The sequence below is a fragment of the Cynocephalus volans genome, chromosome 6 (assembly GCF_027409185.1).
Source record: "Cynocephalus volans isolate mCynVol1 chromosome 6, mCynVol1.pri, whole genome shotgun sequence".
Lineage (NCBI taxonomy): Eukaryota > Metazoa > Chordata > Mammalia > Dermoptera > Cynocephalidae > Cynocephalus > Cynocephalus volans.
Window position 1 is genome coordinate 144,592,167 of NC_084465.1, and position 144,179 is coordinate 144,736,345.

The window sequence follows — 144,179 nt, forward strand, 5'->3', positions numbered from 1 at the left end:
ATGTAAGTCAGATCTTGTACTCCTTTTGCCTGAATAGATGTAATTAAAATGATAGTTTTGATGTACTTGAACTAGTAGTACAGTAGTCCCCCCTTATTTGTGGGCAATACATTACAAGATCCCTGTGGATGCCTGAAACCATGGGTAGCACTAAACCCTATATATACTATGTTTTTTCCTATACATACAAACAAGGGATATTCAAAAAGTTCACAGAAAAATTAATATCTTTTAATTCTATTTTTCCACAAACTCCTTGAAGTACACTTGTACTTATGACAAAGTTTAATTTCTAAATTAGGCATAAGAAGAGATTAACAATAACTACTAATGAAATAGAACCATTACAATATACTGTAATAAAAACTATGTGAATGTGGTCTCTCTCTCTCTCTCTCTCATAATATCTCATTGTACTGTACTAATCTATTTTCAGACCACAGTTGGCTATGGGTAACTGTAACAAAGGAAAGTGAAACCATAGATAAGGGAGGACTACTGTATGTGTATGTAAATGTTCACAGGTCCTTATAGCTGGGAAATTGACAATGAAGTCTGCACAAGCCAAAAGTGCCCAAAGCAATAGTCAAGATAATATCTGAGCCAACTCACAAGTTAAAAAATCTTCACAAGTTAGATGATTTAGATAAGCTTAGTGGTGAAAGAATGTGCTGGTCTCAACTATCTGAGTATCATTTATAAAGGTAATCTTCCATCTTGAAGTATCAGCTCATAATAGAAGGCCATTCTGCAAATATTTTATAGTTATATATGGCAAAGATAAGTTTCAAATTCAATGCCTAGAATAGTTCTAGCATCTAGAACCACTCAGTAAATATTTATTGAGTGATGAATGAAAAAATGGAAGGATGGCATTCTTTAAAGTGTTTATTATATCCATCACGCTGATTCGGGCAAATGTTCTTCCCTAAGAAAGGAAAAATCAAGTGTACCACAGCTGAGGTTATAACAGTTCAGTAAGTAGAAGAAAGAAGTGGGTACTCGGCATGGGTAGAGGAGAAAGAGAAAGGTTCTAAGCTCATTCTTGGCCTATTATTGGGAAGCTGGAACACCACAATTTCATCTTTGATAACATCTGTGAGGACTAAACTCTAATCTGAGCATTGACAGAGGTGGCACCTTTTGGAATTTATTATCTTAAAGAGGCAATTACTTTAATAAAATTGTGGTCTTTGAATAGCCATCACTGAGTCTGTGTTTCAGTTTCCTTATTAATAAATGGAGACATCTACCTTACAGGTATTTCCATTAGAGAGAAACGTTGTGTGTATAAAATGGGACAATGTAGCTGCCAAAAAACATTTTTTTTAAATAAAATGAAACAATACACATGAAGGCAGTCACACATTGAAAAGAGAGAGAGCTGTTAGAACTTACTCTGTTTTCTTACCTGAGAGGGTCACCATTTATAGGTATACTACAAGTGCAAGGAGTCCTTCAGTAATACGAGTACATTCAATGATTTGACTTATAAAGTTAAGAGGGCAAGGCGGGAGGGAAAATCAGGAACAAATTGAAATACTCTAGGATGGTGAAGACCTAAACTAAGGCAATATCAGTGAAACAGAGAGAGAAAGATAAATTTGAGAACGAATATATAGGGACTGCAGTTCACGTATGAATACTGCAGGGTGGAGTTTCTGAGTCTCGGAAAGCAGGAGTGAACACTGTTCCTTCCCTTACTTGATCTCCCAGATGAATGGATCAGTGGTGCTGAGATCACTTATGAGATGCCGTTAGCCTACAAAGTGGGGTCTGCTTCTGGAAAGTCCATTTAGTTCTGCTTTCTCTGAGACTTTTTTGCCCAGAACTGGATGGGTGGGTTAAAACTGGAATGAGAGGTAAGAGTCCTGGACTAATTATTCTTCGGTTCCATTTTATCAGTGGTAAGAAGACACTTCCGATTTGTTAGAAATGAGTTTAGGATGCATGTATGTTTTACTCCTCTAAACCTCTGACAGAGAGGATAGAAAAAAACACAGGAGTAAATAACAGCAGAAAAAAATATTGTGACAACACAGATAACTCACCAGGACAGAGATCCTGTGAGCAGAACAAAATGACATAGAAGACAAAAGAAAGATAAACTCTGCCCTTTCTTGAATTATAAACCACACAAACTTATTTTAAGAGAATTTAAACATTTTTAAAAAGCTGCATCTGAATATGCATAAGTTGGAGTGCTTTGTTTCCAACCCGAACTCACATTTTATTCTGTTTTTCTGTTTGGTGTCTGGGACCACATTCTCTTAGTTCACGTAACCAGAACAGGATTGGGTCTATATGAATCACACAGAGGTCAGACTACAGGTTTTGTCCTTGATGATGGTCTTGGATTGGACACACTGTTCTATTCTGTGTTAATGCCATACTTCTAATTATTATAGTTTAATCATATGTTTCTTTTTTCATTGTATGAAAGGGTTCTCAAACTTTTTGGTCTTAGTACCCTCTTTTGCACTCTTAAAATTCATCAGGGACTCCAAAGAACTTTTGCTTATGTGTTATATCTATTAATATTTACCATAATAGAAATTAAAACTGAAAAATTTAAAGAATATATTTATTTAAAAATTATTTTTAAAACACTACTAGACTCATTAAATGCTAACATAAATAATATATCTCTCAATGAAAAAAACCTATATTTTTCAAAATCAAAGAAATTTAATGGGAGGAGTGGCATTGTTTTACATTTTTGAAAATTTCTTTTTTAAAAAATTTTATTTTATGCATATTCATGGATACGAAGCGGACTATCACCACTTGTGTCCAAGATGTGATAGCCAGATCGATACTATCAGCATGCCCATTACCACAAAACTGCAATTATTCCCCATGTCCCCCACCCAATTAATTCCTGACCTCCTTCCCCTAACCCCTCCCCCATCCCACTCCACAGCCCTAGGTCTGCTCTCTCCCTCTGTAAGTCCAACAAGCCACTGTGGTCTTTCTTTCCTTCCTTCTTTCTCTCTTAGCTCCCATTTATGAGTGAGGACATGTGGTACTTTTCCTTCTGTGCCTGGATTATTTCACTCAACATATTTTTCTCCAGGCTCATCCATGTTGCTGTGAATGGCAGAATTTCATTCTATGTTATGGCAGAGTAGTATTCCATGGTGCATATATACCACATTTGACTTATCCACTCATCTGTCGATGGACATTTAGGTTGGTTCCACATCTTGGCTATTATAAACAAAATGACAATGAACATGGGAGTGCAGGTATCCCTTCAACATGATGATTTCCATTCCTTTGGTTATATACCAAGAAGTGGGATTGCTGGATCGTATGGTAGATCTACCTGTAGTTGTTTGAGAAACCTCCATACTGTTTTCCATAGTGGTTGTACTAATTTACAATCCACCCAACAGTGTAGAAGCATTCCCTTCTCTCCAGATCCTTGCCAGCATTTGTTATTCTCTGTCTTTTTTATTATAGCCAGTCTAACTAGGGGGAGGCAATATCTCAATGTGGTTTTAATTTGCATTTCCCTGATGATTAGTGATGTTGAGCATTTTATTAAATGCCTGTTGGCCATTTGTATGTCTTCCTTAGGAAAATGTCTATTCTGCTCCTTTGCCCACTTTTTAATAGGGTTATTTGGTTTTTTACTGGACAATTGCTTGAGTGCCTTGTATATTCTGGATATTAAAAATTATACACCATGGTCAAGTGAGGTTCATCCCAGAAATGCAAGGGTGGTTCAACATCTGCAAGTCAATAAATGCGATACATCACATCAACAGAATCAAGGACAAAACCATATGATTATCTCAATAGATGCAGAAAAAGCATTTGACAAAATTCAACATCCCTTCATGTTGAAGACTCAGCAAATTAGATATAAAAGGAAAGTATATTAATACAATAAAAGCCATCTATGACAAGCCCACCACCAATATCATCCTGAATAGGGAAAAACTGAAGGCTTTTCCCTTAAGAGGAGGAACAAGATAAGGATGCCCACTCTCACTACTCCAATTTAAAATACTACTGGGGATACTAGCCAGAGCAATCAGGAAAGAGAAAGAAATAAAAGGCATCCAGATTGGAAAAGAGAAGTCAAACTGTCTCTACTTGCAGACAACCTGATCCTATATATAGAAAAACCTAAATACTCCATTAAATAACTCTTAGAGCTTGTTGATAATTTCAGTAATGTTGCAGGATACAAAATCAATGCCCCAAAATCAATTGTTTATATTCTTCAATAATGAACTAGCACAAAGAAAAATCAAGAGAAGTAAGCCCATTTACAATAGTCACCAAAAAAATAAAATACCTAGAAATCAATTTAACCAAGGAGGTGAAAGATCTCTGCAATGAGCACTACAAACCACAACTAAAATAAATTAAAGAAGACACAAAAAGATGGAAAGACATTCCATGTTCTTCAGTTGGAGGAATTAACATGTGAAAATGTCCATGCTACCCAAAGCAATCTACAGATTCAATGTAATCCCCATCAAAACACCAATAACATTCTTCACAGAAATAGAAAAAACAACCCTAACATTCATATGGAACAACAAAAGACCCAAAATAGTCAAAACAATCCTAAGCAAAGAGGAAAAAAAAAAAAAAAGCCAGAGGCATAAAACTACCTGACCTTAAATTATACTACAAAGCTATAGTAACCAAAACAACATGGTACTGGCATAAAATTAGACACTCAGACCATTGTAGCAGAATAGAGAGCCCAGAAATCACCCCTCAGGCTTACAGCCACCTGATATTTGACAAAGGCAACAAAAACATACATTGGGGAAAAGACTGCCTCTTCAATAAGTGGTGCTGGGAAGATTGGATATCCATATGCAGAAGAATGAAACTTGACCTGCACCTCTCACCACATACCAAAATCAACTCAAAATGGATTAAAGACTTAAGTATAAGACCTGAAACTGTAAAACTACTAAGGGAAAATATAGGGAAAACACTTCAGGAACTAGGACTGGGCACAGACTTCAAGAACAAGAGCACAAAAGCACAAGCAACAAAAGAAAAAATAAACAAATGGGACTATATCTAACAAATTTCTTTAATGATTAGCATAGCAAAAAACATATCTGCTTCTGCATGCAATCTATTGTGATAATACATTATGCAAGCACTGGAAAACTTCACCGTATACTTGTGAAATAACGGAGGTGAAAAAGAGAGTGAATAAAAAAGCATTACTATTATTTTGAAAATAGATTTGACCCTGCAAACCTCCTGAAAGGGTTTCTGGGACTGCCAGCTGCCTGCAGACAACACTCTGAGAACCTTTGGCCTTAATTCTGCTATACAGTGTAGTTTTTCAGATGAATTCTAGAATATATTTGTCCCTTAATTTAGGAGCTACTAATTATGTATTTTAAATCCTGTCTTCTCACTTAGGGATCCTATATCTCTCCAATTAATAAAATATTATGTAAATAGTTTTTCAATAGTTCTGCATTTTCTCATTTTTCTCACATTTCTCCTACATTTCTCCTTTTTTGTCATTTCTAGTTATTTCATGCTTTGGTACTATTGTGAACGGAATCCATTTTTCTACTGCATTTTAATTGGGTATTGTTTGCCTATATTAAAAATGCTGCTTCATTTTGTATGTTGGCAGTTGGTTGCTCTCTGATTAATTCTTAAAATTTCCCAGGTATATCCAAAACAGCAATAATTATGTTAAATCATATATTTGTTGTGATCTATTTTTTAAAGTAGTAACTTGAAATTTTGAAGCTGTTTATATAATGTGAGACTAGTGGTTCAATATTCTCCATATTGAAAATCACTGTTCGATTTCTAGATTTTAAAAATATTTTATGAGGAATGGTCTTGAACGTACTGAATGACTTTTTGGCATCTATTCAAAATATCATATGCTTTTTTTCTCAAGACAAATGCATTGACTAGGATTAGATGACCTCTGTTTGGTCTCTTCTATAATTCCCTCTTAGATAACGTTATAAATGACAGGCCCATTTAGATTATTAACAGAATCAAAAGACTTTTTGATTGTGGTTCTCAGCTTTGGAAGGGGAGGAAGGCATAACTATACCCGAAATGTCCCTTGAGGCTGTTCGGGGAACCTGGCCACCGTGGTCCCACCCAGGGAGCTGTGTTTGTCCGCAGGTGTCCAAGTAGAGGGTTGGCGATTAACGGCCTCCCTGCTGAAGGCAGAAGTTCCTGCCTTCAACTTCAGCATGAGCCCCAACTTCCTCAGCCAGCTGCCAAAGGGAATTGTCCTGGGGCCATCACACTAGCCACTTTCTCTCTCGGGCCTGAAACCGATGCTGATTTTCAGCGTCAGAGATGACATTGGAACTTCATGACATGATGAAGTTCCCGTGGGGCGGGGAGGACACCGCGCAGTGCAGGACCTGTCCGAGAGGGTTCCCGCCAACGGGGCGCTCCAGGGCGGGCGCCGGGCCAGGGAGGCGCCTCGGCCGCCAGCGAAGAGGGCCCTGCGAGCAGCCACGACGCCGAGGGCGCGCGCGGCCTCCACTCGCGGCTGTCACCCGGGAGCGGGGGGGCGCGTGCGGCGGGAGGAAGAATATTCTTCCGGGACCGAGACGGGAGCCGTCGGTGGGTGGTCTGAGGACCCTAGGGGCGCCCTGAGACCAGGTGGCCCCGGTCTGCTCCTCCCACCCACCTTCGGCCCACCCCGGCCCGGCGGCCTCGTTCCACCCTCAGCCCGGCCGCCGCCCCCTCGGGCCGTCCCGCCCCGCCCCGCCCCTCCGGGGAGCGCCTGCCGCCAGCGCCCCCGGAGGCTGGAAGAAGGCTGCCGAGGTAGGGGTCGGGCAGACGGCGGGGAGCGGGGCCCGCGCGGCGCAGGGGGCTTGTGGGACGCACCCGGCGCTCGGAGACTCAAGGCTGCCCGCCCGCCCGGGGAAGACCCCGAGAACGTGGCGGGGCGGCGGGGGACGGAGAGCGAGAGGGGAGCTTGAGGGGGGAACTCGAGGGGTGACCTATAGAGGAGAACGTGAGGGGGGACCTTGAGGGGGGCCCTTGGGGGAGAACTCGAGGGGTGAACTTGAGGGTGAACTTCAGTGGAGAACTGGAAGGGACAACTTGAGGGGGAACTGAGGGGAACCTGAGGGGCGACCGGAGGGGAATTGAAGGAGAAGGCCCTCGGCCCGTGGTGTGGGGAGGACCGTCGCGGCCCCAGGGAAGTCTCACCCAGGGCTGATTTATCTGGGAGCAGGTCGGTGGCTCTGGGGACCCCGCACCCCCAGACGCATCCGTGAAGGGGTTCTTCTCTTAAGGAGAGAGAAAGAGTGGACAAAAACAGTGTAATCATTGTTGAGAAATAGAGAAATCCTATCACAAGAGGAGGTCCTTTCAACTTGCTCGCCAGCCTCCCTGTCCTGTTCTCCAAGTAGTTTCTATTGGCACCTTGCTAAAGTTCCCCTTCGAGAACGTTTTTTTAAAAGTATTATTATTAGAATGGAAATTGGCTGTAAGTCTTGAAAGAGCCGTTGTAATGACACACACACAAAAATAAATAAATAAATAAATAAAATTTTTTAAAAGGTTATTGAAAACCCAAAAGATCTTCATGGGTTTTCTTGTTTCTAGTTTTCTTGGTGAATTAAGTGATTGTATAGGTTCTCTTAAAGCCAGTTGAAGAATTTTCATAATTCACATGGATCCAGTAGCTTTAGAGTTGTTTAATGCCGGCACAGGAAATGAGGTGCTTTGTGCTCCCCTTTAATTGTGCCAAACTGTTAAAATTGAGAAATAAATTATGGTCTTGCCGTTCTACCTAAAAGTTTCAAAGTTCAACTTTTGATTTCTTTCCCCGGATCCTGAATGTTTATCCCTATAACGCCATCATTTTGTTTTTGTGTGTTACAAGCCCAGGACCACAGCTGCAACCTGGACACATATCCTGTGTCTTGGTATCTGAGCATTATTATGCATGATTTTCAAGCTTTGCTAAAGGTAGGTGATAAAGTTGACAAGTTTTCATTTGCCAGAGCTGTAGTGCTAAGTTTTGACAGATAAATGAAGGTGCATGTTATTCATGCCATATTGACTTTTATTACATTATAAAAGATAATTGCTTCAAAATGGGAAAATTTGGAGATGTATAAGCTTTCAAAGATAACTTGTTCTTTATGACTATATTGACATGATATGTATCATGTGAAAAATTACTCTCATTTGTCTTAGTCCTTTTTTATTATTTTTGTTGGGAACAAAAAAAATGCAAAGTAAAAGATTCATTTTGATGATCTTTAATACCGGCTTACTGTATATATCTACTAGCAGAGATTTTGTTCACATCACATAATGGGATACCATCATCCTGCACTTCCCTTTCCAACTGTATCTTTACATCCTAATTTTTTTGTGTGCATATATTCTTTGAAAAATAACTTTTATCTGTCAGATCTAAATATTTGAAAGTCCATTAGTTGCTACTGATAGTTTTGACAAATATTTGAAGACTCAAATATGCTTTAGAATATTTAGTTCTTTTATGTAAATTATATAAACTTCTGCTGTAAAATGTTTATCATTTAATGATTTCTGCAATATCATTCCCAGCTTTTTTTTTTTTTTTTACAAACAAGGATCCCTACATTAGTTTTGTCTATGAATTGGTTATTTGAAAGATTGTATCTAACAAATAAACTCCCTTTCCCTGGTAATAGGAAACATACTCAGTTATACATTAGAGGGTAATTAGAAAATTTCCATTAGGCTTTCAAACTAATTCACAGAATTAATTACCACTTTGGGGAAATATGGGGAGTCAGGAACCTCAAGCCGGGAAGCATTACTCTTTTGAACTGAAATCATCTATCACTGAACACTTTATTTCTATCATAGACTTTGACCTGCTTTGTTTTTTGACTCTACCATTTATAAGTATTATGACCTTAAAAATTTGTCAACCTTTAGTCTTTGCTGAAAATAGTGGTTATGGTAATGCCTTTCTAAAAGTTTTCTTATGAGTATTAAATGACATAATGCATGTAAAAGTATAAAGACAATAGCTACGTGGAATATAACAAGAAGTCAGAAAAATTCTATCCATTGTTATTATCCATTTTTCCTGCTATTGGAGAGTGATTAGACCAGGTGGATAGATGTCTGCTTGCTGGTCCTTTCTTGAGAAAGAACACAAAACCTCATGTAGAAGTCATAGGTTAATAGTTTAAAGGCTGAATTTAGCCTTCAGATATGTTTATTTGGGCCAACTTAGTACTTTAAAATAATTGACTTATTTACCAACATTTTCAAATTAGTAATTTTTGCATAAATTCCTAGATTCCTATCTTCTTCTGAAAAACTAGAGGACCAGGCAAGATAGGGCTTGCCACTGCCAGTGGCTGAAACCAGTACGGCATTACCCACTTTAAACGGGATATGTATTCTCCACTTTGCCATAATGCTGCCACTCTGCTTTTATTTCATCAAGACTGGCTTCACTCATGTATTTTACGTCCCTCACTCCTACAGACATTTGAATTTGTGATTTCTGACTCTGGAAATACCCCTTACTAACTTGAACAGTTAATAGTATGGCCCAAACTATTACCCAATTTTCACCCTTAAAAAAAGGAGGAGGGTAGTCCTGTACCAGTATTTCAATTTACAAGCATTTCCTCATAAAACTCAGGTAATACTTATATCAACGCTGAGAATTCATTCAGACATGCATTACTATCCCATTTTATAGTATAGACATTGACTCGTAGATCTATACTAAAGCTTAAAATAGTGATCTGGTAACTTAAAGTTTTTTGGGTTCTCACTAATGCCACTTTTTAATGATAGAGAAATTTTCTAGGAAATGATAGTCTTTCTTTTGGTTCCAGCAGTTATTTTAAGTGTGTACTTTTATCCCCATAATTATAAAGGGAGAAAAAGTGTGGTGGAGAGCAGAATACATATGTAAAAGTACATGAGTAGCCTTTTTCCCCCCTCTACAAAACATTTTTAAGAAAATTGAAGAGAACAAAACAATGGTTATGGCTCATTCAAAACAGGTCAGACATATAACTGGACAAGGTCTGTGTAAAACTATACTTTATTGTCTATGGTATTGCAAAGCTGAAAAGGAGGTGTGTCCAATTCATCCAGTCTGTAATTAAGCTGAACCACTTCTGTGAGTCTGTGTTTTAAAGTTCTGTGAGAAAGGACTTACCCAAAACTTGTCTGGTGATTCAGTCCAATGTCTCTGGAAGGCTATTTTACATGGAAAACTCAATTTTTTGTAGACTTCTTTTAACCTAGAGAGATTTATTTTATTCCTTTATAATCATACCAGGAGAATAATCTATACAATAAATTAAAACCAGGGATACTTCATTTACAGGTGTAGTAACTGTCTGTGGTCTTGATGATATGTGACTGTGTATGAGACAAGTTCAAACCAGTCCTGCAGAGGCTAGGGGGGAAGTATCTAGGCTGAAACAACAGCAAGTCCCGAGACAGAAAAGGACTTCCAGTGTTCTAAGCCCTATCAGAAGGCAATTGAGGCTGAAGTCACTGTGGGTGGTGAGGAAGAACACAGGATGAATTTAGGGAGGTTGGAAATGGCCAGATTGTTCAGGGTCTGGAGATGTGGTAAGAATGTGGATTTTTGAAGAATTTTTAGCAGAAAGATAAGATGATCTGATTTCTGTGCTGAGACCATTCTGGCTGCTGTGTGGAGAGAGACAAGTTCTGTAGCTGACTTGCAGGCATTCCATGATAGGCAAGAACTTCTTTTGAATCTAACATTATGTGATGTAGTTTAAGAAGGATGAAAGAAATGGGTGCGCTAAGGGAAGGATATTTGGATAATATTCTACAAAAGATATACAACGAATGTTTATAAAAGTTAGAATCATGGTATTAAAATGTTGCTTGGTTTGGAGAAAAGCCATCTGCTGCTTTCTTAGCATGTTGCGTATCATGGAGCAATTTGCATTTTCATGGAGAGATGGTGTTCTCTGCATGTATTTTGGAAAAGTTAACAATTAAATTGATTTTTATTTGCATTATATTAGAAAGGAAAATGTGCTCATGTTCATTAATGAAGCAGTTATCCTTAAATTGTCTTTCTAGTCCTTTCCACTGAAAAATTTTGTCATTACATATAAAGTATTATAAGATACTTAGAGAGAGTGTTATTTTGGTATTAACTTGTGTATTCACCTTAGAGGTTATTTGACTTAAGAATTAGGTGTTTGGGGTTGGAGTATAAAGGCCCATTAGTGCAAACATTTCAAGAAAAGTAGCTTTTATTTTTCTGTTTTTTACTTCTATAATATTATTTCTAGAAAACTGTCCATTTTTACTTCTATAGTATTATTTCTAGAAAACTGTTAAATTTTATTGTTATAAAATTATCTTTTTTATTCTGTGCTCTAATTCGTTTGTCTTTTTGTCCTTAAAATTGTTTATCTGTACCTTCTTTTTTTTTTCTCTTGATCAGTCTTGATAGGTATTATTCTCTGTTTAAAAAATTATCTTTGAAGAACTATTGTATTTATCAGTGCTCTAATCTGTCATATTCTTTTCCTATAACGTCTTTCTTTAATTTCTGCTTTTTTCTACTTTCTTTGGTGTGACTCTGTGATTATATAATTTTTACTCTTTCTTCCTTTTCAATATAAAATTTGAGGTTATATATTTTCCCTTGTGTTCTTTAGCTGCATGCCATAAATTTTGATGAGCAATATCTTTTTTATTATTCAGTTCTCATTCTATTTTTAAATGTTCATTATGTTTTCTCTTTTACTCTTGAATTTTTTAGAAGAGCTTTTTAAAATTATCCAATTGTGTAAGGTTTTAAAAATTTATCTTTTAGTTGTTGATTTCTTAATTGCATTGCAGTCATATGTGCTCAGAAAGAATACCGATTCCTTTTTGGATATAGGATTCCATATGTATTCCTGTATATCCATTAAATTCTCCTTGTTAATTATGTTGTTTAAATTTTTAAAACTTTTTTGTATACTTAATCTAAAAATCGCTGAGAAGGTGTGTTAAAATCTCCCAATAAAATTGTGAATTTCTCCATTTTACCTTTTATTTCTTTCAGTCTTTATTTTATATATTTTGGGGTTCCGTTTTGAACTTTTATATTTTTTTGGTGAATTAAGTCTCTGATTATTATGTAGTGACCTTCTTTACCTATAGTAAATATTTTTGCTTTAAAATATATTTTGTCTAATGTTAAGCTAGCCATGTAATTTTCTTTTGTTGAATATTTACGTGGAACCATTATTTTACTTCCAGTCTTTCTCTGTCTATAGGTTTTATGTGGATCTCTTGCAAATAGCTTATAATTATCAATTTCTGTCTTTTCACTGGTGCGTTTGGTCCATTTACGATTATTGTGATTAGTGATATATTCATAATTATTTCTACAGGGTTATTTTATGCTTTTTATTTCTGCTGCTTTTTCTGATTCTCTTACTCTCTTTTCTTGAGTTTTTTTATTGGGTGAGTTTTAAAGTCAGTCTTTTTCTCCTAATATTTTGGGAGCTAGACATGGTATTTTGATGTTCTAGTGTTTGGTATAAGTATTGGGCATATATTTTTGTCTTAGTCTAAAGTTGTTTCTAACTGCCTCCTGAACTATACAAAGAACTTAGAACATTTTAAATCCTATCACTCCTCCACTTTTGATTATTACTATTCCTGTTCAGTATTGCCCAACATAACCTATTCTTGTTTCCTACAGTCTGTGTTTGTTTAGATTTAACACACACATGCTTAAGAATTTCTTTGCTGCTTCTGGCAGTTTAGGCCCTCCTTGTTGGGTCATTGCCATTCTTGAGGTATGTCCTTTAGAAATGCTCTTTCTCGGGGGTCATTGTTAAACTCAATTTTTTTTGGTGAAAAATACCTTTATTTCCCCTTTGATCTTGAAAGATAACTTTTGTGGGTACTTTCATTAATTCCAGATTAGCAGTTATTTACTTTCAGCATTTTGAATATATTACACTACTGTTTCCTGTTGAAAAATGAGCAATCATTCTAATTGTTTCCCTTAGTATGTAATAATTCTTTTCAATCTGGTTGGTTTTAAGAGATTCTCATTGTCTTTGCTGTTCTATAGCTTCATCATGGTGTGTATAAGTGTGGATTTCTTTTTATTTATCTTACTTGAGCTTCCTAAATGTGAGCATTCACACCTTTCACCTACTTGGGAAAACTCTCAGCCATTATTGATTGCTTTTTCTCCATTCTCTCTATTTTCTCCTTCTTAAGCTCTGATTAGATGTGTCTTAAGAATCCATCAGGAAAACAGTTATGCCAGGTAGCTCAACAAAAGGAATTCAATATGGGGAATTAGTTACAATTTTTTTTTTTTTTTGGTATGTCTGAAAGGCAAATAGGGGATAGTATGGCAATTTAAAAGTTAGCAATAGCAAAAAATTGTTGCCAGTCTGAGGGCAGGAGAGAGTAAGGATGTAGTCTTACCAGAACCCAGAGTCTGAGGCTGTCTAGTAACATGGCAATTTCTGTCCTATAGAAACAGGGACAGGAGACACAGCCATTGATGGAGACACCACCACAAAAAGCAGAGAAAGCAGAGGAGAAATAACCTGGTCTCTCCTTTCTTCCTACTGTGCATTCTTCTATTTGGGACTCTTATTGGCAGAATCTCTCAGTGGGACAGGAGTGTGAGAAATATAGTTTTGAGATGTCAGCCTCCAAGATTCAGGGCATGGATGATTATACACAGATCTGAGAGCAAACTAACCATCCCATTCTCCTCTTCATATATTGTAACTTGACTTTCGTATTTTCCATTATTTTGTCCTACATTATTGTATTCTGGGTAATTTTTTGTGTGTGGTACAGTATACATAAAATTTACCGTTTTAATCATTTTTAAATGTGTAGTTCCTGGTATTAAGTCCAGTCTCATTGTTGTGCAACCAGCACCATCATCCATCTCCAGAACTTTCTATCTTCCCAAACTGAAACTCTGTAACCACTAAACAATAGTTCCCATTCCTCTTTCCCTCAGCTCCTGGCAACAATTCTACATTTTGTCTTTCAGTTTGACTATTCTAGACACCTCATATGAATGGAATCATACAATATTTCCCTTTTGTCACTGAATTATTTTACTTAGCATAATGTCTTCTAGGCGCGTCCGTATTATAGCATGTGTCAGAATTCCCTTCCTTTTTAAAGCTGAATAATATTCCATGGTAGGTATATACTATATTTTATTTATATATTCCTCCATTGATGGACATGTGGATTTCTTCTACCTTTGGCTATTGTTAATAATGCTGCTATGAACATGGGTGAATAAATATCTCTTTGAGCTGCTGTTGCTTTTAATTATTTTGGGTATATATTCAAGAAGTGGAATTGCTGGATTATATGGTAATTCTATATTAATTTTTTTGAGGAACTGCCAAACCATTTTCCACAGCAGCTGCACTATTTTACATTGCCCCCAGCAATACACAAGAGTTCCAGTTCTTCCACAACCATGAAAAATTTCTGTATGACTGTTTTGTTTTGGATAATAGCCATTTTAATGGCTATGAAGTAGTATCTCATTATGGTTTTTTGATTTTCATTTCCCTAATGAGTAATGATATTGAGCATCATTTCATGTGCATATTGGTCATTTGCATATCTTCTTTGCAGAAATGTCTGTTCAAGTCCTTCACCCATTAAAAATTTTTTTGTTTGAATTGTAAGCTTATTTATATATTCTGGATGTTAACCCCTTATAATTTGCAAACATTTCCCCCCATTTCTAGTATTGGCTTTCACTCAAATGATAATGCCCTTCAAAGTGCAATTTTTTTATTTTTACCAAGTTCAATTTATCTATTTTTTCCTTTGTTGCCTGTGCTTTTGGTGTCATATCCAAAGAATCATTGCCAAATTCGTACCATGAAGCTTTTACCCTGTGTTTTCTTCTAAGGGTTTTATCGTTTTAGCTTTTATATTTTTGATACATTTTGAGTTAATTTTTGTATATGATGTAACATAAATGTTCAAGTTCATTTTATTTTGCATGTGGATACCCAATTTCTCCAACACAATTTGTTGAAAAAAAAAAGACTGTTCTTACCCCATGGAAAGGTCTTGGCAACCTTGTTAGAAATCATTGACCATTTATGTGAGGGTTAATGTTTGTGTTCTCTATTTCATTGTATTGGTCCATATGTCTGTCCTTATGCCAGTACCACACTGATTTACTATAGCTTTATAGTAAGTTTTAAAATTAGGAAGTATGAGACTTCCAACTTTCTTCTTTTCAAAATTATTGGAGGTCCTTTGACATTCCATATGAATTTTATTATGTATTTATCTCTATTTCTGTAAGTAATGTCATTGGGATTTTGATAACAATTGCATTAAGTTTGTAGATCACTTTAATATTATAATATTGATATTGTAATATTGATATCTTACCAATATTAAGTCTTTCAATCCGTGAACATGGGATGTCTTTCTGTTTATTTGTGTCTCCTTTATTTCAGCAACGTTTTATAGTTTTTAAGTGTACAAGTCTCTCACCTCCTTGGTTAACTTTATTCCTAAATATTGTATTATTTTTGATGCTATTGTAAATGAAATTGTTTTCTTAATTTCCTTTTCAAATTGTTCATTGTTAGCATATAGACACTCAACTGATTTTTGTATGTTGATTTTGCATCCAGTAACTTTGCTGAATTCATTAATTCTGAGACTCTGTGTGTGTGTGTGTGTGTGTGTGTGTGTGTGTGTGTGTGTGAATTCTTTAGGATTTTCTACATATAAGACCAAGTCCTCTATAAACAGAGATATTTATCTGGGAATGTCTTAATTTCTTTCTCATTTTTGAAGGGCAGTTTGGGCAGATATAGAATTCTTAGTTGACTTTTTTTCAGCACTTTCAATATATTATCCCACTGCCTTCTGGCTTGCAAGGTTTCTTTTACACAGAGATCATTTTACTTCTCTTTCAATTTGGATGCCTTTTCTTTCTGTTTCTTGCCTAATTGCTCTGACCAGGATCTCCAGTACAATGATGAACAGAAATGGTAAAGAGAGAATCCTTGTTTTGTCCCTGATCTTAGGGAAAAGGCTTTTAGTCTTTCACCATTAGGTATGAGGTTAGCTGTGGGCTTTTCATATATAGCCTTTATTATTTTGAGGTAGTTTTATTCTATTCCTAGTTTGTTGAGTGTTTTTATCTTGAAAGGGTGTTGAATTTTGTCAGATCCTTTTTCTGCATCAATTGACATGATTATGTGGTTTTTCCTTCATTCTGTTAATATCAGTAATTGATTCTCATATGTTGGACCATTCTTGTAGGTCATGATGTATAATCCTTTAAAAATCCTGTTGAAATCAGTTTGCTAGTATTTTGTTGAAGATTTTTCCATCAACATTCATAGGGATATTGGTCTGCAGTTTTCTTTTCTTGTAATGCCTTTATCTGGCGCTGGTGTCAGGGTAGTGCTGGCCTTATAGAATGAGTTAGGAAGTATTCCCACTTCTTAAAGTTTTTGGAAGAGTTTGAGAAGGATTGGTGTTAATTCTTCTTTTATGTTTAATGTTAATTCTTCTTTAACTTCACCAGTGAAGTGATCTGGTCCTGAGACTTTTGTTCTTGCTATTGAGAGGTTTTTGTTTACTGACTTAATCTCCTTATTAGTTAGGTCTATTCAGATCTTGTACTTCTTGATTCAGTCTTGGTAGGCTGTGTATTTTTATGTTTTTTTCCATTTATCTAGATCATCCAATTTTTGGCAAACAGTTGTTCACAGTGCTCTTTTATAATCCTTTTTATTTCTCTAAAATTGGTGATACTTTCCCTTCTTTCATCTTGGGTTTTAGTTATTTGAGTCTTCTCTCTTTTTTCTTAGTAAATCTACCTAATGGTTTGTCAATTTTGTTGATCCCTTAAAAGAATCAACTCTTGGTTTTGTTGATTTTCTCTATCGTTTTTCTTTTGTTCTCTATTTTATTTATTCTGCTCTCATCTTTATTATTTACTTTATTTTGCTACCTTTGAGTTTTTTTGTTCTTCTTGTTCTTGTTCTTTAAGCTATAAAGTTAGGTCCTTGATTTGCTGTTTTTCTTCATTTTTTAATGTAAGTTTTTACAGCTACAAATTTCTCTCTTAGCTTTGCTTTACATCCTGTAAATTTTGCTCTGTGGAATTTTCATTTTCATTTGTCTCGAGATATTTTTTTAATTTCCTTTGTGATTTCTTCGATGAATTATTGACCATTTAATAGTGTGTTGTTTACTTCCTATGTATTTGTGGATTTTCCAGTTTTCTTTCTGTTGTTGATTTCTAGTTTCATTCCATTTTGATTGGAAAAGATACTTTGCATGTTTTCAGCCTTTTAAAATTTATTAAGATGTGTTTTGCAGCCCAACCTATGATATATCCTAGAGAATGTTTCTTGTGTACTTGAGAAAAATGTGCATTCTGCCATTTTTGTATATGTCTATTAGATCCAATTGGTCGATAGTGCTGTTCAAGTGCTCTATTTCTGATCTCCTGTCTTGTTCTATTATTGAAAATAGGTTATCAGAGTCTTCTACTATTATTGTAGAGCTGTCTATTTCTCCCTTCAAATCTATCAATTTTGGTCATGCAAGGGTAATTCAAAAAGCTAGTGGAAAAGTTGAATTAAAACATAATATGGATCTTTCCACAAACTTTTTGAACATCCCTTGTATATCTTGGAACTGTGAATTTTGGTGCTTATATGTTTATAATTATTATATCTTCTTGATGAATTGACCATTTATCATTATATAATGTCCTTCTTTGTCTCTTGTAACAGTTTTTGGCTTAAAGTGTATTTTATCTAATTTTAATGTAATTTGTTGCTGTTTCCATGGAATATCTTTTCATCCTTTCACTTTCAACTTATCCCCATCCTTGGATATAAAGTGTGTCTCTTGTAGATAGTTGAAGCAGGGTTTTTGATCCATTCTTCCAAACTCTGTCTTTTAACTGGCGAGTTTCATTATTTATATTTAAAACATTGATAGGGAAGGACTTACTATCACCATTTTTGGTTTGTTTTCTGTATATATTATAGCTTTTTTTGTCACTTATTTCCTCCAGTACTGTCTTCCTTTGTGTTTAGTAGATTTTTTATAATGACATGTTTTGATTCCATTCTCATGTTATTTTGTGTAAATTTTATAGATATTTTCTTTGTTGTTACCATGGGGATTATGTATGACAACCTAAAATTATGGCAATTTATTCTAAACTGGTACCGACTTAATTCAAATGTATATAAAAACTCTACTCCCTTACAGCTCTGTCCCTACACTTTATGTTATTGTGTTATAAATTACATCTTTATGTAACTACTTTTAGCTGTTTGTGTTTTAAATCTTGTAAAAGATAAAAAAGGATAAAATTCCACCAAGAAGACTAAAATTACAAAATAATACTGGTTTTTATGTTTATCCATGTAATTACTTTTACTGGAGAACTTTACATTTCATGTTACTGGTCAGCATTCTTTCATTTTAACCTGAAGGGCTCCCTTTAACATTTCTTGTAGAGCAGATGTCATGGTAATGAATGCTCTATACTTTGGTTTACCTGGGAATGTCTTAACTTCTTTAGTTTTTAAAGACAGTTTCCAGATATAGAATTCTCAGTTGACATTTTTGTTTTTCCTTTCAGCACTTTAAATATATTATCCAACTGTCTTCTGGCTAGGAACATTTCTGCTGAGAAATCTGCTTATCATCTTACTGAGAGTCCCTTATATGTGTTTAATTATTTTTCTTTACCTGCTTTCAAGATTTTCACTTTGTCTTTGTCTTTTAACAGATTGATTATAATGTCTTAGTCTGGGTTTCTTTTAGTTTACCTTGAAGTTCTTTGAGCCTGTTGGATTTACAGATCCATGTCTTTCTTAAATTTTTGAAGTTTCAGCCATTATTTGTTCAAATAAGTTCTCTTCCCCTTTTTCTCTCTTTTAGTCTTCTTGAACATTCATAATGCATATATTGGTCTGGTTGACAGTGTTCCATAAGTCCCTTAAGCTCTCTTCACTTTTCTCTATTCTGTCTCTTTTTGCTCCTCAGATGATAATTCCAAATTATATTCAAGTTCACTGATTCTTTCTTCTTCCTGTTCAAGTACGCTATTAAACACCCTTTAGTGAGATTTTCAATTCAGTTCTCTTATTTTTCATATCTGGAATTTCTATGTGGTTCTTTTAAATAAATCTATACAATTTTATATACTCTGTCTGATTATAGATATTTCAAGTGTTCCCTCTATCTCTATTCTCTGAAAAAAATGCATAAGATGGATGGCATTATTTCTTAAGTATTTGATAGAATTTATTGTTAAACAATTTGAAATTTTTCTGTTTACTCTTTTCTCTTCATTTCTATTTAATATTTAACAAATATTTAGGGAGCCACCTATTCTGTGGCATGCATGGTTTTAAAGTCTTTGGGATACATCAGTGAACAAACTGCACAAAAATTTCAGCCCTCATGGGGCTTACATTTTAGTAATGGAAAAAAACAATAAATAAAACATAATAAACAGGAAATTATGTAGTGTGTTCGGAGGTAATAGAGCTATCAAAATAGAGCAGGGTAAGGGGGACCAAGATTTGGGGGCAGGATGGGGTGGAGGAGAGCAGGTTGAGATTTTAAAAAGAATAACCATGGTAGGACCTATTGGGAAGGTGATGGATGATGTAACACTTGAAGGAAGTGAAGGAGTGAGCCATGTGGATAGCTGGAGAAAGAGCATTCAAGCAGAGGGAACAGACAATCCAGTGTGGGATCAGCCCTGCCATGTTTAAGCATGAGCATGAAGGCAGTTTACTTATTTTATTAAAGAAGAATTAAACGCAGGTTTACAAAAGTGAGAAGAATAATTATTGAGATGAATGGTAATATCCTGAAGTAAGGTACTTTTTTTATTGTATTGTAGTCTTTTTTCTATCTTGAAAAAAACCCAGAGGTTCAATATATAATAAATCAATTTTAAAAAATGAGTCTTCATTTTTAAAATGTAACTGTATTGTTTCAGAATTATGGTAAATACGTATATCAAAGTACACTAAACATACATTTAATGAAAATAATTCTTTAGCTTACATGATAATATAATTAAGAAGTGCATTATATGTTTTTAATTTTATAGGCTGGAGAATTAATTTTTATTTTATGAGTACTAAAGGACTAGAAAAAATACATGAACACTTATCGCTATGTAAAATGCAATTTATTGTAGTCATTAAGTAATTAGTTGTTTACTAACTGTGAAATTTTACTTTATTCTTAAAGAATAAAAAACTTTGTAGTTGAAAAAGTATAATTTAGGAGTCAGAAGACTTCTAATTCTTGAAATTCTTTAATGTATTATTTTGAAGAAGTCATTTAAAATGGCTTCATTTTACCTACTTGTTGGGAGTTCTGTTTATTTTTTTCAAATGGGATTTGACTAGATATATTCTGTTTCCAAAATATCCATGTTTTTGTCATTCTGTGATTTGTTTAAGTAATGTTTTACAATACAGTGATGCACTACTTTAAATGTTTGTCTGATTGAGAACTGTGAAAGAGATGAGCACATTTTAGACAAGCTCCTACTCATTTTTAGTGTCCAACTCAAATATTGTTCTTTGGCTGTATCATTTCCTCATCACTTTGGAATTAATTACTTCACTTGGGCTATTATAGCACTTGATACATATTTTTAATATCTATCACCTTTCAAAATATGTATAATTAGATATTTATTAATCTATCAATGAGTTGCCTATCTTTGTATCCTCAAAACCCATCAAACTACTTTGCGCACATTTGGTGCTCAGTAATTTTTTATTGGGTTTTTATGCCTGTATATTGAAAAACTAACAGTTAATTCCTAATAGTTAATATATCAGAAATGAAAATTGTGTTCAATAACTTACTGCTTGAAAGGCAATATTCCATGTAATGAATGTTTCTCCTGGTTGAAAACTCCTATTTCAGACACATAAAAAGATTTAATTTGGTCTATTGGTCTCACATTTATATTATATAGATAGCAGAGATGCTTATTTGCATGACTTGAGTAGATAGATGTAAGAAGTAGTTATCTTATCACTGATTACAAAATTGTGAAAGAGGGTGATTATTACTGATTACCTCTTTGCATTTTGGATCAAAGGCACAAATTTCGTAAAGATTAGATGTTCTAAAAACTATTCAGAGGTGTGTTTTTATGTAGTGATATAATTTTCAGCAGGCATTCATAGCCATGATGATGTGCCCTTAAGTATAATGAATCAGAATGTGATCCTTATTTTGTTTTGGATTTTCATATTCTTTTCAGTTCTCCCTAATCCTTATTTCTCTCTCCTACTTTTTCTTCAAAAAAAGAGCCATACATATTTACTTATTCAAAAGCTATATATTTAAAACCTACTATTTGCCATACACAGAGTTAGACGTTATTAGATTTGGAAGTGAACAAGATAGAGAAGGTCTCTGCTGTCAGAATTAACATAAACAAATGAACGTTTGCCCATTTAGCCAATATTTACTGATTGCCTGCTATGCACTAGTCATTCTTCTGGGAATTGTGGATTCAGTAGTAAAAATAACAAAGTCCCACCCTCATGTAGCTTACATTCTAATTGAAGAATAACAGCATAAGCAGGGAAAGCTAACTCTGTGAATGTTGGTCAGGAAAGGCCTTTTAAAGAAAGTTATATTGTTTGATGCACATTGGTTTGTAGTTTTTGAGGTGAGTAGATTAAGGAATTTATTATTGATCCTATTTTTCCAATTAATTATGAAATGAAGGAATCAATTATGAAGTTTTGTGAGAAGGGATGGTCAGAAAAGGGGGAACAATTTGAGGAGACGGAAATTTGAGTAGAGATATTACTGTGAAATAGTAACTCCAGAGACGGGGAAATATACAAACCAAGGAAGCACTGTAGGATTGCTAGGCAGTGTTGGGGAGTCTACAGGTAGGTTCATTACCCTGAATTTAAAGAGAAACTAGTCAACATGGTTGTGTGCTTTTCTCCAGCTATAGGCACAGGTGTGAAAAAGATGTAGGTTTTCTCCCCAGAAGAATGTGCTGGAGAAAGAGAGGAACAAGAGTGTTGAGGATGCTGGCAAAGATGTCACAATAATACAAGCTGTAGAATCTATGCTGGGGAAGGAGAGAATGAGGAGAGAATGAAGACTGCAGAGGGTTGATGGACATAAAAAAAAAAGTGGGGAATCAATGGATTGGTGGTGTGGATGAAGTTTGAAGTTGTAAGTGTGGTTAGACAAGTGAATTTCGTGGACTAATATTATGAAATATTAGTAGATATGTTTCTATGTATGTGCACACACATACAAACACAACTGCAATCAAAATTTTAATACTGAAAAATGTATATTTTTGTACAGATAGTTGAAAAGATGTGAGGGCTACCAGGAGTGCTGAGAGCACTTTCCTTTTTTTTTTTGGTTCCTCCTTTTAAAAATAATTTTATAGAAATTGTTGACTGTAATATAGGGAAAACATGGAAGATTAAGAGCATTACTTGGAAGTTAAGAAACCTGGAATCTTATCTCAAATTATATCTAAAATCTCTTTTATAAAGTCATCTGACCTCATCGACTATATTCTATCAATAAATTGATTAATTAATTATTTCAGCACCATGCCTGGTGCTGGTCATACAGTAATGATGTCAAATAACAGCGGTACAGAGTGCTGTTGAAGTACAGAGGAGAAGTATGCAACCCAATAGGATGGACAGTGGTTGTATTTGGAGGAAGTGACACCTAAGCTGAGACCTAAAAGACAAGTAGGTGTTAGAATTTAGCAAAGAAGCCAGAGGCAGAAATACATGGGATAGTGAATATGAAGACAGTCAAGCAAGAAAGAAATGAACTGACAGATCCAGAGTAGTTAGATCATAGTATATTAAAGAAGAGGTGTTGAGCAATGAGGCTAGGAAATTAAGGGCAATATTTTAAAGGACCTGGTAGGTTATGTTAAGGAAGTTTTATCCTAAGAGCAGTTAAGAGGATTCATTATTGAGTTAGAGAAGTTACATAAAACACAAACACTTATAAAGTGTGGGATTTGCTTAAATGAGGAAGTTGAATTTTATCATCGCTATGGTTCATTCTAAAATTCTTTGATTCATTGTAATACCTGAGTATAAAGAAATAAATCAAAATGATATAAATATATGTCTTATTTTAATCTGAAAAGAATTAGTAGCAATTAATATGGGACTATAGTAAACATAGAAATAAAGCCCTGCTTTCAAAGCATTATTAAACTCATATTATTCTGTTTGCAATGAAGAATTGAAATTAAACTTTTCTACGACTCTAAGTATGTTTGATTACTGTTGTATATTTTCTGTTGTATCAGTGAAAATGTTAATAATTTCTTCTGACTTTATGTGTGCCATTTAATATCTACAATCAAATGGAGATGAAACTGTGCTTTCTCTTTCCAGTGATTTAATCTTTTGAGATGTTTCCATTAATTGGAAAAACAGTCATCTTTGATAACTTTCCCGATCCTTCTGATACTTGGGAAATCACTGAAACGATTGGCAAAGGAACTTATGGGAAAGTTTTTAAAGTATTGAATAAGAAAAATGGCCAAAAAGCAGCAGTCAAAATTCTGGATCCAATTCACGTAAGTCACACTGGTTTTTTTTTCTCCCTAATTCACTTTGTTTTCATCTGTATTAAACAGTTAAAAATTCTGTAAGTATCTTATCTTGATTTATCCATCACAATGTCATTCTAAAACAAGTTACAATTTGAAAAAAATATGTAAAATAAAAGTCTACTTGTTTGATTTTCCTAGTTTATGTGCTTAACATATATAATAAGGCACAATAAGCACTTGATAAATTAATGAATGCATGCATAAACACATAAACAAATGCAGTTCTCAACAGCTGAGTCAATATTATTTTAGATTTCAAAAAACTGTAAAAATACAAATTCATGAGTTATCTTAACCCTAAAATGTCATCTTAACCAGATCTCCTTTTCTTCCTGCATTTATTTAGGCTTCAGGCAGCATTTCTTTTGGCCAAACTGAAGAGGATTTTTTAAAAATTAAATTTATTATAGAGAAGGGAAATTAGTTTTCAGGTTTGCTTAAATGTTTCCAAAGCATAAATGGTGTTGATTTATAATTGGGGTGAGGTTCCTCATTGTGAAGGAATTGAATTTCATATTCAGTCCTGTTGGTCTCTGCTTAAGTGAGGCCCCAGTGGGGGTCACCACCTTGCTTTTTAAGAGCTGTTGTGATAAGGGAAACTACCAAGCCTTTTCTCTGTCATTACGTACATGAGGAGACTGCCAAGATTCTGTTTTCTGGGAATGAGAGCTGTCCATTTGGAATATCTTCAGGCTACTGGGAGATACCTCAGTCTCCCGGAGCACAGAGGTGAGCCAGAATGAGCTCCATAATCACATACTCCTCAACTTCTATTGAGAGTGAGCTCCAATTACGAGACTCTTGCACACGTGATGGAAACATAGCATGATGGAAATGATGAGAGGTTTGTGGGGAGGCCATCAGAGTCCTAGGTCCTTGTCATAGTTCATCCACTAACAAACTGCAGGAAACCACAAAAGGTCTCTAGAGCTCTGTTTTTTCATCTTAGCGTTGCTCTTTCTTTTTTGATTGTTTATTTCTGCTAAAGTGATTATAACTACACTGCTCCATATTATTTTGAGCAGAGGAGAAAAGGAGGGAAGGTTATTTTAAAGCAGTAAATTAGATATACTGGAGGAATAAAAAGAGAAGCACTAGGCTTAATGATGCTGAATGTATTCACATTGCTTATTGGAATTTTCCTATTTAAATGGAGGGAAGATGGGACAAGTTAAACCCAAGTGGCTATACCTCTTTTTTTTCTAGCCTTTGCTGTTAGGGGTTGGGGATCATGTCAGCAAGAGAAAGGACTTTAGCTTGATCCTATTGTCTGGCCCCATAACAAATGTATCTCTCCTATTCCCTTCCTTCTTGTTAGAGAAAAGCAAATGGCTTATAATACATGTAATTTTCATTACTTCTTCATGTGTGGTATACTTAGAAACTTTATAAATCATGTTTGTACTATTGCTTTTACAAGACATATTGATTTCATAACTATAGTATTTAATTTGTTCTTTTGCTTTTATTCTTATTATAGTACGTATATGAGGGTACTTCAAAAAGTTTGTGGAAAAATAGAATTAAAAGATAATATGAAGCTTTCTGTGAACTTGTTGAAGTACCCTCTCTTGTATGTTTTCCTAAGAATTATTTATTTACTCTTCATTCATCATGTCACAAGTCAAATAAAAAAGATTTATAAACAAGAGATTATAATCTCAAATAAGTTTAAATGCATCCAAGCACTTTACAAAGATTGGCTCTTTTTTAATTTAAGGAGTCTTACTATTATGTATTTTGAATTAGTAATTTTCTCTCCAAGAAAAGGATTACATGAGCAAGATTAGAATGTAGTAGACTTGGAGTCTAGACCTGGATTTTGCTCTAATCGACTTTGACTCTAACTTCTTTGATCTTGACTTTCTTCATTTAAAATTAAGAGTTCAGGTCTAAATTTCTTTCTATCTCCGTGATTCCATGATTCTGTAGTAAAACAATGTAGACAGTAAGTGTCTTATAAGAGCAATATTAGTAAAGATTTCTCCCACTTATTACTCTGTGAATTGTTTCATGCATATGTGATTTTCTGGAAATATGACTAAGTGACCATCTTGCAATTTTATTGATAAAATAGCAATCTGTTCTATTTCTGGTGAATGGGCCTTTAGTTAACTACAGGTCATATACCGTCTTTTATCATTTACCTCTGTTTTACTTTTTTTGAAAAGTAGGAATTTATTGCTTGTATAACTGGTTTTTGATAGCTTCCAAATATCCTGTCTTCCAAAGAAACAAAATGAACCAGCTTTCTAGTCTGAGAAGTTTTTATTTCAAATCAATGGCTTGGACATTGTAACAAAGCTAAAAATGCAAACAAAGCAAAATCATGTGAAGTAGTTCTCCATGTATGTTTCTTTCTAATTGCATACAGAAATAGCTTTTTATTTTTCCCATTTTTAATTCAATAAAATTAATATAACTTGAGATGCATTTGATTAGTATAAAAATCACATTCTCTCCCCTTAAACAATGTAATGAGAAATTTCAATATATAGTACTAAGCACAATAAAAACTACTATGATCTTGCTTTTGCAAAATTAAATTTTTTATTTGGTAGTCCGTAATATGTTCCTTTGACATTATTCATGTTTTTCTCACAGTTCTCTTATGACTTTTTGAAACTAGGATATTGATGAAGAGATTGAAGCAGAGTATAACATCTTAAAAGCACTTTCTGACCACCCTAATGTTGTCAAATTCTATGGGATTTACTTTAAGAAGGATAAAATAAATGGAGATAAGCTGTGGTTGGTTCTCGAGGTAAGTGTTTTTCTTTTCTTTTCTTTTTCTTTTTTTCTTTTTTCTTTTTTTTTTTTTGGTGGCAGCTGACTGGTAGGAAGATCCAAACCCTTTACCTAAGTGTTACAAGGCTGTGCTCTAACCAACCAAGCTAACAGGCCCACCAGAGATAAGTGTTTCAGCATTACTTGTATTGGTAGAAATTTGAGGTGTGGCACTGGAATGACTTAATATTTATGTAACATTGACACTATGAAACAGTACTTCTAGTATGTTCCTGACTTGTCATGTCCTCAGTATAATGTTGTGCCCAGTTCTGGCCTTCCCTTATCAGATATACATCAGGAAATTAAAGAAAAGCCACAAAAACTGTTAAAGATGAAAAGGAGATGACTCAGCAATTAAAGACTAGAGAAACAGATTATTTTTCCTGCAGAAAAACAAATGAAAAAGGTATTTCATTATAATATTTATATATTCATCTATATTTTGTTCAGTTAGCATGTGACCGAGGCTCTGTGCCAGGTGCTAGAATATAAGAGAAAATGAATGTTAAGTGAGGTTTCATTAGACAAAAATAGTGAGTTATGATTTTCTTTTTCTGTCTTTATTGAATACTAATGACATAAACTACAGAACTAGAGATTGACATTTATGAGGAAGAAAACTTACTAAAAACGGTATTGATAATAAGTTGCTAAAGGGAAACTGCCTTTTCAAGCTCTGAGAGTAAGTTTTCTTACATTTGGACAGTCCTCTCTAAGACAGGGGTACTAGAATATGCCCCACCGAGATTACTGCTGGTCCTAGAAGAATTCAATTTTCCTGATTTTCATTGAATATTGTTATTCAAGTGAGGTATTCATTAATTCCAATAAAATCTATTAGATTTTTTAAAAATTGCTTATATTTGTCTATTGTAACAGCATATATTTATTTTACTCGTTATTATTTTATTTATTGTTATTATTATTTGGGTTTTTTAAAAAATATTCACTGGTTTTCCTTGACGTGGCACTGTCTTAGTTCATTTGTACTGCTATGACAAAAAACCGCACACTGGGTAATTTATAAAGAAGAGAAATTTATTTCTCACAGTTCTGGAGGATGGGCAGTACAAGATCGAGGTGCCAGCAGGTTCAGTTGTCTGGTGAGGGCTGCTCTCTGCTTCCAAGATGATGCCTTGTTGCTGCATCCTCCAGAGGGGAGGAACGTTGTTGTCACGTGGAGGAAAGTGGAAAGACAAAAGGGCCTGACGCTGCATAAAGCCTCTTTTGTAAGGCCTTAATCAGTTAATGAGGGAAGAGCTCTCATGGCCTAATCATCTCTTAAAGGCTCTACTTCTAACACTATCACATGGGCAACACCTGAATTTTGGAGGGAACACATTCAAACCATAGCAGTCACAATAATCATGTATAAATTATGTTTATTTTCATACTTTATATTCATATTTTTCTATTATGGTTTCTAAATGATCCTACGAATAATGGATGATCATTGTAGAAAATACTTAAAACTATTAAAAAAAACACTTAATATTTCACATATTTATTTCATTATTTTGTATGTTTGGTGGTTGACAGTATTACTCATGAAATTATTCTATTTATTCACCTACTATAATTTCAAGTAGACTTAATTATTTTTATCTTTTCTAAAGTAAATATATTCACTGAGTTAGTAAAAAGCAGGTAGTACCAAAGGGCTGATAATATAAAGCAATAAAAATGTAGATCCAGTTTAGTGGTGCCACCTTCTCCTGAACAGGTCTGAACTTTTGATTTGTTATAATTGCTGTACCTAGAAAGTATGGCTGAGCTTCTCTAGTATCTCATTTAGTAATCCATGTTCTTAATTTTGGCAAGATTGTCAACTGTGTTTCTGTAACCTTATGTCTTCCTGCTCTAGTCTGGAGGTCTGCCATGCAACTGACCTCTTTGGTATCTCTCTGCTACTCACCTGGGTGGAATCCAGTTTCCTGGATCCTTGATCTCCTCTTTCTGTGCTTACTTCTCTATTCTGCACTTACTTCTCTATTCTGCACATCATCTTTAGCATGTGCCTCACTTTCATTACCCATCCTGCTTATGTCACCAAATCTCGAGTCCCTTCAATTCAGTTTCTGTAGGGGATAAAACCTCCAGTCTCTTACCTGGGTGTGTATTTGAGAAATGCTCAAGTAGGCTCCTGGACATTGATATTTTGTGTGTGGAATAAAAGTGTCAAGTCTTTTGATTAGAGACTTCCAAATGATCCCTTGTTTCATGCCCCTTCCCTCCCAACTACACATCCACCTCTACTCTTCCCTAGCGCTGTCTGGATTAATCTGCTCAGGTAACTGCAAAATAGTCTCACCAAGCACTTTAATTTGTGGCTTCCTCTGCATTGCTAAATTAGTTACCACTTGCTCATCTGCTTTCCATATTGCAAAATTTTGTTGAAATTTCCTGCCTACTGTTCTCCCTTTTTCTGTCCTCTTTTTCTTTGTGGCTTATACTTGTTTATTCCTTTACTAGCATTTTAATGGACAGTCATGAATAAAAGGAAATAAATTTTTTATATGTTACATCTGCCACCTTTAATTGTACTATAGACACTTTCAAAATGTAAAATAGTATTTTCAAGAACCATGTCATCATTTGAAGCTGTATATTATATTATTTTACAAAGTTTAAAAAATTTTTAAGCAACCATTTAAAAATAGACAACTTATTTATGATTTCAGGATTATTTTATGTTTCTTTAGTTTAAGATAGCTTTATATTTTTAGTTGAATCCCATAGTAAAACAAAGCAAAAATTTTATCATCTAAACTTAATTACACAAGTAATAGAACATAAATTATGAACTTAAACCATTTTGCCTTACATTAATGGAGAATTTTAAAGAGTTTACTTCATGTTTCAGTTTGTATATTTGAGATATAATGCAGTGAAAATCCTTGATAAAGCCTTGAATAAAATTTCACATGTTTATATCCTTTGAAACATTTTCAATAATACATTTAAAAATTTTTCTTCCATGTAGAATCATTGACAGATTAGCATGTAAATGGAGATCCAGGTATTCTACCTAATGTAGGCCTAAATGTGCAGGGAAACCGGTATAAATTTTTGCCTAGAGCTTAAAATTATTGAATGAGATCAATTATTGCCTTTTAGGCTTATCGAATCTCTATTCTAATTCTTTTGGCACTTCTCAGTATTATCAGTTGGAATTAGGTGAGAGCTGGAGACTCTTGATCAGATAGAGGCCCGGAGAGAGGCCTGAGAGCTGCTAGGCCCACGCATCCTGAGGCACCCACGCTGGAGAAGATAGGCACTGCCACGGGACTCCCAGGCCAGGCCAGTGCATGCCACCCAGAAAGGCCCTAAAGCTGCCAGGCCCACAGGGCCCCAACCCACCCACATCGGAAATGGTAGGCACTGCTATGGGACTCCCAGCCCAGGCCAGTCCCCGCAGCCCAGAGAGGCCCAAGCCTCCCACCCACAGGCACTGAGGCAGCCATGCCAAATTGGCAGTCCCTGCAGGATCCTAGCCAAACATTAGGGTCGAATGAGTGGACTGTGAAATCCCTTGCCCCATTCACTAAACACCAAAGGAAAGATACCAGAAATATGAAAAATCAAGGGAGTATACCACTACCAAAGGATAATAATAACTCTCGAGCTCTAGATCCTATAGAACAGGAAATGACTGATGAGGAATTTTGAGCAACAATTCTAAGGAAACTAAATGAGATACAAGAAAACTCAGACAACACAATGAAATGAGAAAAAGTATACAGGACCTGAAAGAAGAAATGTGCAAAGAAATCAATGCCCTGAAAAAGACTGTTGTAGAGCTTGCAGAGCTGAAGAATTCATTCAATGAAATAAAAAACAGAACAGAGAGTTTAACCATCAAGCTACAACAAGCAGAAGAGAAAATTTCCAACCTTGAAGATGAGCTGTTTGAAATAACACAGGTGGACAGAAAAAAAAGAAAAAAATTAAAAGCATTGAAGAAAATGTAAGAGAGATAACAGACAACCTTAAGTGCTCAGATATCCAAATTGTGGGTATTCCAGAAGGGGAGGAAAAAGGAAATGACCTTGAAAACATATGCAATGAAATAATGGCAGAAAACTTCCCAGGTATAGGGAAAGACACAGATCTTCAGATTCAGGAAGCTCAAATATCCCCAAACATATTCAACCCAAAAAAGTCCTCTCCAAGACATGTTATAGTCAAATTGGCAAAACTCAAAGACAAAGAGAGAATCTTAAAAGCTGCAAGAGAGAAGCATCAAGTCACCTATAAGGGAGCCCCAATCAGACTAACATCAGACTTTTCATCAGAAACCCTAAAAGCCAGAAAAGAATGGGATGATATATTCAAAATACTAAAAGACAAAGATTGCCAGCCAAGAATACTTTATCCAGCAAGACTATCATTCCAAAATGAAGGACAAATAGTATATTTCTCAGACAAACAAAAACTGTGGGAGTTCACTACCATACAACCACACTTACAAGAAATCCTCAAGGGAGTACTGGGTTTGGTTCCTGAAAAACAACCACCACTGCCATAAAAACCCAAGAAAAATCAAAACCCACTAGTAAAACAAAAATGCTAACAATAAAGAAAAAAATAGTTTATCTACCACCCCAAGAAACCAACAAATACAGAAGACAAACAGAAAATCAGAAAGAAAAGATACTTAAGACATCCAAACAAAAATCAACAAAATGCTAGGTATAAATCAATACCTTTCAATAGCAACTCAGTGTAAAAAGATTAAATTCCCCACTCAAAAGACACAGACTGACTGACTGGATTAAAAAGGTGGACCCAACTATATGCTGCCTTCAAGAGACTCACCTCACCTGTAAAGACTAAGAGTGAAAGGATAGGAAAAGATATATCATGCAAATAGAAATGAAAAATGAGCTGGATTAGCTCTTTTTATATCTGATAAAATAGACTTTAAACCAAAACCCATAAAAAGAGATAAAGAAGGCCACTATATAATGATAAAAGGATTTATCCATCAAGAAGACATAACAATCCTAAATATATAAGCACCCAATGTCAGAGCAGCCAGATTTATAAAGCAAACATTATTAGGCCTAAAGAATGAGATAGACAGTAATACTGTAATAACAGAGAACCTGAATACTCCACTGTCAATATTGGAGAGATCATCTAGGCAAAGAATCAATAGAGAAACACAAGGTCTAAACAACACTTTAGACCAATTGGACTTGGCAGATAGATATCCCATCCAACATAGACAGAGCATTCCATCTAACAACCTCAGAATATTCATTCTTCTCATCATCACATGGAACATTCTCTAGGATAGATCACATGTTAGGTCACAAATCAAGTCTCAACAAATTCAAAAAAATTGGAATTATTCAATGTATTTTTTGAGATCACAATGGATTAAAATTAGAAATCAATAACAAATGAAACTCTGGAAACTATACAAACACATGGAAATTAAATAGCATTCTACTCAATGACGTATGGGTCCAAGAAGAAATTGAACAGGAAATCAAAAAATTTATTGAAACTAACGAAAATAATGACACATCATACCAAAACCTGTGGGATACTGCAAAAGCAGTTCTAAGGGAGAAATTTATCACATCAAAGGCTTACTTCAGAAGAATGGAAAGATGGCAAGTGCACAACCTAACACTTCACCTTAAAGAACTAGAAAAACAAGAACAATCAAACCCAAAGTTTGCAGATGGAAAGAAATCATTGAGATCAGAGCAGAACTTAATGAAATAGAAACCCAAAAAACAATACAAAAGATCAATGAATCAGAAAGGTGGTTTTCTGAAAAGATAAATAAAATTGACAAACCATTAGCAAGGCTAACTAAAAAAAGAAGAGAGAAGACCCAAATAACAAAAATTAGAAATGAAAAAGGTAATATTACAATTGAACCTCAAAAATACAAGAAATCATTAGAGACTACTATAAACAACTATATACCAACAAATTTGAAAATCTGGAGGAAATGGATAAATTTCTGGACAAAAACAAACTACTGAAACTGAGCCAAGAAAGTGTAGAAAATCTGAACAGACCAGTAACAATAAAAGAGATTGAAGCTGTTATCATAAGCCTCCCAACAAAGAAAACCTGGGACCAGATGGGTTCACTGCAGAATTCTACTAAACCTTCAAAGAGGAATTGATACCAATTCTCTACAAACTATTCCAAAAGATAGGCCAAAACAAAGGCCATTCTCTCAAACTCATTCTATGAAGCAAACATCACCCTAACACCAAAACCAGATAAAGATACAACAAAAACAGAAAACTACAGGCCAATATACTTGATGAATATAGAAGCAAAAATCCTCAATAAAATGCTAGCTAACAGAATATAGCAACACATAAACAAAATTATACACCATGATCAAGTGGGGTCCAGCCCAGGGATGCAAGATTGGTTCAACATATGCAAATCAATAAATGTGATACACCACATCAATAAAATCAAAGACAAAGACCATATGATCAACTCTATAGACGCTGAAAAAGCATTTGACAAAATTCAACATTCGTTCATGATAAAGACTCTCTACAAGTTAGGTATAGACAGAAAGTATCTCAACATAATTAAAGCCATATATTATAAGCCCACTGCCAATCTCATCCTGAACAGGGAAAAGCTGAAAGGAACTAAACAAGGATGCCCACTTTCACCACTCCTATTCAGCATAGTGTTGGAAGTACTAGCCAGAGCAATCAGAGAAGAGAAAGAAATAAAGGGCATCCAGACTGGAAATGATGAAGTCAAACTGTCCCTGTTTGCAGATGACATAATCCTATATATGGAACAGCCTAAAGCCTCTACAGAAAAACTCTTAGCATTGATAAATGATTTCAACAAAGTTGCAGGATATAAAATCAACACACAAAAATCAGTAGCATTTCTATACTCCAACAGTGAACATGCAGAAAAAGAAATCAAGAAAGCTAGCCCATTTACAATACCACCAAAGAAATAAAATATTTAGCAATAAAGTTAACCAAGGATGTGATAAATCTCTGCAATGAGAACTACAAACCACTGTTGAGAGAAATTAAAAAGGATACCCGAAGATGGAAACATATCCCATGCTCTTGGATTGGAAGAATTAACATTGTGAAAATGTCCATATTACACAAAGTGGTCTATAAATTCAATGCAATCCCCATCAAAATTCCAATGACATTTTTCTCTGAAATGGAAAAAAACAATCCTAACATTTATATAGAATAACAAAATACCATGCATAGCCAAAGCAATTCTGAGCAAAAAAAATAAAGATGGAGGCATAACACTACCTGACTTTAAACTATACTACAAAGCTATAATAACCAAAACAGCATGGTACTAGAATAAAAACAGACACATGGATCAATGGAATAGAATATAGAACCCAGAAATCAACCCATACACCTATAGCCATCTGATCTTTGACAAAGACACCAAGCTTATACACTGGGGAAGAGACTGCCTCTTCAGCAAATGGTGCTGGGAAAACTGGAATCCATATGTAGGAGAATGAAACTAGACCCATACCTCTCACCATATACCCAAATCAACTCAAAATGGATTAAAGAATTAAATATACACCCTGAAACAATAAAACTCCTTAAAGAAAACACAGGGGAAACAGTCCAGGGAGTAGGATTGGGTACAGACTTCATGAATATGACCCCAAAAGCACAGGCAACTAATGGAAAAATAAACAAATGGGATTACAACTAACAAAGTGGGAGAAAATGTTTGCAAAATATACATCTAACAAAGGATTAATATCCAGAATATACAAGGAACTCAAACAACTTTACAGCAAAAACCAAGTAACCCAATTAAAAAATGGGTAAAGGAGCTGAATAGGCATTTCTCAAAGGAAGATATACAAATGACCAACAGACACATGAAAAGATGCTCAACATCACTCAGCATTCAGGAAATGCAAATCAAAACCACACTGAGATACCATCTCACCCCAGTTAGGAAAGAGAATATCCAAAAGACTGAGAATGATAAATGCTGGCGATGTTGCAGAGAAAAAGGTACCCTCCTACACAGTTGGTGGGACTGCAAAAATGGTGCAGCCTTTCTGGAAATTGGTTTGGAGTTTCCTCAAACAATTGCAGATAGATCTACCATATGACCCAGCTATTCCACTGCTGACAGTATACCCAGAGTAATGGAAATCATCATGCTGAAGGGATACCAGTACTCCAGTGTTTATTGCAGCACTATTTACAGTAGCCAGGAGTTGGAACCAGCCTAAATGCCCATCATCAGATGAGTGGTAAGGAAAATGTGGTATATCTACACAATGAAATTCTACTCTGCTAGAAAAAAAATGAAATACTACCATTCACAGCAACATGGCTGGACTTAGTAAAAATTATATTAAGTGAAATAAGTCAGGCATAGACAGAGAAATACCACATGTTCTCACTTATTTGTGGGAGCTAAAAATAAATAAATAAATAAATACACAAACAAATGGGGCAGTGGGGAAGAAGACACACACACAAAAAAAAATAAATTAAAAAATAAATAAAAATATTCTTCCATGTAGAATCATTGGCAGATTAGCTTTTAAATGGAGATCCAGGTATTCTACCTAATGTATGCCTAAATGGGCAAGGAAACAGGTATAAATTTTTGCCCAGAGCTTAAAATTATTGAATGAGATCAGTTATTGCCTTTTATGCTTATCAAATCTCTATTCTAATTATTTTGACATTTCTCAGTATTATCAGTTAGAATTAGGTGAGAGCTGGAGAATCTTGATCATAGTTAAATGTTTTTTTGACAGAGCAGTAGGCTGAATAAAATGGTTTTGGAATATCCAGTACAAGTGAAGCAGCATCCCTATGTAATGAATCAGTAGTCTTAACAGCTTTTTTAAACTTTGTCCTTTTGTTTTATTATCATATGGCGAATTTGGAAAATCCTTCAATGGCTTGAGAAAAATGTAGTTTAATAAAATGATATTTCAGAAATCTGATCTGACTTTATAAAGTGGAAAAAAGGGTAAAGAAAGCAAAGTTGGCAAACTGATATAAGATAATTGATTTGCATATCTAAATTAGACTGATTACATATACACATGAGTGGCTAGATGTACAATTACCTGATTTATAAACATGAATGGTGCAGGTGCTGCTTTAGAGGCACTCTCAGAAAATTTGCTTCTGGCATCAATACTTCATACCACAAAATAACTGTTAATTATGCCTCTTATCATAATAAAGCCCTAATAAATTATTTTGCGTAAGGATACCAAAAGAGTAGCTAAAGAGGGGCTGTGATGTTAATGTGAATCTACATTAAGAAGGTGTGTGCTGGACGGAGTATAACTGAGCAATGAGTGACAGACCTCATTATAGGCCTGGCATGTGGGGAAGACTGTACCAGGCTAGACAAACTTGTGCAGTGACTTTTCACCATGAAAAATTACTTTACTTTTATTTCAATCCAGAAGTGAAATCCTAAGAATAAATTTTTCCCAGATCTTTCTGGGCTGTCTATTTTCTCTAGTTGTGATTTTTGAATTATTTCTTCTACTTTTTGATACAAATTTTCACTTTCCTGTATGATTTCTTCATTTTATTCTTCTACAAATTTTTGAGAACGAATGATATACAAGACTCTGTTTAGGAATTAATTCCATCTTAATTCTCCGTATGTTCATTTTTAGACTCTAAATCTTGTCCAGGTTTGCTGAGTTGCTGGCCCTCTGAAATTCCAGTTACACACTTGAATGAAACTACCTAATAAGAGAAGGGGTAGAAAATTTTCTGCACTGGGAACTGATTTTGTTATTTTACAGAACATCAATGGGGATTTTTATTGTCACATAATATTTTAGGTTGTCCTAATGATGGAGGTATAAAGGGAGAAGCAATGTTGTTTGTCTGTTTCTTTTCACTTACATCGCATTTTGAAATACCTTATTATATTCCTTTCTTCCTATTGCCACCACGTCTCTTTAGTAAGATGTACATACCTCTTTTGACCTTGTACTTCCTTTAATTTCTAATGTCTGTTGTTGAGGGTCAGTATCAAGGATGGAGGGGACCTAGGAAGGTGAGGGTTGGACTAGGTTTCTGTATAAGCTTATTATCCAAACCACGGTAAAAAAAAAAAAAAAAAAAGGAATAAAAATTGAGTTAAATCAGTCTTGTATTAAGCATTTGCTACTAATGAATGAAAAGGGAAGAACTGAGATTTCACTGTAATTTTCCTTTTCTTGGTTGGATGAACAACCACATTTTAAGTATGTAGGGAAGTCCAGACTTTTCTCTCAGGAGCTATTTGCTTAGTGTGCCTTCTGCCACAATGAAGCCAAAATTCGGAGTTAGGACATCTTTCTGTTAAAAGACCCTTTCTCTCGTAATCCAATCTTAGCTGTAATTGCTCCTTCCCAGTGGTGCTGCACACTGCATTCTGTTATTCATCGGAACTGGTCCTGATTTATTTATTTATTTATTTTTCTGATTTGTTCGTTCTTAATAGAGACACTGCTTTCTCTCATTGCTTTCCAATTATAACAATTTTTCTCTTTGAAATTATATCCCTTTCAGGAGATCAAAGACTGGAAATCTCAGGTGGTATTTGAAAGCACAAAAATTCAGTAAATAGTCATAAAACCTCTCAAATGCTCATTTTAGGTCATCAAAGTGGTTTTCATAGGCATAAATACTACTTTAATATGTCATACATTATTGGTTATTCTGTTTTTATGCTTACATCTAGTAAGTAATATGAGACCTGTCATGAGGAAAGGATGATAGAAAGAAGGTGAGTTAGAATAAATGTGTGCTTCTATTTGTTCAGCTATTAACTCTTTAATGTTACTGCCCTGAAAATAACATGTATGCAGAAGGGGACTAAAGCCATTACAAACTTGTATATGTGTGAGGGGTCAGGAGAAATAGGGCAGAGGTAGGAAGCTGGGCTTCTGAGTTCCTCTGATGGCACAGCATTTCCCTTCATCCCTTTGGCAGTTCACAATTGCAGTGGAGTAACAGACTAACAGTGTGATTCCTTTCATGTGCTTAGGGCTGCAACAACCATTCCCAGCTCTCATAGAAAAGGCTGTTATTTGGTGTACGTGCAACAGAACAGACAGTCAATTACCTAGAGTCTTTTCACTTTATTTTGTGTGTAAAGGGCAAGATGGAAAAACAGTCTAAATCTATTTCTTTATACTCTTCTAACCTAGGAAATATATAAATAATATATAAAACTTTTGTATGTCTTTTTTCCCTAATAGTACTTCAATGCTTACAAAAGCATTTGCCTCTCTGAATACAAGTGCACGTTCATAGTATTACTTCAGGGGAAACTTTATGAGGTGACCAGAGATGTCTTGCTATTTGATAAAATTCACAGATTTTTATTGTACACATTAAAATATTTTTTCTACTAAGTTATTTTCTCTTTGTTATCAAAGATTTTTTGTTAATAAGATTACCAGTGTGTGATAGTATTTTCTCAAGAATTTGAGAACATTTTAGGGTGAGGGAAGTGTTCTATATTTTGATTTAGTAGTTACATGATTGTATACAATTACCAAAATACATCAAACTGCATACTTAAATGAGTCAATTATATATCAATAATACCTTAAAAATTGTGCTCCTAGTTTACACATTAGAAAATCAATGTGCAAATTTTACACACTACAAAAGTACATTTTAGAAAATGTCTATGAGGTGATGGTGCCAATTTTCATTAATGTTTTATAAGTATTTTATTGAAATCCAAAATTTGGTACATTAATGTATTTTATTGAAATGAGGCAAACATGTCGCACTTTGAGGAGGTGACTTTCCATACCATGTAAAAAGATGGCCTTCTGTCATTTTGTATGTGCATGTGTGTGTGTATGTGCATGCATAAGTTTACAGACTTAAGTTTATCCATGCAGTCATTTATTTATTTCATAAATAGTAATCTCTTACTTTGGGCTGGCCATTTTGGTAGGTTCCAGGCATTCAGTAGAGAACAAGACAGACTCTGTCATCATGGAGCTTACAGTCTAGTGGTGGGAAAAGATAATTAAAACTAAATAAAAACACTAAGTAATTGAATTTTTGTTAGTGCTATGAAGAATATAAATGGGTATGTTAATAGCAAATGAAAGAGAAGAACTTTTATAAAAAGAATAGTCAAAGAAGCCATATGTGAGGAGGTAGCGTTTTAATCTGCAACCCAAAAACAACAAAAGGAATATTTTGGGTACCTTTATTCTTTGAAATATTCTCCAAACTACTCTAATGATAAGAATCACACCATCATGATCCTACTGAAGCAAAACCACCAAGTTTGTAAACTGTATTTTTTAAACAATTATTTAGGTGATTCTTATCAAAAAAAATGTTTAGAAAACACTGTCAGAGGTTCTCAAATTTCAGTGTGCATAAAAATAATCTGCAGCTTTTGCTTCTGACCATGACAGTATAGGTATCCACATGCTATTGTACCATAAACAACTAGAAACTGGACAAAATATATTTTAAAAAACAAACTTTTCAAACATTGAAAAAGAGACAGCTTAGGCCTATGATATTGAGAAAAGGAAACAAATGAGGTGAACACTACAACACCTGGTCTATATTCTTAGAGGCAATTTCCAGACCACAGGCACAAGGAGGGCATTCCCAAGATAAAAGCAATCTTTCTGAAGTGAAAATATTGGAAAGGCAGAATTGGCTGGGATTTGCAGAGAAGAAGAAGTTAAAGAGAAAAAAAGCTCCAGGAATCTACATAAACGTTATATACGTAATTTAAATAAAGACATCAAAGTCTTTGATTGAAAACCAAGCTGGATATGCTTTGAAACCTCAAGCAGTTGAGAAAAGAACAATGACCAGAGGAAAAATTACTGTAGGGGAGTAATCTGAACAACTATTGGAGTTTGTGCAGGTTTGACAGATGCTTGAGTTATGACCAATCAAATGCAGAAACTTCACTGAACACTTGAGGCATTTAGTAGAGACCCCCACAAATGTTACACATAAGAGGAAGAGCTAAACTAGCCCTATAAGAGCTCCCTACAAGGTCCAAGTTGATCCATAAGTAAATTAACTGCCTGCCAGAACAAAATTCAACATTCATTAATCCAGACATTTAATAATGTAACATTAACAGTGTCCAACTGCAATATTAAATTACTAGATATGTGAAGGATCGGGAAAATATAATCCATTATCAGAAGAAAAATTCATCAATAGAAACAGAAATAACAGAGATGTTGGAATTAGCAGGTTAGGACTTTAAAACAGTTATAAATATGTTCAAGGATTTAAAGGAAAACATGAACATAATGTTGAAAGAAAGGGAAACTATAAAAAAAGAACCTCTAGAACTGAAAAATATAATATCCATATTATTGTCAGTCTGCTGTACCTAAGTTAGAACCTCCATCCTATGAATGTGGGCTGGGGAGGAAGGGGGCTCCATGCACTTGCCTTGAATTTAGCTTCTGCAGCATGGAGTTGGGAGTGTGTGAGAAATGTTGGTGGTCTTCCCTTCCCAGGATAATACCATAGACCTTGAGTGGGAACTGTGGGGAGAGGAAACCCCATCTTGCCAATATCCACCCACAGTAGAGCTTTTGTCACACTGAGCTGGTTGGGGATGTGGGGGAAAGTGTGGCTTAAGTGCCACAGGCTTGATGTTCTCACCAAGATTGAGTTACGATCTTGAATGTTTCTTCATTTGCTATATGTCTTTGTGACAATTTCCAAAGACTTTAAATGGTTGTTTATTTTTCTAATTTTCACCAGTTATGGTTGTTTCACTGGAGAACAGACCCATGAGTTCTTCATACCACCATTCTGGAAACAAGAATCCCATGATTTAAGAAAGAAATAATCAGTCTTGCTGACTCATTTTATGAGGCCAGCATTACATTGACAACAGAAGATGAAGACAATACAAGAAAACTTGTCTAACATTCCACATGAATATATGTTCAAAAATCCTTCATAAAATATTAACAAATTAAATACCGCATTATATGAAAATGTTAATACATCACAACTGAATAGGGTTTATTCCAGAAATGCGTTTGTTAAAACATTAAAAATTCACTGCATTATAATAACATTAACAGAATCAAAGTGAAAAAAAATCACAAAAAACCTGTGCGAAATTCAACACCCACATGTAACAAATACTCTCAGCAACTAAGAATAATAGAAATTTCACCCAATAAAGTGCATCCATTTGGTTTAAGAATAAGTGAGCAAAAATTTGAACAAAAAGTATACATATAAAATATTTTCAACATCTTTAGTCTTTGAGAAAATTTAAATTAAAAACACAATGAGATACTATTAGGTACCCACTAAAATGGGTACCTAAAATTAAAAAGACTGATAATACAGAGTATTGGCAATGCTGTGGAGCAAACTGAACTCTTATACATTGCTCATAGCAGTGTAAAATGGTGCAGTTACTTTGGAAATGTACGGCAGTGTCTTATAATGTTACACAGACACCTAACAAATGATCCAGAAAACATGAATGTTGATAGCACTTTTATAAAATGAGCAAAGCAAAAACTAGAATGAATATTAGAAAATAAGAGTTTCAGCTTTTGTGGCCTTACACAGAATATGATCAGACTAAGCTAATGGTGTTAGAACATTCTTAGTGTAAATAAAAACAATTGAAAACCAGGAAAAGTCAGAACTGCTAACTGTAGAAATCAGCAATCCTTTTTCAGAAATTTGATATTCTCTCCTAGTGTAGTAAAAACAATACATTCAAAGAGCTTATAAAGGCTGTCTTGTGTAAGGAAGTTGTAATAATCTGTTTACAGAATATTATGCCCTTTGATTTAGGTTTTGTGGGTGGTTTTTTTTTTTAATGTTTCTCTATAGCCAGGGTAGAGAATTCATTTTCCGTGCTACTCTGTTATTTAATTAGTGTAGGTCTGGTTTTGGAAAATTACACTTCAATTTTGTTCGATTAAAGAACATTAAGGGTCTATTTTAGCATTGTCTTGCAAAGCTATACTTAAGTGTTTTTCAGCCTGTTATTATAAATTCCCTTTTTCAGTCTATATTGGTGATTTAAAAATTGCGTAGGCTAAATATGACATTCACCTAGATGCAATTATTTTTAAAGGAAAAATGTAAGATCATTTTCATTTTTATGATCTATTGCCTAATTTAAGAATATTTGTATTTCATTGTATGTATTTCAATCCTTCATATTCATTAAAAACAAACTCATACTTCAGTTTTCCTATTATCTTGTTACTTTTCTTTATGTAAAAAGGGCATTTTATGCTAGTTGAGCAAAAGTAAATTTTATCCAAGACCATCTTTGAAATTTCACTAATTCTAAATGAGGAATTAGAGAGTTAATGTTGTGATCGGATTTGGAAGTTCTTTTGGAAGATTTCCAACCACAAAACAATTTGTGCTATATTGATATTTAGTATCTACAGTCCGTTTAATAACTTCTGTTTGTCCTATTCATCCTCTCCTACCATTTCTTTTCCATTTTAACCTAACTCTCCTTGAAGTTTCATTTAAAAAACCTTTTTTATTCTGAAAATTAAGCCAGTGGTCCTGCATAGGCAACAGTCACAGAAATAAATTTCCTGAATGGAACGGGTGCAAAAGGGGTTAGGCAGGGTCCAAGAGGATGGGATTATTAGAAACTTCAATTCTTCCCAGTCAGAGTCCTTGTAAAGCCTTACCCAATGATTTGTCCTAATGGCAGACACAGCTATAGTCAAGAGGATAAACTAATATATATTCAAAAGAAACAAAAAGTTAAGAAAATATTTTATTTTAAACATTTTGTCATTTGTGATTTTCTCTGTCACTTGTCTCTTAATTAAAATAATTGGGGGTATTTTTTTCTCAGTATAATTTAACAAATGAAATGAATGCAGGAATAAAACTTTTGTGTCTTAAGTCATACAAAATGGGAATTTCCTGACTCTGAAGGGCAAGAGTCTAGCTTTACACTATCTCTTTCTAATGCATGGAGTCATAAAAACTACAAGTTAAAAAAATCTTAGGAATGTGTTCTTTATAGAATAGATGCACAAAAGAGAAAGGCATTTTTTCTTTCTCTTTGTTCTCCATTTCACTGCTTCCAGATAGAGAATGAGAGGCCTTCTGCCAAAAATATCACACAGAAGAGTTTCTGTAATTTGGGGGAACAGGAGTGAGGATGTTCTGTCATTTCAGTGTTGCTATCTCTTTGCAATTTTATTTAGTTTTTTGTTCTTTACTCCCAAACTGGTTTCTAAATGTAAATTATTTATCATAATATATATAGCAAACAGTATAGTAGAAGGCATAAAGGAAATAAAGCTTCTGATATTTTCAAATATACTGTTATCTGTAAGTAAAATTTGAAATCTGACTTTCATAACTTATTCTATTCCTTTTATATGTTAAACTCAGATAGTGATTTTGAGTTTATCTGTTTTTTTTTTTTTTAAGTGCCTTTAACTTGAAAAAATGACTGCATTTATTGGAAATAGGAGTAAAGTTATATAGCTCCTAATATTGTACTTTATTATTTGCAAGAAATACTTAGCTAATGTAAATTAGATTGTAAGCTAATTATAGATCATATGTAGAAAATTACTATCTTAATTGTACTGTTCAGATAACTATTACCATTTTTAAGGGATTTGTCATGTAAATTCAAGCAACAAAATTTAAATTTTATGGGGAGAGGTTGTTTATGTGCTTTAGATTTCTATATTTATGTTTTCAGACAGGTTTGTGTGAAAACCCTTTGATAAGACACTATTATACCTCATGGTAATTGTGTTTAGTGTTTTTGATGTGTGCAGACTATTAGCACAGCCTCTTGTCTACTATTTCATTGCCTGGAAACGTTTGACTATAATTTTTTTTCCATATTGTTTACTTAGATCTCTAGAGGATTATGAAATCATTTTCTTTTCTTTTTCTGTCATCAGTGACTTTTCACAGAGTTCTTAGAAAATTGATATTTATGTCTTTCACCTCATATTCTAGTGTGACTTAATTGACCTTTCTTTCTGAAGAGAGAAACTTTCTGCTGAAAACTGCACATTAGTGTACAACCAATTGTGAGGGTCTGTCTCCTGCTCTACAAGCAAGTTCAATGGCTCCTGCATAATAGAGTAGAATGTTTGCAGTTATTAGAGCGAATGACATTTTTTCTTTTCTAACTATTAAAAAAACTTCCTGCTTTGTTTCTAATATGCCTGTTTTTTAAAATCTAGTGAGCTTAAGTAAAGGCATACTATGAAAATGACTTATCTTGTGGGGGTCACTAGTTTGGAAAAAAGCCTTTCTTCTGAGCATTACTAAAAAAGAAACAACAGTGAACATAAAGAAAAAAAAATGGATAAATCTGAATCACCCATCCTCCCAGAGTACACTTCTGTATTCCAGAAGACATCATAACCAAAGTAAATACACAAAAACAACTTGGAGAAAACTATTTTCATCATATGTGACAGCAGATTCTATCCTCTCTTTAAAATCTTGTTTTCCCCCTTCCAACTCTATGTTATCAAGTCTCCTTGTGAAATTCTTTTCACAGTACTTTGTACATAATTCTTTTATCCACATAACTATAGCTCAAGACCTAACATATGATCTAGGTAATTGCTTTTTATCCCTCTAATTAGGGGTTTTTCAACCTAGGCACTGTTGACATTTTGGCCTGGGTGATTCTTTGTTGTAGGGTGCTGTCCCATGCACTGTCAGATGTTTGGCAGCAGTTTTGGCCTCCAGACATCGGTACCAGCTCCCCAGCCCTGACTATAAAATATATCTCCAAACATTGTGAAGTGTCCTTTGGGGGCAAAATCTCCCCCGGTTGAAAACCACTGCTCTGACTGTATTCTAAGCCTCTTGTGAGCAGAAGCTGTCCTAGTCATCTTTAATCCACTTTAACACATACTCAGTGCTTTGCATATAGTAATAATTCAATAAATATGTGTTAAATATAAAGGAATAAATTAAAATTCTTTCAAAAACCAATTTTCTTAACCTAAAGTAATATTAGCTGAAAATTCATATATATCATGTCAGGAATATTTTCTGTGTCAGTACCTCACTTAGGTAAAAATGTACTGGATATAAAATTCAACCATGAGTAGAATAATTTAAATAGTTTCTGAGAAGACACTCTAGAGGGACTCTATATTGAACTTGGATTAATTTTGTATGCTCCATTATTATTTTAGGTCCTTTTTGCATATTCTTGGTGTTGGTAGCTAGGTTTAAAAAAAAATTAATAGACTTTTTTTTTTAGCAGTTTTAGGTTTGCAGAAAAATTATGCAGAAAGTACAGAGAGCTCCAATCACTCCCCCACCCCTTGCTATTTCCTCTATTATTAACATCCTGTTCGTGTGATACATTTGTTACAATTGATAAGGCAATAATAATAATACATTATTATTAGCTAAAGTCCATAGTTTACATTAAGGCTCACTCTTTGTGTTGTACATTTTATGAATTTTGACAAATGTATAATATAAACTAAATGTATAAATGTATAATATATGTTAAATGTATAACGTAATGTTAAATGTATAAATGTTTAATATAGTTTTATACAGACTAGTTTCACTGCCCTAAAAATGCACTGTGCTTTACCTATTCATCCCTCTCTCCCTTTCCCTTGGACCACTGGCAACCACTGATCTTTTTATTTATTGTCCACACAGTTTTGCCTTTTACAGAATTTTATATAATTGGAATCATATAGTATGCAGCCTTTTCAAATTGCCTTTCACTTAGCAATATATGTTTAAGGGTCCCCTATTCTTGGTGTTGGCAACTAGATTTTGAACTGAACTCAGAGTTATATCTTCTGGTTTTTGCACACTTTCAACTAATAGAAAAGTGTGCTGTAATATTTGTTTATTAATATACAAACCATACCTCACACTATATACAAAAATTAAGTCAAAATGGATCACAGACCTACCTATATGTAAAACCAAAAACTATAAAACTTCCTGAAGAAATTATAGGAGAAAAATTTTTGTGAGCTTGGCTTAGACAAAAGTTTTTAGCACACATCCCATAAATTTTGTAAAAAATGATACATTTAGAACTTCTGCTCTTCAAAAGACACTTAAAAGGGCAAACCGTAGACTGGGAGAAAATATTTGCAAAGCACCTGTCTGATAAAGACCTTATATCCAGAATATATAAAGAACTTTCAAAACTCCATAATAGAAATCAAACAACCAATAAAAAAACAAAAACAAAAAAAACCCCCAAATTTGGACACATCACCAAAGAAAATGTATGGATGGCAAATAAGTATATGAAAAGATGGTCAACATTATTAGTCATTAGGAAAATCCACATTAAAAGCATGAGATACTTACTACCATTTAGAATTGCTTTAAGAAAACACCTCACAATGTCAAGTACTGATGAGGATGTGGAGAAACTAGAACCCTCATACACTGCTACCTGGGAATGCAGAATGGTATAGTCATTTTTGGAAATAGTTTGGCAGATGCAAGACAGTTAAATAGATGACCCCGTAGTGAGTGCTTATAATTTTATATTGCCTCAACATTCATTTTAAAATGTTATTTAATTTTCGCATACTAGAAGCAGGGCTCCATCACCCTTGACACAGTTTCCAATACTATACCCCACCTGAATGGCTACAGCTGGTAGCCAGAGATAAAGACTTAGAGGCATCTCTTCTGCCTAGCAGGCTGAGATCTCTGCTTTCCAGCAGCTTGCTTTAAAGGGACCATTCAGACATTTGCACTAAAACTTAAAGTGACCATCTGTCAGTCACAGCGTGACCTCCTGGATCTAGTGCCTGCTTGCTTCAAAACTCCTGCAGGAAACCTGTTTAGATAACGCCCTGTACCCAATAAAGGTATTGACCCACAGGTCCCCTCTCACTCTGCCTTCACTCCTTGACCTCCATGTGTATGTGGCCTCCTCTGGGCATGCTGTGCACCACTTACAGTCTGTAAGTATTAAAACCTCTTAAACTTTCACATTGTGGTTGTGCCATTGAAGCCTGGCCCGTGATCTAATGACTGAAGGTGGGGATACCCCAAAGGGACCTATGCAGGTAGGTCCCCTGCTGTTGCTCTTTGTCCAGGCCTCTCAGCTGCTGGGGACAGTACCAGCTAAGTTGACAGAGTTTCATTCAAAACACCATAGAATTCAGCAATTTCCTCTTAGGTATCTACCCAAGAGAAATGAAAACTTTTATTTACATCAGAACCCCTATGTGAATGTTTACAGTGGTTTTACTCATAGTTGCCAAAAACTGAAAACAACTCAAATCTTTCAGTCAGTAAATGGATAAGCAGGGATTCATCCATTCAATGGAATACTCAGGATTAAAAAAGGAATTAACAACATTAAAATAGCATTTGAAAAAGAATGTGCAACAACGTGGATGAATCTGAAATTCACTATGCTGAGTCAAAGCAGCCAGCCCGTTTACTCTTGCTTAACTGAAGAAGGTGCAGCCAAAGAGAGGCCAGAATTTGGAAAAATAGGAAAAGAAATATAGTCTCCCTGCAGTGATTTTTAGGAATTTTTAAAACTAGTCCTAAAACTTAGGTTCTTTTAAATAAGCAGCTTGAAGTTTAATGGACTCAATTTCTTTTCAATCAACTGTGAATAATTTTGTGAACCAATCATGGGCCACAGTGGAAGTCAGTCTGACTGTATTGTGCTTCCAAGGCAGCAACACTCTCATTTGTCCAGTGTGTTCCCCTTCCTGATACAGAAGAAAATGCACATTTCGTAATGCTAGGCTGCACATACTCCTGTATAAGCTAAAAGAGGTTTTCTTTGAATGTAGAAAGACATTAATAATAAATCTGCCTCGGTTTCCTCATCTTTAATACCTACTTCAGAGAGTGGTGAGGTTTAGAGATAATTCATGTAAGTAGATTAGAAATGTGCGTGGCACAAAATGTGTGCTTGATGCATCTTAGTAATTATTAACTAATCCATAATGTACCAGAAGTGTTCAGCACCCAGTAAAATCTAATTACCATAATAGAAAAATTTTGTGAGAAAATTTATTCAGTATTTGAAACTAGGAAGCTACTTGCTGTCATCTTTTTTTCTCTGCCTGCACTTGGGTTAGAAGAGAGTCAGGGAAATGACGTCTCTTTTGGTTCCTTGGCACTGGTGGGTAACAAAGGTAGGTGGGAAAGGAACTCAGAGAAAGGGGCAGGGAGACAAGAGACCTAGGAGGAGGGGCAAGGCTGAAGGCAAAGACTAAAGGATCAAGGATTGGATTAGGGGATCAAGGACTTGTGTGGTCAAAGCTTCCTTGGGACATTCTCTTGATCGGGGCCATTGACCTAGTTACCTCCCCTCTCATATTCATTGCTGATACCAGTGTTTCTCTATTCTGCAAACATGCAGCTCCTTTGAATGTTTTCTGTGGCATTTAATGTTACCTAACTTTGTAGAATCCAGATATGAAAAATTCCTCTATCATGTTTTTTTTTCTTGTTTTTCTATTTAGATTCTCTCTGCTGTGGAAGGATGTGGAAGGAGGATGCTAAAGAGAATAGGAAACATGTTATTTTAAACAGTTTTCTTAAAATACAATTTGTAATCCTTACTTCAATGCACTCTAGAGTTTTGCCAAAAGGAAGCATGTTTTTCAATTAACGCACATATAAAATGTTATATCTGCATGTTGAGGTCACAGAGTCTATCAAACTATTAATTAAACTATCAGAAATCAATAATGCTTTTAAGCTTTAGTTCCTAAAATTTAGGAATAAATTTGTAGAATCATAATTCTTTTCTTGAATTTAAAAATAAAGCCTAGTTTTTCTCCAGATTCTCTTCTAAAAATTAATTCACATGAAAACTATTTCAGTAATTAATTGCATATAAGTTTGTATGTTCATTTTGTTTATGAAACTCTAAAGACCATGGGTGTAATCATTTGAAACAGAAAATTGGAACAATTTTTAAAAGTGTTATGGGAAAATTTTTTATAGCAGGAACTTAAAAAGGTCGTATCCATTTTAACATCCATCTTGAAATATTCTTTTTTAGCTGTGCAATGGAGGATCAGTGACTGATCTTGTGAAAGGATTTCTGAAGAGGGGTGAAAGAATGAGTGAACCTATAATTGCCTATATTTTACACGAAGCACTAATGGTAAGGCAATTTAAATTGTTCTTGCATTTATTATGAGGCAGCTCTAGTTAAAGAAAAAATGTGGATCCTATTTTTAGGAAATATCACTACATTAGTATTTATTGATGCAAGAGTATGTGCAAAATCTGAGACATTTAGGATGGCTAATTCCTTTTTTTTGTTGTTAGAAATCTACTCTCTTTGTATCAACAGGATCCTGATTTCTGATCTCCTAAGTGTATTTCTGAAATTGTGATAATGATGAAGGTGGAAATTACTAATAGATTTTTAGTTGCCATGATCTTAAATAAGTATATAAAATGTTTCCTTCTATTGAGAGCACCACATTTTTAATAAAATATTTGGTAAAAGCTAAGGGGCATGCTCTTGTTTTGTGACTTTTTGTATAATCCGAAGTGGAAATGATACACTTTGATTTGACTAACTCAATGTGAATCATTTAAAAGAGTTTGAATGTTAATTTTAATGCCTGCTATTGATTTTGCACAAATGCATAATCTAAACAAATCTTTGTTTGATGCTTTCTGTAAGAGTCATTATATATTTCACACCTTCTAGGGACTTCAGCATTTGCATAACAACAAAACTATCCACCGTGATGTGAAAGGAAATAACATTCTGTTGACCACTGAAGGAGGAGTTAAACTAGTAGATTTTGGTAAGTTTTGTGTAAAATTTGAGGGGCATAGTGATATGATTTGATTATTTTCCAACAGCCTTGCTTCCTAGACATTGAAAATAGTGAAAAATCAGTATTTCATTGAGGTAAGTGCAGAGATAATTTGGCAAATGAAAGTTTCCGAGAATAAAGAGTGACTCTTTCAAGTCAGCTAGCTTGTGCCCATATAACACTAATGTAGCAATACGTGTAGTTGATCCTCCAAAACACACAGCATCGCAAATGATTACTCTAAGCCTGTAATGGTAATCCCATGGGCTCTACTAGTGATTGCTTTACAAATGGGCATATGTCCAAATCCACGATTTTGAGATGTGAGGGGAAATCTTCAAGGGTCCTCATCTGGGAATATTTCCTCCCACCTAAGAAGGAGACACAGGGAAAGACGGTCTCTTTCTTCCTCAAGACCTTGTGTGTCTTATTGTGATGCCCAAAACTGCTGCAGTCACCTTATGACAAAGGTGCACCGTCCTGAGTGGAAAGCCAACAAAGGCAGAGCTGAGAGAGGGAAAAATGAGGGCCCTTGGTGACAAAATTGTGCCATTCAACTTTGGGGCCTGCCCTATCTCTGGACCTTTTGTTATGTAAGATAATGAATTTCCTTATTTACTAAGCCAAGTTGGGGTTTCTGTGTTATAGTCAAAGGCACTATAGCTGATACACCTACCCTTCATCTGGGCAGTTATTTTCCAGTTGTGATTAGTGCTCTCCTGTGCATTCTCTCATTTGATCCCCGCTAATACACTAATCCTGTGAGAACAGGTGACAGTATTCTAGGACATCTAAGTATCCTTCAGTCATCTGTCCCCTCCCTTCCCCTGAACTTTAGCCAGGTAAGGAGTCCCTCCTTGTGCTTCTGTACCCTCTGTATTTCTCCATTTTTTGCATTTGTCACATAGATTTATAATTATCCATTTGGTCTTTATAAATGGATAGAGATACTTAGAAACATAGATAGACAGACAGGGTCTTTGAGAAGTGGGACTATGTCTTAGTCCATTTTGTAGACCTAATGCTTTAGGAATAACAGTTCATTGAGTGTTAGTTGAATGAACGAACCTTCCTTTATTTTGCATTTTGGAAAATGAAGTTCAGGGAGGTTAACTGATTAATTTTAGAAATTGTTTTACTATCCAAGTATATAGCTCTCTAGTGTTTTGACTTAGTCCAGGAATGAATTTCTGAGTATCTAGAGAGGACAAGGTGAACAGCATATCCTTCAAACAGGCATGTGCATGTGCAGTTTTCCTCACCTGAGCAGCAGGAAGTTTGACAGTGAATAACAGATTAATAGCTGGGCTGTAGCTAGTAGTCTGCCTTGCCGATTGAGTTCAGAGCTACGTGTTTGAACAACCTGGCTGGGTTAGGGTACTAATAAGGACTTCTGCTTGATATTACTCTTCATTGTTCCATAGGCAGGGCCATTATTCTTCCCAGAAAATAATTTTGGATCTTCTCTAAAGCAGACCCAAATGGAGAACCTGATATTTAACTTGAGATATCATAATTCCCTTACTCTAAAAAATGGCTACAATAAATATGGCCTAGATTGAAAACTGTTAAAACGAGTGTAAGTAAGCATCTTTTCCAGCCACTAAAGAAAAATTTGGTAGACTGGGTAGCTTATAGATATGTAAATTCCTGGGATATCCTCCAAAATAAACTATATTAAGAACATACACCTAAATAATAAATAAGGTTTTTATGTGATATTTTTATAAAAGTCATACGTTGGACAGTTAACAATATGAGATCTTTGGTTTTGGATTATTTTATTATATTTGAAAGTATTTGCGACTTTTCTTTCAGCAATAATTAGAAAAGAGGGCCAGTTAAATATTAAATGCATTCCTATTGTCTTATACCAAAATGCTATTGTTCGCATGTAAGATAATGCTTATATTTCTATTCTCCATGGTAAGAGGACATGGTTTTAGTTTGTCTGAAATGATTAGTAGGTTTCTCACGAATTAAAACCTGAGGATGGTAGGTGCATGCATCTATGTGAAAGTTCTTAAGGGCAGAAGGAACAAAATGTGATAAATCACAGACTGCAGAATCAAATTGAAAGTCAATTTCCTCATTTTATGTTTAAACAAAATTTTCGAGAAGGCTACAGCCGGAAGTAAAGCATTTTAGAATAAATTTTATTTGAATTTCTTGCCTCATTATTGGATACTGAAGATATTAGAGGGCCATAGGTGCTTCATACACAAATTGTCTAAAATGGGAGTCTATCGCCTCATCCATCCCCAGAAATATGCTACATATAGATTTCTTGTCTTAGAAAAAGTCACCTGCATCTGCTCATTGCTCAAGCCAGAAATCTTAGGCTCATTCTCGAGTCTTCCCTTGTCTTCACCTCCCACATATTCAGCTAGTCACAAAACCTGTCTTTCTGTTAGATTCCCCTAGACTTCATCTTACTGCTCCTACCCTAGTCCTAGCCCTTCTCATCTCTTGTCAAAGATCCTGCAGTTACACTTTACTGGAGCCAACCAAAGCCTTAATCTGCCAGGAGGAACTACAGGAAACTCCATCTGCGTGAGAAGAACAGAGCACAAGTTCAATGGATGCAGATGCTGGCATGGGAGATGAGTAGGGCACTAGCAGCTAGACAGACAAAAGCACATGGCCCCGAAGACTATATGGGCCCACCATACCCAAGGACCCTTTCTCTTCTCCCTGCACAAGGTCTTATAAGAAGAAGGAGTGCCATCTGAAAGATGGAGCAAATACCTTTATCCAAGACAGACTGAAGTCTAAAAGGACTTACAGATTTTTTGGATCTGACTGAGCCTTACTTCCTTCCCATCCAGTGAGTAGAGTCTTGGGGAGAGGCCATAACCATTACAGACAAAATGAAGAAATTATAATTTCTCTGTGTGTCTAAGAGTAGATATTGAATTTTGTGACCAGTTGCAAACTTGATGCTTTCCCTACCTACAAACCTCCCCTCATCTCTGCACCCGGCTAACTTCCATTTGCCTGACTGAGTGCTTGCCCAACACCTTATAATTCATGTAGCCAGCAATTGTCAGATTTTATTGTAGTCATGTGCTTCTCTGCTAAGCTATAATCTTGACGATGACAGGGTCTTTGTCTTGCCCATCTCTTTGTCCCTAGAACCAAGCATGGTGCTGGCAAACTGAAAATGCTTGATAAATACTGTTTAATTAATGAATGAGAGGGAGTATTTTCCCAATTGTGTGATCATGAGAAAGTCACTTAAAATCTCCAACGGCATCAATCTACTCATCTACAAGTGTGAAAAAGAATAGTCTCCACCTCATAAGGTTGGTTGCTGTGAAGAGTAAATGAGATAGTAGAAGTAAACTACTTAGTGTAATTACTGACACTTTGTAATTCAGAAAATCTGAGCTATTACCATTATCATAAAATAATATTTCCACCTCACCTTTAGCTCAGTGCTGTACACATATTAGGTGCTTAATAAACAGTTGCTAAATAATGAAAATCTGAGTTCCCAAAACAAGTGTCTCTATGTTTAAAAAAAAAAATAGCCCTTTCCTGTAGTAAATTCAGTGTTACTTTAAATGTCAAGCTACTTAATTACACTGAAAGTAAGATGCGGTTTGCTAATACTAGTTCTGAATACAGCCGTTAAGAAAGGCTTTTGGGTTTTGTTGTTGTTGTTGTTAAATGGGATACACTTTTACAGAAAACCACTAGACACCTCGAGAGCAAAAAGACAAGTAAGCTTGTAAACGTTATTAATGAAATGCATTAGCAGTCACTTGTATATGATCAGTCAATAAATATGACCTCCCAGGAGATAAACCCCTTTAGGCAAGTCAACTAATGTCTGAAATAGCAGTCCTTAAACCTTGAAAATAAAATGAAAGAAAGAGAGACTAAATTTAAAGAGCAGTCTTCAGTTCTCATTTCTGTGGATTTCTCTCTGGGGAACTTTATTTCTAACAGGATAGCTAACATTTCAATAGAAAAGTACAGAATGTACTTTTTGTGATTTATTTAGACATCATTCTTATGACAGAATATTTTATGGCTTTAAGTCTCTTACCACCCACATGCCCAATTTTAGACCAAATCCCCAACACATGATGTAGGTCATAAAGAAGTTGTGATTTATTTATTAATAACCCATTTTTTTTATCATCAAGTGAGGCAGGTAAGCCTGAACTTAAAAACTATGAAGTACTCTTTATTCCTTCCTTTCTTCCTGAGTAATTGAGAACAAAAGCCACTATGTGGGACAAGCAAGCGTGGGAGTGGGGGGTGCGGTTCGGCACACAGTTTGGGGTCAGAAGGCAACAGTGAGGAGTAAAGAGGGCATCTGTGCTGGGGGGTGTTGGTAGCGGTAGCCTGGCAAGGGGTGCAGGGTCCCCAAGTGGAAAGAGAAGGCATCCATATAGGGTGACGGTGGTGGTAACAGGTAGGTTCTGAGACCTAGAGTGAAGTGAGGAGGGCGTCTGCACAGGGGTCAGAGTGGAGACAAGAGATGGGCTATGTAAAGGAGGATTTATAATATTTGGAAATACACTGAGGACAATGGGAGCCAGGTTTCTTATTGTTGGAGAAAAGAATTACAAATATGAAAAGGGAGAAAACTGAACCCGTGGTGTTGGATTAGAATTGGAGGTATCAATGTGAATTAATGGTTTTCAATATATATATAAACAGATATAAAAATAAATATAATGTAGTATGCCTGTGGTGTTGATGGGTGTTTTGGGTGGGTATGGCTGTGTGTATGCACGTGTGTACATATTACCAGCTGTTGCCACTAAGAGAGCTTGGGAGCAAGAGAAAGCACCAAGAGAGAGCACACCAAGCACCTAGCTCTTGGTTTTTAAATACCATTTTAGACTAAAAGGAAGCAAGGATTCTTGGAGAAAGCCTGATTTGGGGGTTATACGACATGAGCCTGGAACTTATTGAGCCCAAAAAGTAAGTAAATACTCAAAGAATGACACAGACATGTCAAAGGGACACAAAAGCCAACTTGAAGCAATCCTCACTAACAAGATCTGGGACAGTTTGAGCACCAAAATAATGATAATAAATATGGTAATAATGATAATCCATTGAATAAAATAGAGATGCATTAATACATACTGGCATACATACACACATAAATAAATGAATGGAGAGGATCAAATGCTTTTCCTTATAGAAGTATGCCAACTAATAAAAGTAGAAGGAATAATGACAATTTTAAAATCATCACTTGGCAGCCATCACAGTAATAATTAATTTGTTCAAAAACTTCAAAGAATGCTAAAACTAGTGGGTTAAGTTTTGATTAGAAATATGATAGTCTCATAGTCTCAAAATACCTCCCCATAAAATACTTATTAATTACAAAAGAAGAGAGGAAACTTTCCAGGGGAGAAGGCTGGCAGACACAACCATTAATCAAGTGATCAAAGTGAACCTAACTAGTAGTGAGACAAATGAAAATTATATACCACCTGATAGAATGCAACAAGAAGACCCCAGAGTCACTTCCATGATATTCCTGCCAAAAATAAGATTGTAAGGGAATATTATATTCAACAAACCCAAATTACGAACATTCTATAAAATAACTGGCCTGAAATCCCAAAAAATGTCAAGGTCATGAAATTCAAGGAAAGATTGAGGAACTCCTTCAGATTGAAAGAGATTAAAGAGACATGAGAGCTAAGAGCAACACGTAGTCCTGGATTGGATCATTTTGTTGTAAAGGACATGCAAGGGGTCTTCAAAAAGTTCAAGGACAAATTTGTATTATCTTTTAATTCCATTTTTCCATGAACTTTCTGAAGTACTCTCATATTTGGGGCAATTGATTAAATTTGAATTGGGTCTGTAGATTAGATGATAGACATGTATCAGTGTTAAACTTCATGATTCTGATAGTTGTGTAGGCAGAATGTCCTTAGTTGTAGCAATTACACATGAAAGTATTTGGGGTGAAGGGGTATCAGCCCACTTACTCTCAAATGGTTCAGGAAAACAAAGCACTTTGTTTTTCTCTTGCCAACTTTTAGGTTCAAATTATGTCAAAGTAAAAAAATTTATAGATTAGTGATAGAGAATTAGTGTGCAAATTTAAAGATACACACACGCACACACACACGCGAAAGATCTTCACAAAGTTCATGGAAAGATTTGCATTATCTTTTATTTCTATTTTTCCATGAACTTTTTGAAGTACCTCATATAGATATATGTAGATATACATAATAGCTGAATGTTATGAACCTTGAAAATTTGAGGGCTAGTGCTTTATAGAATGCAATAATATATTGAAATAACATATTAACAATATATTAATTAACAAAATAATGTATAATAATATAATGAAATAATATATTGAAACTATTTATAAAAGTTGGCTGAGCTATAGAATTTTCATACCTATACAAAAAGTAATATATTAGCCAGCTAGAATATATTTTTGTACTTTGGGGAGATGACTTTTATCTTATTTGAAAGGAAAGACATTTATAATTCTGTTATATAAAGCCAAACCATGATTAAGTGGACTCCTTTTAGAGCTTTATGATTCCAGCTGAACCTATAGGTTCAAGTCTTCCAAAGTGAATATTTTTCAAAGTTGAGTTAAGCTATGTTCTGTGTTTTAGTCAGGGGTCTTTTAGTTATAAGGACCAGAAACCCAAACTAGCTCCCCAAAAGGGTAAGATACAAAGGGCAATCTAATAGATGAAAAGAGCAAGGCTAAGGGGACTGGAACTTGGACAGGAAAATGGAAAGCAAGAACCATGACTATGTGCTGCTTCTTGCTCTCTCACTGGAGAAACAGTCTCTGCTCCCTGCTTCTCTGAGTGTCTGCAGACCAGCCTCAAGTTTTCATGTTGCCCATCAAGTTCACTCAAAAGTGGCAGCCTCAACCTCCCCAGCCTGTTTGACCTAATGGTCCAGTGCCAACAACTAAGTGACCCAGACTTTTAGCACCCCAACTCAAAAGAAATTTGGAGTGTGAGAAGCGGCTTAATTGGCTCAAGCTGGATCAGCTGCCCACTTTGCATCCAATCATTCATGGCTGGGGAGTGGCTTCAAGCAAGGCTGCCTGGGACCTTTCATTCTGCAAGTGTCTGTGGATGAAAAATGATTTTTTTAAAAAAGAGGATTATGGAATGGGAGACACAAATACATTTTTAAAATATTCTAGAGAATATTTTTTCTTATTGATGTGCACTGCCCTGCACTCTGAGAGAAGATGTTTAAAATTTTGATTTTTACTTGTTGAAATTAAATTACATAATTAGATTATACCAAAAAATTCTATAATGTACATGAAGTTAAGAATGGATTTCAGATATTTTGAAAGACTTGTTTTTTTACTTAGCAACAAATAAAAGAAAACTTTATATCCAGGGATCTACGTAACACAAAAACAAATCACCTCAACACAGCTGTAGAAATTTTAATAAAAGCTTCCAAGTGTGGTTTTCCATGATGTGATGACTTTAGGTGAATCAAAGAAGACTTTTCCTATATTTTAATAATCACTTCTTTGCCCCTCAGTTTTTCTCAATATAAAATAAGTGCTCCGAGCTAGAACTAAATGATCTTAGTCTGCAGCTGTAAAATTTTAATTCCTGAAGAGCTTCAAGTGAATTGAAGATTTGCATGGTGCAGTTGGAGAGAGGACAGTGAAAGAGTTGAGTGGGACAAAACAGGAATGATAAAATAAGGTATCAGTGATGATAGCATACCATAATGAGAAATATTATCTATACTCAACTCTCTACACTGAGGTCCAGTACTGTACATATATACATAGGTACACAATCATACAGAATTGAATGGTGCAGACAGCTCTGGCACACCAAGGAGAGTGCAGCGAACAATGATCTTGATACCTTTAGAGAAAGCACCACACCTTTTCCATTATAAGATATGAGCTAAGTCTTAAAGAAAGGGGAAGATCTAGAGCCAGATAGAGAGGAGAGAGGACAGATTTTCGAGGAAAACCACATAGGTATTGACAGGAGAGGTGATTGGAGTGATCTACCTACGCTGAGTCATCTTAGAGATTTATTGAATGTTAAAGGTGGAGAGAACCTTGAATATCATTTGATATATTACGTACAGGAAGGTCAGAAGGTTTGTGATCCTCTTTATATGCAAAAAGTTGTATGAATGTGAACTTCTTGGTGAGAAAGTATATAGCTTTCATGAGATTCACTAAGTGATTTTTGACCTCAAAGTAATCACCATTGATATATTCCAAACTCCTAAATTAACAATGACAAATAAAAAGGCCTAGAGAGAGAAAATGACTTGTTGAAGGGCATGCTTTATTTAATATTTCATTTACCAGAGATATCAATGGTTTTGAAATACATTAACTTGAGTGTTGTGTATACTCATTAAATGCTATTTAATTAAAATAAGATTCTGAGAAATAGCATTCTATTTACATATCAAAGATGATTATTTCTATACTTAGTTTATACTAATTAAAAACTGTTTTAAGAAGAGAGTTGCCCAAAGATCCCCAAACAGATTCAACACAAAAAAGGACCTCCCCAAGACACATTGTAGTCAAATTATCAAAAGTCAAAGACAAAAAATTAATATATAAATTCACACACACACACACACACACACAAAAAAAAAAAAAATGGGGGGGGGAGAAGATATAACAACCACAATTACTTGAAGTTGATACGACAAGCAAACAGAAAGGACATTGTTGGGGGGGAGGGGGGAGGGAGAAGGGAGGGAGGTTTTGGTGATGGGGAGCAATAATCAGCCACAATGTATATCGACAAAATAAAATTAAAAAAAAAAAAAAGTCAAAGACAAAGAAAGAATTCTAAAAACAGCAAATGAAAAGTGTCAAATTACTACCATTGAGAAATTAACAAAATGGCAGGAATAAGGCATTAACTTTCGATAACAACCCTGAATATAAATGGACCAAATTCTCCACAGAAAAGATACAGACTGGCTGAATGGACTAAAAAACTAAATCCAACTCTATTCTGCCTGCAAGGAACTCATTTCACAATAAAGATGCATATTCACTAATAGTAAAGGGATGGAAGAGACATTGCATGCAAATAGAAGCCAAAAACAAGCAGGAATTGCCATATTTATACCAGATAAAATAGAATTCAAACCAAGAACTATAAAAAGAGAGAAGGAGGGACATTATATTATGATAAAAGGATCAAAGCAGCAAGAAGATATAATAATCATAAATATATATGCACCCAACACCGGAACACCCAGATATATAAAGCAACTGTTATTGTACCTAAGAGGAGAGATAGACCTCAACACAGTAGTATTATGGAACTTTAACATGCCACTTTCAGCACTGGACAGATCATCTAGACAAAGAATCAGCAGAGAAATATTGGATTTATTTATTATTTTTTTAAAGTTTATTTATTTATTTTTTAAATTTTATTTTGTTGATATACATTGTGGTTGGTTATTGTTGCCCCTTACCAAAACTGCCCTCCCTCCTCCCTCTCCTCCCTCCACCCCAACAATGTCCTTTCTGTTTGCTTGTCGTATCAACTTCAAGTAATTGTGGTGGTTATATCTTCTTCCCCTCCCCCCACAGTTTGTGTGTGTGTGTGTGTGTGTGTGTGTGTGTGTGTGTGTGTGTGTGAATTTATATATTAATTTTTAGCTCCCACCAATAAGTGAGAACATGTGGTATTTCTCTTTCTGTGCCTGGCTCGTTTCACTTAATATAATTCTCTCAAGGTCCATCCATGTTGTTGCAAATGGCAGTATTTCATTTGTTTTTATAGCTGAGTAGTATTCCATTGTGTAGATGTACCACATTTTACATATCCACTCATCTGATGATGGACATTTGGGCTGGTTCCAACTCTTGGCTATTGTAAAGAGTGCTGCGATGAACATTGGGGAACAGGTATACCTTTGACTTGATGATTTCCATTCCTCTGGGTATATTCCCAGCAGTGGGATAGCTGGGTCATATAATAGATCTACCTGCAATTGTTTGAGGAACCTCCATACCATTTTCCATAGAGGCTGCACCATTTTGCAGTCCCACCAACAATGTATGAGAGTTCCTTTTTCTCCGCAATCACGCCAGCATTTATCGTTCATAGTCTTTTGGATTTTAGCCATCCTAACTGGGGTTAGATGGTATCTCAGTGCGGTTTTAATTTGCATTTCCCGGATGCTGAGTGATGTTGAGCATTTTTTCATATGTCTGTTGGCCATTTGTATATCTTCCTTAGAGAAATGCCTACTTAGCTCTTTTGCCCATTTTATAATTGGGTTGCTTGTTTTCTTCTTGTAAAGTTGTTTGAGTTCCTTATATATTCTGGATATTAATCCTTAGTCAGATGTATATTTTGCAAATATTTTCTCCCACTCTGTTGGTTGTCTTTTAACTCTGTTAATTGTTTCTTTTGCTGTGCAGAAGCTTTTTAGTTTGATATAATCCCATTTGTATATTTTTCCTTTGGTTGCCCGTGCTTTTGGGGTCATATTCATGAAGTCTGTGCCCAGTCCTATTTCCTGAAGTGTTTCAGCTATGTTTTCTTTAAGAAGTTTTATTGTTTCAGGGTGTATATTTAAATCCTTAATCCATTTTGAGTTGATTTTAGTATACGGTGAGAGGTATGGGTCTAGTTTCATTCTCCTGCATATGGATATCCAGTTATCCCAGCACCATTTGCTGAAGAGGCAGTCCCTTCCCCAGTGAATAGGCTTGGTGCCTTTGTCAAAGATCAGATGGCAGTAAGTGTGTGGGTTGATTTCTGGATTCTCTATTCTATTCCATTGATTGGTGTTTCTGTTTTTATGCCAGTATCATACTGTTTCAGTTATTATAGCTTTGTAGTATAGCTTAAAGTCGGGTAGTGTTATGCCTCCAGCTTTATTTTTTTTTGCTCAGCATTGCTTTGGCTACATGTGGTCTTTTATTATTCCATATAAATGTCTGGATAGTTCTTTCCATTTCTGAGAAAAATGTCTTTGGAATTTTGATGGGGATTGCATTGAATTTGTATATCACTTTGGCTAATATGGACATTTTCACTATGTTGATTCTTCCAATCCAAGAGCATGGGATATCTTTCCATCTTCTTGTATCCTCTCTAATTTCTCTCAGCAGTGGTTTGTAGTTCTCGTTATAGAGATTTTTCACCTCCTTGGTTAACTCAATTCCTAAGTATTTTATTTTTTTGGTGGCTATTGTAAATGGGCAGGCTTTCTTGATTTCTCTTTCTGCATGTTCACTATTGGAGAAAAGAAATGCTACTGATTTTTGTGTGTTGATTTTGTATCCTGCTACTGTGCTGAAATCATTTATCAATTCCAAGAGTTTTTTTGTAGAGGTTTTAGGCTGTTCGATATATAGGATCATGTCATCTGCAAACAGGGACAGTTTGACTTCATCTTTTCCAATCTGGATGCCCTTTATTTCCTTCTCTTCTCTGATTGCTCTGGCTAGTACTTCAAACACTATGTTGAATAGGAGTGGTGAGAGTGGGCATCCTTGTCTAGTTCCTGTTCTTAAAGGAAAAGCTTTCAGCTTTTCCCCATTCAGGATGATATTGGCAGTGGGTTTGTCATATATGGCTTTAATTATGTTGAGATACTTTCCCTCTATACCTAACTTGTAGAGGGTCTTTGTCATGAATGAGTGCTGAACTTTATCAAATGCTTTTTCAGCATCTATAGAGATGATCATATGGTCCTTGTGTTTGAGTTTATTAATATGGTGTATCACATTTATTGATTTGCATATGTTGAACCAACCTTGCATCCCTGGGATGATTCCCACTTGATCGTGGTGAATAATTTTACGTATGTGTTGCTGTATTCTGTTTGCTAGTATTTTAGTGAGGATTTTTGCATCTATATTCATCAAGGATATCGGCCTATAGTTTTCTTTTTTGGTTATATCTTTACCTGGTTTTGGTATCAGGATGATGTTTGCTTCATTGAATGAGATTGGGAGATTTGCGTCTGTTTCAATCTTTTGGAATAGTTTGTAAAGAATCGGTGTCAATTCCTCTTTGAATGTTTGGTAAAATTCTGCTGTGAATCCATCTGGTCCTGGGCTTTTCTTCATTGGGAGCCTTCTGATAATAGCTTCAATCTCCTTTATTGTTATTGGTCTGTTCAAATTTTCTACGTCTTCCTGGTTCAGTTTTGGGAGCTTGTGTGTGTCCAGAAATTTACCCATTTCCTCCAGATTTTCAAATTTGTTGGTGTATAGTTGTTTATAGTAGTCTCGAATGATTCCTTGTATTTCAGATGAATCAGTTGTAATATCACCTTTTTCATTTCTAATTTTTGTTATTTGAATCTTCTCTCTTCTTTTTTCTGTTAGCCATGCTAATGGTTTGTCAATTTTATTTATCTTTTCAAAAAACCAACTTTTTGATTAATTGATCTTTTGTATTGCTTTGGGTTTCAATTTCATTGAGTTCTGATCTGATCTTAATGATTTCTTTCCATCTGCTAACTTTAGGTTTGGATTGTTCTTGTTTTTCTAGTTCTTTAAGGTGAAGTGTTAGGTTGTTTACTTGCCATCTTTCCATTCTTCTCAGGTGAGCATTTAATGCAATAAATTTCCCCCTTAATACTGCTTTTCCGGTATCCCACAGGATTTGGTACGATGTATCATTATTTTCATTAGTTTCTATAAATTTTTTGATTTCCTGCTTGATTTCTTCTTGGACCCATATGTCATTTAGTAGAATGCTGTTTAATTTCCATGTGTTTGTATAGTTTCCAGAGTTTCGTTTGTTATTAATTTCTAGTTTTAATCCATTGTGATCTCAAAAAATACATTGAATAATTGCAATTTTTTTGAATTTGTTGAGACTTGATTTGTGACCTAACATGTGATCTATCCTAGAGAATGTTCCATGTGATGATGAGAAGAATGAATATTCTGGGGTTGTTGGGTGGAATGTTCTGTAGATATCTGCCAATTCCAATTGGTCTAGAGTATTGTTTAGATCTTGTGTTTCTCTACTGATTCTTTGCCTAGATGATCTGTCTAATGTTGACAGTGGGGTGTTCAGGTCCCCTGCTATTATGGTATTAGTGTCTATTTCCTTCTTTAGGTCTAATAGAGTTTGTTTTATAAATCTGGCTGCTCAAACATTGGGTGCGTACATGTTTATATGTCTTCTTGATGCATCAGTCCTTTTATCATTAAGTAGTGTCCCTCATTGTCTCTTTTTATGGTTTTTAGTTTAAAGTCTATTATGTCAGATATAAGAATAGCTACTCAAGCTCGTTTTTCTTTTCTGTTTGCATGGTAAATCTTTTTCCACCCTTTCACTCTTAGTCTATGTGAATCTTTATGGGTGAGGTGGGTCTCTAGTAGGCAGCATATAGTTGGGTCCTCCTTTTTGATCCAGTCAGCCAGTCTGTGTCTATTGATTGGGGAATTTAAGCCTTTTACATTAAGAGTTGTTATTGAAAGGTGTTGATTTATTCCTAGCATTTTATTGGTTGTTTGGTTGTCTTAGGTGTCTTGTTTTTTGCTTTCTGATTTACTGTTTGGTTTCTGTGATTGTTGGTTCCTTAGGTTGTAGATAGCCTTTTTGTTTGTTTTCTCTTCATGAATGCCATTTTTATTATACTCGTGGGTTTTGATTTTTCTTGGGTTTTTATGGCAGTGGTAGTTATTTTTGAGGAACCAAGCCCAGTAGTCCCTTGAGGATTTCTTGTAAGGGTGGTCGTGTGGTAGTGAACTCCCGCAGTTTTTGTTTGTCTGAGAAATATACTATTTGCCCTTCATTTTGGAAGGATAGCCTTGCAGGGTAGAGTATTCTTGGCTGGCAATCTTTGTCTTTTAGTATTTTGAATATATCATCCCATTCCTTTCTAGCTTTTAGGTTTTGTGATGAAAAGACTGATGTTAGCCTGATTGGGGCTCCCTTATAGGTGATTTGACGCTTCTCTCTTGCAGCTTTTAAGATTCTCTCTTTGTCTCTGTGTTTTGCCAATTTGACTATGACATGTCTTGGAGAAAGCCTTTTTGGGGTTGAATATGTTTGGAGATCATTGAGCTTCCTGGATCTGAAGATCTGTGATTTTTCCTATACCTGGGAGGTTTTCTGCCACTATTTTGTTGAATGTGTTTTCAGTGCAATCTCCGTTTTCCTCCCCTTCTGGAATACCCATGACTTGGATATTTGAGCGCTTAATGTTGTCTGATATCTCTCTCAGATTTTCTTTAATGTCTTTGATTCTTTTTTTTTTTTTTGCCTGCTTGTGTTATTTCAAACAGCCCATCTTCAAGTTCAGATGTTCTCTCTTCAACTTCGACAAGCCTGCTGGTTAAACTCTCCATTGTGTTTTTTATTTTGCTGAATAAATTCTTCAGTTTGGCAAGTTCTGCTACATTTTTTTTTTCAGGACATTGATTTTCTTGTACATTTCCTCAGTCAAGTCCTGTATACTTTTCCTCATTTCATCATGATGTCTAGCTGAGTTTTCTTGTATCTCATTCTGTTTCCTTAGAATTATCACTCGAAATTCCTTGTCAGTCATTTCAAGGGCTTCTTGTTCTATAGGATCTAGAGTTTGAGAGTTATGAACTTTTGGTGGTGTACTTTCTTGATTTTTTGTATTTCTGGTATCTTTTTTTTGATGTTTATTCATTGTGGCAGGGGGTTTCACAGTCCACCGGTTTGAGACTACTGACTAACTAAGATGTTGCTGTTGTTGCCAATTTGGTATGGCTACCTCCGTGACTGCTCAGTTGGCCTCTAGTACCTTGTGTGTGTGGTTGCCTCGGGTCTTGGGCCTCTCCGGGGAGCCACCTCTCTGGTCAGCTTGGACTCTGCTGGGCTGCTGGATCACGGGGTGGTACCGCAGGGTGTGTGGTCTCTGCTGAGCTTCCACTTCCCATGCAGGACTTCTCACAGTCCCTGCGCTCTGGCCCAGGGTGCTGGATCACGCAGTGGTGGCCCCACATGGTTTGTGGTTTCTGTCGAGTCTCCGCCTCCCTAACCAGACGTCTCCCTGCTCTTTGCACACTGGGCTGGGCTGGGACGTGTCTTCTGCAACCCTCGTCTATCAGCTGGGCCTTCAAGACCCTGCTCGGCATCGCCTTGCCCAGGATGTGTACGAGGTTTCTGCTAGGCACAGATGACTGGTCACTCTGGGTGCCTTTGCAGCACTGTGTAGATCTTTCTCGGGACTTATCACCTTCCTCCTGGTATCGCAGTTATTTTTGTACTTGTCTTATCTCCCACACCAGAGCGTGATCTCCTCGGGGGAGGAGCCCGCAGCACACGGTTCACCTTTGAATCTCCCCGGCATGGACTGACTCCAGTGCCCACCCGCAGTCAGCTCTCTGGCAGGTTCAAGTGAACTCAGGAACTCTCTGACCACACTATTCCTAACCAGAAATGGGTTAGGCGTTTTTCCGAACTGGTGGCCACAGAGGTGGTATCTGCCTCCCAGTAACAGGAAGTTTACCAGGGGCCGGAGCCCAGGGTGCAGTGGAGTGACAGTCAGCCCAGCCCGTACTAACTTGCCCTCCCGACGCTGGCCAGGGATGCCCCACACTACCAGCCCCGCTAGAGAATCTTAGAGGGAGTGAGAGGGGAGGCCGGCCCGCAGGCCCTGGGAATCCCTGCACCGGGGCAAGCAAGTGGGAAGCCTCAGTGAGGAGTCGAGCGGGGCGAGGAGGACAGGCTTGACCGAGTTGGGCTGGAGCCCCCACCACCTGAGAAAATGGAGGCAGCCCCGGGGCCAGTGAGTGGCCCGGTGGGGCAGGCGGAAGCCGGGCGGGCATCTGCCCCCCGAGCAGGGCTGGGCCAGGGTTCACTCACGGGGCTGTGCCGTGCCAGGCGGCTCCCTCTCTGCATCTGCGTCATTGCCGTCCCCATTTCGGCGGCCGCTGCCTCGGGCTGCTCACTTGGTCCCGTGTCACGGCTCGGGTGCTCCCAGGAATCTTCTTTTATGCCAGCCTGAAACCTTGAATCCTGAATAGGGTAGCTGGCCTCCTTCAGTGTGGCCCTGACCTCCGGGATCCTGGCAGCGTCAACAGCGGTCCGGCGCCATGTTCCCTGTTTAGAGACTCGCTTTTGCAGCTAAGAAACAGTTCTTTTCCTGCTCCATACTTCAAAGCTGTTGCCTGTAAACGAGGCAGCCTCTCCTGCCAAGGGCAAAGTGGCGGTCAGCCCCCATGACCGGCCACCAGCATTGGTCCTCCCTTAAGAGATGGCAAGAGGAAGGTCCACAAGTTTCCTGGCTGCCTAAGTCCCAGTGGCCACCTTTTCCACCTCAGCTACACCGTGCCAACCGCCGCAGCCACTGCCATCTTAGGATCCGCTGTCACCATGGTTCTATCAGCTGGTCTTGGTGGCCTGGATCCCTGGAGACTGGCAAAATATTGGATTTAAACAGCTCCTTAGACCAAATGGACTTGACAAACATATACAGAATATTTCATCCAGCAACAGAATTTATGTATTTCACATCAGCACATGGATCATCCTCCAGAACAGACCACATGTCAGGTCACAAATTAAGTCTCAACAAATTTAAAAAGGCTGAAATCATATCAAGTATGTTTTCAGACCACAGTGGAATAAAATTAGAAATTAACAAGAAACAAAATTATGGAAACTATACAAATTCATGGAAATTGAACAACATGCTCCTGAATGAGCAGTGAGTCAAAGAAGAATAAAGCAGGAAATCAAAAAATACCTTGAAACAAATGAAAACACAAGCACAACTTACCAAAACCTATGGGATACTGCAAAAGCAGTACTAAGAGGGAATTTTTTTGTACTAAGTGTTTACATCAAAAGAATAGAAAGACTTCCAATAAACAATCTAGTGTTAAATCTCAAAGAACTAGAAAATCAAGAACAATCTAATCCCCAAACTGGTAGATAGAAATAAATAATTAAGATCAGAACAGAGCTAAATGAAATAGAGTCCAAAAGAATGATACAAAAAAATCAACAAAACAAAAAACTGTTTTTTGAGAGGATAAATAAAATAGACAAGCCATTAGCCAGACTAAGTAAAAAAAAGAAGAGAGAAGACCCAACTAACAGAAATCAGAAATGAAAAAGGCGATATTACAACCAATACCACAGAAATACAAAGAATCATTAGAGGCTACTATGAATAACTACACACCACCAAACTTGAAAACCTGAAGGAAATGGATAAATTTCTGGACAAATGCAAACTACCAAGACTGAATCAAAAAGAAATATGAAACCTGAATAGACCAATAACAAGCAACAAGACTAACACAGCAATCAGCAGTCTCCCAACAAACAAAACCCCAAGAACCGATGTTGCACTGCTGAATTCTAACAAACTTTTAAAGAAGAATTAACAACAGTCCATTTCAAACTATTCCAAAAAATTGAAAAAGGCCATTCTCGTAAATTCATTCTATAAGGCCAGCATCACCCTGACACCAAAATCAGAAAAAGATACAACAAAAAAAGAATGCTACAGGCCAATATCCTTGATGAACATAGATGCAAAAATCCTTAATAAGATATTAGCAAACAGAATACCACAGCACATCAAAAAGAGTATACACCATGATCAAGTGGGATTCATTCCAAGGAAATAAGGATGGTTCAACATATGCAAATCCATAAATGTGATACACCACATCAACAAAAGCAAAGACAAAAAACCATATTATTATCTCAATAGATGCAGATAAAGCATTTGACAAAATTCAACCTCCCTTTATGGTAAAGACCCTCAACAAATTAGGGATAGAAGGAAATTATTGCAACACGATAAAAGCCATATGCAGCAAAACCACTGCAACACTATCCTGAATGGGGAAAAACTGAAACGTTTTTCTTTAAGAAAAGGAACAAGACAAAGATGCCCACTCTAACCACTCCTATTCAACATAGTATTGGAAGTATTAGCCAGAGCAATCAGGCAAGAGAAAGAAATAAAGGGCATCCAAATTGGAAAAGATGACCTCAGATTGTCACTGTTCACAGATGACATGATCCTCTTTATAGAAAAACCCATTACCTCTACCAAAAAACTCTTAGAGCTCATAAACAAATTCAGTAGAGCTGGAGAATACAAAATCAATATGCAAAAATCAGTAGCATTGTTATACTCAACAATGAATGAGCAGAAAAAGAAAGCAAGGAAGCAAGCCCATTTACAATAGCTACCAAAAGAATATAATACCTACAAAAAAATGTAAGCACAGAGGTGAAAGATCTCTACAATGACAACTACAAAAACACTGCTGAAAGAAGTTAAAGAGGACACCAAAAGATGAAAAAACATTCCACATTCAGGGGTTGGAAGAATTAATATTGTGAAAATGTCAGTACTACCCAAAGCGATCTACAGATATAATGCAACTCCTATCAAAATACCAGTTCTTGATAGAAATAGAAAAAAATCCTAAAAATTCACATGGAACAACAAAAGACCCCAAATAGCCAAAGCAATCCTGAGCAAATAAATAAATAAATAAAGCTCTAGGTATTGCACTCCCTGGCTTCAAACTATACTACAAAACTATAGTAACCAAAACAACATGGTACAGGCATAACAATGGAACAGAATAAACAACTTATAAATCAACTCAATTCCTTATGGCCAAATAATTCAGCAATGGTGGAATCATATACGATATAATATTTGTCTTTTTGTAACTAACTTATTTCCATTAGCATAATGTCCTCAAGATTCATTCATGAAGTATGACACATGTAGTATATGCCAAAATTTCTTTCTTTTTTAAGGCTGAGTAATATTATATTGTATATATGGCACATTTTATTTATCCATTTATTTATGAATGGAAACCTAGCTTGTGTAAACCTTTTGGTCACTGTGAATAACGCAGCTATGAACATGGGTGTACAAATGCCTCTTTGAGTCCCTTTGTTATTTTGAGTATATAACCAGAAGTGGAATTGCTGGATCATATGGTAATTCTATTTTTAATTTTTTGAGGAATCCCCATACTGTTTTTCACATCAGCTATACTATTTACATTCCCACAAATAGTGCACAAATAGTGCACAAGCATTGTTCTTTCTCCATATTCTCACCAACCCTTGTCAGTTTCTGTTTTTTTAATTGTAGCCATCCTAATGGGTGTAAGGTGGTATCTCACTGAGGTTTTGATTTTCATTTCCCTAACAACTGATAATGTTGAACATCTTTTTGAATGCTTATTGGCCATTTGTATATCTTCTTTGGAGAAATGTCTGTTTAAGTCTTTTGCCCATTTTTGAATCAGGTTGTTTCTTTTTGTTGTTGTTGAGTTTTAGGAGTTCTCTACATATTCTGGGTACTAATTCCCTATCAGAGATACGATTTGCAAATATTTTTTCCCATTCTGTCAAATGATTTTTCGGCATCAATTAAGATGATGATATGGGTTTATTTTTTTCTTCGTTTTGCTGAGGTGGCATATTACATTGATTGATTTTTGTATGTTGATCCATCCTTGCATTCCAGGAATGTCTCACTTGGTCATGATGTATAATCCTTTTAAAATGCTGCTGAATTTGGTTTGCTAATATTTTGTTGAGGATTTTTGTATCCATGTTTAGAAAAGATATTGGTTTGGTTTGAAGTTTTCTTTTTTTGTAGTGTCTTTGTTGGGCTCTGATATGAGAGCACTGCTTGCCTTGTAGAACAAGTTAGGAAGTGTTCTCTTTTGTATTTTTTGGAAAAGTTCAAGAAGAGTTCTTTTATTTGTTTCATTTATCACTGCCCTAAACTTTATTATTTCCTTTCTTTTCCTTCATTTTTGGATTTAGTTTGTTCTTTTTCTAGTTTCTTAAGTTGTAAAGTTAGGTTGTTGATTTGAGGGCTTTCTTCTTTTTTAGGTAAGCATTTATAACTAGAAATTTCTGCCTTAGTACTGCTTGTACTGTATCCCATAAATTTTTGTATGTTCTGTTTTCATATTTTCTTTTTGCAAGATATTTTCTAAATTCCTCTGATTTCTTCTTGATCCACTCATTGTTTAACAGTGTGTTATTTAAATTTCACAGGTTTGTGAGTTTTCCAGTTTGCCTTCTGTAAATCAATTTCTAACTTCATCCTTTTGTGGTTGGGAAGATAGTTTGTATAATATTTCTCTTCTTAAATCTATTCAGACTTTTGTGTGGCCTAACATGTGATCTATCCTGGAGAATGTGTCTTGTGCACTTGAAAAGAATGTGTATTCCATTATGGTTGGGTAGAGTGTTCTGTATATATCTGTTAGGTCTACATGGTTTATTGTGGGTTTTTTTTTTTTTAGTTTTCTGTCTCATTTATCTTCTATCTACTTGTTCTATCTGTTCTTGAGAGTGGGATATTAAAGACTCCAACTATTATTTTAAAATCGTCTATTTCTCCCTTCAATTATATCACATTTTTTCTTAATATATTTTGATGGCCTATTATTAGGTGCATAAATGTCTGTAATTGTTATATCTTTTTGCTGTATTGAATCTTTTATTAATATACCATGCCTTTCTTTGTCTCTCTTATTCTTTTTTAAAAAACACTAAAGTTTATTTTATCTGATAGAAGTATAGCCATCTCTGCTTTCTTTTGGTTACTATTTGCATGGAATATCTTTTCCCATCCTTTTACTTTCAACTTATTCATGTCCTTAGATCTAAAGTGAGCTTCCTATAGACCGCATATAGTTAGATCATGGTTTTTAATCCATTCTGCCAATCATTATCTTTTAATTGAGAGTTTAATTCAGGTACATTTAAAGTAATTATTGATATAGAAGACTTACTTGTGTCATTTGGTTATTTGTTTTCTATAAGGCTTATAGATTTTTGTCTCTCATTTCTTATATTATTGTCTTCTTTTGTATTTAGTTGAATTTGTTGCTGTGAAATGTTTTAATTCCCTATTCATTTCCTTCTGTATACATTCTATAACTATTTTCTTTGTGGTTACAATGGAGAATACTTTTAACATAATATAGTTGTAATATTGTAATTTTAATTTGTAGCAGCTTAACTTCAGTAATGTACAGAAACTCTGCTTCTGTACATCTCTGTCCCCCTGCCTTTTCAGTTACTGATGTTACAAAATTACATTTTTATGCATTGTGTGCCCAGAAACATAAACTAATAATTGTTTTATTCATTAATTTCTTAATTTATGTATGAAATACAGTGTGGAATTATAAACCAAAGTTACAATAATAGTAACTTTTAAACTAATAGTAGGTTTTTAGAATGTGTATTCATCTCTTTAATCATGTAGAAAACAAAAAGTGTAGTTATGAACCAAAGTTAAAATAATGCTAGCTGTTATAATTGTTCATGTATTTACTGAGATCTTGATTTCTTTATATGGCTTTGAGTTACTATCTAATGTCCTTTTATTTCCACCTACAGGGCTCCTATCAGCATTTCTCTCAAGGCAGCTCTAGTGGTAATGATTTTTCATTGACCAGGGACAGTTTTTCTGGATGTAGGTTTATTGACTGATAGTATCTTTTTTTCTTTTAGCACTTTGAATACATCAGGCCACTGTCTTCTGCTCCAAAGATTCTAATGAGAAATCTGCTGGTAATCTTATTGAGGATTCCTTGTATGTGATGTCACTTCTCTCTTGCTGCTTTCTAGATTCTCTCTTTTGGATTTTGACAGTTAGATTATAACATGTTGGTGTAGGTGTCTTTGAGTTCATCTTACTTGGAGTTCGTTGAACTTCTTGGATGTTTATATTCATGTCTTTCATCAAATGTGAAGCATTTTTGGCCATTATTTCTTTGAATAATTTCTCTACCCCTTTTCTCTCTCTCTTCTTCTGGGATTTCCACAATTCATATGTCTGTCCACTAAATGATGTCCCATAGGTCCCTTAGGCTTTATTCACTTTTCTTCCATATTTTTTTTCTGTTCCACAGACTCAATAATTTCAATTTTCCTATCTTACAGTTCACTTCTTTTATTCCTAAAATCTGCTTTTGCATCCCTCTAGTGAATTTTTCATTTTAGTTATTCTACTTTTCACCTCAGGAATTTCTTTTCTTTTTCTTTTTCTTTTTAGTTAGGTTTTCCATCTCTTTATTGATATTTTCATTTTGTTCATACATCATTTTCTTAACTTTGTGTCTCTTTGAGCATCTTTGAGCATCTTTGTCCAGCAAAAATGTCACCATCTGGTCTTTCTCAGGGACAGTTTCTGTTGGTTTACTTTCTTTCTTTGAGTGGGCTGTACTTTTCTTTGTATGCCTTATGATTTCCTGTTGTTGTGGTTGTTATTGAAAACTGGACATTTGAATCCAATAGTGTAATAACTCTGTATATTACATTCTCCCCCTTCTCCAGGGTTTGCTGATTCTTGCTTTTGTTTTTGTGTTTTGACTATTGTAACTGCTTTATATGCCAGGGATCAGCCTGAAGTATAAATTTAATGTCTTCTTAGTCCTTTTTTGAGCCTGCACTTTTACCTGGATATATACAGTCACTTTCTAAGTTCCTTTATATATGTGATTGCTTTTGAATGTCCTAGGTTTTAATTATCTGCCTCCCAAAAGGGAAAAAGAGAATAATTAAGAGTGAAAAGAAAAAAGGGTGCTGGCCCTTTAAACCTCTAGAAGTTGCTGCAGCTGTTGTGCCTAATAAAATAGTCATATTTGATATGTCTGATCAAGACAAAAGATAGTAAATAATCTAGTAGTTTTGAAAGAACAACCCTAAGAGTTCTTACCATACAAAAATATGGAAAACATCCTGTATTAGGGTTCTCCAGAGAAAAAGAACGAACAGGAGGGGTGAGTGTGTGTGTGTGTGTGTGTGTGTGTGTGTGTGTGTGTGTGTGTGTGTAAAGTGATAGAGAGAGAGTTTATTTGAAGGAATTGAGAGTTTATTTGAATCTCATAAGATTGTGGAGGCTTAGCAAATCCAAAATCTGCAGTGCTGGCTGCAGGGAAGAGTTGCAATTTGAATTCAAAGGCAGTCTGCTGGCAGAATTACTTCTTGCCAGAAGAGGTTAGTCTTTGTTCTATTTAGGCCTTTAACTGATTGACGAGGCCCACCCACATTTTGGAGAGCAATTTGCTTTACTCAAAATTAACCAATTTAAACATCAATCTCATTCAAAAAACATTTTTATAGGAATGTCTAGAATAGTGTTGTACCAAATATGTGTGTATGTGGCCTTACCAAGTCGACACATAAAATTAGCCATCACTTTTTCTTAACTTCATCAACAAAATGACAATAGTAGATAGTATTTTACAGCCCTTTTATGTTGATAAAATTCTGTACATTTATAATTCTGATTCTTATTCCTGCAGTATTTTGTGTTTAACAGCAACAGCAGCAACAGAAATATCATTCTCCCTTTGCTGTATTGAAATGTCAAGAGCTTTGCTGTATGGTTATAGCAAATCAAGTTCCCTGCGATTTTCTCATCTGTTTGAACCAAATTAGAAACCACATATTTGATATTTCTGACATCTCCTTAAAACCCTAAGAGACCTTTGACTGCAAGCACAAGGCCTCAGTGTTTCTCTCCCTAGACGCAGGACTTATGCGATAAGGGAAAGGGTTGCCAAACAGCCACCAAACAGCCCAGGAAACCATGTTGGATGGACCTAAAGCAGCCTGAAAATTTCCTAGGAAAGCAAAAGGATTAAGAATCATTAACGTAAACCTCTATAATGTTCTTATGGCTTTTTTTAAAAAAAATTATCAATATACAATGTAGTTGATTTTCATGTGCCTTTACCAATTCCTCCTTTTCCACTCTTCCTTTCCACCCTCCCCCTCCATCAACATCATATCTGTTCACTTGTTGTAACAAGTTCAAGGAATTGTTGTGATTTTTGTGTCTTCTTCCTCCCCAACTGTTCATTTGTTTGTATATTTATTTATTTGTTTTTATTAGCTCCCATAAATAAGTGCGAACATGCGGTATTTCTCCTTCTGTGCCTGGTTTATTTCACTTAATATAATTTTCTCTAAGTCCGTCCATGTTGCTGTGAATCTTAGTATTTCTTTTTTTTTTATAGCAGAGTAGTATTCCATTGTGCAGATATACCACATTTTCCTTATCCACTTGTCCAGTGATGGTTATTTAGGCTGGTTCTAACTCTTGTCTATTGTAAATAGAGCTGCAATAAACAGGAGTACAGGTATCCCTTTGACATGATGATTTCCATTCCTCTGGGTAGATATGGAGCAGTGAAATAGATGGGTCATATGGTAGATCTATCTGTAATTTTTTGAGGAACCTCTGTACTATTTTCCATAAAAGCTGCACCACTTTGCCGTCCCACCAACCGTGTAGGAAGGTTTCCATTTTTCTCCGCATCCACACCAGCATTTATCATTTTCAATGTTTTGGATATTAGCCATCCTAACTGGAGTGAGATGGTATCTCAAAGTGATTTCAATTTGCATTTCCTGAATGCTGAGTGATGCTGACCATTTTTTCATGTGTCTGTTGGCCATTCATATATCTTCCTTTGAGAAATGCCTATTCAGCTCCTTTGCCCATTTTTAAATTGGATTACTTTTTTTTGCTACAAAATTGTTTGAGTTCCTTGTATATTCTGGATATTAATCCTTTATCAGATATATATTTTACAAATATTTTCTCCCACTCTGTTGGTTGTCTTTTAACTCTGCTAATTGTTTCTCCTTTTTTTCTTTTTTCTTTTTTTAAAGATGACCAGTAAGGGGATCTTAACCATTGACTTGTTGTTGTTAGCACCACGCTCTCTGAGGTGAGCTAACCAGCCATTCCTATATAGGGATCCGAACCAATGACCTTGGTGTTATCAGCACCACACTCTCCCAAGTGAGCCACAGACTGGCCCTTAATTGTTTCTTTTGCTGTGCAAAAGCTTTTTAGTTTGGTATAATCCCATTTGTTTATTTTTCCTTTAGTGGCCTGTGCTTTTGGGGTCATATTCATAGTCTGTACCCCATCCTACTTCCTGGAGTGTTTCCCCTGTTTCCTTTAAGGAGTTTTATTGTTTCAGGACATATATTTAATTCTTTAATCTATTTTGAGTTGATTTTGGTATATAGTGAGAGGTATGGGTCTAGTTTCATTCTCCTACATATGAATGTCCAATTTTCCCAGCACCATTTATTGAAGAGGCAGTCTCTTCTCCTGTATGTAGACTTGGTGTCTTTGTCAAAGATCAGATGACTGTACGTGTATGGGTTGGTTTCTGGATTCTCTATTCTGTTCCGTTGGTCCATGTGTCTGTTTTTATGCCAGTACTGTGCTGTTTTGGTTACTATAACTTTGTAACATAGTTTAAACTCAGGTCATGCAATGCCTCCAGCTTTATTTTATTTTATTTTTTGCTCAGGATTGCTTTGGCTATTTGTGGTCTTTTGTTATTCCATATAAATGTTACGATTTTTTTTTCTATTTCTGAAAAAAATGTCATTGGAATTTTGATGGGTACTGCATTGAATTTGTAGATCACTTGGGGTTGTATGGACATTTTCACAATGTTAATTCTTCCAATCTAAGAGCATGGGATATCTTTCTGTATTCTTGTTTTTTCTTTAATTTATCTCAACAGTGGTTTGTATTTTTTGTCATAGATATTTTCACATCCTTAGTTAACTCTATTCCTATGTATTTTATTTTTCTGGTGACTATTGTTAATCAGCTAGCTTTCTTGATTTCTTTTCCTGCTAGTTCATTTTTGGAGTATAGAAATGATACTCATTTTGTGTGTTAATTTTGTATCCTGCAATTTTGCTGAGATCATGAATCAAATAACCTAAGAGGTTTTTTTTTTTTTTCTGTAGTCTTTAAGCTCTTCTGTATAGGATCATATCATCTGCAAACAAGGACCATTTGACTCTATCTTTTCCAATCTGAATGCACTTTATTTCCTTTTCTTCCCTGATTGCTCTTGCTAGTACTTCCAACACTATGTTGAATAGGAGTGGCAAAAGTGGGCATTCTTGTCTTGTTCCTGTTCTTAAGGGAAAAGCTTTCAACATTTTCCCATTCAGGATGATATTGGCAGTAGGTTTGTCATATTATGTTGAGATACTTTCCTTCTATACCCAATTTATAGAGAGTCTGAGAAATATGGAACACTTCACAAATTCGCATGTCATTTTTGTGCAGTGGCCATGCTAATCTTCTCTGTATCATTCCAGTTTTAGTATGTGCTGACAAAGCGAGCATGGCTTTGACTTTTAATAGCTTATTGCCTCCTCTTCTAGTCTGTTTTCTATTCATTCCTGATCTCTTTTTGGCCTCCTGTTCCTTTCCATATTACCTCACACTCCCAACTTCCTGCCTGGAATTTTCTCCCCATTCTTCATATTCTCTCTTGAGATGATTGTGCAACTGTTTACTTTGGTGACTTATTCCATTAGATAGTCTCTGGACAGGACGCTTTTCCTAATCTTTGCTTTCTAGGGCTTCTAAACTCATACTTGGGATCCCTTTGCCTTTGAAAGCAATTTATGTCAATCATTCTCAATAGAATTTTGCATTTTTCTATCTTTTCAGCTATTTCACCTTTAGGAATTTATACTAAGTGAAAATACTGTTTATCCTCAGGAAAATGACTTTTCTCTCCAGCTTAAGTTTACTAACCTAAAAAAGGAAAAGTTAGACTTTATGCTCATTAAGTTGCCTTCTAGCTCTGAAGCTATTTGGTGGTTGTATTGGTCTTTTTTGTGTTATAACAGAATACTTGATATTGGGCAATTTACAGATAAAAGAAGTTTATTTTGCTCATGATTCTGGGCAGCTCCATCTGCCGTGGGCCCGAGGCCACTTCCACTCATGGGGGAAAGTGGCAGGGCAGCCAGTGGGTGTGAGGAGATCACATGGGTAAGAAGAAGTGAGAGAGAAGGAGAGGAGGTGCCAGGCTTTTTTAACAACCAGCTCTCACAGAAACTAACAGAGAACTCACTCATCCCTGGGGAAGGCATTAATGTACTCATATTCTACCATGTGATGCCCTGCTTTGCTGTGAAGAGTCACTACCCATCAACAAGGTGCTCACCAGATGTGTTCTCTGGACTTTGGACTTGCCAGTGAGTTAACTGTAAGCAAGAAATATTGTTTCTTTAGAAATTACCCAGTTTCAGGTATTTTGTTATAAGCAACAGAAACAGACTAATACACACGGTGTGTGCAAAACATTATTGGAGTTGAGTTAAGGAAGAAATAGTCATATCTCTACTACAGTTATTATTTTAATCTCATACTTTAAAATTATCTTCATTTATCATTTATATGTTTCATAATGTATATTTTAATATGCCAGCAAATATATAGAGAATAGTCTATCTCTATATCTGTATACAGTAGGCTTGCTCAAGAGTTTCTTATTCTTTGGGATGTTTGATTAAAAAGCTTGAAGGCCAACCATTTGCCTTAGAAAATTCTTAATATTGTGTTAGTATAAAAATATAAATGTGATGTAATCTCACATTAGTATAAGGTCTAATGACTCTTAGACTTTGTAAACTTATTACTGACTATTACCCCAAGTAATTTACTACTAAATATGTAAAGTAAGATTTAAAATCATTGGGGTTTCGTGTTAGTCAGGGTTCCTTGGTTTTAAGCAGTAGAAACTAACTTTGAACAACTTAGGCAAGTATACTGAAAACAACACTAGCTGGCTCACAAAATCAAGAGAAAAGCTGGGCCATCTGGCCTCCCAAGAGCAGAGCTATGGCAGCCCTAAAACTCAGGATTAAAGTCACGAGGACTAACTCTTAGGGCCCTGCTATTGGTTGACTCAGCTCTAGTTAACCTTCCCTCCCCAAACGTCTCCACTCAAGATTCACATTTCCAAGAAAAAAAATCTGATGGTATACCTTGGGTCACATGCCACACCACTAAAAATCTTTTATAAGCTCCGGTCCATGTGTGTTTCCTATGGATTGTGCAGGGACGGTCCTTTCCATCCATGTCTATAAATTCCCACACTAAGACATGAATACTTGCTGAAAAATGCCAATTCTAGTGATGTAGTTTTTTCTTCATATCCAGAAAGAGAAAAAAGTGTTGGGTTATTAATCTAAAGTGTCACTTTCCTGCTAGGAACAAAACTTGATTTTTATGTGGTTGTGGCTTTTTCCCCCCTTTACATTTCCATTAAATGACATTTGAATTCTTAAACTATCTTTTAGAAATTGAAAGAAAAATATTCACCAAGGGTCAAATATAATTACAATTATTTAATATAAATAATCGGAGACCCTTAATAAATTTTAGAAAATTTAGAACCAATTTTAAATTAAATTTGCTTTTAAAATTCATTTACTTTTTCTATTTATGTAAATAAAATCCAAGTTTAACTACTCTGCATAGGAAAAGACTAGATAAAATGTTTAGATTTAAACTTAATTTTTCTGAAACGTAAAATGCCTGGAGTAGAGGTAGAGGATGTATTTGGGAGAAAAGTCATATTAAGTGCTGATTTGATTCCCCTTCTTCAGATAGCCTGTATGAAAATATTTAAGGAAAAGTGTTCAAGAACAGATTAGATTATCTCTTTTAAATTAGCAAAATGATTTAGTGAGGACTTTTGCTATCAAATAATAAACTTTTTTAAAGGCAAAATTCAAAGGCCATAGATTAAAATTCTGTTTAGTACAGGATTTATGAATAGATGGAGTAGGTCATTAAGGGATGCAGTTAACGTGCAACCAAAACACACTCCCCACCGCTCTGTCCAAGTATATTTCTACCATTGAAATTCCCATTCAGCCAAATCTAGTCTTTGAATTTCATGGTAAAAGTCAAATGCCATCTTGGAGGAATCAAAAAATTTTTAGTGCCTTTTCTCTACTTGGTTTATAAAATAAGCAGCCAGAGCCTAAAACTAATTTGACAACTAGGAGGTAGTTTTCAAATCAGGGAAATCAGAAAGTGAAAGCCCATGATTTGGGTATAACCTATTAAGTCCAGAGCAGGTCAAGGACAGGAACACTGTACACTCAGAGGTAACCAGACCCCCTTGCATGAGGAGCAGGAATGTGAAAACAAGGAGATCTTACTCCCAATTCTGTTGAGTATCAGTTATGATTATGTCTGACCAGGTAGATTTAACAGAATGACATGACTGAAATATTTGATTATACCTCTTCATTGTAGCCCTTCAGTTTGTAATCTCTATTACTTCTATTAATGGTGCTGAGGTAGAGTAGAGGTAGAGGATAAAGGTAGAAGGACTGTAGTCCTTCGGTTTGTAATCTCTATTAATTCTATTAATGGTGTTGGTTTACATAGATGTAGTTAATTTGAAACTGACTTCCAGTCAGATCAGATTCATCTAAGGTTGATTGATGGAAAATAATTTTATGCCTATACACGGGTTGCCTGTTATGTGTATAACTCCATATAAAAACATTCCCAAATTTACCAGAAATTGTTATGGGTAGGGGAAGGGGGAAGGAGGGTGGGAAGCACACCATTTAAATAACAATTACATGCCAAAATATGTAATACAGACAAATAGTTTAAAATGTAGAAGATCCAAAGAAATAGAAATTAGTATGACTGGGAGCAGAATGAAAGTCAGCATGGGAGAACTAAGACCTGAAATGGGGCTTTAGGGATGGGTAGGATTTGGATATAAGCAATAAAAAATAGGAGGACCGTTCTGTATTTTGGTTATGCAGAAATTCATCTAGGACCATTTAAGGTGAAGTTCAAGTCCAGTAGAAGCTTTGAGGAAATAGAATTTTAATGTTGGTTTATAAGAAAATATTTACAGCAATTGGAATTTCTTTACATGAGTAATTAATGCAAGAAGTCTTACCTCTTTCTTCCAGGTGTGTCTGCACAGCTCACCAACACCCGGCACCATCGGAACACATCCGTAGGAACACCATTTTGGATGGCTCCTGAGGTTGGATAGAAGTTTTTGGGGGCTCTTGTTTTGTTTTGGTTTGGTTTTTTTGTCTTAGCAATTAGAAATTCTTTTTTCTTTTATTGGTTATGAATATTCATGGGGTACAAAGCTGATTGTCACCACTCGTGCCCAAGATGTGATGACCAGATCCACACTGGCAGCATGCCCATTGTACAAATTGTGATTATAACCCATGTCCCCCACCCAATTATCACTGATCTCCCTCCCCATCCCACTTTCCCCCACTCTACTTTGTATCCCTAGATATGCTCTCTCCCTCTGCAAGTCCAACACACCACTGTGGTCTTTCCTTCCTTCCTTCTTTCTCTCTTAGCTCCCACTTTTGAGTGAATACATATGATATTTATCTCTCTGTGCTTTGCTTATTTCACTCAACGTAAGTTTCTCCAACCTCATCCATGTCACTGTGAATGGCAGAATTTCATTCTTTTTTATGGCAGAGTAGTATTCCATGGTGTATATATACCACATTTCCTTATCCAATCATCCATCAATGGAAATTTAGGTTGGTTCCATGTCTTAGCTATTGTGAGCAGAGCTGTGATGAACATGGGAGTGCAGGTATCCCTTTGACATGATGATTTCCATTCATTTAGGTATATACCCAGAAGTGGGCTTGCTGGGTCATACAGAAGATCTATCTGTAGTTGTTGGAGAAACCTCCATACTGTTTTCCGTAGTGGTTCTACTAATTTACAGTCCCACTAACAGTGTAGGAGTGTTCTCTTCTCTTCACACTCTTGCCAGCATTTACTATTCTCTGTCTTTTTGATTATAGCCAGTCTAACTGGGGTCAGGTGATATTTCAATGTGGTTTTAATTTGCATTTCCCTAATGACATGATATTGAGCATTTTTTCATGTACCTGTTGGCTATTTGTATGTCTTCCTTTGAAAAATGTCTATTCAGCTCTTTGCCCATTTTTTAATTGGTTTATTGTTTTTTTTACTGTGTAAATGCTTGAGTTCCTTGTATATTATGGATATTAATCTCTTGTCAGATTCATAGTCAGCAGAAATTTTCTCCCACTCTGTAGGTTGTCATTTTCCTCTGTCGATTGTTTCCCTTGCTCTGCAGAAGCTTTTTAGTTTGATATAGTCCCATTTGTTCATTTTTCTTTTGTTGTCTGTGCTTTCAGGCTTATGTTCATAAAGTCTGTGCCAACACTTCGTTCTGAAGTCTTTCACCTATATTTCCCTTTAGTAATCTTACAGTTTCAGATCCTATACCTAAGTCTTTAATCCATTTTGAGTTGATTTTAGTATATGGTGAGAGATGCATGTCTAGTTTCATTCTTCTGCATATGGATAACCAATTTTTCCAGCACCACTTATTGAAGAGGCAGTCTTTTCCCCAATGTATGTTTTTGTTGCCTTTGCCAAATATCAGATGGCTGTAAGCCTGAGGGGTGATTTCTGGGTTCTCTATTCTGCTACACTGGTCTGAGTGTCTATTTTTATGCCAGTACCATACTGTTTTGGTTACTATAACTTTGTAGTATAATTTGAAGTCAGGTAGTGTTATGCTTCTGGCTTTATTTTTTTTTTACTCAGGATTGCTTTGGCTATTCAGGGTCTTCTGTTATTCCATATGAATGTTGAGATTGTTTTTTCCATTTCTGTGAAGAATGTCATTGTATTTTGATGGGGATTGCATTGAACTATAGATCGCTTTGCTCCTGGAGCTGGTTAATAATTTCAGTAATGTGGGTTTTCAAGATGGCGGCGGCTGCGGCGGCTGGCGCGGAGTAGCTGAGGTGGAAAAGGCGGCCACTGGGCCTCAGGCAGCCGGGAAACTTGTGGACCTTCCTCTCGCCATCTCTTAAGGGAGGACCGCTGCTGCAGGCCGGTCGTGGGGGTGACCGCCACTTTACCCCCGGCAGGAAAGGCTGCCTCATTTACAGGCAACAGCTTTGAAGTGTGGAGCAGGAAAAGAACTGTTTCTTAGCTGCAAAAGCGAGTCTCGAAACAGGGAACACGGTGCCAGTGTGGCTGTGGATGCAGACAGGACCCCGGAGGCCAGGGCCGCGCTGAAGGCGGCCAGCTGCCATATTCAGGATTTGAGGTTTCAGGCTGGCATTAAAGAAGATTCCTGGGAGTGCCCGAGCCGCGCCACGACTGAACAGCCTGAGGCGGCAGCGGCCGAGAACTGGGAAGGCAACAAACCAGAGACAGAGTGAGCGCCCGACCTGGCACAGCACTGTGAGTGACCCCTGGCACAGCTCTGTTCGGGGGGTGGATGCCCACGCGGCTCCTGCTGCACCACTAGGCCACTCACCGCCCTGGTGCTGCCTCCATTTTCCCAGGTGCGGGCAGCTCCGCCCTGCTCGGCCATCACTGAGCCCTCCCACTTGCTTGGCCTGGCGCGGGGCTTTCCGGAGCCTGCGGACCGGCCTCCACTCCCACTCCCTCCGCGGTTCTTTGGTGGGGCTGGTGGCGGGGGGCGTCCCCGGCCAGTGTCGGGAGGGCAAGGAAGTACGGGTGGGCCTACTGTCACTCCACCACACCCTGGACTCCGGCCCCAGGTAAACTCCCTGTTACTGGGAGGCAGATACCATCTCTGCGGCCACCACTTTGGAAAAAAGCCTAACGAATTTCTGGTTCGGAATAGTGTGGTAGGAGAGTTCCCAGGTCCGCTTGAACCTGCTGGAGACCGGGCTGCAGGTGGGCGCTAGACTCGGTTTATACTGGGGGGATACAAAGGTGAACAAGACCCGAGAAAGATCTACATAGTGCTACAAAGGCACCCAGAGAGACCGGTCGTCTGTGCCTAGCAGAAACCTGGTAGACTTCCTGGGCGAGGCGGTGCCGAGCAGGGGGGTCTTGAAGGCCCAGCTGATAGACGAGGGGTGCAGAAGACACGCCCCAGCCCAGCACAGTGCGCACAGAGTGGGAGACCTGCGGCCAGGGAGGCGGAGACTCGACAGAAACCACACACCAGGTGGGGTCGCCACTGCACTATCTAACAGCCTGGGCCAGAGCACACGGAACAGGGAGAAGTCCTGCACAGGAAGTGAAAGCTCAACAGAGATCACACACCCTGTGGTACGTGATCCACCAGCCCAGCAGAGTCCAAGCTGACCAGAAAGGTGGCTCCCCAGAGAAGCCCAAGACCCGAAGCAACCACACACACAAGGCACTAGAGGCCAACTGAGCAGTCACGGAGGGAGCCATACGAAATTGGCAACCACAGCAACATCCTAGTTAGTCATTAGTCTCAAACCGGTGGACTGTGAAACCCCCTGCCACAATGAATAAACACCAAAAAAAAGATACCAGAAATACAAAAAATCAAGAAAGTACACCACCAAAAGTTAATAAATCTCAAACTCTAGATCCTATAGAACAAGAAGCCCTTGAAATAACTGATAAGGAATTTCGAGTGATAATTCTAAGGAAACTGAATGAGATACAAGAAAACTCAGCTAGACATCATGATGAAATGAGGAAAAGTATACAGGATCTGAAAGAGGAAATGTACAAGGAAATCAATGTCCTGAAAAAAAATGTAGCAGAACTTGCTGAACTGAAGAAGTTATTCAATGAAATAAAAAACACAATGGAGAGTTTAACCAGCAGGCTTGTCGAAGTTGAAGAGAGAACCTCTGAACTTGAAGATGGGCTGTTTGAAATAACACAAGCAGACAAAAAGAAAGAAAAAAGAATCAAGGACATTGAAGAAAATCTGAGAGAGATATCAGACAACCATAAGCGATCAAATATCCGAGTCATGGGTATTCCAGAAGGGGAGGAAAATGGAGATTCCATTGAAAACATATTCAACAAAATAGTGGCAGCAAACTTCCCAGGTATAGGAAAAATCACAGATCTTCAGATCCAGGAAGCTCAACGATCTCCAAATGTATTCAACCCAAAAAGACCTTCTCCAAGACATGTCATAGTCAAATTGGGAAAACTCAGAGATAAAGAGAGAATCTTAAAAGCTGCAAGAGAGAAGCGTCAAATCACCTATAAGGGAGCCCCAATCAGGTTAACATCAGACTTTTCATCACAAACCCTAAAAGCTAGAAAGGAATGGGATGGTATTTTCAAAATACTAAAAGACAAAGATTGCCAGCCAAGAATACTCTACCCTGCAAGGCTATCCTTCCGAAATGAGGGGCAAATAGTATATTTCTCAGACAAACAAAAACTGCAGGAGTTCACTACCACACGACCACCCTTACAAGAAATCCTCAAGGGAGTGCTGGGTTTGGTTCCTGAAAAATAACTACCACTGCCATAAAAACCCAAGAAAAATCTAAACCCGCTAGTATAATAAAAATGGCATTCATGAAGAGAAAACAAGCTAACAAAAACACTATCTACAACCTAAGGAACCAACAAACACAGAAAACAAACAGTAAATCAGAAAGCAAGGAACAAAAGACACCCAAGACAACCAAACAACCAATAAAATGCTAGGAATAAATCAACGCCTTTCAATAACAACTCTTAATGTAAAAGGCTTAAATTCCCCAATTAAAAGACACAGACTGGCTGACAGGATCAAAAAGCAGGACCCAACTATATGCTGCCTACAAGAGACCCACTTCACCCATAAAGATTCACATAGACTAAGAGTGAAAGGATGGAATAAGATTTACCATGCACACAGAAAAGAAAAACGAGCTGGAGTAGCTATTCTTATATCTGACAAAATAGACTTTAAACTAAAAACCATAAAAAGAGACAATGAGGGACACTACTTAATGATAAAAGGACTGATCCATCAAGAAGACACAACAATCATAAATATGTACACACCCAATGTTGGAGCAGCCAGATTTATAAAACAAACTCTATTAGACCTAAAGAAGGAAATAGACACTAATACCATAATAGCAGGGGACCTGAACACCCCACTGTCAATATTAGACAGATCATCTAGGCAAAGAATCAGTAGAGAAACACAAGATCTAAACAAGACTCTAGACCAATTGGAATTGGCAGATATCTACAGAACATTCCACCCAACAACCTTAGAATATTCATTTTTCTCATCAGCACATGGATCATTCTCCAGGATAGATCACATATTAGGTCACAAATCAAGTCTCAATAAATTCAAAAAAATTGGAATTATCCCATGTATCTTCTCAGACCACAATGGATTAAAACTAGAAATTAATAACAAACGAACCTCTGGAAACTATACAAACACATGGAAATTAAACAGCATTCTACTTAATGACATATGGGTCCAAGAAGAAATCAAGCAGGAAATCAAAAAATTTATTGAAACTAATGAAAACAATGATACATCGTACCAAAACCTGTGGGATACTGCGAAAGCAGTATTGAGGGGGAAATTTATTGCATTAAATGCTCACTTCAGAAGAATAGAAAGATGGCAAGTGAACAACCTAACACTTCACCTTAAAGAACTAGAAAAACAAGAACAATCCAAACCTAAAGTTAGCAGACCAAAAGAAATCATTAAGATCAGAGCAGAACTGAGTGAAATTGAAAACCAAAAAACAATTCAAAAGATCAATGAATCAAAAAGTTGGTTTTTTGAAAAGATAAATAAAATTGACAAACCATTAGCATGGCTAACAAAAAAAAGAAGAGAGAAGACTCAAATAACAAAAATTAGAAATGAAACAGGCGATATTAAAACTGATTCATCTGAAATACAAGGAATCATTCGAGACTACTATAAACAACTATCCGCCAACAAATTTGAAAATCTGGAGGAAATGGGTAAATTTCTGGACACACACAAGCTCCCAAAACTGAACCGTGAAGATGTAGAAAATTTGAACAGACCAATAACAATAAAGGAGATTGAAGCTGTTATCAGAAGGCTCCCAACAAAGAAAAGCCCAGGACCAGATGGATTCACAGCAGAATTTTACCAAACATTCAAAGAGGAATTGACACCGATTCTTTACAAACTATTCCAAAAGATTGAAACAGACGCAAATCTCCCAAACTCATTCTATGAAGCAAACATCATCCTGATACCAAAACCAGGTAAAGATATAACCAAAAAAGAAAACTACAGGCTGATATCCTTGATGAATATAGATGCAAAAATCCTCACTAAAATACTAGCAAACAGAATACAGCAACACATACGTAAAATTATTCATCACGATCAAGTGGGATTCATCCCAGGGATGCAAGGTTGGTTCAACATACGCAAATCAATAAATGTGATACACCATATTAATAAACTCAAACACAAGGACCATATGATTATATCAATAGATGCTGAAAAAGCATTTGATAAAGTTCAACACTCATTCATGACAAAGACCCTCTATAAGTTAGGTATAGAGGGAAAGTATCTCAACATAATTAAAGCCATATATGCCAAACCCACAGCCAATATCATCCTGAATGGGAAAAAGCTGAAAGCTTTTCCTTTAAGAACAGGAACTAGACAAGGATGCCCACTCTCACCACTCCTATTCAACATAGTGTTGGAAGTACTAGCCAGAGCAATCAGAGAAGAGAAGGAAATAAAGGGCATCCAGATTGGAAAAGATGAAGTCAAACTGTCCCTGTTTGCAGATGACATGATCCTATATATCGAACAGCCTAAAACCTCTACAAAAAAACTGTTGGAATTGATAAATGATTTCAGCACAGTAGCAGGATACAAAATCAACACACAAAAATCAGTAGCATTTCTTTTCTCCAATAGTGAACATGCAGAACGAGAAATCAAGAAAGCCTGCCCACTTACAATAGCCACCAAAAAAATAAAATACTTAGGAATTGAGTTAACCAAGGAGGTGAAAAATCTCTATAATGAGAACTACAAACCACTGCTGAGAGAAATTAGAGAGGATACAAGAAGATGGAAAGATATCCCATGCTCTTGGATTGGAAGAATCAACATAGTGAAAATGTCCATACTACCCAAAGTGATATACAAATTCAATGCAATCCCCATCAAAATTCCAAAGACATTTTTCTCAGAAATGGAAAAAACTATCCAGACATTTATATGGAACAATAAAAGACCACGCATAGCCAAAGCAATGCTGAGCAAAAAAAATAAAGCTGGAGGCATAACACTACCTGACTTTAAGCTATATTACAAAGCTATAATAACCAAAACAGTATGGTACTGGCATAAAAACAGACACACTGATCAATGGAATAGAATAGAGAATCCAGAAATCAACCCACACACTTACTGTCAGCTGATCTTTGACAAAGGCACCAAGCCTATTCAGTGTGGAAGGGACTGCCTCTTCAGCAAATGGTGCTGGGATAACTGGAAATCCATATGCAGGAGAATGAAACTAGATCCATACCTCTTGCCGTATACTAAAATCAACTCAAAATGGATTAAGGATTTAAATATACACCCTGAAACAATAAAACTTCTTAAAGAAAACATAGGAGAAACACTTCAGGAAATAGGACTGGGCACAGACTTCATGAATATGACCCCAAAAGCACGGGCAACCAAAGGAAAAATAAACAAATGGGATTATTTCAAACTAAAAAGCTTCTGCACAGCAAAAGAAACAATTAAAAGAGTTAAAAGACAACCACCAGAGTGGGAGAAAATATTTGCAAAATATATATCTGACAAAGGATTAATATCCAGAATATATAAGGAACTCAAACAACTGTACAAGAAGAAAACAAGCAACCCAATTAAAAAATGGGCAAAAGAGCTAAATAGGCATTTCTCTAAGGAAGATATCCAAATGGCCAACAGACATATGAAAAAATGCTCAACATCACTCAGCATCCGGGAAATGCAAATCAAAACCACATTGAGATACCATCTAACCCCAGTTAGGATGGCTAAAATCCAAAAGACTATGAACGATAAATGCTGGCGAGGCTGCGGAGAAAAAGGAACTCTCATACATTGTTGGTGGGACTGCAAAATGGTGCAGCCTCTATGGAAAATGGTATGGAGGCTCCTCAAACAATTGCAGATAGATCTACCATACGACCCAGCTATCCCACTGCTGGGAATATACCCAGAGGAATGGAAATCATCAAGTCGAAGGTATACCTGTTCCCCAATGTTCATCGCAGCACTCTTTACAATAGCCAAGAGTTGGAACCAGCCCAAATGCCCATCATCAGATGAGTGGATACGGAAAATGTGGTACATCTACACAATGGAATACTACTCAGCTATAAAAACGAATGAAATACTGCCATTTGCAACAACATGGATGGACCTTGAGAGAATTATATTAAGTGAAACAAGTCAGGCACAGAAAGAGAAATACCACATATTCTCACTTATTGGTGGGAGCTAAAAATTAATATATAAATTCACACACACACACACACACACACACACACACACACACACACACACACACACACACACAAAAACCGAGGGGGCGGAAGAAGATATAACAACCACAATTACTTGAAGTTGATACGACAAGCAAACAGAAAGGACATTGTTGGGGGGGTGGGGGGGAGGGAGAAGGGAGGGAAGTTTTGGTGATGGGGAGCAATAATCAGCCACAATGTATATCGACAAAATAAAATTTTAAAAAAAAACAAAATAATTTCAGTAATGCTGCAGGATATAAAATCAATGCTCCCAAATCAGTTGTATTTATATTCTCCAATAAAGAGCTAACAGAGAAATCAATAAAGTAAGCCCATTTTCAACAATCAAGAAAAAAAAAAAAAACTTGTAATCAGTTTAACCAAGGAGGTGAAATATCTCTACAATGAGAACTACAAACCACTACAGAAAGAAATTAAAGAAAACTCAAAAATATGGAAAAGACATTCCATGCTGTTGGATTGGAAGGATCAACATTGTGAAAATGTCTATACTAACCAAAGTGATCTACAGATTCAATGGATAGTGTTTTGAGGGAGACAAATATTTGATCCTTTCTGACTTTCCTTTTTATGTGTACTCTATCTCCATAAATATTTTGGAATATACTAGAAGAAAATGTCGGTTTTGTTATTTAATGTGAGATGTTTTCATGTGTAAGGAGGAACATGGGAGGTGCTCAATAAATGAATACATGAATAAATGAAAGATTGAGTGAGTGAATCAGATGAGATAAAGAGAAACTATTTACAGCTTTAATTTTTTATAAAATTTACTTTTAGTTGTTTAGCATGTATCTATATTAATGATATTTACATTCTATTTCATTTTTTATTGGAAATTAATTGATTATACATATTTGTGGGGTAGAGTTACTGGGCAAAGACTTTACATCCTGTTTTTAAATGACAATAGAAATATGATGAGAACCCTTACCCTTTGGTAGATCAGATTCAGGCGCATTATCCTCTATGACAACTTTGCATATTGAGTCACTCTGCCTGGAGGTTATGTTCAGATTTAGTAGATTCTTTTCACTATTACTTTTGGGAAGTTCTAGATAAACTGCTAAAATAGTTGAGGGGAAAAGTTTTTGAGAGTAACATCTTCTCCCCATAGTCACTATTAATGCCTTTAATCTTTTAAATTATGTTTGTCAATAAAGAACACTTAGTTTTGAAAACTCTCTCTGCAGCCATTTGGAAAAGCTCTGCTATTTATCTACAATTTTCTAGGGAATGAAAGAAGGAGAACTAATTCAAATACTAAATTAATATTGCAAAACCTTATAATTAAATTTGTTTGAGGATTATATCCTCGTGCACTGTTTCTATTTGAATACTAATTCAATTATTACTTGCAAAAAAAAGCTAAAATGTAAACTTAAAATATGGACAGAGGATACATTGTTATAGGAAACTTTTTAAAAAGTTCAATGGTTTATAAAAAATTTTTAACAGGGAGTACATCTTAGAATAAAAGTAGGAAGTATATTCATATAAGCAAAACCAAAATTGAATAAGAATCTCAAATGTGAGTTTCTTTAGAGTTTGTTTTCGTGTATTGCTAGTATTTTTAAAACTTACAAAAAATTTACAAAAATGAGAAGTTGATAATAGTGTGGTTGTAATACCAATCATTGCATTTTGTTTGCCTATATTAATAATATAATAATGAACATGTCATATAATTATATTATTATATAATTTATACTTTAGCTTCATGTTTTTTATATGTTAATTTATAGTAACAAAGCCATTGCTATATTTGTTTACTATTTAGTAAAAACACTCATTAATATGCAATTACTAGACATTTTTCAAGTCATTATTTATTATTAATAAACCTATGGTAGCACAAATAAGGCTTGAAAGTTCTTTCCTACTTAAACTGATGGATATTATAGAAAAGAAAAAAAGGCTCACTGCAGTTTTTTCAAGCTGTCATATAAATGTATTTTCAAGCATGTTATATTCATTTCTCTGTAATAAGTACTTTCTAGTCTTGAAGAACATATTCTGAATAACAAACTTTCTAGTTAATCAAGATATCCCATATATACCACCTCTGTGTTATTAATGACAAATTTCTAAGAATTAGAAAACAATAAGATAAACTAATATATTCACCATAAAGGCATGGATGTATTTCAGTTTTTTTAGGGCCTCAAAGGCCAGCTTGTTCAAATGTATAATCAGTTGAAAGTGAAATTCATTCTCATCAAAGGTAGTGATTGTTAGTTACCTAACACCAGTCTTCCCACACTGGAGTACATGTGTACCAAGATGAAGGTGTCAAGGGAAGAAATAGTGACTTGGTAGGTGACTATACAATTTATCATACAAATCAGGACACCTTGGAGAGTGAAAGAGGGGTGGTGTTTAGAAAGATTCTGGGACAAAAGGCATAAGCCAAAAATGTACCAGGCAAACTGGGACATAAATTCATCTGAGACTACTGGGAGATAGATATTCCTGGACCACATGTGTGAAGCTATAAAATAATACATTATCCTGAAGCAACAATTTTACCAAAAAAAAAAAAAAATGGTGGGACAAAAACATTATTTTTATGCCAAGGCAGACAACAGAATGAAAAAAGTACATATTATGTATTTTTACATTTTAAACAGTTCTATAGTGATATAATTTAGATACCATACAATTCATTCATTTAACGTGTACATTATTATGATATTTAGTGTATATTCACAGGGTTGTGCAACCATCACCACAGCGAATTTTAGAACATTTTTATTCCCCCAAAAGAAACCCTGTACTCCTTAATAGTCACTTCCCATCTCCTCCCAAACTCCCCTGCCCTAAGCAACCTTAATCTATTTTCTGTATCAATGGATTTGCCTATTCTGGACATTTCACATAAATGGAATCATGCAATATGTGGCCCTTGAACTGGCTTCTTTAACTGAGTGTAATGTTTTCGAGGTTTATCATGTTGTAACATATATCAATAGTCAACTCCTTTTCATGACTGAATAATAATCCATTATATATATATATACCACATTAGCTTATCCATTCATCAGTTCATGGACATTTGGGTTGTTTCTACTTTGGGGCTATTATGAATAATACTACTATTTGAATAATACTAATATTTGCTGCATGAATTTTTAATGTGAAAAACTGTAAGTAAAAAAATGGCCTGGAGTATTATTCTGCTTCTTCCAAGACTCTTATGGTTGTTCCTAGTACTTCAGGCTGTGCTCTGATTTCGGCTTTTCACTCTCCTGTGATATTAAAAATATTTTGGTAGGGAAGTTTGAGAAGCACTGTTTAAGATGATGTTCCCAACATACTGACTCTAATTTGGGAAACTCTATTTTCTCTCTCTCTGTCTCTTTATCTCTCTTTCTCTCTATATACATGTATATACACATATATAGATTGTAGCTATATTTATGTATGTATTTATTATTGGCATTCAGGTGCTTAGAAATAGATTGGTTCATGGCTGTTTTGTGTATTTGCCCATGAACTTGCCACACAACTCAAAACCAGAATGTTACCAATAGAACACATTTGCTTCTATCTCTTCTATTCCATCTTCTTGCCTCTTCTCTAGCATAGCTGTTGTCTGACATGCTGTTTATCATTGCCTTCCTTTTATTTTTTAATCATGCTGGTATGTTGATTCTTAAACTGTTTCCTGTCATTGTTATTAGTGTCTGGTATGAATAAAGATTTGTTTAAGAAAGAGTCACTCTTCCTGGATGACACGTGTGTAAATATCACCAACTAAACTCCAGTGTGCCAACACAGGGCTTTTTATAATGTATTGTCTAATAGTAAGTGGAGTCAGAAAGATGAAATATTGTTCCAGATAAGACCTTAGACTTCTTTCACTTTACACACCATTTTACATTTCACTTACATACTGTATTTTATTATTGTTAAATGATACAATTCTAATCTTCCATCATCCCCAAATTATTTTTTTTTTTTTTTGTGGGTTGTCATTCACAAAACATAAAATTTTTAAATATAAAAAATAGTTCTTAAAATGTAAAGTTGAATTTCCTTTTTGTGATCACTGATGCTAACAATTTTCATGGTCAATTTGTATTTGTGTTTACACATTTAGAAATAAATTGGGAAGTAATTAATGTAAAAATGTTTCTAACTTTTCTTTTATTAATGGTTTAAACCTTTTTGTATGTCTTCAAATTTGTCTCATTCCTCCCTTGGATACCCTTGCCTTCTAGCTGCCAGTAAAGGTCAAGGCCATCTAACTGAACGGCCCTTAAGCTAATTTTTCTTTACTTCCTTTGCTTTTAATTCTTAAAAAATGTATTCTCTGTCTTTGCCCAGGTAAATGTCTCCATTCCCTCATCAAATGTTTATTGAATGACTACCACTGCACAGTCTTTGGCTGTGCCTTTGATCCCATCCCTTTCCATTTGGGACATTGTTTCTTTCCTCTTTTTGTTTCACGTTTTCAAAAATATTATTCCTTTTCATAGGCTTCTTCCCTGTTCTCAGAATAGAAATACTACTACTAATAATAATTTGGCCTTTTATTCTTTCCTAAGTTTCCACCTCTATCTGTACTTGTAGCTATCAAACTTCACCAGTTTAAATGCTGACACTTTGTTCTAAACATTTTGCTGCATGTTTGTTAAAGTCACAAACTTTACCTTCTTTTTCATTTTTTTAAAATTTATTTATTTTTGATTGTACATATTTATGGGGTACAGAGTTGACTCGGTATTTGTACAGTATGTGATGATCAAAACAATAGTATTAGCGTGTTCATCATTACAAATTGTAATTGCTTTTTGTGTCCCTCACCGAATTACTCCCTAACCCTGTATCCCTCTCCATCTCCCCCTTTCTCACCTCTAGTAACTATAGGTTTGTTCTCTCCTGAAAATACAACATTTCATTGGGGTCTGTCTTTCTTAGCTCTGAATTATGAGTGAGAACGTGGTATTTCTCTCTCTGTGCCTGGTTTATTTAGCTTATTTTCTTCAAGTTCATCCATGTTGCTACAAATGGCAGAATTTCATTCTTTTTTTATTGCTGAGTAGTATAAATACCATTTATATTATATTCCATTGTATATATATACCACATTTTCTTTATCCAGTTGTCTGTTGATGGACATTTAGGTTGGTTCCATATATCTTGGCTATTGTAAGTAAAGCTGCAATAAACATGGGAGTGCAAGTATCCCTTCAACATGATGATTTCCATTCCTTTGGATACATACCCAGTAATGGGATTGCTGGATCTGTAGTTGTTTGAGAAACCTCCATACTGTTTCCCATAATGGCTGCACTCATTTACAGTCCCTTCAACAGAGTTCTCTTTTCTCCACATCCTCGCCAGCATTTGTTTTTCTCAGTCTTCTTGATAATAGCCTGTTTACCTGGAGTGAGATGATATCTCAGTGTGGTTTTGATTTGCATCTCCCTGATGATTAGTGATGTTGAGCATTTTTTCATGTACCTGTTGGCCATTTGTATGTCTTCCTTTGAAAAAAATGTCTGTTCAGCTCTTTTGCCCATTTTTTAATTGGATTATTTGGGTCTTTTTACCGTGAAGTTGACAAACTTTGCCTTTCTTGTTGTTGTTTTCTACTAGGTGATTGCCTGTGAACAGCAACTAGATACCACTTATGATGCCAGATGTGACACTTGGTCCCTGGGCATCACAGCCATTGAGCTGGGTGATGGCGATCCTCCGCTAGCTGATCTACATCCCATGAGAGCACTCTTCAAAATACCAAGGTCAGGCAACTAACAGTGGGTCCAGTATCTGCAGCCCATTTTTCTTCCTCCAGCCATTGAGTGCTCATCATGGAAATACTCTGATATATTCCCACAAATTGGGAGCATAGTGGCCTGGAATATTATTCTGCTCCTCCCAAGACACTATTTACTCAGTAGTTGCATTTCACTGGTCTAAGTAAAGGAGCTTTCTCTTGATAATCAATGTATCTTTCTTTCTTTTGTTCAGATTGGCTCTCAGAATATAGCAGTTCTTCCCACTCTGTACCCACTCCCCAGTGAGTCAGTGAAGCACCCCTGCCTATAGTCAGTGCAACAGTGATTTGCTTTGGTTCACCTACTAATCTAGTAATTTTTTACTACTTGCTAAGATTTCTCTTTGTTCAGAACTTTAATAATATAAACTAAAATGCATTGATAAAATAATATTTTAAAGTATGTTAATATTTTGAATATGTTAATAAAAAACAATAAATTTAGAAAAATAATGCATACACAAATCTGTGATGACAGGGACCCAGGGCATGGTGGTAGGGTGGTATATTACAGTTTGTTAAACAAATTTTGTGGTCCCAATGCCTCTAAAACAGAGAATCATATGTACAAACCCCAGGGGGTGGAGGTGGGAGGTATGGTTCTTATCCTAAAGAAATAATACCAATGTGTGTTTTCATCTCCAAGTGAATCCACTTGGAATATTTGGCATGTAATTAAATTATTATAAGACCAAAACATTTGAATTCGTTTTTAACCTTACCTTTGAATGTCGTGTCCTATCTATATGTTCTGTATTATGATACCTTAGATATATATCACCCTTTATGTAACAATTCAGTGTTATCTCAGGTCTTCCTGTTTGTAAAATACACTGCTTAATTGGTAATTGGAGAAACAAGGTTACAGAAAAGAAGGAAAACCTTCTCTATACCAAGTCTAAAACATTGTATTAAATTTGAGGAAAACAGAAAAAAATCTGTTTTTTTACCCCGTTGTCATTCAGTATATAAGATGAAGCACTGTACTTCCCTGGCCATTTTAATTGTGGTTTAAGCCACCATATTTAACCTAATGTTATTACTCTTGGTAATGATGCCACATGGAAGAATGATGCCCCTACTGATATATGTATATATATTGTACCTAGGTAATACACAATGTGCAAAGTTATTCTGGAAACTGCATCATCTTAGTTATTTCTTATTATTTCTACCACCAGTATATCTCGGAGAAAAGTGGAATTCTGAGAATACTGACTATAGAAATATGTAGAAAAAGGAGATCTGAAAAGCTACCCCGTTCTGAGTGTTCTGAAATCATCAAAATGTTGTTTTACTCAAAGCCAGCCAATAAATCTCATAAGAGGAAATTTTCAGGAGGAAAGAAATGAAACAAGATTGTTGGAGAAAAGAATTACTTCTTTTAATGTGCAAATCTGCAACCTTCAAATAGTTCTAAGGATTGTAGAATGAATTTAGGAGTGATCTGGAGTAGATGAGTAGCTGCACTTTTCTTTAATGAGCCTGTACAAACTGTACATTAATTTCATTATAAGCTATTTAAGGAGTAATGCATAACTGAAGACAAAGTATTTCCATGCCATTAATGAAAACAAAGAGCTGTTGGAATTAACATAAAGCAGCACTTCAGCAAATTCAACTATCATGGTTGATCAATGTTGCTTGATTAAAGTTAGATTGGCCTCATTTTCAAGTAATGTTCCTTTGTATTCACAAACATGCCAAAAAAGAAAAAATTGTTCAGCTTAAAACAAAAGAAATTAATAACTAAATCATTTAAGTGGCATTCAGAGCTTTATAGCTAATAATATATTCCAGTTCCTTTCTTTCATAACACTTTATAACATTTGTTTCCCGCCATGTATTCAGTAACAAAAGAACAGCTCATACAAGCTTTCTACTGTGCGCCTCTCTGCTGCAGTTTCCTCCATATTCCAAATAACTCTGTTCGGGTCACCTCTGTATACCGTGGGTATTCCTCAGGGACTTCTGCAGGATTCTTAGGAAAAAATCTTTACCCCACTATTCATTGTTTCTATTCTGCTAAGTATTGATGTTTTCCTCTAGGGTTTTCAGGTAATAGCAAAAAGATTCTTTAAAAAATAAATAAAAAATAACAGAAAAATTTGGCCATATATTAAGTGCTTTCAGGGAAACAGAGAGCCTGTCATTTTATATACAGAATAATTAATAATTAATTATCTGTCTTTGAATTGCAAAATGATTGCAATCCTTGATTAGAACTGTCGGAACCTGTAATTGCAGTAATGTGTTATTAGTCTTTCTGGCTCTGCCTCTCATTTTTCACTGACTGGCCAGTGTACACAATTCAACCTTGATTCTTATTTTTCTAGGAATCCACCCCCAAAACTGAGGCAGCCTGAGCTGTGGTCAGCAGAATTCAATGACTTCATTAGCAAGTGAGTAACATAGTCTTTTTAAAAGACTCTTTGAAAACACCACTGTGCTTCTGAGTATCCTATTTCTTCTCATCTGTTAAACAGCCCCAGAGGTTTCCATTATTTTCTACAAAAGAAGCAGCTGTAGTGTCTTCTAAATGTTCGGTGGGTTCATCACTGCTCAAATAATGATCTTAGGGTCTTGCTAAGGTGAACGTTTTTAATTTGAAAAATACTTAGCACAAGTGCAGTTCCTCCAGGCAATTGACTAGAAGCTAGGAGTCTGCCATTTCTAAAAATCTGTCCCACAAACGTTTTTTCACAATTTTTATTATGTCTTCACCTTAAACAAGTAAGGTAAGGGACAACCCCTGGTTGTAAATGGGAAAGGAGTTGTTAGGATTTGGTGTGCAAACTGCACCCAGAAAATGTAGAAAGGGCAGAGAAAGCAGCCATATTCATGCATACTGCTATCATTGGTTTTCCTACCAAGAATATGTGTTTATTCTTCTAAAAACAAGAGGTTTAGATTAGGAGTCTGTGAAAACTCAAGAGGGTTTGATAATCTTTTTTTTTTTTTAAGTTTTCACTTAACCAGACATTACTAAGCATCTGTTATGCACTACATATTTAATAAACTGCAATCACATTTCTCAAATCTCAGGAGAATCGTTGGTAACTCTGAAGGAATCTCCACGATTCACAATCTGCCCCAGGTCTGCAGATCCGTCCACAAAGACCCTCAGTGGAACTCGGTGTTTTTGACATGTTTCTCAGTTTCCTCTCTGAGAGACATTTCCTGGTTTCTTCTAGGCAGTTCGTGTTCTGTCTTGTATAGTATTGTATTATGTTCCTCTTCCTTTAGTAACATTGCCAATTTTATTTATCTTACGTGTTTTTATGTCTTTCTCACTAACTAGACAGTAAGCAAATCTAGGGCTCTGAATGTGTCTTACTTGTCACTGTAACTCCAGTGTCTAGCAGGATACCTGCTATACATTAGCTATCTCATAAACTTTTACTTGAATAAAATAAATTTATATGTGACTCTTCTGAGTACATTGATACAAGTGCTACAGAGGTCAGAAAATGATGTATTCTGTTAAACTAAATGAAAACTAAGAGCACTTGTTCTTATTTTCAGACATCATTATCCTTATTCCTTAGAATATTTTAGCATCCCTGGGAAATATCTTTTTGGTTAAGCCCAATGAAATAAATTGTCAAGTTATCATCCCAGGAGAGTCAACAATACTGATTACAAATAGCACTGCTCAAGCGAAGGCATGGGTTTCTCCTTATGCTTTTTTGTTTTGTTTTTAATCTCTCCAATGACAGCCCAGTTTTCCCATAATTATAGATCTTCTGAATCTCAAAGTTGGAAGCATCTTGGAAAGTTATATAGCCTGAACTTATATCCAGAGCTTAAATCCTTCTCAAACATGTGCACTGACTGGCCATGCAATCAATACTTAAACATCTCTAATAAAAAAATCATACTTCCCAATTCAGCTCATTCCTCCTTGATAAGCCTCACTCTTGAAGAAGCCTTCCTTACCCTGACGTGAAATCTGTTTCTCTCTTTTGCTCCTTGTGACCACTGAGAACTAGTTTAATCCCTCTTCCAAATATTTGAAGATAGCCGTCCCGGCTGATCAAATATCCTAAGTTTGTTCAAATACTCCTCTCGTGATGTTGTTTCAGGTGCTCTCACTAGCCTTATCCTTTATCATGAATATACTCTGGTTGAACTATCAGGAGGTGTGATATGTATTAGTATGACCTAAAAAATGCCTACTAACATGGGATTTAAACATCCTCCGCAGATTAGCCTTCTCAAATGGATTAGCAATTTTATCACGTAGAAAGAAACAGATCAATTGAGAAACCCTTAAAAGCATTCATGTAGGGAAATTGAAAAGTTTGTTTTAATTTTAGATAAGCATTAAAACTGTAATTACTTGATTGTCATTTATCTATAGCTACTGATTTGTAAGAGAGACTTCAGGGGAGACAGGGTTTAATTATCACTATGCGGTAATGCTTGCATGGAAACTAGGGAAGTGGTATTTAGTTGAAAGTTGGTATCACTACAGCATATTCACTCACAGATGTATGCACTTTCAGAAACATTTTATCATATTGCAATTTAATATTTTTTGAGATATGCTTGGGCTGAGCATTTGTGAGGAGCATCACTCTCTTGTGTTAGGGTAGTTTTTAGGAATATGAATAATAGTTTCAAAACTCTAATTTATATAATAATTGCATGTTCTTTTTTGCCAGTGCAGGTGCTTGACTAAAGATTATGAAAAGCGTCCAACAGTGTCAGATCTTTTGCAGCATAAATTCATTACTCAAATTGAGGGCAAAGATGTGATATTACAAAAACAACTAACGGAATTCATTGATATTCATCAGTGCATGGGAGGCACTGAAAAGGCCAGGTAATAAAATATCTTAACTCCAAAAGCCCAAAGATTATCTAAAGATTCCGAACAATTTTACAATGCAGTAGTCATTAAGGTGTCAAAAGAACTCATCTAAGTTCTCTGATTGTGATCTGGAGGTAATGGGGCACCTGCATGAAAAGCGAGTGTCATATGTTGACTTGCATCCTGATGTTGGTAAAATTACTTGCAGCATTTTTTAAATAACTTCATCAAAACAAAGAATGTAAACTTCAATAGATGGTTAGTATTTGTATGAATTTTTTTTATTTCCTGCTTTTCTATAAAGTAAGATATTTTGGATTTGGGATTTTAAAAGGAACATAAAATTTGAAAGACTTTTTACAGTTATTTGTTGGTATCATTTTCCCTGGTTAAATTATATTTAAAATCATTTTTAGTATCTTTCTTTATACTTCCTATTTGTATTTTTAATAGTATGTATGTTTAGTTTGGGAAATTTAGAAGACATAAAGAAGTGCACAACATGAAATTAATCAGGTATAACATTTTAATCTATAATCTTTTCATATCTTCTTATGACTGGATACACATTTTTTTTCAATTTTATTTATATTTATTTTTGTGGGATACAGTGTGTCGTTTCAAAACGTGCATATACTGCTATACTGCACAATGATTCGCTTAGGGTAGATAACATACTTTTGTATCTGTTAGTCCACTATTTCTCCTCCCCTCACCCGCTCCTCTCCTGGCCTCTGGTAACCATTATTCTACTCTCTACTTCTATGAAAACCACTTTTTTTTTCAGATTCCACAGGTAAGTGAGATCATATGGTATTTGTCTTTCTATGCTTGACTTACTCTACTTAACATGATGGTTTCCAGTTCCATCCATGTTGCTGCCAATGATAGCATATCATTTCTTTTTATAGCTGAACAATATTATATTGTATATATATACACACCACAACTTTTTTTATCCATTTCCATTGATGGTCATTTTTAAACAAAATTGGGATAATATTTATATGTGTTCTGGAGCCTGTCTTCTTTCACTCAATATCCATGTCATTAAATATCTTTCTAGTACATTTTTTTAAATGTCTGCACAGCATTCCCTTGCCTGACTATTCAGTGATTGGTTTAAATGATTCTCTATTATTAGACATTTAAGTTGCTACCAATTGTTTTTACTCTAAGTAACACTGTAATGAAGAGCTTTACGTTAGTCTCTCATTGTTTCCTTAAGATAAATTCCTATAGATGGTATTGATAGTCAAAAAGTAGTCTTTTGTAATTTAAATTTATTCTTGAGAATCCTATCAGTTTTATCTCAGGAGCTCATGACTCATTAGAGATTTGAGACAAGTGAATAGAAAACAGGACATGGATTATTTGAATTCCTGTTGTGCGTTTATATATTTAATTCCTATTTGTTTAATGCCTACTGTATGCCAGACACTGGTAAGATTTCATTTATATAATTTCATGTGATTTTACAATAACTCTGAGGAAAATGTTTTATTATAAACCATTCTCCCAGCTGAGAAAAACAGGTTTGTGTGGGTTAACTTGTACAAAGTTGCCCAGGTAATGAATGACTTAACAGGGATTCAAATCCTGATTCCAAAGCCCAAGTTTTATTCACATGAATAAATGGCCTAAAAATTGTGGGTGATCTCAGGACATAGTAATCCTTGTCTATGTGACTTTACAGCATTGCTGCAGAGACAGAGCTAATATACCTTTAATGAGGAAAAATTAAAGCTGTGAATAGAATTAATGACAAGAAGGAAGCAGGTGTGTAGTTTATAGTGAGGAGGTGGCCATAGGCTCATGCATGTGAATGCAGTTCCATAGTGTGCCACAACCCCATCCTGCCCCAAACAAACAAGCAAGCAAACAAAATAGAACTTGAGGTGTGCCAACATTGTGTAGAGTGTCCAGTGTCAAGAACTGTGAAAGATCTGAGATTTTTACCTTACTTGCAAACTAACAAGTTGGCTTGCCACTGTTTCATGAATGCTGGTAGAAGACACAAGACTCCTAGATCAGAGACCAAGGACTATTTTACTCACAGCTAAGCTTGCAGCATGAGTTCACCATAGTTATCCTTGTCCCCTTAATCCTAGGGTTGATGTGGAACAGCCTAAGATGGACGCTGTATACATAGTGGGTTTGTCTCATAGTTGGGGAAATCTGAGCTAGGGAAACTCCAGTCTTTTAAAGGAGGTGCTAGCAAACCTGCCCAAATTTTGCCCTGGAGGAGACATTATCTTTACTGTCCTGGACAGCAAATATAACTTCCATCTGTCCTGGGAGGAGTTAATATTTTTAATTTCCAAGGCTGTTTGCTGTATAAACATCATTGAAAATATAGTCTGGAACAAAAGCTAATACAAGACATGCATAAATTGAGAGACCCATGGAGAATTGCCTTCCAACATTGAAGCATCATAAGAGTAGTTGAATTATGCAATATTTAGAATTCTAAGTCTGGTGCTCTAAGCTCCAGTGATGAAAAAATTCTTCAATTATTGAAAACTACTATATATTTTACACAGTGATAGGCTCAATACTTCTGATTTTGAGTCACAGGATGTATTCTTGTTTACCCTGTTAAGAATTGAGAATCTGCTTTCAATGTGAGAACTCATGACTTAACTATGGAAAACTTTCAGTCATTATTCTTTAAAATATTGATTTTCTCTCATTCTTTTTATTTTTTACTCCTGAGAGGTAAATGTTGGAACTTCTTAATTTACCTTTACATGTCTCGTAATTTCTCTTTCATGTTAGTCATCCATTTATCAATCTCTGCTACATTCTGGATGAATTCTTCAGAATTCTTTTCCAATTCAGTAATTATCTCTTAGAATTAGGCCTAAGCTAGAAGTTATACTATATATTGATTTTTTTTTTCACACTGATGTCTATATCAACATCTATATTTTTTATTTTGAGAATTTCTCACTGTTTTTTTTTAACCATTTATTCTTTATTTCTATCTGACTTTTTATATCTGGCTATTTGTTATGACCAATTTCTTTTTTCTTTTTTTGTGAATGTAATTCCATTCTTTCTCTTTGATCTTAAACATGCTTTCTAATAGTCACTTTCAGATTTGCATTTCAACAAGGGTGAATTGTTCTGATTATTGAGTTCATTTGCTCACTTAATATTTTATTTCCTTCTGTGGTTTAGAATTTTAGTTTGCTCTCCCATACTGAGTGGGAGGTTTTTCATTTTGCTTTTCTGTCTTTCTGCATTCTCTTCTAGTTTGGAGATTTTGACTTTAGCATAATCTGCTTTAAACAGATATCTAAAATTCTTCCTTTCACATATCTTGAATATTTACCTAAAAATATTCCTTAAGCTATAATTTGTGTTCCTTGTAAATAATTGAAAAATCTAGCCCAGCATCTACTTGAATGATGATAAATTCCAAATTCAAATTTATTTTTGTGATAATTATATTATTAGTATGTTATCTTTTCATAGTATTTCTTCTGTAATTATACACAAAGTAAAATAACTTAATATTTTACTTGATACTTTGTATATGCTAGTGATGATTAACTTAGATATGTATAAATTGTTAGGTTTTGCATAAATTTCATATAAGCAAAGAAGAATACTTATAAGGACTTAGTAACTCCAACATAATTGTTTCTTGGACCAAAAATACTGGCTGTATTCATGGCGCTGTTGGAATCAGCCCTCTTGTCCCAGCATATATGCTTTTCAAGCCAGAATATAAGGCAACTTTGAGACACATCTCATTAACAAATGAAAAACAAACTAAACGATAGTCAGACCATTCGGTCTTAAAAATGCCTGCTTCAAGTTGTCAATTCTTTGTTAGATGTTGGACTTTATGCAATGTGAATTCACTCAAGTAATATTTTGATTTTACAATACAGAAAAATTAAAGGAGAAAGCAGAAAAATCAATAGGAAGTAATAATAGGGTTCTTTCAGTGTGATATAATGCATAACTTCATTTTACTTACTATTTCCTGAGCAAGATAATTTTTCTCTAATGGCTGTGATTATGTCATGGTGAGAATTATTCATTCTTTGGAACATTTACCCCATTTCCTAAACACATGGGACTTTTAAAATGCTGTTCCTGCTGTCCTTACAACAACCGCCTTTTCAATTTCCATCTCCATATTTGAATAGTTGAAAGGCCCTTCAAACTCAACCTGTCTACAGCTGAACTTACACTAGTCCACCAAAAATTAGTTCTTTGTTCCCTTTCTTATTAATGACATCACCACTCATCCCATTATGCCAACTGGGAATCTAGGTAGCATCGTGACATATTTCTCCTACTCTCCGTTTTTAGTCCAAAGCAAGACTAAATGTCTTACGCTCCCACTCAACCCACCACTCGTGATATAATCTTTGCTGCCATGGTAATGTTGTCTCAGTATTTATTGATGCCATTGTGCAAAGCTCTGGATAAAAGTTCTATACAGGAGACTGACAGCTGAAGCCTTTTAGATTCCAATATTGTCTTGGCTAAAGTAAAGGGTATAAAGGAATTGTCCTGTGAGTGCTAAAAGGAAAGGTCTCGTGAGGGCATGTACTGGTGGCTGTGTCTGTTCAAGATGGAGAACTCAGGAAGAAATAGATAAAGCTGGAAGAATATAGTGAGGGCCCCTCTAGGGACAAGAAATTTGGAAAAGAAATGACAATTCTTCCTTCCCACCTGAAATATTTTTTTATGCCTCTCTTTACTACTTCCCCTTCTGAAAAGCTCCCAGAATAAGAGCTAAATAGCTTATAAACCTGGTCTCCAGGAATTTTATAAGTAATAAGCAACTGAATAAGTACTCCCTGGAGAAAGCCATTACGAGTACTTCTGCTCCTAAGTAGCACTAAATAAAGGAATTCAAATAAACAGGAAGAGGCAGTTGCTAATTTGTACCAAAAAAGCTATAAATAATTCCAAGAGTAAGTTACATTGATGCTCCAAAACAAAACAGTGAAGAACCATCATGTTCATATAATCTGCAATATATGTTGACATACATAACTAGAAGAAACTTAGACCAAGGGGAAAAAAAGACTTGTTCAGGTTCATGTCATGTTGCAGAAGAGCTGGGGCCAGAACCCACTTGTCCTAACACCTAGTTCAATTTCTGTTTTCATCATTCCACCTTTTTCTTTCTCCAAAGAATTATCATACAATCATAGATTGTTATTGCTGGAAAGGAACTTTTTAAATTAAAAAAAAAATTTTTTTTTGTTCTTCCTTGGAAAGGAATTCTTAATGTGGTTCCTTATTTTAGAGATCAGAAAACTAACGCCCAGAGAAATTGAATCCTGCCTTCTAAGACAATAGCCAATTAATGACCAGCCCAAGACTATAACTCAAATATCCTGATTTTCAGACCAGCACTTTTATTAGTTGCTATGTAACAATAGTAAAAGAAGTTAGTGATCACAAAACTGATGATGTGGAGAGTTTTTGTTTTGGTTTTCATTTTACTTTTTAGGCTACTTTGTATGGTTTACTCACAATGAGCATTTAAACTTAACTTTTAGCCAAGCCTGTTTCTTTGATGTACTATAATTGGAGTTTGCAATACTGAATAGTATATTTAGTGGTCAAGGAATCTTTCTTCGTGTTTTCTAAGAACTATTTTTATTTAAGTGTATAGAGTGTGGAAACAACTAAATTTAAAATGGCCATCTAATTCATAGAAACCTTGCAATGTTTGGAATATAATCATTTAGGAACTAGATTGACTGATTGCAACATAGTTGATCGTACATATCTGTGGTGTACAGAGTTGAATATCAACAACTGTGTGCAATATGTGATGCTAAAATCAGGATGATTAGTATATTCAACATTACACAATGTAATTGATTTTCATGGCCCCTTCCCAATTCCTCCCTTACCCCCCACCCCCCACGCCTTTCCCATCTCCAGTAATCTCAGTTCTGTTCTCTACTTTTGAAAGTTCAAGGTATTATTGTGATTGTTGTATCTTTCTTTCTTTTTTTAAAATTTGTTTATTTTTAACTCCCACTTATGTGATATTTCTCTTTCTGTGCCTAGCTTATTTCACTTAACATGATTTTCTCTAAGTTCATCAATGTTGCTGCGAATGGCAGTATTTCATTCTTTTTATGGGCAAGTAGTATTCCATTGTGTAAATATACTACATTTTTCTTATCTGATTGCCAAATGATGGACATATAGGTTGGTTTCAACTCTTGGGTGTTACAAATAGAGTTGTGATAAAAATGGGAGTGTAGATATCGCTTCAACATGATGATTTCTATTCCTTTGGGTATATATACAGCAGTAAAATTGCTGGATCATATGGCAGTGCTATCTGTAGTTGTTTGCGGAAGCTCCATACCATTTTCTTTAATGGCTGCACCAATTTGCAGTCCCACCAGCAGTGTCAGAGCCCATTTTTAAATTGGGTTAGTTGATTTTTACTGTTAAGTTGTTTGAGTTCCTTGTATATTCTGGATATTAATCATTTGTTGGGTGCATGGTTTGCAAATAGTTTTCTCCCACTCTGTAGGTTGTCTTTTCACTCTGTTAATTGTTTCTTTTGCTGTGCAGAAGTTTTTTAGTTTGATATGATCCCATTTGTTTATTTTCCTTTTGTTACCTGTGCTTTATGGGTCATATTCATAAAGTCTTTGCCCAGTCCTACTTTCTGAAGTGTGTCCCCTATGTTTTCCTTTAGGAGAATTATAGTTTCAGGTCTTATATTTAAGTCTTTAATCCATTTTGAGTTGGTTTTGGTATATGCAAGAGGTATGGGTCTAGTTTCATTCTTCTACATATGGATGTACAGTTTTCCCAGCACCATTTATTGAAGAGGTAGTCTTTTCCCCAACATATGTTCTTGTTGCCTTTGTTGAAGATCAGTTGGCTGTAAGTTTGTGGGTTGATTTCTGGGTTCTCTATTCTGTTCCATTGGTCCAAGTGTCTGTTTTTATGCCAGTACCATGCTGTTTTGGTTACTATAGTTTTGTAGTAGAGTTTGAAATCAGACAGTGTCACACCTCTGACTTTATTTATTTATTTATTTATTTTTTGCTGAGGATTGCTTTGGCTACTTGGGCTCTTTTCATGCTCCATATGAATGTTAGGACTGTGTTTTCTATTTCTGTGAAGAATATCATTGGTATTTTGATGGGGATTGCATTGAATCTGTAGAGCACTTTGGGTTATGTGGACATTTTCACAATATTAATTCTTCCAATCTGAGAGCATGCAATGTCTTTCCATCTTTTCATGCCCTCTTTAATTTCTTTCAGCAGTGATTTGTAGTTCTTATTGTAGAAATATTTCATCTCTGTGGTTAAATTTATTCCTATGTATTTTATTTTTTTGGCAAGTATTGTAAATGGGCTAGCCTTCTTGATTTCATTTTCTGATAGATTGTTGTTGGAGTATAAAAATGCTACTGATTTTTCCATGTTGATTTTGTATCCTGCAACTTTACTGAAATTGTTTATCAATTCTAAGTTTTTTTGTAGACTCTTTAGGCTTTTCTATATATGGATTATGTCATCTGCCATAAGGGACAATTTGACTTCATCCTTTCCAATCTGGACACCCTTTATCTATTTCTCATGCCTGATTGCTCTGGCTAATACTTCCAATACTGTGTTAAGTAGGAGTGGTGAGAGTGGGCATCCTTGTCTTGTTCTCATTCTTAAAGGAAAAGCTTTGAGCTTTTCCCCTTTCAGGATGATATTGACAGTGGGTTTGTCATGGCTTTTATTGTGTTGAGATACTCTTATTCTATACCTAATTTGCTGAGAGTCTTTACCATGAAGGGATGTTGAATTTTTGTCAAAGGCTTTTTTGCTTCTATTGAGATAATCATATGGTTTTTGTCCTTGATTTTGTTGATGTGGTGTATCACATTTATTGACTTGCATATGTTGAACCATCATTGCATCCTTGATGAATCCTACTTGACCATGGTGTATAATTTTTTTGATGTGTTGCTGTATCCTATTTGCTAATATTTTGTTGAGGACTTTTGTGTCTGTGTTCATCAGAGATATAGACCTATTTATAGTTTTCTTTTTTGCTGTTTTATCTTCATTTGGTTTTGGTATCATGGTGATGCTGGCCTCTTGGAATGAGTTTGGGAGAATGGCCTCTGTTTCAGTTTTTTGGAATAGTTTGAACAGAATTGATATTAATTCCTCTTTAAAGATCTGGTAGAATTCAGCAGTAAGGCCCTCCAGTCCTGGTCTTTTCTTTGTTGGGAGACTGCTGATTACTGCTTCAAACTTTTTGCTTGTTAATGGTCTGTTCAAGTTTTCTATTTCTTGGTTCAGTCTTGGTACTTTATATGTGTCCAAAAATTTCTCAATTTCCTCCAGGTTTTCAAATCTGTTGGCATACAGCTGTTTATAATATTCTCTAATAATTCTTTGTATTTCTGTGACATCATTTATAGTATCTCCATTTTCATTTCTAATATTTGCTATTTGGGTCTTCTCTCTTCTTTTTCAGTTTGCCTAGCTAATGGCTTGTCTATTTTGTTTGTCTTCTTGAAAAACCAACTTTCTGTTTAATTGATCTTTTGTATTATTTTGGGGGTCTCTATTACATTTAGTTCTGCTCTGATCATATTTCTTTCTGTCTGCTAGTGTGGGGACTGAATTTTTCTTGTTCTTCTAGTTCATTGAGGTGTAGCATTAGGTTGTTTGTTTGAAATCTTTCCATTCTTTTAATGTAAGCATTTATTGCAATAAACCTTCCACTTAGTAATGCTTTTGCGATGTACCACAGGTTTTGATATGACATATTTTTATTTTCAGTAGTTTTAAGAAATTTTTTGATTTCCAGTTTAATTTCTTCTTAGACCCATATATATCATTCAGGCATGTTGTTTAATTTTCATGTGTTTGTGTGGTTTCCAGAAAACATGCAAATTATTACAAGTACATACTGGTACCTCATCAAGGGTGGTGGCTAAATAAAGTTCATCTGTAAATGTCCAAATGGTCCATCAGAAGGTGTATATGCATCACATGAAGTTTTTGCTGTCTTCCCTGAATTATGTGTTTGGCAAACCAATCATTGATTATAAACCATTTTACAAATTTGAGAGCAGTCACTCCACAAATACTCTTTTATAATTGGGTCATCTTGCCTTTTCTATAATGAGTTGTGGAATGCAAGACTTTTAACAATGGAAGCTTCAAATCTTGGGGAGGGCCAGATGGCCATCCAGACCCTCTGTGAATCCACACTTATATTGGATTTGCATTCTCTTAAATGCCATTTTTTCCCCCTCTGAATCAGGTGCATTGCATTATTTATTAAATAGATCATTATAGGGAAATTGACTTGGATCAGTCTTATGGAATTCATTCAAATTACGTATCTTAACATTTTCAGTACTGGTTGGCTTAGCGTTAAAACCTGTCAAAGCATTTCTTTGGTATTCAATTAATTCTTATTCTTGATGATGTATTAGCAATTTTATGAAACCAATCAGTTTTTATATTAGAGTTCTGGGAATTCTCATGTACCCCAATGGTATAACCAGATTTTTAGTAATTTTATCATCAGTGTACTTTAGATATTAATAATCAATTTCTTAGGAAAGTTATAAATAATTTTCTTCCATTCTTAGCAAGCTCTATCACGCATAAAGTTTCTTTCAAAAGATTCTTCTTCCACAAAACATTCTACAACTTTCTTATTCATTCAGTTTTGTCTTATACTTCTTTTCTTCCTATTTTGGAACAATCCAGTCATTGTACTTTAGGACAAAACTCTTATTTTTCCCACAACAAAACAAAACATCCTCACTCCTTTAGCTTTTCTTTACTATAAGCACATCTTACCTTCCTTATATACTTTCATATAGTTTTTGTTACACATATCAATTATAATTCTTACCCTATAGTGACCTTTTGTGAGCTGTCCATCAAATCAGCAATCTTGTGCATTGGTTTATTCTTCTTTTGCCTTCAAGATTGTATACCCATCAAACACTTTTCTGTAGAAAAACCTTAAGAATTAGAAAGTAAGTTTAAAAGGTTTCAACAATTCTTCCTGGCTCTTTTTGGCAAAAAGATAATTGAGCAAAAATTTAACAAACTCAAAGTGTAGAGGTAAAGGCAGATAGAAAAGCAGTGTAAACTCAAAGTACAGTTAACTCTTTGTCATCTCCTTAGTTTCTTCCTTAAGCTTTCATTTACTTTTTACAAAGAATCTTTTAAGGAGGCAATTTGGACTAATGTAGGCTTTTATGTGCCTTCAAGTACCAGTTAAGAGGATATAGAGAATGAGTCAGCAGAAAATACTGCCAACTCTGGGGACCTTTTAAGTTTTGAGACAGTCTTACTCAGTTTTTTATTAACTGTGTGTGCAGATAGACAAGGTTTGGAATTTCAAAGGAGTCACTTTATTTATTTATTTATTTATTTTTGCCAACAAAATTGAAGATCACCCCAGGTAATTTTTGTTCAGATACGTAGTCAATTACAACTTTCTAGACTATAGTTTCTGCTCACAAAGCTGGCCAGAGTGCTAGAGGGTGGCTGATCATCAAAGGAAGACTTAGAGCATGGGGGGCCTCTTGCACCTATTTGATGAGGGTATGCCTTCTGGTGCCCCTTACGTGCGAATTCTCACCAAACCTTATGAACCAGTTTTGAGAACTTTAATGTAGAGGTTCTTTCCACAACTGGGTGGAAAGTCCTTTCTCCCACCTATTAGAGAAACCGAAAACCTTGTCTTCTGCCTATTGGCAGAAACAGATTCTCTAGAGGCAAGAATGGAATCATCTGCTTTATGAGCAAGGATGGAGTACACATAAAAAGAGTCTCAAAGAAAGGATTAGGACCTCAACCAAAGAATAGGGATGTTAGAATCCAGGAGGACTTATCTAAACACCCTGACACATTCAAGGAGGCTGGAGGGTGAAATGGGCCCAAATCGGTACCTGGCACCAAGTTCAAAAAAGTGCTGGGATGCTTAAGAAGGTCGCTCTGGATCCTGCCAACTACACTATTTAATGTCAACCAAAGTAAAATAACCACCTGGTTGAGGATAAACAAAAAAAGTTTATCTGAGAACTAGTTAAATGATTCTAGAATCAGGTACTCCCAACCAAAATGGTTCAGAATGCTCCACCTCACCACATGTACAGGTCATATTTATAGCCAAAGAAAAGGAAGTGACTGACATACAGAAACAACCTGATTGTCTGCAGTGGGCATTGACCTCTGCTATTTTCTTTGTTACCAATAAACACCCTACAAAGGATAAATAAAATAATGCCTAAAAAGTATGAAGCACCTGTACAATGTTAATAATCAACCATCACTTTATGAATAGATTTATACATTTGTATTTCATGAATCTTAATCGTCTTTACATCTCCTGGGGTGACACTAGTACTTCACATCTAGTAAGTGCCCAATAAATAGATATTATTTTGAATTGAAGAGTTCGTGTTGAGATCTGGAATAGACAATCCTGATTTGGCTTTATATATTCAATAGACATAATTAATAATGCATTTAGGGGCCAGCCCCGTGGCTCACTTGGGGCCCCGTGGCTGATCCGCGGGTTCGGATCCTACATAGGGATGGCCGGTGCGCTCACTGGCTGAGCGTGGTGCGGACCACACCATGCCGAGGGTTGCGATCCCCTTAGCAGTCAAAAAAAAAAAAAAAAAAAGAATAATGCATTTAGCTATTTATTACTTTACTGTGAGAAAAATTGGAGAAGCAATTAACTTGGAAGATTTTTTTAAGAGAAAGGTTTTTAAAATTAGTCATCCAGCAAGATAATCCAACTTATACCCAGGGGTAAATCATATATTTTAGAGGTGTTTTATTAGTGGAAAGTAGAGATTGAGTGGATTTGGCTCCACCTCTTTTAACCTATACAAATGACTCTGCAACTTAGCGATCCCAACCCGTGTGAGAGAATGTTGCTTTTTCCTGTTTGAAGCCCCCTTAAATGGGGCTCAGATTCTCATGATCACGCTGGTTCTAGACACTGAGTTTTTCATATGCTCCCGCTTCAACTTTATCTTTGCCTGCTTCGGTCCGTCACTTTTCTTTGATAGTAGTGGACTGAAACTCCTGGTTTGAAATATACCTTGGTTTTCTCTGCTTCTTAATTCATTTGAAGGAATAATGAGTTTTAGTTTATTTATGTAAAAGTGACATTTATTTAAAAATCCAATCAATACATAGAAATATAAAGACACTAGAAAATCACCAGGAACCACAGCACCAAAGGGGGAAAAAACCCAGCATAAACATTTGATGAACACAGTTCTAGAGTTATTTCTCTCTCTCTCTCTCTCTCTTTCTGTGTATGTGTGTGTATATAACAACACAGGTAGAAAGTTTTTACAAATATGAGATTTTCTATAAGTACTATTTTAATCGAAATTTTTTATCGAGATATTGTAGATTTACGTGCATTAAGAAGTAATACAGAGAGACTCATGTACATTCTACCTAATTTCCCTCAGTGGTTACATTTTTCAAACTATGTAAATACTATTTTAAGTAAACATTTCACTCACATTTCACAGGAGAAAAAGAAATGTTAGTGAAAATGAAGAGAAGACACTAAACATAAAAAAAAAAGAAAGAAATTGTCGAAATTTTGATAAATGTTTATCTTTTTCACCTCAATAGTGGTTGGCTTTCCTAAAGTTTAAAAGGTTAGATTCATTTTGATTCAATTCTAGGCAATATCTACTATCTCCTTTCTCTGAAGGATGAATTTAGCACAATTAAACTTCCTTCCACCTCCTTTATCACCATCTCCTGGTACTGCTACACTGTCCTTTTACATTATCAAGGTTTAGCATTTGTAATCTGTTTATAGCCATAATCTCTAGGGTTTCATAGTCATTTTTTGGTATTTAAATGGATTCAGTGCTCACCACAGTCTTTTTTTAACTATACCTTCCCCTTTTCTGAGTTTTTTATTTTAATTATGCTTTTGGGGAGCTAAATCGTGTCATCTCATTTATTTACAAAAAGTCTCAAACCTTGAATGCTTGGAGCTTGAACTCAGTTTAGTTAGGTAAAAGATACTTTGGTTAACATTTCTTTTCCTCGAAATGTTACAGACATTGTCCTACTATCTGTTTTGCTGTTGAAAGAGCTGAGACAATGAGATTGTCCCTTTTGTTCATGACTGGCTTTTTCTGTTAGTAAGCCCATAGGTTTTCACTAACTTTGCCAAGCTGTGTCTTAGTGTCGATTCTTCAGTTTTACTTATGCCCTGTGGTGTGCTTCAGCTGATTCATGCCAGCTCTTGAGAACCAATTGATTTTTTTTCTTTTCTCTTTCATTTTGTGTGCTTAAGCCATGCACCTTGCCTTGTCTGTGAATTCAGTTACGTTTATTCTACATCATATTGCTTCTTTCGTGATTTTATTATTTTTCTCTGTTTGTTTTCTGAATTCAGCCAGCTCACTTTTCATATTTTTTTGTTGTCATAATTTCTTCATTAAGGCTTCGTACTTTCTCTTGAAGATTTCTGCTTTTTAATGAGAGATCATATTGAAAATGTCTTTGAGGGATAGAGAACTTTTTGTCTGAACTTTTTTTGTGATTCTTTCCTGTAGAATGTGTTCTTCATGTGCCTATTGCTTATATTTCTTGACTCCTCCTCCTCTTCCTCTTGTTTTTTCTTTTGGTTAAAACTGGTATGGTGATGAATTTCTTCTCAAGTGGGACTGAAAAGAGCCATGTTCTAGCAAAGAAAAAAAACGTGGGAATGGTAGAAGGATGATCAGAGAAGTATGTGGTTTATGTTAGGTTGATTCTCTTGAACACCCTCTTACCACATCTTTATTTTCTTTGCCCTGGCACATCTTCCCTCAGTTTGGAACCTTGACCACTGAGCTATGCAAGTCCAGGTAGCACCATTCATATTGTACTCTCTGCATACTGGCTCCCAGCAAAAACCCACAGTGACAGCCTTTCTCTGTCATGGTGTAGCAACCAACACTGCCTTTCCTTCTTCCATTTTGCCCCACCTCCTACTGGCCACTGGCCACCCCTCTTCTGGAAGAGTAGGTAAGAGGTCACTATCACCATGGTCTTCTTCAGCCCTCTCCCCCTCACTTTCCTGCATGTGGAGCTGGGTGTCGAGGGCCCATTCCCACTTCCCCCATGGCCTACACATGCCCCTGGAACTGATAGCTCCAAACAAAGGCTCATTGAACTGGCCTCTTAAGGCTGTGCACTTTCTTTTAATAAAATTAGTTACGGATTGAGATCTAAGGAGTTATGTGTTGGTTGTCAGCTCTCTCTCTCTCATTTTAACACAGATTTCACAGTATTTGATAGTTATGCCTTATAGACTGTGGTGTGGGACTATGGTCATTTCTGTTTTTTATTAAAGAAAGAGGCTTTTCTCTACTTTGCATTCTATTTCTGTTTTGTTTTGTTTGTGTGTGTGTTTTCTTCTTTTTTTCTTTCTTTGTTTAGTGAATTTTAAGGGAAGGAAACAATTACATTACTCTGTGATCTTTAACCTGAAGTAACTCTTGTCCAGCTTCTTTACTGAATAGGGCAGGGTGTGGTGGATTACAGATGACCACAATTTTTTGACACTTTTGCATCAAGAGTTGGAGTCTATATTTCCTGCCCTTGAGCCTGGGCATTTTCTGTGACTCCATCGGCTAATACAATATAGCAGAAGTAATGCTATGATGTTTTGAGCCTCGGCCTTAAAAAACTAAGTGTCCATCTCATGTACCTTGGAACACTCTGAAAGCCCTTTCCTGCTGTGAAAGAAGTGTGACTAACCTGCAGACCACCATGCTGAGAGACTGCATAGAGTCACTCTGATGAACAGTCCTAGCTGAGCCCAACCCTGCAGCTGTCCCCACCCTCCAGACCAGCCTATATAGAAGCTGAATACCACTGAGTGACCTGAATTGACACCACATGCCACCTGTGCATCCTGCCTGAATTCCTGACCCACACAATGGTGATGTATAATAAACTGATTATTGTTTTAAGCTGCAGAGTTTTGGGTTAATTTGTTATGCAGCAATGAATAACCAGAACAAGAGGATATGAATCTCATTCAAATCACCAATATTCAAAGTATCAATGTGGCTTAAAATTCTCAGGTAGGTTAAGTAACAAGAGTCCCACCTTGAATCTGAGAGAAATTTAGACATATCTGTTCAACCAGTGGAGTGAGTCTTTTCACGTAGGTGGGGGGGCATCGAGGGGCCTCCTAGGAAAAGAACTTAAGCTGTGCCTACTTCAGAGACTCAGGCATTTCTAGTGGTGTTGAGTTGGCCCAGCAAGAGTCTTTTTGCCAAGGGCCATGTGGTTTTTGGGGATGACTGATGCTAAGGAGAAGAGCACAAGTTTGAATCAGTAAAAAAGCCTAAAGCGGCTGGAGGGAGTAAGAATTCTGAATAGAAGTATTAGCTATTAATTAAAGCCACCCCAAGCAGTTATAAGTGAAAACTGAAAGAACTACTTCACTCAACTTGTAAGAGGGGGTGCAAGCAACTGTGCTTACCCCATCTCAATCAGCATATAGCACAAGGGAAAAAGACCCATCGATCTGACTTCCCAAAGGACTCGTGGGTGAATGGAGCTGCAGAATGGCAGTGCCAACTATCCAGCACAGCAGTAATGTATCCACCCACAGGGTCATCAGCAGAGGAATAAAATACCTATCACAGCATCTGGAGACACTGTTTTGCCTGCTGAGCAATGCTGAGCCTGGCCAGCAAGGATTCCATATGCTGAGGAGCACAAGAGCTCCCAGAGTGACTATAACAGGATGCCAACCTCCATCTGCCCAGCAAAGTGGGAAGGAGACCAATACCCAGCTAAGTGAGAGCTGAATAACAGACTTGTCCATGAGCACTTGTGAGACATACTTATGGAGACTTTGTATGGTGACAGAAGTCCCACATTAGCATGTGATGGCAATGAGCCATCAAATTTGATTACTAGTGTCATGACACCTATTGTGTCCATAAGTGGTATGGGGTGGTCCATGTTGTACAACTCTAGGAGGCACCATTTATATCATATTCCACATGAATGCCCTCACCCTGGAGCACATAAATAGAATATTAATGGTGCCCCTGGAATTGTGCAATGTGGACATGTGGATCAGGAGCCTAGAAAAATTCTGAATACATTTGCTTTACAACCCAAAATAGATTACCATCTGTGATATTAGCTATGTACACATGATTTTAGCACAAATAGAGAACTGGATAAAGTAAAAAGCTGTCCCTAGTTCATTGTTTGTGATCTGGGTCTTAATTTAGCCTGAAAAATTGTGTTCTCCTAGGTACGTTCACATAAGATTTCATTAACATAAAAATGCATTCAACGAATCTATACAAGGATAAAATCCTATCATGTTTCTGTAAAGTTCATGTGGACTAACTTGTTAGTGTTTCTTTGGTATTTTCAGTATCATTCGATGGAAGATTGTTTTTCATTAGTATTTAGTATTAATATTTAAAAATGTGCTAACTTAAAATACAGAAATTTAAATTTTATCAGATAAGTTCTGGAAGTTGATATCATATTTCCAAATTCCTATAATGTTAATGCTTCTGATGATATTCTAGAAATCATTAATTATTCTGTTGATGGCATTACCCATTTTTAGCTACATTAAATTAACTGAATTATTTATTTGTTTTTAAAATATTTGCATGTTTTCTTGTAACTTTATAATTGTATTTAAAGAGGCTACTGAAAATAATTACATGTGATTTTATGGGACAAAAATACCATGAATTCAACAAATATATGTACCGAAAGAGAGAGAAATAAAACGCATTTCACTAAAATAAACAAAATTTTCTGAAAAGTTCTGGGTGTATGTCTTTTGACCTTTTCTTTTAAAGGCATTAGACTTTTAAAAAGATATTGTAAAGAGAAAAAAAAACTATTGTAAAGAAGAAAAAAAGTTTTTAAAAAACAACCTAAGGCATCATCAGGAGCCTCAACCTACATTTTAAAGGTTGCAAGAAATATTGCAATATTGCCTCTATGTTTCTTTTCTTTCAAATTAGTAATAGCCTAGGTTTTGACTGAATCCAGTTTTGCTATTGCTGACAAAAGAAAAGGCACATTTGCATAGAATTATATTTACTGTTGTATTCTGCGGTGCTTCACAACAGGCAGGACACTGAGTGCAGATAATAATTTTTTTTTCAGTGAAACAAGATGCATGGGTTGAATGGAGTGTAAGACAACTGTTTTCCCCGAGTGCTGTCACATTTTTAATCCTCTACATTTTGCCATTATGTCAAAGGCAGGTCTAAGTAATAAATCGATTGACAGTAACTTACTGGAAAAAATTTTGCCTTAAAGTAGACAAAACTTTTAAACTTTTTTTTTTTTTTTTTTTTGACAGGGAAGTGGGGAGAAATATTTTTTAAGGATAGTAGTCAAGATTTAGAGCATACTATTTCGGTCTTTGAATAGAATTCAAAATGACATGCCCTTCATTCCTTACTGCCAGGAAAACTGTATCTCTGGCTGTTCAGCTGCCTAATCTCGTTTGCTTCTCTGTTTATTTTTGTAATCAGTGCCAAAAAAAAGTACCGTATTTAACAGAATTTTTAGTTTTGGAGGATTCTGATTCACTTTGAAATTAGATACTAATACATTTGTACTTACACATTTATATAAATACAGCTGGATTTTTTCTTTTTCTTTTCATTTTTTTTTTTTAGGTGAAAATCTGAAGTAAAAATTCCCAAAAAGAAGGGGAAAAAGGCAAATAATCAAATACCTAACCATGACAATTTCAGTCTTGGGAATAAAAATTGAAAAAGAATACCATTATTTCCTGGTTGATTCATGTATAGATTTGACTATACCACAAATTTTCCTCATAAAAATCATATGTATATGTATAAAATCTAACATCTCCTGGGCAGCTTGGACTAAAATGTGGGTATTTTTCCTTGTTCATGGATGATAATGTAGTTCCTCTGTATTTATTCAAACAGGGTAGAGTGTGGTCATGCATTCTATTGGGGGCATGCTAAATTTGATATGCCAATTAAATATCAAAGTAGAGTTATCAAGTAGGCAGTTGGATATAATAGTCTGGACTTAGGGGAAAAGTCCATGTTGAAGATCATTTTTAGAGTCAATTGCTTATAGAAGTATTCAGTGCAATGGCATTGGATGAGGTCACTGAATGTGAGTGTTTGAGTGTTGAGGAAGAGAAGGGGGCCCAGGGTAGAGAACTGGAAGACACCAACATTCAGGAACTAGCAGAGGAGCCGGAATAGGAGACTGAGGGAGTATGGCTCTCAAGGGAGGAAGAGCAGCAGAATGTGGGTTATTGCAAGCAGCACGAACTAACTGTTTCAAGGAGAGAGACAGACGGACATACAGAGTGTCAGCTCTGCCAAATAGTGCAGAAAATTCAAGAAAAACAGAGTAATGTTGAATTTGGCCACACAGAGTTCCTTAATGACCTTGGTAAGAGCCGTCTCAGCAGAGTGAAGTGGAGGGCAGCACCAGTTGGTAGAGATGTTGGAGGAGAGAAGTGTGGTGAGGAAGGAGAGAGAGAGATGTCAAACTACTCTTTTAAGAAGCTCGGCCGTAAAGGGATGAGAAATGGGACAGTAGCTGAGAAGGACGGAGGACCAAAGGAAAGAGTTTTAAAGATGAGAGATACTAGAGCACAGCTGTATACTGATGGAAGGAAGTGGTTGATGATGCATGTAGGAAGGGATCGTTATAGCAGTGAACCCTGGAGAAAGCAAGTACACAAGCAGAAGAGTGGGCCTTAGTTCAAAGCACGGAAACATAAAGGAGACAGAGTAAGTTGATGCAAAAATGAAATTCTTTCTACTTGTTTATAATCACTCAATGAAGTATGAGTTATAGTCATCAGCTGAGAGTTCTGGCACAGAGGAGTATAGGAGAAATGTCTTTTTACCATATTGTCTCGGTTTCCCAAAATGAACATACATTACTTTTATAATCAGAGAAAAAATTATAAAAATTCATATCTTTTGACAAAATATTTCTCCTTCTGGAACTGTATCCAAAGGAAGAGGACAAAAATTTATATGCAAATATATTTATTATGGAGATTTATAGTAGCAAATAAAGTGGAGTCTACAACAGTAGAAAGAAAAGTAATTTATAGACTCTCCTTAAAATAGAAAACTATGTAGACATTGAAATTAAATTTTTGAAGAATATTAAATGACATGCATAGGACTTGACATATTAAGTAAAAACATGATCTGCAAAGCTATAAAGTCAATATGATACCAAATTTCTAAAGAATCAAAAAATTTTAAAACAGTGTGCATAGGAAAAAAAAGAATAAAAGGTAACATAAAATGTTACTAGTAGTTATCGCTTGCTGATTGAATTATAAGTGATTTTTTTTCTTCTTATACCTTTTGGCATTTTTCAATTTTTTTTTAGAAAGAATGTATATTATTTTATACTTGGGAAAAAAATGGTATAGAAATAATCACACACTCTCCAATGACCCATCATGCTATGTAATGACTTCTGGAAAAGGTAAACTCCACAAAACTCCCCAGCCATTAACTAGATTATTTTTCTGTGATGGTGTTTGCCCTATAGATAATTGCAGCGGCACTGGTAAGACAGCTCTATATACTGAAGAAACTGTGCCACTTCATTTTTGTAATAAAATTCTTACAGAAATGTCTCTTCTCTGCTCTTTTACTTGTCTCTAAGTTAAGAGTGGAGAGAAGAAAGATGTTAGGAATTAGGAATTCTTGGCAGATGGAGAATAATCATCAAATATTCTTGCAAACACAGATGTCAGTTTTATTTCAATATCTAAAAAAAAGGATCACTCTAAAGTAATATACAGCACAGAAAACTCATATTTACAGCATAAACACATAATATTTCCCAGTGGGAAATTTTTTTTCAGTCTCCAAACTTCTGATTTCTTTTCAAGAGCACACAGACATGCTTTCGTCCTGCACTGAACCACCCGAAACGGATTTTCATTTGATAGATGTTGTTTAAAATTTGCTAGTAGACTTCATAAAGTTGCTCCTCTTAATAGGTGAAATTGTGCCTGTTGTCTAGCTCATAAATAAAGGATCATATATTGCTTCTTTATGCAGGTTGCTTCTTAGTTATAAATCAAAATTTATACCAGAGTGTGACATTTCTTTTATTCTGTTGTTTGAATAGGTAATCCATGCTTACTGAAATAGTAAAAGAGGGTAATCAGTGAAAAAGTCTTCTTACCACTTTTGTCTCTCCCCAAAGGCAGCCATTGTACCCAGTTTTTTATATATATTTTTAGAGATATTTATTTATATGCAAGCATGTAACTAGAGCATTAATGAAAAACTTAACAAGGCTCTTAAACATCATTTAATATTCTTTATCACTGTATCAAAAACATCACAGATGATGTTTAGAGAAGCATGAAAAGCCACTGAATCATTAGAAGCCACTGAAAATTAGAGGCCAATCAGAATTTAATATTTTTCTGAAATAAAAGTGTGAGTAATTGGGGAAAAGACTCAATTTTCCAAAAGTTGATCCATACCTCTTCCACTAACACATCAATTGCATTAAATGAGCCATCTAATTGTGTGAACATATAGGAAAATGCTAACCTATTCTGCCACTAGCTTCTAAGTTTTTAATGTAATAGTAGACATTTCATGGTTTAGTTTTTTTAAATAGCCTCACTCTCCTAGTCATAAAGCATGAAATGATTTTTAATGCATATTTTTTTAAAAGGATTCTCTATCTCATGAACCACAGATCTTTGACAGTGTTTGCCATCTCTCCCCTCGAGACCCTTCTCTTTTGTCCGGATTTCTTGCCTATCAGAGGGTCAGCAAATGATGGCTCAAGGCCAAATCTGGCCTACCACCTATTTTTATAAGTGAAGTTTTATTAGAATACAGCCACCCTTATTTGTTTATGTGTTACCTCTGGCTGTTTTCATGCCACAACAACAGGGATGAATGGTTGTGACACAGGCCATGTGACCTGTAAAGCTAAAAGTATTTATTTATCTGGCCATTTATGGAAAACATGCCCTACAATATGGAGTCTTGGTCATGGTAAATGAATGGACAAGAAGCATTAGAGAAAAGAAAAATAAAGAATTGATTTTTAATGTGACAATAACAACATTATAAGGTACAGAGTATCATATAGGAACATGCAAGTTATATATAAAATTCTTTAGATTTAATTCATTTCATAGGCTTCAGTGTCCACAGAGAAAATAGTAGACAGACAACTATTGTAGAGATTTAGAATAAATTAAGGACATAGTAACATAGATACATAGCTAATGTAGGTACAGATTTTCATCTGCTTTCAATATCACTCTTCCAACCTCATTCTTCCTTCCAACATTGCTACCAGTTTTATGAATATGTATCTATCAGTACAGTCCAGATTAAAGCATCTCTTTACAGAAGTATACGTGAAATAGAAAGGGCTCTGTGAGGGAAGATGGCAATTTAATATTTAGTGGGAGCTGGATGACTATGACATCTGTCACTCCAGTTATTAACAGAGTTGATCTGGTGATTTGGCTGCCTCGGTTGGTGTGCGCTTCCTTCTTCACCATCATTTCAAAACTACACACTTGGGCAAAGGGGTCAAACTGTACATAAATAGAAGTAGTCTTCCAGGGTACTCCTGTGAGAGCCTGTATTCCCGTTGGTACTAGCAGTTGCCTTTATTACTGGAATTTAAAGGATAATAAGGAAACTGGTACAAAATCATTGATTAGATTTATGATAGACCTTGATATTTACAAGTACCTTAGATGATAGACCTTGTTATTTACAAGACTATTTTTAAACAAAGTAAAAGCAAATAAAGCAATTGCATTACATAGCACAACTAAATAGTAAGGATAAAATATAACATCAGTCAGCAATAGTTGTTTCTTTTTTCAGTGGGTAGAACTGAAATAAAAGTGAAATTATAATAACCACCCCTAAGGGTATTTGTGACCTTTGACAACACAGAAAGAAAATATTTGTAGTCTGCAAATAGATTTCTCCAGTATTACAGAGTAAATGAAAAATATAATCTGGTTAACAAGCTGTACATTTCAGAAGATGACAAAAATCTTACAGAAGGATTCTGACTTTGCTTACTCCAAGTCTTACAGAAAGAAAACATTTAGTAAAGTAACAAGAATGGAAACAAATTCCATAAAATGAAGGCAAAAGGAAAATATTAAGCCTAGGATTATCTTGAAACATATATATATACTTTTTCTTTGAGCATTTTAGTTGTTTATAACCAGAGTGAAAAATAAAAATAAATTTTCTTTGGCCCTACAGAAGAACATTTAGTAAAAGCAAAATAATCACTCCTTCGCCCAAGAAATATATTTTGATCCTGTATTAATTTATGAGACTCTGGTCTAGAAGTATGGGGTATATCAGTCAGCAAATTTTAAGAAAACCCTGTTCTCTTGGCGCCTACATACCTGTGGGAAGACCCAGACAACACATATGTAGTAATAAATTAGTAAGTAATATAGTATATTAGATGGGGATGTGTGCTAGAGAAAAATAGAGCAAGGTAAGGAGGACTGGGAGTCCTGGAGGTTGGGGTGATGGTGTGGAATTGCAATGTTAAAAATGATGGTCAACTCAGACCTCACAACCTAGGGAGGTACTTTACCCTTGTTGCTCTCCAGGCGAGAGAAAAGTCAGGGCAGAGCTTCTGATGCAGGAATGTTCTGAGTGTTAGAGGAGCTGCCAGAAGGGAGCCTCAGGGCTGGAAAGGAGTGAGTGGGGAGATAGGTGTTAGGAGATAAGGCGGGAGAGACAGTGGGGTGGGAGTGGGATGGGATTATGGGGGACCTTACTTTGAGTGACATAAGGAAGATACTGACCAGAGGGGTGACATTTCTGACTTTTGCTTTTAAAAGATCATTCTCACTATTTGCAATAATCCAGGTAGGCAATAATGGTGGCTTAAAGATGAGGGTAATAGCAATGGAGGTTTTGTCTCAGAAATAGACATTTACAGTTTTATTAAATACTCTCTGTTCAGGAATTAGGAGGAGAGCAGAATATTGTTCGAGTGTAAGAAATCTCCTTTTTTACTCATGAATCTAATCAGCAGTCTAAGGCAAACTTTCTAAACTGTTTTTACATGTCCTCCAGGTTCTCTCACCTTCCTGCCAATCTCCCTGAATGCTGCATATTTTCCATTCACCTTTCCAGATTGTGGTAGGCTGAATAATGACCCCCAAAGATACCCAGGTTTAATCCCTGGAGCCTGTGAATGTACTTTATTTGGCAAAAGGGACTGTGCAGATGTGATTAAGTCAAGGATCTTGAGACAGAGAAGTTATCCTGGATTAGCCAGTAAGCCTTAAGTGTAATCTTAAGAGTCCTTTCCTTAGAAGAAGGCAAGGTCAGTGAGGAAGAAAACTGCGTGAGGACAGAAGCAGCAATTAGAGTGATGTGGCCATGGCCAAAGAATGCCTACAGCCTCCAAAAGCTAGAAAAGGCAAGGAAAAGATTCTCCCTTAGAGCCTCCAGAAGGAACCAGCCCTGTTGATTACATCTTGACGTTAGCCCAATGAAACTGACTTCAGATTTCTGGCCTCCAGAACTGTAAGGGAATAAATGCTTGTTGTGTTAACTAGATTTCCCACTAGATTTGTGAGAAATTTGTTACAGCAATAGGAAACTGATACACAGATCCACTCCTTGCTTCTTCAGTCTTCCTTGTGTCCTAGAAAGCTAACCCTTGTGCATTGCATCAAACAGGCACTAGCAGATTGTGGGTGATGGTGGCTGTGTTCTATCTAAAGCAGCAGCTTCCATCCAGCAGTGGTCACCTAGAGCCACAGCCCTTTCATGGTTTCTTTTTTTTTTTTGTCACTGGTAAGGGGATTGTAACCCTTGGCTTGGTGTCGTCTGCACCATGCTCAGCCAGTGAGCGCACCGGCCATCCCTATATAGGATCTGAACCTGCGGCGGGAGCACCACTGCGCTCCCAGCACCACACTCTCCCAAGTGAGCCACAGGGTCAGCCTCCTTTCATGGTTTCTTGAAACCACTTCTTCTACTTGCAACTTCAGGCCTAGGATGGTGAATGTTGCCATAGGAGGAGCTTCAGTATCTGTCATTGGTTTCCCTTGTCACTGCCCACGTCTTCATAAATACAACCCCTTTTAAAAAACTCTCTTCATCCAGTTTCCAGTCCAGCATGTAAGGAGCTTGGAAGTCATCACTCCATCCTAACAACCAGTAAAAAGCTGAACAAACTGAAAAATCAACAACTTTTCTTGGGGATCCATCAGAGAAGTAAGGTTACAGGGTAAACCACTTGTTATGTGTTAAATGTTTTCCCCATAAGTTCGTGTGTTGGAGGATTGATCTCTTCTATGACAGTATTAGGAGGATGGGAAGTCCTATTATGGTAATTGAAAGGTGCAGCCTTTAAGAGGTGATTAGACTGTGAGGACTATGCCCTTGTGAATGGATTGATCCATTCATGGAATAGTGGATGTGGTTATGATGACTTTAAAAGGAGAGCAACTGAGGTTAACTCTCTCTTGCTCAGCCCATCCTTGCCATATGATACCCTGATCACCACAGGACCCTGTAGAAAATCACCACCAAGAAAAAGACCCTCACCAAATGTGTTCCTTGGACTGTAGACTTCCCAGCCTCCAAAATGTAAGAAATATTTTTTTTTCTTTATAAATTATCCAGTTTCAGGTATTTTGTTATAAGCAATAGAAATGGACTTAAAACATCACTGCTAACAAAACTGAAGAGACAGGCAGGGAAATACAGAGAAGCACAACTTACTGGAGCAAAAACCCTCAAGCAGAAACCACCATGGGAATCATTACTGGGTTGGGAAAACTGGAACTGTAATTAATGAATTGCTGGAGGCTTAATGTGGGTAAGTCTGAGTTTAAAACTACAGGGGGACCCAGTCATAGCCCCCCTCCCCTTTTTGAGTTTTACCTCCAGGAGATCAACCAGGTCCTCACAGTGAATATTGGAGAAAAATCCCCTCATGGTTATAGCAGGGGAAGAGGAAAAGGAATTATTTGAAATACACCAGAGTGTGCTGTTTTTCTTAACAAGGCCTTCCCTCAAGAGAAACTATTTTACCAGAGTCTAAACTAGTAAGGTTTTATCTACAGCCTAATCAACCTATGGGAAGGGAAATGCCCAACTCCAGCCCCCTTCGGCCTTCCTGTCCTTCTAAGGAGTGGGAGGGGAAAGATAGAGTTAGGGGGACTGAGAAGCACTTGTCAAGTTTACAGTCTAGAGGCAAAGGCTGAGACCTAATCATAGGATTACAGAATGCTTTCCCTACCCCCATGCCTTACCACCACATTAATAAAGACCTATTTACCAGAGTTCCTTTTACCCAGTTTATCATGTCTGGCTGTTAAGAAAAAGTTACAAGGTGTACTAAAAGGCAAAAAACAGAGAACTAGAAACAGAGCAAGCATCAGATATGCAGGTATGTTGGAATTATTAGACCAGGAGTTTTTTTAAAAGTCCATGATTAATATGCTAAGGACTGTAACGGAGGATTCACCAAGATAGACCCCATTCACACCACAACAAATTAAAGATGGTAGAAATCATACAGTGTCTGCTCTCAGATCATAATAGAATTAAACTAGAAATCAATAAAGAAAGATAGCTGAAAATTCCCAAAATATGTGGAAGTTAAACAGCACACTTGTAAATAACACATGGGTCAGAGAAGAATTCTCAAGACAAGTTTAAAAATATTTTTAACAAAATGGAAATAAATATACAACTTAGGTAAATTTGTCAAATGAAGTGAAAGCAGTGCTTAGAGGGAAATTTATAGCATCGAATGCACATAGTAGAAAGAAGAAAGATCTAAAATCAGTAATCTAAGCTTTTACCTTAGGAAGCTAGAAAAAGAAGAGCAAATTAATTCCAAAGTATGCAGAAGGAAATTAATAATTAAAAGTAGAGCAGAAATCAATGAAATTGAAAACAGGAAATTAAAAGAGAAAATAAAACCAAAAACTGGCAATATGAAAAGATCAATAAAATTGATAAGTCACTAGCCAGGCTAACTAAGAAACAAAAAGAGCAGAAACAAATTACTAATATCAGAAATAAAAAAGGGAACATCACTACAGATCTCCTGGACATTAAAAGGACAATAAAGGAATATTATGAACAACTTGATGCCCACAACTTTGATAAATTAGGTGAAACAGACTTAATCATTGAAAGACATAATCTGCCAAACTCACAAAAGAAGAAACAGATCATTTGAATAGGCCCAAATTAAAGAAATTAAAACAATAATTGAGAACCTTCTGAAACAGAAAGCACCAGGCCTAGATGGGTTTATTGGTGAATTCTACCAAACAATTAAGAAAGAAATTATATCAATTCCCTAAAGTCTCTTCCAGAAGACAGAAACAGAGGAATAATAATCATAATCATAATATTGTAATAATACTTTGTAACTTATTCTATGAGTCCGGCACTACTCTAATGCCAAAACCAGACAAAGACATTAGAAGAAAAGTGCAGATCAATCTCTCTCACTAACATAAATACAAAAATCCTCAACAAAATAGCAAATCAAATCCAGCAATGTATAAAAAGAATGATACATCACAATTAAGTGGGATATATCCCAGGGATGCAAGGCTGATTTAATATTTGAAAATTAATTAATGTAATCCATTAAATCAACAGGTTAAAAAAGAAAAATCAGATGATCATATTAATAGACACAGAGAAAACATTTAATAAAATTCAACACCTATTCATGATAAAAATTCTCAGCAAACTAGGCATAGTGGGAGACTTCCTCAATTTCGTAAACAACATCTACAAAAAAACCTACAGCTAACACTACACATAATGGTGAAAAATTAGCAGCTTTCCTACTCAGATCAGAAACAAGGCATGATGTCTTCTTTCACCACTTCTTTACAATATCATAGTGGGATTCCTAGTTAACGCAGTAAGACAATAAAGGAAATAAAAGGTATACTAATTGGGAAGGAAGAAATAAAACTGTCTTTACTCACAAATGACATGATCATCTACATTGAAAATCCAAAAGAACTGATGAAAAAACCTCCTGGAACTAATGAGCAATTACACCAAAGTCACAGGGTACAAGGTTAATATACAAAAGTTGTTGCTTTCGGGCCGGCCCATGGCTCACTCGGGAGAGTGTGGTGCTGATAACACCAAGGCCACGGGTTTGGATCCTATATAGGGATGGCCGGTTTGCTCACTGGGAGAGAGTGGTGCTGACAAAAGTTGTTGCTTTCCTACATACCAGTAACCAACAAGTGGAATTTGAAATTAAAAATGCAATACCATTTACATTACCACCACCCCGAAATGGAATACTTATGTATAAATCTAACAAATTATGTACAAGAGCTATATGAGAAAAACTACAAAACTGATGAGGGAAATAAAAGAACTAGTTAAATAAAGAGATATTTAATGTTCATGGGTAGGAAGACTCAATATTGTCAAGATATCAAGTCTTTCCAACTTGATCTATAGATTTAATGCAATCACAAGCAAAACCCCAGCAAATTATTTTTTGGATATCAACAAACAGATTTTATTTTATTTTATTAATTTATTTTTATTTATGCATACTTATGGGGTGCAGAGTTGACTATCAGTATTTGGGTACAGTATGTGATGATCAAATCAATATTATTAGCATGTTCATCATTACAAATCTCAATTACTTTTTGTGTCCCTTACCCAATTACACCTTAGCCCTCATCTGCCTCCCCTTTTCCCACTTCTAGTAACTATAGGTCTGTTCTCTCTTTCTGAAAGTTTGACATTTTATTATGATCTTTCTTTCTTTGTTTGTTTTATTAGCTCCCACTTGCGAGTGAGGACATGTGGTATTTCTCTTTCTCTGCCTGGCTTATTTCACTTAACATGATTTTCTCCAAACTCATCCATGTTGCTGTGAATGGCCAAATTTTATTCTTCTTTATGGCTGAGTAGTATTCCATTGAGTATATATGCCCCTTTTCCTTATTTAGTTGTCTGTTGATGGATATTTCCTTATCCAGTTGTCTGTTGTTCCATATCTTGGCAATTGTAATGAGAGCTGTGATTCACATGGGAGTGTAGGTATTAACCAACTGATTTTAAAGTTTATAGGGAGAGGCAAAAGATCCATAATAGCTAATATTGAAGGAGAAGAACAAAGTCAGAGGACTGACACTTTTGGGTTTCAAGACTTACTATAAAGCTACAATAATCAAGACAGTGTGGTTTTGGCAAAATGAACAGACAAATAAGTGAGGGGAACTAAATATAGAACCCAGCAATAGACCCACATAAATATGGTCAACTGATCTTTGACAAAGGAGCAATGGCAATACAATGGAGCAAAGATAGTCTTTTCAGGAAATGGTGGTATAACAACTGGACATCACATGCAACAAAAATGAATGTAGGCACAAATCTTACACTCTTCACACAAATGAACTCAAAATGAATCACAGGCATAAATGTAAAATGCAAAACTATAAAACTCCTAGAAGATAACATAACAGAAAACCTAGATGACATTGGGTATGGTGGCGACTTTTTAGATACACCACCAAAGGCAAGATCCGTGAAAGAAAGAACCTATAAGCCGGACTTCATTTAAATTAAATACTTCTGATCTGTGAAAGACACTGTCAAGAGAAGGAGAAAACAAGTCAGAGAATGAGAGAAAACATTTGCAGACATATCTGATAAAGGGCTGTTACCCAACATATTCAAAGAACTCTTAAAACTAATAAGAAAATGAGCAACCCAATTAAAGCCAAGTGAAAGATCTGTAGATGTTTCATCAAAGAAGATATACAGATGGTAAATAAGCATATGTAAAGATGCTCAACATCATATGTCATTAGGGAATTGCAAATTAAAACAATGAGATACCACTATACTCTCGTTAGAATGGCCAAAATTCAAACACTAACAATACAAATGCTGGTGAGAATATGGAACAACAGGAGCTCTTATTCATTCTTGTGGGAATGCAAAATGGTACAGCCAATTTGCAAGACAGTTTGGCAGTTTTTTACAAAATTAAATATACTCTTACCATGAAATTCAGCTATTGTGTTTCTTGGTATTAACCCAAATGAGTTGAAAACTTATGTTCACACAAAACCTGTACATAAATATTTATAGCAACTTTATTTATAATTTTTAACTTGGAAACAACCAAGATGTCCTTCAGTAGGTGAGTGGGTAAATGAACATGGTATATCCAGACAATGGAATGTTATTTAGTGCTAAAAGAAAATGAGCTATCATGAAAAGACATGGAGGAAACTTGAATGCATATTTGTAAGTGAAAGAAGCCAATCTGAAAAGACTACATACTGTATCATTTCAACTTTATGACATTCTGGAAAAAGCAGAACTATGGAAACAGTAAAAAGACCAGTGATTGCCAGCAGTTAGTGGAGAGGGAGGGATGAATAGGCAGAGCACCAAGGATTTTTAGAGCAGTTTCACTATTCTGTAGTTTAAGACACTATAATGGTGGATACATGTCATTATACATTTGCCAAAACCTGTAGAATATGCAACAGCAAGATTGAATCCTAAAGTAAACTATGGACTTTAGGTGATGAAGTGTCGATGCAGGTTCATTGATTGTAACAAATGTACCACTGTGATGCGAGATGTTGATAGTGGGGGAGACTGCACCTATATGGGGGATGGGGGAACATGGGAAATCTTTGTATTCTCAATTTGCGTGAACTTAAACTGCTCTAAAAAATAAAGTCTATATTAATAAAAAATAAAGATAAATACTCTTCAGTCACACATCTTTGGTGTGTGCTATCTTTCGTCTGCCAGGACCTGACTAATATATTCAGCCAGCCATTGATTTCTCTCCATCTCCAATGTTGCTGACTTCTGGCCACAGAACTCACATGACTTTCCACTGGACCTTGAAATCTACTCATTAATTATTTTACCCATCCACAGATAACTTCCTAGTTCATTTTCCATAGTGGTTATGCAAAGATGTTCCTACCTTTCAAGCTTTAAATATCTATTTCCATTTTTCTTCAATGGAACCTAACACGAATTCACTCAGGTTCCTTCCCTTATATCTCACAATGTAAGTATGTTTTCATCTATCTTCTCACACACCTTTCCCCTTCTACCTCACTTCTGGATAGGAAATGTCACCTTTCTTTTCCAGTATTAACACTCCCAACTTGTCTCTTGATTCTCTTTCCTGTGGAACGTGCTCCATCATACCATCAGACGATCCTCTCCACTGGGTCCATATTCTTGGCTTATCAAGTCTTCTACCATCCTAAATTGCCCATTCTTTAATTTGCTTTCTCCTCCATCTATAACCCTCTCTACTCTTCATAGTCACCTTCTCAAAGGACAATCTGAATTCACAGAACCCTTCCTTCTCTATGTTCACTCCTCGACTCACTGTAACTCTGGCTTCAGCTTCCATCACACTGTTGTCATCAGCCTCTTGGAAGCAACATGATCTTCTTGTTGTCCTGTTCAACTGTTCTTTGCACTTTAAAATCTTTATCCTAATCAGTTTTTCTGTATTCTTTAGCTTCATTGATCTGCTCTCTTCTTGAAATTCTCTCCTCGGTAGCTTTCATGACATCTAATTTTTATACTGTCCTTCTGTTTCTACCCTCAATTATCTCTACCTCAGTCAATGGCACCATCCTCTCCTCAGTGAATATGGAGAAGGTGGAGATTTGAGAAATTTTAGGAAGACTAAAACAACATAATTTGGTGATGGAGTGGATTTGGGAGGTGAGAGAGATTAAGATTTCTGATGTGTACAATTAAATGGTTGGTGTTGTCAGTCAATGAGGTAAGAAATACTTGGAGGAGTTTTACATTTTGTGAGGGAAAATCATGCTTTGCTTCGAGACATTTGGATCTTGGATGCATTTAAGACATCTTTATTTCTCAATAATTATGCCCTCCTCCCACCTGGTTTCCTCAGCCTCCAACCTCATACACTCCAGCACTCTATATTCTGGCCATAGCAGATCATCACTGTCTCTGGGCACATGTCCTAAAATTATCCATTTACACCTGTTATTCTTTCAAATTTGATCACACACCAATCACTACTTCCATGTATAATCAGGTTACTGGAATCCTACTCCTACTTAAGGACCAAGATTAAATGCTGAATCTACTAAGAACCATACCCAGTTTACCAGAATGGAATTATTTCCATCTTGCTATTTCCATAACACTGTATATATTACTTCAGTTTTGGCACTTGTCATATGCCCTGCGTAGTTTTAAATATTTGTGTTTACATCTCCTACTAAATCGAAACTCATTGAATGTAGGGTTTGGCTCTTATTCCATCTACAATAACCCCACAACACTTATGGGGTTGTCTTGCATATAGCATGGTCTCAATAAATATGGGTTAGATTTAATTGCACACTTGGGCTTGATTTAAAATACATGAATGTGATCCTCCAGAGCAGTGCAGCCCTGTCAACCTTCAGATTTTGAACTTCTGCCCTCTAGAACTGTGAGAGAATAAATTTCTGTTGTTTTAAGCCAAAAAAAAAAAAAAAAATACATGGATGTGAGAAGATTCCATGGAAAATTCCTTCCAAAATCTACAGCTATCACTTTTTATAAATGTGGATTTTTTTTAACTATCAAAATTTGTTTTTCTTAAAATTCTACTGTATGATACTTGGCACATAGCTGAGTCTGACAAGTCAATGTATTTATATTTTAAAAATTATTTGATATTGGAAATACAAAAGTTGACCAGAACAATTAGCAGTCATAATTGATTAGATATTCACTTATGTTTTAAAATTATGGAAACATTTAGATGTTCTTGTGAAAATCTAGGTGTACTTACTCATTTTAAGAAATACCCAATATTATGCTAAGAAAAATTATGTAAAACTATTTTCTACCCACAAAAACTTCAAAACATTCCATTTGTTTCAGGCAAACATGGATATTGTATTAAAGTAATTATGAAAATACAAGCCATCAATTGTCTTTTACATCTTTGTGTCCAGGCATAGAAACATGAATAGCACTAGGTTTGTGCCCATATGTTTCTCACAGTCTGGCAGGAGTGATGAACATGTATAGACCTAATTAAATGTGCAAACTTCTCCACTAGTGGTATATTCTCTCTAGAAAGTCCTGCAATGACTTCACAGAGGTGTGAATTTGAGCCTAACTTTGAAAGATAAGTAGAATTTTGCTAGGCATGGAAGAAAAGTAACTCCAAGTAAGAAAACAAAATGAGCAAAGTACAGAGTCTTGAAAGTACTTGGCATATCAAGGGATGTTCTATATAGATATGGTAGTTAATGATGCTGGAAAGCTTGTTTGAGGCAAGACTGTGAAGAAATTTTTTAATTGTACCATAGAAAATGGAGATCCACCTGAGGTGTTTAATCATTGCAGTGACCAATTATTTTCTAAGTTTTTGACAACTAATGCCGAAGACACTGTGAAGGATGAATTCACAGGAGTGGAAGAGTGACGGCAGCAGCCAGCCAAATATTGATCCTCATATTCTTCACCATCTACTCCTTGTCATTCTCCAGGAATTGTCTTTAGCTTCCAAGTGGGCCTATAAAAGGAGATGAAAAATTCAGGGTCTTTCACTTTAATTAAATCAATAATTGAATTTCTTTCTCTATTTTATTTAAAAGAATATATCAAAATGATTATAGTTATCTGAATCTCTTTGTACAAAGGAAGAAAACTAAGATAATACCTGTGCAATTCAGCAAATGTAGAGAACAACTATGTGCAAAATCTTGTGCCAGAAGTTGTGGGGGATGTTCATTCACTCATTCATTCAACTAAAGTTTTTGAGGACCTACTATGTTCTAAGTAATCTGCTTGTTCTTGGGATGCAATGGAGAACTAAAAACATAGTCTCATGAGTCTTGGGCTTACATTCTAGTAAGGACTTCAAATATTAACCAAGTTATCCACACAAACACGTGCATAATTATAAATTCCTGTAAGTTGCTATAAAAATTATTATGGAGGAATCTGTTAAAAATTGGAAATAGGAGTAAAAGTCTATTCCTATCATTAAATTTGCAAATATTTTCTCTTAGTGTGTGGCTTTGCTTTTTAAATTCGTAACAATGTCTTTCATAGAGAAGATTTTAATTTTAGTAAAGTCTAACTTATGAATGGTGGTGTTGATGTTACATCTAAAAAGTCATTGCCAAACTCAAGGGTATCTAGATTTTCTCTTATGTTATCTTCTAGGAGTTTTACAGATTTATATTTTAGATTTAGATCTGTGATCCATTTCGAGTTTGTATTTGTGAAAGATGTTACACCAGTGTCTCAAGTCTTTTTTTTTTTTCGCATGTGTATGTCTAGTTGTTGCAGCATCACATGTTGAAATGATATTCCTTTACTAGGAAGAAGCGAATAAGACCAGTACACAAATGAATGATTGAAATGACTTAATTAAGATATTTGTCCTGAAGGATGTATAGAATTTTGCTGAGGGGTTTAAAAGGTGGATTCCATAATTAAGGTGGAATAGGTGGTGCATTTGAGGTGGATTATGAAAAGCGAATAAAATTTCATCACACAGTTGGAGCTGAGGAGGAAATAACAAAAACAAAAGGACAAATGGAGAAGCACAAGGGATGTATAAGAAGCAGAAACAAGTCCAATTAAGCTAAAGCATAAAAATGTTTTGTGACAAGTATATTAGAATGACAAATAGGATGATATGAATGTACTTCAAAAAGTTCATGAAAAAATAGAATTAAAAGATTATGAAGCTTTCCATGAATTTTTTAAAATACCCTCATATTATAGAAGGCCTTGGATGCCAGATCAAGAGTTTCATTTATCTAGTCATTCAACAAATATTATTGAGTGCCTACTACATACATGCCTACTACTACATATATATATATATATATATATATATATATATATATATATATATATATGAGAGAGAGAGAGAGAGAGAGAAAGGCGGCAATGGATAAAAATAGTAATAGGAAGGGTAATGGGAAGTTCTGGATAGAAGGTGCCAATTTACAAGCGTCGTCTAGGGAAGGACTCTGATCAGTGTAATATTAAAAGAGGCCTATAGGAAGTGAGAGGGAGCTTTTCAGATATCAGGGAAAAGTGTATTTCAGTCAGAGGGAACAGCAAGTGCAAAGGCTGTGAGGTAGAAGCATGCTTAACACGTTCAAAAAACACCAAGAAAGCCAGTATGGATGAAAATAATTGAGTAGGGGGTGATATTGGAGGGAGATAATGTTAGAAAAATAATAGGGGTGGCAGGGGTGGGGGCAGCTGCACAAATTGTATATATAGGGCCTTGTAGGCCATGGTAAGGCTTTGGATATTGCTTTGAGTAAAAATGGAAAGACATCAGGAATTTCGAGCAGAGTAGTAACATGACCTGACTTAGTTTTTAAAAGATCACTCTGGCTGCTGAGAGGAGAAGAGTGTAAGAAGGCAAAGGTGACAGAAAGGAAACCCCTCATGAGGCTATTGCAGCAGTGAGATGAAATACGGTAGAGGTGATGAGGATGAGAAATGTCTAGTGGTAGATATAATTAGTTGATAGAGCTGATGGGATTTGTACATATATTGCATGAGAGGTATGAGAAAAAGAGGAGAGACAAGGATGTCTCTAACTTTTTTGTGCCGAGCAATCAGAAGAATGGAGTCACCATTTACTAGAGAGAGGGAATCATGGGGCAGGAGGAGATTTGGGGCATAGGTACTCAGCAGTGTGGTTTGGGATGTATTAAGTCTGCCTATTAGACTTCCAAGTGAAGTGTCAAATAAGCAGTTGGATGCATAAATCTGGAGTTCAGTTGTCAGTATCTGAGTGGTATTTTAAGCTGTGAAATAAGGAAATGAATGTAGAGAAGAAAATAGCTCCAAGAATTGAAGCTTGGGAGACCCCAAACTGTGACAGAAAGATGAAGAGGAATGAGAAAAAGGTACTTAGATGGGGATGCCAGTTAGGTAAGAGAGAGAATCAAGAGAGGTGTACAGGAAACGAAGACAAATTTATTCAAGAAGGCATTTATTAAATTCTGCCATAGGTTAAATAAAGTGAGGACTTAGAATTGACCATTGAATTTGGCAATGGGAAGGTCATTAGTGTCCTTAACAAAAGCTGTTTCTGTGGAGTGTGGAGATGAAAGCCTGAAGAAACTAAGTATAGATAATTCTTTTGAGGATTTTTTTCTATGAAGCAAAGAAATGGAACAGTAGATGGAGGAAATTGGAAGTCAGGGGAGGGCTGTTTGTTGTTTGTGAGATGGGTGATATAACAGCTGAGAGGAAAAACAAACGATGTAAGAATGAGAGAAGAACCAGCAGGAATGATGTCCTTTAGCATCTGAGAGGGACGGAAGCTAGAGCACAAAAGGAGCAGCTGGCCTTACAGAGGAGAAGGGCAGTTTATCAGTAGACAATTATCTAGGCAATGAGAAACCACTGAGGTTTTCTGAGTATATGTTATGGTTCTATTAATCCTTATAATCTATTTATTCTTTGCCCTTTACCAATGGGAAAATCCAGATGCTTTAAAGTATGCCCCAAAATAAAACACTAAAAATACAATTCTCCTCAAAATTAAGTGCATATCCAGAAAAGTTTAAACAAAACATCGTGTTTATGTCAGCAACTTCTCCAGCCTTCATGTTAAATCAAGATCCTTATGCTTTTTGAAAGTCACCAAAATGTTCCACCTTGAAAATAAATTTTCTAGTACCTGAAATCAATTTTTGACACACATTGGACCTTTTGAAAATTCATAATGAGTAATAATTTTTTAAATTACCATACCTTGACTACCAACTAACACTACCTCAGACAAAACTGGAAATCAATGGATCCAAATCTTTCTAATGGATTCAAATCTTGCAGATTCACCACTTTGTAACATATTAAATCACACATAGGAATTTAGAGGATGCTTTAAAGCAAATTAAAGATAGTTTGTGATATAAATTATGGACTCTTGATCATCCATGAACTAAGTTTTATATGTTGCATTTTTCCAATGAAGAAAAAAAAACAGCAAAGATCAAATATATTAGGATATTTTCTGGCAATTTATCATTGAATTTAGTAAACAGCTTCATAAAAATGTTTCAGTCGCATATGTATCTAAAACTTACTTTCTCTATGATCAGTAATGAGTTCTTAAATCACAAACGGTTTTTCTCTACAGACATGAACGTATTCACACCAAGAAAGGTAACTTCAGCAGATCTCTAATTTCCAGTCTGAAGGATGTAGACGATTTAGCAACCCTAGAAGTTTTGGATGAGGTAAGAATTCAGCTTTATTAAACACAGACGTTCCAGGGTTGTTTTTTTAATTTATAGAAGTGATGTGGGCAGGGGGTTCTTTGAATAGCATCTGTAAGTCTCATACTTTGTCTGTCCCTCAACTTCCTGATTAACTCTCCTATCTTCAGTTTTAATAGATACAAGTTAAGTTTATAGATTTTTCCAACCTACTGTCATTTTTTTTTTCTTTTGATGCTCAAATGACAAAGGTGTGAGGTTGCCCTGGGCAGAGTTGTTAGATTATATATCTTTCTTCTAAATTATTTTTGGGAATCTCATAGGTTTGATTTATTGAGTTAAAAAAACAGTCTACCTCCTACAACCACCATGTGGTATCCTTCCTCTTTTTTTCTGTTCCAGCTCTCAGTGGAAATAGCAAGAAGCCTCTATGATACCTCATATTATACATCTTTCTTTTATTTGGGGGCAGCAGCTAGCCTGTATGGGGATCTGAACCTGTGGCCTTCATGTTATAAGGCTGCGTTCTAACCAACTGAGCTAACCAGCTGTCCAATACCTCAAGAGCCTTTCTGTTTTATGGTCAGTGGTCCCCCTCAAGGGACTACAAGGCCCCTCCTCTTTCACAACTTACATTTTAGGGTATGGAATTCTGTTTAGAATTCCTTTTTTCAATTTCTTCAGAAATATTTCAAACATGCCTTGTGAAGATATAATCCAAGCCATTAAATTATAGTCTCACCCTCCTTTCCCCTCATCCTTCTTAATTCCAGATAATCAGATCATTAGAGAAATAAATGGCCTCTTTTCAGTAAACGTTGGGACTTCGGTCCTTCCCTATCAACAGCTTTTTATTTTTGAATACTTCTTATCCTTATAAGTGCCTGAGCATTTTAGTCAGAAATGCAACAAATCAAGAGACATGTTCTGAACAAAAGCAGTCATTTTTTAAATTTAGGGTTGCATAAATAACTCAAGTACTTCCCCAAAATAATCTCTCTCAAGAACATCAAACATCTTGAAATCAAATAATGTTTGCAGGTTGGATATTGCCGACACCTTTCTGAATCCTTACATATCAAATTTTCCAATGATGTGGTTTCTAGGTTTGCAAATTATAAAGAAGATTTCACTAATCATGTAGCTGACCGATATATTAATATATTAAATATACAGTTTATTTCTTTCTAATGTCTGTGTTTTATTTTTTGTCCCTTTTTGACCTAAGATCCTTTACTCCTCTCTTGTGTTATGTACTATAAATGAGGATTTCAGATACTATTAAAAGTGATTCATACAGTCATGTGATTTATTAATTATGGAAGTTACTTTTCTTAATTTTTTACTCTATTTCATAAAGCCAAATGTCCTGTGGAAAGGGCTAGGACATTCCACAAGGTCATCGAATCACCTTGATTTAGAAAAAAAATCATTTACTATATCTTCCCTTCTCTTATCTAGTGATGTCTCTCTTTACTTCATCTACTGCATTTAGTTATTTCCTCAATAGCATTATGTTTGTACAATCCCTGTAACGTATAATATGTCCTTTGAAAAATGCAGGTAACAATGCATTCCTCAGTGGCTCTCGAAATCAAAGAAAATGCCTGTCAACTGAACTGGTAGTTGCAGACCTTATGTTACATTTCTTGCTATCAAAATGTCTATTTTTTTCTAATCTTTAGTCCAGATTTCAGATGTTTTATTTATTATATTGTTTACTTTTCAAATTGTGGTTGATCACAAATGGTTTTTGAGAGAGAGAAATTATTTTTATTTTATTACAGAATACAGTCTCAGAGCAACTTGAGAAGTGTTATTCCAGAGATCAGGTCTACATCTATGTGGGAGATATACTCATTGCTCTTAACCCTTTTCAGAGTCTGGGTCTTTATTCCACAAAGGTATGTGGTGTGGCATGCATTCAACTACTTGTACAAATAATTATAATATTTAGATACTTAATTTAAATGATGCCAATAAAAATTGTATCCAGTACTTTGAATAAACAGTTATATAAATATTGCTAAAACCTGGAGATAGGAAAAATAATAGATGAAGTCAATCTCGGTGCAGTTTGTGGTCTTCCTTTTCCCAAAAGTATGTGTCAGAATCTTAATTATATCCAGCTACTGGTAACTGCTCTACATTATATAACATATCAAAAAATAGATGCCTAAAAAGATATGTACTTAATACCTGCCTCTTAACCAAGTATGGTAGAGTCAAAAGTGAAATTATATTTTTATACAGATAATACATACATGGCTGTAAAACTTGTCACTAGGAGTTTAAAAATTGCTTTTGACATATTGATTGGCTTCATTAATATCACATAAAATGTGTTTTATGAATATGAGCATATAATCATCAATTATTAAACCCCTAATAGTTTAAACATGGAATTAAACTAGGCTGGTTTAGCATTTTTAAATGGACCCATTCTTTTCTAGCTATTTGTGTACTCTAGAAAATTATTTAATCCTCTCTTACAGTTATTTTTATATATGAAAAATATATATCTCTGTTACCCTCTACCACCCTAAAATTTACAAAAATAACCATAAATTTATGAGCCTTGACTTAAGTTTCAGAAGATCTGGGCTTTCGTGCAATTCTGCTCTCAATTAACTGTCTGATCTTGGACAAATCAGATGAAAGAATGTATGTTAAATGATGTCAAAGGAAAAAAGCAGTGATCATATGTCAGACATTATATCCAAGTTGTAGTCAACAAAATGATACCTGACTGTTATTTATAAAGTATCTTTTTATTTAAATGAATAATAGTATTTTGAAACCTTAAGTTCTGCTTTGGAAGTGGTATGCAGAATCTTTTAAATACCAGTGCCGGAGTGATGTTAAATATCATTTTATGTCATACCATATTTATGAGATGTTTTATGTCAGGCTTTTATTTTACATAATTGTGCATAATTTGTATATGTATGTATGTGATGTGTGTGTGTGTGTGTGTGTGTAACATATATGTAATAATGTTTTGGTGGTATGAAATGGAATTTTTTTATGTTTTGCTGTAAAAATTTGAGCTCTAAGTAAATAATTTAGGGTTTAAATAAAAACAAAAACAATATGCCTTCAAAACCTATTCTTTTTAACCGTTAGCATTCTAGGCTATATATTGGAGCAAAGAGAACTGCCAATCCTCCTCACATTTTTGCAATGGCTGACTTAGGATATCAGTCTATGGTAACATATAGTTCAGATCAGGTAAGAAGAGTCTCAGACTCTTAGAAATTTCCATCCTAGTTTCTTATGTGTCCGCTGGATTTTGTGAGGGTAAAGTCTTCTCACAGTTTCCTTTTCTCTATGCAGTGCATTGTTATTTCTGGAGAAAGTGGTGCTGGAAAGACTGAAAGTGCTCACCTTTTAGTTCAGCAGCTGACGGTGCTTGGAAGGGTATAATTTATTTTTTCTCTTTCCTAACAGAAATATTATTTATATTTCAAAACTTAATATAATTGGTTAGATTAATATTCACTAATTCCCACATTTAATAACACACAGAAATTTAAAAATACAGTTGCTACCCTTTGGAGTTTAAAATATAACAAACAATATAAACAGTATAGACTCTGTTTTAAGGATTTTCTAATTTTTCTCACTTTTATGAAGCAAGGTGATATAAATGTGATTTTTCTGTTTTTAGGATCAGTGCTTTCATTGAATGCTTTCTCTGCTTTCTCTCCTTTTTCTGCTAACAGAGGGTAAAAGAGAGTCAATATACAACAATCTATTCTATTTATATATATTATACATATACTAGCAAAGATCAATTAAAAATTGAAACTTAAAAGTACCATTTACAATAGCTCCAAAAACCATGAACTATGTAGATATAAATCTTACAAAATATGTGCAAGATTTGTATGATGAAAATAGAAAAAGTTAATAAAAAACATCAAAGAAGACCTAAATAGATAGAGATATACCATATTCATGGATCAAATTACTCACTATTATTAAGATGTCAGTCCTCCACAAATTGATCAATAGATGCAATGCAATTACAATAAAAATCTCAGCAAGATTTTTTTATGGAAATTGACAACCTGAATCAAAAAAATATATATAAAGGTGAAGGAACTAGAATAGCTAAATAATTTTGAAAAAGAGCAAAGTTGGAGGATTCATACTACCTGATTTTCAAATTTACTATAAAGCTTCAGTAGTCAAGACACTGTGTTATTAAAGAAAATATGACATATAGATCAATGGAACAGAATAGAGAGTCTAGACATACATACCTTTATTGGTTTTTGACAAAAGTGCAAGGCCAATTAATGAAGAAAGGTAGTCTTTTCAACATATGGCGCTGGAATAAATGGATATGCCCATACATAAAAATGAACCTCAATCTAGACCTCACACATTATAAAAAATTAGCTCAGAACGGATCATAGATCTAAATGTAAAACCAAAAACTAAAACTTCTAGGAAAAAATATAGGAAAAGTTCTTTGTGATTTTGAGTTAGGCAAAGAATCCTTAGATACAACACAAAAAGCACAATTTATAAAAGGAAAAACTGTATTTTACCAAAATTAAGAACTTCTATTCTCTGATGACACTGTTGAGAAAATGAAAACACAAACCACAGGCTCAGAGAAAATATTTGCAAGTCACATACCTAATAAGAACTTGTATCTAGAATATATGAAAAAAAAAAAAAACTCTTAAAACTCAATGGTAAGAAATCAAATGACAATTAAAAAATAGACAAAAAATTTGAACAGTCACTTCACCAAAGATGATATGTAGATGGAAAATAAACAAATCAAAAGTTGTTCAACATCAGTAGTCATTTGGGAGATGCAAATTAAAGCCACAATTAAACACCATTATACACTTATTAAAATTTCCAAAATTAAAAAAAAATCTGACAATACCAAGTGCTGACAAGGATATGAAGCAACTGGGACACGCACATATTGTTGAGAATGTGAAGTAGTACTGCCACTTCGGAAAGCAATTTGGATTTTTTTTTTTAAACTGCACTTACCATAAAACCCAGCAATCCTACTTGTAGGTATTTATCTAAATGAAATGAAAACACCTTTTTTGGAAGGAGGTGGAGGGGTTGTGAACTGAGCATTTAGAGTGACAGCCAAAAAAATCATTGCCAAGGCCAGTATCTGGGAGCTTTCCCCCTATGTCTCTTCTAGGAATTTCTGGTCTTATATTGAAGTCTTTTATCCATTTTGAGTTGATTTTTGTGTACAATGTAAGATAAAGTTCCAGTGTTATTCTCTTGCTTGTGGAAATCCAGTTTTCCCAGCATCATTTATTGAAGAGACTACTCTTTCCCCATTGTGTCCTCTTGATGCACTTGTGAAAAATTAGTTGACCAAATCATATGTTTGGATTTATTTCTGGGCTCTGAAGTCTTTTCCACTGGTCTGTGTTTGTTTGTATGCCAGTACAATACTGTTGTGATTACAATAGCTTTGTAATATACAGGTTGAGTGTTTCTAAGCCAAAAATCCAAAATGCTCCAAAATCTGAAATTTCACTTTCATTTTGATTTATTTGAGTTATCTTTCTTTTTTTCTTACATAGACTAGCTAAGGGTTTGTCAATTTTATTTTTTCAAAAAACTAACTCTTAGATTCATTGATTCTGTCTATGGTTTTTCTGTCCTCTACTTGATTTATTTCCTTTCTTATTTTTATTATTTCCTTTCTTCCAATAATTTTGGATTTAGTTTGTTCTCCTTCTTCCAGTTCCTAGAGGCATAATGTTAGACTATTTATTTGGGATCTTTCTTCTTTTTTAATGTAGAATTTAGCTGCATCCCATAGGTTTTGGTATATTGCTTCCTGATTACCTTAACTTTTTTATTTGTATCCTTTTGTAGCTCACTGAGTTTCCTCAGTATTATTATTTTAAATTCCTTTTTAGGATATTTGTAAATTTCTGTTTCTTTGGGGTCAGTAATTACTGAATAATTATTGTGTTCCTTTAGTGGCGTCATGTATCTTTGCTTTTCATGTTTCTTGTGTTCCTGCATTGATGTCTGCATCTGCTGCTGCAGTCACTTCTTCCAAACTTTACACAGTGACTTTTAGGGAAAGACTTTCTCACTTGCAGATGGGTGTGAGGGTGCAAGTTAGGCAGGGTGTAGTGGTTCTGGATCCAGTGTGGCCACAGTGGTGTAGTCTCTATGCAGCTTTTTCAGTTGAGATAAATGTTGGCAATGATTTGGGTGCTTCTGGTCTAGGCTGCAGGAATTTGTGGCAGTGATGGTGGCTGCCTAGGTTATTAGGGAAGGGCTTTAGGATCCTCCTGCTTTTGTTTTCCTCACAGGAGTCAGTCTTAGCTGAGGGGATCTCTCTCAGTGTTGGATCTGACGCAGCTCATAGAAAGCCACAGTGGCAGTGGGGTACAAAGTACAGGTGCTCAAAGTGGCTGTGGAGCGAGGTTCCTGGGCTCAGGGTCTTGAAAAACTACATAGCACCTGGACATGAGGTGCAGGTTCACTCTCCAAGGCATGAGTGTATGCAGTTCTCCCACTAAGCTGGGGTCTGTTGTTCTGAGCACACCACAAGCACAGCATTGGTATGGCTCTAGGGAAGAAGGGGTGCTCCAGAGACTCAGGCCCTGGGGATCAGGGAACCAACAGGGCACAGTGGCAGCTTGAGCTCCAGGGAATGGGATAACCATGCAGTGGTAACTCTGGATCCTGGGATGGTGGGACATGGCAGTAGCCCAGGCTCTCTGAGGCTAGGTGCTACAGCAGCAATGACCCAGGAATGGCAAGATGCCACTATGGCTTGAGTCCCAGGGGGTGGGGGACAGTGCAGCAATGACTCCGCTCCCCCGGGAGGCAGAGTGACTCAGCAGCTAAGACTGTGGGGGGCTAGTCCAGTTCCAGGTAGGCAGGGCAGTATGGCAGCTTGACCTGGAGGATGGGGTTGCACAGCTCAGCCAAGGGTCTGATTCCCAGGGACTCGAGGCATCACATCTGCTTGGCCCCATACAGCATGTCTACAAAGGTCAGCAGAGTCTCTGGATCGTTGGGGCTGGAGCTCCACATCAGCTGTACTGCTGGGAAGTGCAACTGCTCCAGTGGGTATGCCAGAGGCATGAGGTCCCCGGAGGGCAGGGCGCTGCCTCCCCTTTTGTACCAGGGGACACAATTGTTCTGTGTGCAGGAGGCCTGAGTTCCCCCCGGGAGGGTGGGGGATGACAATGCCTCTGCTCTGGGGCTGGGGATGCAACTGCTGCAGTAGTTCCAGGCTCTGAAGCTCCAGGTCCCTGGGGGCAGGTCATCAGTTCAGTTTGTCCCTAAGGGATGGTGCATCAATGATTGGGATGGGAGGGAGGAGTGGCTCTGCAGTAACTTGGCCTTGGAGGGTAGGGCATATCAGCAGGTCTGCTCAGGGATGGTATGCTACCAGATGGGCATGATGCAGAGGTGGCTAAGCCTCAGGCATGGAGGGATGCAATGGCCACTTGCCCCAGGATCAGGACGCACTCTAGCAGTGGCTCCAGTTCCCAGATGGTGCAGAACAGTAGCAGCACAGGCCACAAGGGGAGGCGGGGGGAGACAGAGCACAGGCTGACTGGGGTAGGTCAGCCTGTGAACTCCAGGGAGCTCTCCAGCTGGGCTCAGAGCCTGTGAGGAATGGAGGAGTCTACAGTAGCAAAGACTATAGATGTCAGTGATGGTAATGGAGGTGGCTTAGCATCCTCTTGCTTACCTTTTCCCTGCAGGAAGAAGTCCCTCCTGGTTCCAAGCTGATCCTAACTGGGGAGATGTGGTGGTGGAAGCAAGGCGTTTCTTTCTTTTCTGTCTGTGACCATGTTGGGTTTTTGTGCTCTACTGAGTTTTTGCTGCTGCTTTGTTGTTCTCTAGTGCTCTTCTTTCATTATTTTGTTTGAAATGTAGTTGTTTATTTGTTGTTTTGGTTTTTGAGGGGTTGTGGGGAGAAGAGCATTAGGAGCTTCTAGTTGTCCGTTTTGCTGACATTGCTCCTAATACAGTTTCAAAATTATGAGTAGAGAGAATTCCATGTTCCTGTTAAAAGTCACTTGACTGTGCCTGGCTTATTTCACTTAATATAATTTTCTCTAAGTCCATCCATGTTGCTGTGAATGGCAGTATTTCATTCTTTTTTATAGCAGAGTAGTATTCCGTTGTGTAGATGTACCACATTTTCCTTATCCACTCATCCGATGATGGGCAGTTAGGCAGGTTCCAACTCTTGGCTATTGTCAGTAGCACTGCAAAAAGAAAGACATGTTCTCACTTATATGGGGGAGCTAATAAAAATAAATGTGCTTTGCTCAGTGGATAAATATAACCTCTACTCACCACCCCTATGGCCCCTCAGGACTGGAAGAGCCAGCAGAGCCCAGGAAGGTGGTGCTACCTCAGGGCTCTCTTCTCTGTTCCTTCTTCATCCCCTTGCCTGTCAACTCCCCTCTCTTTACTTCTAGAATGAGTATTATTCTAAAAGGTGGTAAGGATGGTGAAATAAAATATAATATGGAGTGGGGGCAGTGAGGCACAGCATACTATCCTGGCATAGAAGAGCTAACACCTGAATTAATTTACTCAAGGGCCTTATGCAAGGGCCTGTGATATTCTGACTTGATTTGTGGGCCAATAGAAGTTCTCATCAATAATCAAATAACTGTGTGAATGAGGTTTGCAGATGTCAGCAAACTTGTTAATCTAATCTCTTTATCTCCTTCTAGAGATAAAAATGTGAATTAATGTTAATTGGGGATCTATCTATTCAGAATCCTATCCTTATCAGCTCTTATCTTGTTTTTTACTTGTCTGTTTGATAAAAATTTACAAGATGCTAAAATGGGAGGTTTGGTGGATAGAATTTGCCTTTGGAATATACAGTCCTCCAAACCTTACTTAGCAGGTCACTGCTACTTAATACAGGTGGATGATAACGTTATCTCATCTTTTTCATGAGTGCAAAGCCAGCCCAAAAAAACATTTTAAAAGCCAAGTTTGTCCCAGTATTTACTACTCTTTTCTGTCACCTCTTATTGCCTCTTTTAAAAGATACTAAAGTTCTTATACAGCCTCAAAACCTGACTGTGAATGCTCCCTCCAGCTCACTTGAATGCTAATATAGCTTATGTTCCAGAAATAGCTACTGCTCCTCTCCCTCAACTTATAAATTTTCTATTCCTTTAATAGAGGTGATCTCAGGAAGATATTAAGGCATTACACTGAAAATAAGCTACTTTAGCTAATTTCTGCCAAGATGGGAATGACTGACACCTCTGTAATCCTCTAAGGAGGGTGGGTGAGGAATGCCTTTCTGAAAGTGGTTGCCTGTTAGCCCAGATAAATTTCTACTCAGTGGAATTTCAAGTAAAGTGGTAAAGAGGAAAAACAAAACATGACACTTATTTAAGGAGAAAAGCCTAACAGGGGAGGAGCCTAAGAGATGAGGCAGTAGAAAATAGAGGGACAGCCACATAGGCCACTAGCCTTTACTGGGGTTCTACTCCCATCCACACTTCCAAGCTGTTCTCAATTTTCACAATTATTTCCTTTCTCCTATTTTTGAATTCATGAATTATCTTACTCTCTTTTTTGCAGGTTTAGCAGCTTCTGTGGAAGTAAGGGAAGTGATTCTGGCTTTTGGGAAGATTTGGCTGGGGTCCCAGGCAGATAGAGGAGGAATAACAAAACAAGAAAGTGTACCTCAGTTTGTGCAGACTACTTAAAAATTGTTTTTGTCAATCAGGCACTGAACAGGACTATATTTGCATAGAAAAGTATAGAACAGGTCTTCGCCCCTTTTTATGAAAGCAAG

At 35.9% G+C, this 144,179-nt stretch overlaps 1 protein-coding gene and 1 non-coding gene across 2 annotated transcripts; one reads left to right on the forward strand and one right to left on the reverse strand.

The window, feature by feature from the left end:
* The first annotated feature begins 23,473 nt into the window (after positions 1-23,473).
* MYO3A (myosin IIIA) lies at positions 23,474-93,194 on the forward strand. The gene is made up of 6 exons (XM_063100293.1): positions 23,474-23,641; positions 26,307-26,441; positions 48,506-48,610; positions 49,169-49,268; positions 79,040-79,116; positions 93,036-93,194. The coding sequence occupies exons 1-6, from the start codon at positions 23,474-23,476 to the stop codon at positions 93,192-93,194; spliced, it is 744 nt and encodes a 247-aa protein (XP_062956363.1).
* LOC134381355 (U6 spliceosomal RNA) lies at positions 75,318-75,420 on the reverse strand. The gene has a single exon (XR_010023954.1). It is a non-coding gene; the product is annotated as a U6 spliceosomal RNA (small nuclear RNA).
* Positions 93,195-144,179: the final 50,985 nt, after the last annotated feature.

Coding starts and splice junctions, on each gene's coding strand:
- MYO3A (XM_063100293.1), top strand. CDS start 23,474: ATGTTTCCATTAATTGGAAAAACAGTCATCTTTGATAACTTTCCCGAT. Junction 49,269..79,039: donor AGTTAAACTAGTAGATTTTG/GTAAGTTTTGTG, acceptor TCTTTCTTCCAG/GTGTGTCTGCACAGCTCACC. Junction 79,117..93,035: donor CATTTTGGATGGCTCCTGAG/GTTGGATAGAAG, acceptor GTTTTCTACTAG/GTGATTGCCTGTGAACAGCA.